General features: G+C 36.1%; 1 protein-coding gene across 1 annotated transcript; it reads left to right on the forward strand.

Moving 5' to 3' along the window:
- Window positions 1–32012: 32012 nt before the first annotated feature.
- TACR3 (tachykinin receptor 3) lies at window positions 32013–93024 on the forward strand. The gene is made up of 5 exons (XM_030864334.2): window positions 32013–32618; window positions 56364–56552; window positions 58307–58457; window positions 91088–91284; window positions 92712–93024. The coding sequence occupies exons 1-5, from the start codon at window positions 32074–32076 to the stop codon at window positions 93022–93024; spliced, it is 1395 nt and encodes a 464-aa protein (XP_030720194.1). The 5' UTR covers window positions 32013–32073.
- The last annotated feature ends 51155 nt before the right edge of the window (window positions 93025–144179 follow it).

The raw sequence follows: 144179 nt of genomic DNA on the forward strand, positions 1-144179 counted from the left end.
ACGGGAGAGGCCACAACAGTGAGAGGTCCGCGTACCGCAAAAAAAAAAAAAAAAAAGACAACAATTTGTTCAAAATAATGATACCACTAATGTATTCAATTTGTATGCATATATGCATACATATACATAGTGTGTGTGTGTGTGTGTGTGTGTGTGTGTGTGTATAAATGAAATGGATGACATTAAGGATACAAGGTATAAGAGGGAGGAATTGGGACTATTTTGTTATTATAAGGTACTCAAACTACCTGTGAAGTGTTTAGTGTTATTCAAAATTGGGCATGGATTAGCTGTAAATATATATTGCAAATTCAAGGCCAACCACAAAAAAAAAGGTAAAAAAGGAAGTACAACTGATATGCTAAGCAAGGAGAGAAAATGGAATCATATAAAATGTTCAACTAAAACTAAGAAAAGCAGAAAAGACATGAAAGACAAAAATAGAACCAAAGAACAAGGGCAACAAATAGAAAACAGAAATAAATACAGATTATTAACATAGCTGTCAATGATCTAAGTACACCAATTAAAGACAGAGATTGTCAGAATTGAATTAAAAAACAAGAACCAACTATAAGAAACTCACTTTAAATATATAGACACATACAGATCTCAAGTAAATGGATGGAGGAAAATACACCTAATGCTAATCAAAACAAAGTAGGTAGAGCAATATTAATTTCAAATAGAGCAGACTTCAATGCAGGGAAAGGTATCAGGGATAAAAATGGGCGTTACATAATAAAAAATGATAAATGGGGCTTCCCTGGTGGCGCAGTGGTTGAGAGTCTGCCTGCCGATGCAGGGGACACGGGTTCGTGCCCCAGTCCGGGAAGATCCCACATGCCGCGGAGCGGCTGGGCCCGTGAGCCATGGCCGCTGAGTCTGCGCATCTGGAGCCTATGCTCCACAACGGGAGAGGCCACAACAGTGAGAGGCCCGCATACCGCAAAAAAAAAAAAAAAAAAAAAAGATAAATGGATCAATCCTCCAAAGGACATAACAATCTTAGCATGTATGCACGTAACAAAAGAGTATCAAACTATGTGAGGCCAAAACTAATAAAAATACAAAGAGAAATAGATATAGCTACTATCATAGCTGGAGACTTCAACACCTCTCTCTCTCTCTCTGAAATGCACAGCTCCAGCAGGCACAAAATCAGTAAAGATGTAGTTGAACTCAATAACATCATCAATCAACTAGATAAAATTGACATCTATAAACTACTTCATCCAACAATAGCAGAATACATAGAGACAATATCAAGAGAAGTAGAAGACAAACCACAGACTGTGAAAAAATATTTGCAAAAGTCACATCTGATAAAGAACTGTTATCCAAAATATACAAAAAAAAAATTAAAACTCAAAAATAAGAAACAACCCAGTTAAAAAATGGGCCAAGACATTAACAGACACCTTACCAAAGAAGATATATGAATGGCAAATAAGCATATTAAAAGATGCTCCACATCATATGTCATCAGGGAAATGCAAATTAAAACAGCAATGAGATACCACACAACTATAAGGATGGTCAAAATCTGGAACACTGACAGCACCAAATGCTGGTGAGGATATAGAGCAACAGAAAGTCTCACACGTTGCTGGTGGAAATGCAAAACAATACAGCCACCTTGGAAGACAGTTTGACTATTTCAAACAAAACTAAACATAGTCTTACAGTATGCTCCAGCAATTGTACTCCTTAGTACTTCCCCCAAAAGAGTTGAAAACTTATGTCTACACTGCACTCAGATGTTTATAGCAGTTTCATTCATAATTGCCAAAAGACCTGGAAGCCACTAAGATGCCTTTCAGTGGGCGAATGGATAAATAAACTGTGGTCCATCCAGCCAATGGAATATTATTCAGTGCTTGAAAGAAATGAGCTAATAAGTCATGAAAAGACATGGACTAAGCTTAAATGCATATTACTAAGTGAAAGAAGCCAATGTGAAAAGGCTACACACTGTCTGATTCCAACTATATGATATTTTGGAAAAGGCAAAACAGTAAAAAAAAAAAAAAATCTGTGGTTGTCTGCGGGTAGGGTGTGGGAAAGGGATGAATAGGTAGAGCACAGAGGATTTTTAGGGCAGTGAAATTACTCAGTATGATACCATAATAATGGATACATGTCATTATACATATATCCAAACCCACAGAATGTATAACACCAAGAGTGAACCCTAATGTAAACTACTGACTTCGGGTAATTAGGATGTGTCACTGTAGGTTCATCAATTCTAACAAATGTACCACTCTGGTGGAGGGTAATGATAATGGGGGAGGCTATACAAGTGTAGGGGTAAGGGATATAGGTAAATCTCTATACCTTCCCCTCAATTTTGTTGCTTACCTAAAACTGCTTGTAAAAAATAAATTCTTAATTCAAAAAAATATATATTTTCAGGAAGGATATAGGCTTTCCAAACTTTCAGCGGTCCATAGCACAAGAAAAGTTTAAAAATCTGATATAGACTATGTAAATGTAACAAAAGATTATTTTCTTGATAAGACATAAAAGATTTTCCTTTCATGAGCAACAGCGTGAAGAGTAGTGAAAATATAAAGTGTTATCAAGGAGGTAGAAACCTAAAGAGGAGAGGTAAATCTGATTTGCAGGGAGTGAGTCAGTGCAGAGATTTTTGTATGGCAGTGACAAGGATAAGAGATTATTTTAATAGGTGGCATGTTAGATGAAACTGGAAGGTAAAGTAATCAAAGAGAGTTTTATGAAAAACAAGTTGGCTGCACATCACAGGAAAGAGAAAATATCTATTTTGGTTTAATTTTCAGTTTAGACATCAATTATATTTCTTCATAAAGTTTGGTTTATGTGATGATGTCATTTATTTTTGAAGAAGAGTCATCATAAAAATTTTGGACTGCTTTCACAGAAAATTGAAATTAAAGTACTGTAATGCTCGGAAGGGCAGTTAACTTGTTCAAAGATCTGAGATGAAGAAAACAGTTCCTATCCATACATTCTCTAGGCCTTTCCAATCCTTCCTTTTATTAGTCCAAATTCTTGCCATGGAAATGACTATATAACTAATCAAGTTATTGATAGAGCACATGGAACCAAGTGGGTAATTATTTCACTAAGGACGCTTGAATACTTCCTAAGGCTTAGTAGGCACTAAAATCTAGTTCTTATGGTGTCATTAATTTAATTTAATTAAGTTCATTAGAATTTGCTATATTTCTAGAGTAAAAGTAATCTCAAAGGAAGTTATTTTTTCAGAAATATAAGTTTAATGATAAAGAGCATTTAATAAACAACAGGAGTGAGAATGGAGTTCATATTTTTAAAAGCTTTGATATCTTTGGCTACAGAATATGAATGAATCAGTCAACTTCTGTGGGCAAATGGCCTTCCAAAGTAATTGAGTCCTAAATGCCAAACTAAAATAGTTTGCCATAGACTCAATGAAAATGTTCTGTTCTAAGAATGTTCCAACTGATAGCAAATTTAATAAAGTTTAGAAATGTCAAGTTGAGTTTTAATTCCAAGTTCATAGCTCCTAGAATGTAATGTGTTACAAATTCAATATACTGAGACCATCCTTCTCCAGCTTTTTAGATTGTAGCAATAAGAACTTCAGAGAGCAAACATAATCAAGACTCTATTTTGCTTATGTCATTCAGAAGTTCAAATAGCTGATCTGAAATACAAACCTATAGGGAGCTATTTTAAAATAAAAATAATAATAATTGTTAGGTTCAGAGTCTCCAAATCAGGCTGCTTTTTTTTTTCTTTTTGATAACTAACATTTATTTGGCATTTACTATGTTCTGTATACTTTTTTAAAAATTGTAGTTGATTTACAACATTGTGTTAGTTTCAGGTGTATAGCAAAGTGATTCTGTTTTATATATATACACACACATATATATGTTCTTTTCAGATTCTTTTCCCTTATAGGTTATTATAAATTATTGAATATAGTTCCCTGTGCTATACAGTAAGTCGTTGTTTATCTCTTTTATATATAGTAGTGTGTATCTGTTAATCCCAAACTCCTAATTTATCCTTCCCCCCTCCTTTCCCCTTTGGTAACCGTAAGTTTGTCTTCTACATCCCTGAGTCTATTTCTGCTTTGCAGATAAGTTCATTTGCATCATTTTCTTAGATTCCACATACAAGTGATATCATACGATATTTGTCTTTCTCTGTCTGACTTCACTTAGTATGGTAATCTCTAGGTCCATCCATGTTGCTGCAAATAGCATTATTCAAATTAGGCTGCTTTTTATGATATCAAATAATTTGGCTTAATTTTTAGTGTCTAGTTAGACTAACCATGGAATAAAAAAAGTTTTAAATGGTAAAACTGCAATATATCAGTTAAACATCTACCTGTTTTATAAAAGATATTATTTTTCAGTAAATATTTAACTATCTTGCTTGAGGACAAAATAGGTATCTATGTGGCTAATACAAGTGAAATAATAACTTGATGTTTAAGTATCTTAGCTACCTAAAACAATTATTATATCAACAAATATGAGTCACAGCTTATATAAACAAAACAACTGATTTGGTTAATAATTTTTAAATTTTAAACAATTATTTTGTCATTTATGTAAATATAATTTAGCCTTACTAATAATATCTTACATTCAAGCTTGTGTAGTCATACCCTATAAAAGATAAGGATAAAATCTGAAATTACCTTTTAGGAAGGCATTCTATTACACATAAGTTAATACCTTATTGAAAGGCACTGTTTCACTCACTTATGAATGCTCCTGTTATGTACTCTGTAATCCCAGAGTCTTCGGCAACATAACAAAATGTCTTGACGTTCCCTTCCCCCTCCCTGCCATTCCCAAAGAAGATACAAAGGTTCTTTATGAAATTCAGTCATTTTTCTTGAATAAATGGTCCTTGCATTTTGTAAGCCTTTAATTAATTTCCAGAGCTCTAAAAAAGTTGATTTTAACAAATTTGCCAGTTATCATTGCTTTTTTTTGAAGAGAGGATTTTCAGAAGTCCTTACTTTGATATTCTGGAAGCGTTTCTATACTTGATTCTATTTCAACATTTTTAATCTTGAGTTCTGATTTTTGATTACTAGTATATAGATATGTCATTGTTTTATATATTTATTTTGTATACAGTTTCCTTGCAAAACTTGTTTAATTCTAGTAGCTTTTAAAAAATATATTTCACTAAATTTCCTGTATAGGCCATCATGTCTTTTCGCTTTCCAATTTCAATGCCTTTTATTTCTTTTCCTTGTGTTGGAACCTCCAGCATAACATCAAATAGAAGCAATAAAAGTGGATCTGTGCGCTTTGATTCTGATTTTAAAAGAAGAGTGTTCAGGTTTTTACCATTAAGTATGAGGTGATCTGTATATTTTTTGTAGATTCCCTTTGTCAAATTGCGGAAGTGGCTAAGATGTTTATATGAGGAGTGGATATAGGGTGTTGTCAAATGCTTTTTACGTATCTATTAAGATGATCATCTGGTTTCTCTTCTTCAGTTGGTTAATATGGTTAACCACATTTATTGATTTATGAATGTCGAACCAATCTTCAACTTCTGTGATAACTACCATTTGGCAATTAATGTTTTAGCCTTTTGATGTACTGTTGGATTCCATTTGCTCAAATTTTGCTACAAAATACCTCACTTACTTTCTTGAGGGTTATTGGTCTATAGTTTATTTTCTTGTAATGTTATTGTATGGCTTTGGTAACAGCGTAACACAGGCCTCATAAAATAAATTGGAGTGTATTTGTTTCCCTTCAATATTCTAGAATAATTTGCATAAAATTGGTAATATTTATTCCTTAACTGTTAAGTAGAATTCACCAGTAAAGTCATTTGGACCTGGAGTTTTCTTTGTGGGAATCCAATTCATTTAATATAGTGCTATTCTGATAATCTGTTTCATATTGAGTGAGATTTAGTAGCTTGTGTTTTTCAAGGATTTGCCCACCTCAGTTGGGTAGTAGAATTTTTTGGCATAAGGTTGCCTATAATATTCACTTATTTTCCTTTTTAATATCTGCACATATTGTAGTGTTGATACCTCCTTAATTCCTAACATGGATAACTTTTGTCATGTCACTTTTTCCCAAGTCATTTAGGCTGGAGGTTTACCAATTTTACTGATATTCTCAAAGAACCAGCTTTTGGTTATTTGGGCTTTCTCTACTAGATTTGTCTTTTTATTTCACTGGTTTTTCAGTCTAACATTTCTCATGCTTAGTTTGGGGTTTTTGTTCTTGTTCTTCTAAAAATTTTTTGTGGTGGAAGCTGAGTTCATGTATTTGGGAACTTATATTCTAGTAACGACATTCTGTGATACCAATTTCTAAGTGTTCTTTTAGCTGCATCCCAAATAAGTTTATATGCTGTATCTTCATTTCTATTTAGTTGAAAATATTTTCTAATTTCTTGTTTGATTCTTTTATGGAATCATGAATTATTTAATGGTCTAATTTAATTATAAATATGTTAGGATTTTTCAGATATCTTTCAGTTATTGACTTCTATTTTAATCCCATTTGAGCAGAGAACAACTCTATATAACTTGAATTCTTTTAAATTTATTGAAACTTGTGTTATGGCTTCAAATATAGTCTGTCATCTTAAAAAAGATTCTGTACACACTTTAAAAGAATATGTATTCTATTGTTATTGGTGGAGTGAACACTAAAAACACTTTACTGGGGTAAAATATAAATAACTAAATTTTAGTGTAATATAAACTCAGTACTGGTTGCTAATGTAGAAGAAGGTAATGAATTTGTGTTCAGGTTTATCTGACTAATATTTGATCCTTTCCAAATTCTATGTTATCATCTAAGTCACTTTTAATCCTAAGCCTCATTTTTTTTTTCCTTAAAAAAAGAGGGGAGGCTTCCCTGGTGGCGCAGTGGTTGAGAGTCCGCCTGCCGATGCAGGGTACACGGGTTAGTGCCCCAGTCCGGGAAGATCCCACATGCCGCGGAGCGGCTAGGCCTGTGAGCCATGGCCGCTGAGCCTGCGCGTCCGGAGCCTGTGCTCCGCAACGGGAGAGGCCACAACAGTGAGAGGCCCGCGTACCGCAAAAAAAAAAAAAAAAAGAGGGGGATTAATAATGTTTACATTACAATTTGGTCTTGATTATTTATCATGGGTGTACACTTCTAAAACCGAGCTACTCACCTATTTGTTCTATTGAATAATAAGCTATAGAGGAGCAGGGAGCATGTCTCTACTGCTAAAGAGTTTATCCACTGTGCCTAGGATACTGCCTGTCAAATCGTAGACAGTCTGAGTATTTGTTCCAGTTTCCCTTGTTTCTCAGTATTAGAATGCTCTCATAACTATCCATTAAAATCTATTTATGTGTGTGCTTTTTATTTCAACCTTCATATAATTCAGTTTACTCTTAATAGATAAAAAATATTTCCCAGCTTCAATGATGAGTCATACCTGAGAGAAGAACAAATTATGGAAATTGTGTACTGATATGTGATTCGTGATGGCCCATGTTGCCTCTACCTTTTAAAAAAGTTTTATTTATCTGTGATTCTTTGAAAAATGTCATAAAGCTCTCTGTGAGTGGTCATTTGACCTACTAAGAATAAGGGTACATTTAAAATAATGAAAGTAAATATCATTTGTAATAATAAATCATAAGTCAATGAACATCTTATTTTTATAGCTCATTTCCTCTCAGATTTACTTGTCTGGAAACGTAGAGTGGTTGATCAAAACCACATTATGAGACCCTTTAAACCTCTTTATCATTGCCTGTCTCTACCATGAGGCTGGCAAAGCTCAATCTCATTTTTTAGTCTCCTTTCAAACTAAGGGTTGTCTATGTGACATAGCCTTGCACAAGGAAGGATTCCAGTGAGAAGGCTGTTACTTTCCTGATAAACGCATATAGATGCTACTTGACTTTTTGCTTGATTTATTTGGGGAGGTTGCACTTTATTTTTTGCCTTGAATGAGAACACAAAGTCTATAGATCTAATGGTCATGAATAGAGATCATCATATAAGAATGGTAGAGCATAAAGATGGAGATGATCTAGGTCTTCTTATGGAATTATCTGGTAGAGAGTTCAACATTAGCAAGTACTCAGTCTAAATTTCTTCCATGTGAGAAAAATATAACAAGAATTATTGTTTGTGTCTTTCTGTTAGTTCAGGCCATATTTCTAACTGATAAAGTTGACTTTCCTGACAAGCAAATAGTATAAATTCACACTTATTATTTATTTTAGGGTTAACATAATATTTAGAACTTTTGGACTCCTAGCTATTATCTTTAATACGGGAAATGAAGAGAGAAATAATTAAAAGTCAGATAGAATCTGTCCTTCAGAGAAGTTTGGACAATCAAAATTAGAGTGATACATATCATATAAATTAATTTACATTGCATGTATTAATATATATACTACCAAGTGCTTAACAGTTCCATACACCCAAAGTCTAGTCCTGGTCCTTCAAACCCTCATAGTTAAATCACCTTATACTTACTTAATCTTTCAGGTAGGTAAAAGTGTTTTCATATATCATCTCAATCATTTAAAAGTCCTGTGAAGGTGAATATTTTTATCCCATTTTTTTAACAGATAAATATATATAATAGTCTTTCTGATTCAAGCTAGTTAACTAAAACAGAAAGTTTTCCTTTTGTCTTTCTGAATCCATAAAAATAAAATTATAGAAATACAAGTAATAAACTTACTAAATGTGTTAAGATCAAATAACAATCCCCCCAAAATAAAACCATGAAATTTTATTTAAAGATATAAAAGAAGTCACAAATAAATGTAGAGATTTCTCATGTTTCTCTATGGACAAATTTGATATTGTAAATATATTATTTCCTCAAAACACAGTCTATGAATTCAAAAGAATTCCAAACAAACCTCAAAGGACTCCTCATGGAACTTGAAAATGAATTCTAAAGTTAGTTTGAAAAAGAGAGAATTGTTCAAGAACAGCTAATTTAGAAAGTTAAAAATAATAGGGCAGTAAAGTAATTACCAGGTTATTAAAAACATATACATATGGTTTTGGTATAGGAATACTTATGGGATCAATGGACCAGAATGGTGAATACAGATACTGATTTCTGTTAATGTGAGAATTTAACATAAGAGAAATAGGGCATTTATTTTTTTGTAGATGAAACTTGACACTATTTTACAAATGGCTGTGGAAAAAATGGCTGTCCGTTTGGAAAAAAATATATTAGATTTCTATCTCAAAGCATTTATCACATTCTAGACAAACTACAAATGCACGTTAAATACACACACACACACACACACACACACACACACACACACACACAATCTATAAAAACATTCAAGGAAAATACCTTAAGGCAGAAAACTTCTTCCCAGGACAAAATTCAATATCATCAGAGGAAAGATTGTCAAATTTGACTACCAAAACACTAAAACCTTCTTTACAACAAAGATAGCAAAAAGTTAATGGACAAATGAACACGTGGGAAAATATTTGCCACATAAATTAATATTCATATCTACAAAAAGCTCCTACAAATATAAACTAAAAGATAAATGCCTCAATAGATAAATGCATACAGATCAATAGATAAATACATAAGGGTTATGAGCCAGGTAATTAATAGTAGAAGTACAACTGGTTAATAAAAATAAGAATTTCAACTTTAGCATTTATCAGGAAGACACAAATTAAAAACAAAGATATAATATCATTCACCTATCAGACTTTTTAAATTTCTATTTCTTGTCTGATTACTGTGGCTGGACTTCCAATACTATGTTAACTAGAAGTGGTGAGAGTGGGTATCCTTGTCTTGTTCCTGATTTTAGAGCAAAGTCTTTCAGCTTTTCACCATTGAGTATGATGTTCTTTGTGAGTTTGTCATAAATGGACTTGATTTTATTGAGATACGTTCCCTTTATGCCAAATTTGTTGAGAGTTATCATTAATGAGTGTTGAATTTTGCTAAATGCTTTTTCTGCATCTATTGAGATGATCATGCGATTTTTATTCATTGCGTTAATGTAGTAAATAAACAAACAAACAAATATCCTTACTCAGGGAGTATTAATTCCTGTACGCCTGATTGTCTTCACATATATCAATTAAAAGTTGTTCAAAATATTAGAAGTGTTGGAAATTAAATCATTTTTAAATATTAAAATTTCAGAAAAATATAGTAAAATAATAGTGGTGATCATAAATACCTTTGTCTTTCAGTACATAGTATAACCTTGATAACTTTTGTTAAATAAATGAGTGAATTTATTATAAACAACATATCTAATAGGAATTCTGAAGATGAAGAGACCTCTGTTAGCTGAGGTGACCTGTGAAGATTTCAAGAGCCCAGAAAACACAGTGTAGCAATTTTTAATGTATCTAAGGTCTTTGTCTTTTACTAACATATTCCTAGTTGGAAGCAGTTGGGAACATTGCTTTAACAATGATAATACTACTCTCTCCAGTAGCCAGCACTTGGCTACAATGCAATACATATTATCTTGCAAAAACCAGAAAAACTGAAAATATGTCCCTTATTTTTCTTATATTGAAGAATATTGACTACATATGCTTCTCCTTGATTTCAATCTTCCAAGTAGTTTATTCCAAAAGCACCTATACCTAGTGGCATTATCTTCATCAAAATAGACGTCATTTTCCTATTGCAGGAAGCATTGGTATAACTCTGTATAAATAAGGTTGAATATTCTGTATAACCATTTTCTCTGCTGTGTTCTATTTTACTTACAAAAATCAATATTATAGTTGGCCTCTGCATTGATAATCCACTCATAGGAAACAGAGGCCTATTATTTAATGTTTAATGTAAATCAATACAACTTATTTTTCTTAGTTTTTAAACTAATATTTTCAGATGTAAATGAGGCCCCTGAGAACATAGAATTTACTATGCCCCTTTGCTCATTTAATAACTTCTCACTTAATAACTGCTCATACAAGTAAAATACTGAAATAATGGCACAGAGGTAGTACTCATATTAACCTAGTTGAAACCATTTGGAATTTGGTGGAAAAAAAATCAAATGAATAATCTGAATTCAGCCACCATTTGCCATATCACAGACTTCAAAGACACCACAAGCATATCATGGATTATAGACACATCATAAACTGAAGGTGAATATTTTAATACCCTCTCTTCATTTCAAGGATACTTAAGGAAGGAAAACTCAAAAAATCTTCAGTGGATGAAACCACAAATGTGACAGACCATTTTTCTTCACCAGTTTTAAAGAATTCATGGTTTCCTTTAAGTGTTCCATTCCATAATATTTTTTAAAACTTTTATTGGAGGATAGTTGATTTACAATGTTGTGTTAGTTTCAGGTGTACAGCAAAGTGAATCAGTTATATATACACACATAGCCATTTTTTTTAGATTCTTTTCCCATATAGGCCATTACAGAGTATTGAGTAGAGTTCCCTGTGCTGTATATAACATTTTATATGGATTATAAAAATATTATTTTTCTTAGTTTTCTTCTTGACACATCCCTGTGATCTCACTGTTTGTTCATTAGGATTTGTAGAATCCAAATTAACTGATAATATTATTTGTATGTGTTAAATAGATGATTTGAAGAAAATTTCCCAACTACTTTTTCTCCCTCCAACTTCCTTCTAGCACTCCCTACAGCTCAGCTACATCTACTGCAACTATTACCTTCCTAAAATTATGAAAAACATACATTTAATAGCATCACTCCACCTCTTAAGTTCCTCCTCAATGGTTTCCCAATGCTTTTAGTATAAAGGGCCAAGTTCTTAGTATGAGATACAAAGCCCTTTGTGGATCTAACCCTAGTTTACATAATCTCAGATCAAACTATCCAGCTCATACTTCGTGCTCCAATAATATTCTCTTGTGTCTGTGGTTTTGCACTCATTGTGTTTATTATGCTGGGAATAACATTTTTTTTTCCATTATTTATCCAGCTAAATTCTAGTCACTTTCAAACTTCAGCTCCAGTTTTACCTTTCTAAGAAGACCTTCCCTAAGAGTTAGTAATTTCCCATCTTCTTTGCTCCTTAACTACCCAGTGCACACTCCCATTACAGTATTTCTCCTGGTGACTTGCAATTTTCATTGGGTCTATGTGTCCCAATAAAGTCTGAGTGCAGTATTTTACTATCCATATTATAGGTACAACACATAGAGTTGTATATATACAAGAGTTTTATATATACAAAAATTATACATATATATATATATATATATATACAATCAGTTAATGTATATTGAATTAATTACTCAACCACCACTTCTTATTGGTAAAAAAAAAATTCCCTTTTGTTTGATTCTTCCTTGAGGTTAATAGCAGTAAAGTTCTTTCTTGAGAACTATACTAAAACTGTACACTCTCAGTAGCTAATATTTCTAACCCATCATATTTGAATTTAATTTTTCACTTAGTTAACCTTAATATTTTAAGCACAGCATAACACAATAGTAATAAAAGTTCTGTGTATTATTATACAATGATTTTCCTAGAGGTGATACAGTATGGTAGAAAGAAAATGGAAATTTAAATTTAAAAAAAAATCATGATGTCATAGTATTACAAATTGGATTCACTGTTATCTACTGAAACACTAATAATTATTCTGTGAATTAAAGAATTCTTTGGCCAATAAACTTTCTGAGAACTACCAGAACTTAACATAGACTTTATACTAATAAAACTCTTTGCTTATTTGGTCATTGCACGAGTTCAGCTGCATTTAAAAGAGACTCAACTACAGCGGCTTTAGCCAATATGTTTCACAAACAAGAAATCCCATGTATAGTGGCTTTAGTAGGTCTACAAAGCATCACTGTCTTAGATTTGTTCTAACTTCTGCTCCACCACTCTCATAATTACCTCATATTACCAAGATGGCAGTCAGCGCTCACCCTCTCATCTGAATTTCAGGCAGGAAGAAGAAGGAAATGCCAAAGGGCTTTCAGAAGTCACCAGAAAGATTCCCACTGAAATTGCATTGACCAGAACTGACAACTTATCCTAGCTGAAGGGAGGCTGAAATATGATTTCTGGCTCTTGTTGTTGCAATCAAAACTGGGCTTCTGTGAGTAAAGAATATAGGCATATTGGATATTGGATAAGCAGCTATCAGTGACTTCCATTATCATAAAACCATTTTTTGTTCACAAATGTCAAGGGACATTAATATACCATGAGGCAATTCTTAGAATAATGGTGCTTTAAAAACAAATTAGAAACTAAATCTATGTACCTATCTTCTCCCACACAACCCTTCTCCCCAAAATTATCATATGTAAAATATTATAAAGCATAATTTATGAATTTCATCATATTAAATCAAAGTAAAATTCTTGGAATGAAACACAAATTGAAACTTTTCTTGTAGAAAACAGACTTTGCAATAGGAACAATTATAAAATCAACTGAAAACGGTTTATAAAACTTATGAAATATCTTTTAGAAACAATTTCTTCCTTTGTTGTGCATTATAATGTTATGCTAAGTATATGGTAATGTCGATTCATGTTTTATTTGTAATTCTATCACTGCTTTGTAGCATTTACATAACTTAAAGTTTAAAATATCCTGCCTTTTGTTTAAAAGTTTTAGAAAAAAATTTTCCTAGAATCTTTGTCAAGAGTTGTGACTTCATGAAATTTGTTTTAGGCCCTCTGTAGAAGTCATAGACTATTCCCCAACTCAACCTTACAGGTAACCCTGTGATAATCCTCCCAATTGTGACTGCCTGCTGGATGTTCATCATTCTTGTTTCAAGAGGGTAGGCATTGCTATGCTATGCACTGCATCTCTACCACACCACATGAGACATCTAATGAATACTAGCTGAATGGATGCAATGCTTCAATAAACTAATACATTGTGAGACTCACACCAGATTAAACAAACCTGATTTCCTCATCATTATCTTTAGAATATTCTGGCTATTCTGGGAACAATAAAAACTTGCTGCCTGTTTCGACAATCAGAAAGACAGATCAGAAAGACTTGGAGAACTACCGCTGTCAGAACACTGTGGTTATTTAAATTGTATTCAACATCTGTAAGAAAAGAGTAATTATGCCAATAACGTCATATGAATTGGAGATAAGGAAAAAAATCCTAAATTAGCAGCATCAAATAAAGCATTAACTGGAATTCATTAAAATTTTAAGTTCTTCAAATTTTGATTTACTATAATCAGTATACTAACTTATTATTTTGCTTATTCACTATTATCAATAGACCCATATTGTGTTACGCCAGAGAGCCAAATACAATCTACAATTCAATATCCTTTCACTTCCCTGAGCTTCTTTTTTATCCCCACCAGCTATCTCTAACAATTAATAGCAATGCTTTGTGTTCATGCTATTATTCCATATTCAATACTAAAGAATAATTATTTTCTCTCTTTTTATAGTAGTACATATAAAATAATGCTTGAATTGTTTTATTATAATGAATTATTTTCAAAGATAAAGATGTATATAATGAGGACAAGTGGAGTGAATAAACAGAGAAGAGAAAAAGAATAATGCAAGTGGAGAGAAAATGAGAGTTCAGAGAGCAGTAAGGAAGTACAGTAAATCTGCGTCATTGGAGGAGGAAAGACTGGGGAAGACTGACACGAAACGCTTTTCTAGTCTAACTTTCCAAATGGAGCTGGAATAAAGCTTCCCACTTTAAAAGTAAGACAGTTCTCACACGCAACAAGGGGTGCAATCATTTCTGTCTCATCTCTTACTTTAAACTTAAAGTGCAAATAATAGCCCTATTATGAGTTCTAGAGAAAATGGGAGCAGAGAAGCCAATTTAAAATTGGTTATTTAGGCAAATGTTCTTGTTGAAACTTCACAACTGTTGATCACCAGTCTCTTCACTTATTACATCTCTGGTAGGTACTTAAATTAACAATATCTTTCAGTTTATAAATTGTAAAAAATCTCTTACATATGTAGAGCCTTTAAAATGAAGTAAATGTAAGACAATTTATCACTCTATCAAAAATATACAATTGTGCACCCTGGTTTTTATTATGAAAAAGTAGTATATCAATATCATTATTTTGAAATTTTGCCTTTGAACATTTTTACATGTAATTTCAAATTTTTATTTCTTTAGGTATCTATTAAGTCCTTGAATTAATGTTATTTATAATCAAAGCATTCTACTAATAGCAGTTCTCCTTTTAATTGTATATGCAGTAATCATTTCTCAAATTTTCCTCAAAACCATGTTATGCATTAACAAATAAGTCTACTAGGACTACAAATAGTCAAAAAAATACAGAGAAAACTTGCAAGTATTTCCATGTAGTACAGAAAAAACAGTCTCTCAAAGTCTCTGACATGACATTACTTAATGCTCAGTGACAATTTTAAATTAGTTTGTGGGACAAATGACAAAAAGCAGCCTCTGTGATCAGTGGTCAATATATTGTGGCATGCAGCAATATTTACAGTTGAAAAAAGAACCAGAATATATAATCTTTTTTTTTTTTTTTTCCGGTACACGGGCCTCTCACTGTTGTGGCCTCTCCCGTTGCGGAGCACAGGCTCCGGGAGGCCATGGCTCACGGGCCTAGCCGCTCCGCGGCATGTGAGATCTTCCCGGACCAGGGCAAGAACCCATGTCCCCTGCATTGGCAGGCGGACTCTCAACCACTGTGCCACCAGGGAAGCCCCAGAATATATAATCTTGTGATATCTTTTTATTTGGCATCTCAGCTTAATCGATAAGACATTTAATCAGGGCTAACTAGTTTATTGCGGTGGATGAGTATGTATTTTATATAGTTATCTCTTGCCTCCAAGTAACTCCATTCTATGTTCTGTGTCTAAATTTGCTCAACTCTATAGTTGGAATATATGAATAAATATTATCTTCATGCTGAGCTTGACAAAAATCCTTTTGCTAGGTCAATCAAAGGTACTAACACCTGTGAAGTGAAACATCACAGACCAAAAGATATAAACTAAGGGATCAAAAAATTGGACTTACACTAAACAAAATGGTTTTATGTTTATGTCTGGGTAAACACCTTTATTCAGTAAAGTCCTTTATACTAAAGGACTTTATATGCTTTATACTAAAAATTTTTAAATCTGAGTTTTCAATAATGAAAACACTTCATAAATGAAAGTATTTTCTTACTCTCAAATTTAGTCTTCCAATAGGATAAGACTCTAGTAACCATGAATGTCTTTAAATATATGAATAATCCTTGACAACAACAAAAATCCAAGCTTCCCAAGCAATTTACTTCCAGTTTCAGCAACATGTAGGTTGAGGAAGTGATTTCTTCCAGTCAGATACCTGGGTTTATTCTGGAGCCATTGCTTACTAGCTGTGTGACCTAGAACAAATTATTGCTCCTTAGCTTTCTCATGTCCGAGATAGAAATATGCCCTCTGAAATATTATCTAATATCTACCTCACAAGTGTGACGGAACTATTAAAAGATAGAACACAGGCAGAGGGTTTAGAAAGGGGCCAGCACATATAAAATTCTGAATAAATTCCAGATGCTATTATTTTTGTCATTCCTATTATTATTACCAATTGTTTTCCAAGTAATACATTTTGGTGGCTGATGTTCAACTAATTAACCAGTAGTTTGTGAGTTCTCTTAGAAGTTAATGGACCATCTCTGCCTACTCTAGAAAATTAGAATTAGTAAGTAATATTGGACGAATGGACCCACAAAGGCCAGTTAAATTCTGGCACTCATACTCCTTCCCTCAAGAGAGGGAAGGATTCAGGAGAGTTGAAAGCACAGGAAAATGAATGACAAAAGAAAACAAAACACAGTCTAGTCCACTTGGATTTGAGTATCAAACTCTGATTTTAGGAATAATGTAGAGATGAGCTAGCATAATGGCTTAAGTAGGGGATTTAAGGAACTTCTCTCCCTTCTAGGTACTTGGTCTGAATCTTTAAAATTTACCAGAATCTTCTTAGTAACTTTGAAGAAGAGAGTAAAAGGTAAGTAAGACGGCTGGGTGTTATCCTGGGTGGGAACAGTCTGGGCTCTTCACCGCAAAAGGAAGGAGCACTCCACACCTTTGTGCATGACCTTCTAATTCAGCAGCTCCAACAACTTGCAATCATGGCTCAATCAGACTTCAAATCTGACAATCTGTAGCAACAGCCTGAGGCTGGAATCAACCAAAAATTTATTTACTCATATGTCTGGCAGTGGATTCTGGCTGTCTTGTGGGACCTCAGCTGAGACTTCCCCATGACCTCTTCATAAGGCCTCATAATATGGCTGCTTCAGAGTAATGCAACTTCTTAAATAGCATTTCAGGGCTCCAAAAGCGAATGTCCCAGTGACAAGTTCATCACCTCTTCTGACATAGCCTTTGTAGTTGTGCAGTATTACTTCCACTGCATTCTATTCATTATAATTGACTCAAAAGCCCACTTAGAATTCAAGGGAAGAGGATGAGAAGGGTGTCAAGATCAAATTGTCAAAGAACACACAGGATGGGAAATATTAGTGTAGCCATCTTTGTAAAATGTCATCTGTCACAAAGATATAGCGTTACAATATATGAATAATATAGATCATATTAAAGAGCAAATAAATTAATTGCCAAATTTTGGAAATACACTATGAGTCTGAATGAATTTTAGGAAGTGTAGGTATCAGTGAAAACTACTCTAGGAGCAAATAACCTTGTGGAAGAGACTGGCCCTGAATTGGACCTTGAAATATATGTGGTATCCTTTAACAACTCCTATAAACTTCAGAAAAAAAGTACATATTAATGCCCAGCTGGTCTCCATTTTCCATTTAGAACAAGTTATAGTTTGTGATTTCTTATTAGAGCTAGTATTTAAAAGAGGAAGGAAACTTTAGTATTACTGACAATGACAAATATGAGAGTAAGAACTTCTAAAATAGGCTAAAACATAGCTATTAATATAATAACAATTTTCCTAATATAGCTAATAAAAATTTTGTTTAATTATGGAAAAGAACAAAATCCTCAGGTTGTAACAAAATCCCAGGTTAAAGAAATAAAGATAGCAACTATAAAGACTCCTCACTGAAAGAATATCAATGAATGGATTGTTCCATTTCATGTTAAATACCTTTTGAACAATACTTTTTGAGTATGTTTAAATAACTTGGAAGGTAAGAGAAAAAAAATCCTGCCAGCCAGTCTGATTCAAAACAAAGGACTCACTTTACATAAGTTATTTTCTGAACATCAGTTGCTAGAAATAGCATTCTTTCTCTGAAAAACTAGAAAAGATGAATTTACTTTCAAAAAATCAATTTATAATACAGAAAATTGTTGCCTGAAATATTCTGAATATACTAAATCTAGTGGCTAAGGATATTATTAATTAGTAGATAGTAGTAAAGTTTCAAATATAAAAATGAAACTGAAATTATATCAAATTTAAAAAATCAAAATGCCTTACATTACAAAATGATATTTCTTTATTGAACAGATATGTCTCCTTGTGAAACACATCTAAGAATTATAAAGCGCACTGAGCCACAGATAAGATGGCTTAGCCAATAGGCCATTTTTTTTGTTGTTTTTTAATTTTTATTGGAGTATAGTTACTTTACAGTGTTGTGTTAGTTTCTACTGTACAGCAAAGTGAATCACCTATATGTATACATATATCCCCTCTTTTTAGGATTTCCTTCCCATTTAGGTCACCACAGAGCATTGAGTAGGGTTCCCTGTGCTATACAGCAGGTTCTCATCAGTTATCTATTTTATGCATAATATCAATAGTGTATAGATGTCAATCCCCATCTCCCAAACCACCTTGGTATCCATACATTTTTTCTCTGCATCTGTGTCTCTATTTCTGCTTTGTAAATAAGATCATCTATCTACACCATTTTTCTAGATTCCACATATATGCATTATTATATGATATTTGTTTTTCTCTTTCTGACTTACTTCACTCTGCATGACAGTCTCTAGGTCCATCCACATCTCTACAAATGACCCAATTTCTTTCTTTTTATGGCTGAGTAATAGTTCATTTTATATATGTACCACATCTTCTTTATCCATTCCTCTGTTGATGAACATTTAGGTTGCTTCCATGTCCTGGCTATTGTAAATAGTGCTGCAATGAACATTGTGGTACATGTCTCTTTTTGAATTATGGTTTTCTCAGGGTATATGCCCAGTAGTGGGATTGCTGGGTCATAAGGTAGTTCTATTTGTAGATTTTTAAGGAACCTCCATACTGTTCTCCATAGTGGCTGTATCAATTTACATTCCCACCAACAGTGCAAGAGGGTTCCCTTTTCTCCAGCATTTAGTGTTTGTAGATTTTTTGATAATGGCCATTCTGACCGGTGTGAGGTGATACCTCATTGTAGTTTTTATTTGCATTTCTCTAATGATTAGTGATGTTGAGCATCCTTACATGTGTTTGTTGGCAATCTGAATATCTTCTTTGGAGAAATGTCTATTTAGGTCTTCTGCCCATTTCTGGATTGGGCTGTTTGTTTTTTTGATATTGAGCTGTATGAGCTGCTTGTATACTTTGGAGATTAGTCCTTTGTCAGTTGCTTCATTTGCATATATTTTCTCCCATTTTGAGGGTTGTCTTTTCATCTTGTTTACAGTTTCCTTTGCTGTGCCAGAGCTTTGAAGTTTCATTAGGTCCCATTTGTTTATTTTTGTTTTTATTTCCATTTCTCTAGGAGGTGGGTCAAAAAGGATCTTGCTGTGATTTACGTCATAGAGTGTTCTGCCTATGTCTTCCTCTAAGAGTTTTATAGTGTCTGGCCTTACATTTCGGTCTTAAATCCATTTTGAGTTTATTTTTGTGTACAGTTTTAGGGAGTGTTCTAATTTCATTCTTTTCCATGTAGCTGTCCAGTTTTCCCAGCACCACTTATTGAAGAGGCTGTCTTTTCTCCATTGTATATTCTTGCCTCCTTTATCAAAGATAAGGTGACCATATATGTGTAGGTTTACCTCTGGACTTTCTATCCTGTTCCATTGATCTATATTTCTGTTTTTGAGCCAGTACCAACTGTCTTTTTTGGCTGCGTTGGGTCTTTGTTGCTGCATACAGGCTTTCTCTAGTTGTGGTGAGTGGGGGCTACTCTTCGTTGAAGTGCATGGGCTTCTTATTGCAGTGGCTTCTCTTGTTGTGGAGCATGGGCTCTAGGTGTGCAGGCTTCAGTAGTTGTGGTGCATGGGCTTAGTTGCTCTGCGGCATGTGGGATCTTCCCAGACCAGGGATCGAACCTGTGTCCCCTGCATTGGCAGGTGGATTCTTAACCACTGCACCACCAGGGAAGTTCTACCATACTGTCTTGATTACTGTAGCTTTGTCGTATAGTCTGAGGTCAGGGAGCCTGACTCCTTCAGCTCTTTTTCTTTCTCAAGATTGCTTTGGCTAATCATGGTCTTTTGTGTTTCCATACAAATTACAAAATTTTTTGTTCTAGTTCTGTGAAAAGTGCCATTGGTAATTTGATAGGGATTGCATTGAATCTGTAGATTTCTTTGGGTAGTATAGTCATTTTCATAATATTGATTCTTCAAATCCAAGAACATGGTATATCTCTCCATCTATTTGTGTCATCTTTGATTTCTTTCATCAGTGTCTTATAGTTTTTCATATACAGGTCTTTTGCCTCCTTAGGTAGGTTTATTCCTAGGTATTTTATTCTTTTTGTTGCAGTGGTGAATGGGATTGTTTTCTAATTTCTCTTTCTGATATTCTGTTGTTAGTGTATAGGAATGCAAGAGATTTCTGTGTATAAATTTTGTATCCTGCAACTTTACTAAATTTATTGATTAGTTCTAGTAGTTTTCTGGTGGCATCTTTAGGATTTTCAATGTGTGGTATCATGTCATCTGCCAACAATGACACTTTTACTTCTTTTCCAATTTGATTCCTTTTATTTCTTTTTTTCTCTGATTGCTGTGGCTAGGACTTCCAAAACTATGTTGAATAATAGTGGCAAGAGTGGGCACCCTCAATAGACCGTTTTTGGAGCAGTGGATCTTCAGCAGGCTGGGCTTTATCCACCAAGATTTGGTATCATTTTCCCTTGACCATTACAATTTTTGTTTATATGGTGAGTCCTGCATTGCTCTTAACCTTCTTGCTACTGTGTGCAATTACATCTTGCAGTCTTCCATCTGGCATAGTATTGTCAAAATGCTATCCAAATAAAAAAAACTGCATTTGCTCCCTTTGGACTACCCACATTTGAAAACTCTAGTTATATTTCTCACCAAGCAACCCTGTCCATCCCTTTTCCTGCCTTGCAAGTATAACAAAGTACTAAAACACACAGTGCCTTTTTTGTTTCTATTTCAAGTTTACACAATTCAACATAAACTTTCTAGAAGACACTTCTAGATTTTTAATAATCCTGTATAAAATATGATCTATTTTAATTTCACTTAATCATTTTAAAGCATGACAATGTTTATTGAATACACTATGAAATACTTTAATATTGCTAGATATGCATTCCTTTAAAAATAATACATAGCAAGAATCATTAGTTTGACAGTACACAAAAGCATGGCAGAAATATATGAAATAGATGTTCTAAAAATTTATTAGTAGACTTCAAGTTTCAGCTCTGACATGCAAAGATCTTGGAAGTCTTCACTCCCATCCTTATAATGAGAAATAGTTGGACAAGCAGAAATTTGATAACTTTGTTTAGACCTATCAGAGAATTGAGGTCATAGGGCAAATGCCACCCTGAAATGTGGAAAGAGATGTGTATACAGAGAGATACAACAACCAAGATTTGCTTATCTGGAGCAGAAGCATACAGAGCTATAACGCTGAAGATACGTATGGTAAGAATTGTTGGAGACTGAGGATGGACTAGCATAAGAGTAGGACTATAGTTTTAGAGGAACTCGCACTTTCATGGGCTTCCCCTCCAAGAATCCTACCAGGTATTCATTGCGCGGCTACAGGAAAGATCCTGTTGTGGTTCTGTCAGAGTGAGGAGAAGAGTGACCACTGTGAAACACTCCCCAAACCTTCTCCAGACAGAAGCTGTCTCTCCAGGTGAAAGAACTTTGAAGCACAATTCTGAAATCCTATTTCAGCTCAATAAAGGGAATCCTGCCTGCCCCAGCCCTTCCTACCTTCCTGTCTCAACTACAGGGAAAAACTATAATTGACAGGGGACAGGGCTTTAAGGATATAAATTAGGAATTCTTTAGACAAGAAGGGAATAGGTGACAAAGTTTAAAAAAAAAGAAACTATAAACTGGAAGAGGATCAAGAACACTGTGAAGACCACAGCTGGAGGCAAAGTCCCACTAAAAGACTGAGAAATAATCAAAGGATTATAGAAAGTTTTCCCTCCCCGACACCTTACCATCCCTGTAAAAGGGCTCCACTATAATAATAGTAATTACAACTGAAAGAACTGCAAAGCTGACTCTCTCTAAGGAACAATACATAGAGAAGCCTCTAGGACAGGAGAGAAGACAAAAATGAGGACATTAGAGGAATTTGAAGACTGTGGTACCTATAGCTACAACAAACATTAAACACAGTCCGACTACAAGACAGATGAGCATAAATCCTCACACTAAAGGCCTATTTATTTTATTTCCTATTACTCAATACAACATGTACAGCTCTCAACAAAAAATCATAAGGCATGCAAAAAGGTGAAGACATACAATCAGAAAAGACAACACAATCATCTGAACTAGACTCAAATATTACACATATGTTGAAGTTATCAGAAAAGAAATCAAAATATTACGATTAATGCTAAGGGCTTGTGAAAGAGTCCTCATGACGACCCTCAAGCTCCATGGTTCCCTAGAAGGACTCTCAGGACTCAGGAAAAGCTGTTATACCCACAATAAGTTTATTACAGTGAAAGAATACAGATAAAAATCAGCAAATGAAAAGATACATGGAGCAAAGCCCTGAAGAAAAGAGGCACATGCTTCCAGGTGTCCTCCCCCAGGGATTCATGCAGGGCTGCACTTAATTCTCCCAGAAATATGTGAGAACACATGAGGAGTGATGCCAACAAGGGAATCTCATTCAAGCCTTGATGTCTTGAGTTCTTTTTGGAGATCAGTCACACAGGCATGCAGCAACCACGTGACTTAGCTACTCAGATTCCAGATCCCCCCCGCCAAAAATAAAGCATTACATGTATGTTAGAATAACTACAATACGAAAAGCTAAAAATAGTTGGCAAGGATGCAGAGCAATAAGAACTTTCATTCCTTGCTGGTGGGAATGTGAAATGGTACAGCCATTTTGAGAGACAGTTTGGGAATTTTTTACAATGCTAAACATACTCTTACCATGATCCAGCAATGGCAATCCTAGGTACTTCCTCAACTGATTTGAAAACTCATATCCACATGAAAGCCAGAACATAAATGTTTATAGCAGCTTTACTCATAATCACCAAATACTGGAAGAAATCAAGATGTTCATCCACAGGAAAATGGATAAACAAACTGTGAGACATCCACACAATGGAATATTATTCAATGATAAAAAGGAATAAGTGAATATATCATGCCTCACAAAAACATGGATGAATTTAAATGTATGTTGCTAAGTGAAGGAATTCAGCCTGAAAGTGCCATGGGATTTCATTTTTATGATATTCTGGAAAAGGTAAACTACCAATTTGATAAACAGATCAGTGGTTGCAGTGGTTTTCAGGGTTTTGTGGAAGAAGGATATTTAGAGTGGTTAAGCTATTATACGTAATACTGGATAACGTTACTCTTTGCATTTGTCTAAATCCATGATTATGTACAACCACAGAATAAATCTTAATGTATGCAAATTAAATTTTAAAATCATTTACAAGTTTGGGAGAATCCCACAATGGAATGCAGACTGTGACAAAAGAATCTAACTGTATTAAAAAATGTATTAAATAACCTCATTCATGAGGGTGGAAGAGAAAGCTCTGAGCTAAGCAACTTTGGAAATGACTGGAAATTGTTTAAAGGTAAAAGAAAGTACACATAGCACCTGTACTCTAATTGTTTTCTCACAGACAAGTTAACAATTCTGAAATCACTATACAAATATAATGGAATTGAACAATTAAGTAAATTAATGTCTGATGGTGAATTCCAGGTTTATCACAGTTGGAATGGAACATTATAGACAAGCAAAGAGAAGGCTAGAAAGATCCATGCAGTACTAGATTAGAGTTAGAGACATTAATACTAATACATATTTAGACTAATAGGGAGAAAGATGGATACACATAGAAATATTTGTCGAAGTGGGTATATACAAAGGCTAGTATTTACACATATACTTGCTTCCTCTATCCTCTAAGAGGGTCTAGAAGCAAGAATAGCCCAGTAGCAATAAACACATTCAGAGCCCAGATTTTAGTTTCTAATACCATTCTCCAATCAAAAGAAACAGGGCTCCTCAGATAAATGTCTGATTCTTAAGGTGGGGCAGGAAATATACCTGATGACGCTAGACCATCTTATAGTGCCAGAAAGTAAGAAAACGCTGAAAAATAATAATAATAACACAACAATGGTAATTCAAAGGGACAGAGAAGCCAACTAAAAGAGCTCAATGGCCAAAGCTGGAATAATTTGAGCAAAAAATAAAGATGAAGTGGTACTAAATTATAACCCAAAGTATAAAATAAATATCCATGACTCAATACTGATATAAATAAATAATTTAATAAATAAATACATGGGTGATAAGAAAAATACCCCATGGAGAAGAATTCCAAATAATTTATGTAGCTACTCTGCCCTCAAGGAGGTGAAGCATAACTCCAATTCATAATTATGGGCTGCACATAGTGAGAACTGCCAAAGAATACAATATGGAAAGGAAGAAAAATATGAGAGGGACCTTCAAGATGGCGGAGGAGTAAGATGTGGAGATCACCTTCCTCCCCACAAATACATGAAAAAATACATCTAACATGTGGAACAATTCCTACAGAACACCTACTGAACACTGGCAGAAGACCTCAGACTTCCCAAAAGGGAAGAAACTCTCCACGTACCTGGGTAGGGTAAAAGAAAAAAGGAAAAACAGAGATAAAAGAATAGGGACAGGACCCGCACCTCTGGGAGGGAGCTGTGAAGGAGGAAAAGTTTCCACACACTAGGAAAACCCTTCACTGGCGGAGACAGGGGGGGTGGCGTGGGTGGGGGAAACTTTGGAGCCATGGAGGAGAGCGCAGCAACAGGGGTGCAGAGGGCAAAGCGGAGAGATTCCTGCACAGAGGATCAGCGCTGACCAACACTCACCAGCCTGAGAGGCTTGTCTGCTCATGCGCCAGGGTCAGAGGGTGGCTGGGAACTGAGATTTAGGCTTCAGAGATCAGACCCCAGGGAGAGGACTGGGGTTGGCTGAGTGAACACAGCCTGAAGGGGGCCAGTGCGCCACAGCTAGCCGGGAGGGAGTCCGGGAAAAAGTTTGGAACTGCCTACGAGTCAAGAGACCATTGTTTCGGGGATGCGAGGAGAGGGGACTCAAGAACACTGACTAAATGAGCTCCAGAAATGGGCGCGAGCCGTGGCTATCAGCGTGGACAGCAGAGACAGGCATGGGACGCTAAGGCTGCTGCTGCAGCCACAAAGAAGCCTGTGTGCAAGCACAGGTCACTATCCACACCTCACCTCCCAGGAGCCTGCGCAGCCCGCCACTGCCAGGGACCCAGGATCCAGGGATAACTTCCCCGGGAGAACACACGGAGTGCCTCAGGCTGTTGCAACGTCACGTCGTTCTCTGCAGCCGCAGGCTCGCCCTGAATTCCATATCCCTCCGTCCCCCCCGCCCCCCCGCCGCCTGAGTGAGCCAGAGCCCCCGAACCAGCTGCTCCTTTAACCCCATGCTGTCTGAGCGAAGAACAGACGCCCCCAAGTGACCTACACGCAGAGGCGGGGCCAAATCTAAAGCTGAAACCCAGGAGCTGTGCGAACAAAGAGAAAGGGAAATTTCTCTCAGGAGCAGCGGATTAAATCTCCACAATCAACTCGATGTAACCTGCATCTGTGGAATACCTGAGCAGACAACTAATCATCCCAAAATTGAGGCGGTGGACTTTGGGAGCATCTGTACACTTGGGGTTTATTTTCTGCATCTAATTTGTTCCTGGCTTTATGTTTATATTAGTTTAGTATTTAGAGCTTATTCTCACTGGTAGATTTGTTTATTGATTTGCCTGCTCCCTTCCTTTCTTTATATATATATTTTTTCTTCCTTTTTCTCTTTTTGTGAGTGTATATGTATGCTTCTTTGAGTGACGTTTTCTGTATAGTTAGCTTTTACCATTTGTCTTAGGGTTCTGTCTCTCCATTTTTTTTAGTATACTTTTCAGTGCTTGTTATCATTGGTGGATTTGTTTATTGGTTTGGATGCTCTCTCCTTTTTCTATTACTCTTTTTAAAATTAATAATATTTTCAATTTTTTATTTTAATAATTTTATTTTATTTTAATTTTTTTCGTTCTTCCTTCCCCCCCCCCCCTCCTCTTCTGAGCCATGTGGCTAACAGGGTCTTGCTGCTCCGGGCAGGGGTCAGGCCTGAGACTCTGAGGTGGGAAAGCCGAGTTGAGGACATTGGTCCACCAGAGACCTCCGGGCCCCTCATAATGTCAATTGCTGAGAGCTCTCCCAGAGATCTCTGTCTCAATGCTAAGACCCAGCTCCACTCAACGACCAGCAAGCTCCAGTGCTGGAAACCCCATGGCAAACAACTAGCAAGACAGGAACAGAAACCCACCCATTAACAGAGAAGCAGCCTAAAATCATAAGTTCACAGACACCCCAGAACACACTACCGGACTTGGTCCTGTCCACCAGAAAAACAAGATCCAGCCTCATCCACCAGAACACAGGCACCAGTCCCCTCCACCAGGAAGCCTACACAACCAATGAACCAACCATACCCACTGGGGGCAGACACCAAAAACAATGGGAAATACGAACCTGCAGCCTATGAAAAGGAGACCCCAAACACAGTAAGTTAAGCAAAATGAGAAGACAGAGAAACACACAGCAGATGAAGGAGCAAGATAAAATCCCACCAGACCAAACAAATGAAGAGGAAATAGGCAGCCTACCTGAAAAAGAATTCAGAGTAATAATAGTAAAGATGATCCAAAATCCTGAAAATAGAATGGAGAAAATACAGGAAACATTTAACAAGGACCTAGAAGAACTAGAGAGCAAACAAACAACGATGAACACCACAATAAATGAAAGTAAAAATTCTCTAGAAGGAATCAATAGCAGAATAACAGAGGCAGAAGAAAGGATAAGTGACCTGGAAGATGAAATAGTGGCAATAACTACCGCAGAGCAGAATAAAGAAAAAGGATTGAGAAGAATTGAAAACTGTCTCAGAGACCACTGGGACAACATTAAATGCACCAACATTCGAATTATAGGGGTCTCAGAAGAAGAAGAGAAAAAGAAAGGGTCTGAGAAAATATATGAAGAGATTACAGTTGGAAACTTCTCTAATATGGAAAAGGAAATAGTCAATCAAGTTCAGGAAGCGCAGAGTCCCATACAGGATAAATTGAAGGAGAAACATGCCAAGACACACATTATTCAAACGATTAAAAATTAAATACAAAGAAAAACTATTAAAAGCAGCAAGGGAAAAACAACAAATAACATACAAGGGAATCCCCATAAGGTTAACAGCTGATCTTTCAGCAGAAACTCTGCAAGCCAGAAGGGAGTGGCAGGATATTTAAAGTGATGAAAGGGAAAAGCCTACAACCGATATTACTGTACCCAGCAAGGATCTTTCACAGAGATAATAATAAATGACTGAAAGATGGATGAAATGCACAGAAATGTGAAGTTCTTGGCTGGTGGTCTTACTTTTATCAGATAAACTGTAAATAACATCATTTGCTGAGCATAGAGAGGAAGATGGAGAAGGAAGAGAATTGCAGAACAGCTGAGAACCGATCACAGGCCCACATGGAAAGAGGGTCTGGTAGACAGCGAGAATTGCTAAGTAGCTGTCTACACAATTAAGTGGAGATGATCGATTGTTGATTGTCAGCAATACTCAGCAGCCTGATTGTTGGAGTCCATAACTCACTAGGAAATGACCCAGTGTAACTGCAAAGCAGGTACGATGAAATAATAAAGGTAAAAAATAAAGCAAGCAGCAAAGAGTGGACTATCAGGATCTAACATTGGTAAAAAGAAAAAAATATCTCAACATAGTGGGAAACAATGAACATACTGAAGCTAAAAGTGTGGGAGAACTGTCACATGGAAGATTATTGTCAGAGACAGAAATCTGGAAATTTGACTTTTTCTTTCTGAAAATAACTCTTTCACTAGCCAGCAACACTACCTGAAATTCTACCCTGATATGTTTATTTTTAGGAGGCCTGTTAAAATAAAAATACAAGCATGAAATATGCCAGATCGTTTCCTTGAGTTGTAAAAGAGGAAAAAATAATTAATATACGACCAGCATCCAATCTATTAATGTAAATTGTAGTAAATTACTGGGGCACATCACCAGTATGCATTCTAAGCAAAAATATGGAGAGTAAATAACATTTGGAAGAAATGTAATCTATTACGCATAATAAAATAGGCAAACATTTCTTGGTCATTAGGAATAAACTGCAAGCACTCATATAAATGATCATAATTTGTATTACAATTATTCAGTCAAACCAAGATTTACACACTATTATCTAAAACCTATTAATGTCTCCTAGGATACCATGCTTGGCTTATTTTCCAGATCCTCACACATTTGCATAGGTGCATACTCACACACACTCCCAGGTTTTAAATGTGGGAGTACAGGATTCTCTCTAAGTTACCTTCTAGTGGGTTAACATTTTCTCAGCCTCCCTGCTCCTTTCCTCAGTGGTCCAAGGCTAAGGCTTTTGGAGTTCTTACGGTAAGTGAAAGAGGATGAGAAAGAATTAGGAAAAAAGAAGAGTAGGCTCAGATAAGAGCAAGATTCAGGTCCTGGAGCTACTATGGCCAGATTATTCGCCAAATTCTCTTAGTTGGGAAACTTCCTCCTTAACCATTATCTCCTAAACCTTCCCGTTTTTCAAGGCATAAGTTTCTGCTGAGTCTATCTTTCTTTCTGGCACTTCATTTTATGTTTTAAGCGAAGTTAACAGAATCCAGTAGACACACATCCTCCTACTTAGTTACGTACTCCCATTTTTCTCTGCATCTTCCTATTCTACTACCCTTAACACTTGCTTTAATGTCAAAAACACTACTGGACTACAGGCTCCATGAGGACAGGGTTTGTATCTGGTTGTCTCATTGCTACATCCCTAGTATTTGGTACAGATTTGGAAGGAAGTACACTCAATACACATTGAAGGAATGACTGAAGCAACGCATGAACAGTAACTACTCTACTGGGACACAGGGAAAGTCTCTCTACGTAAGGCAGATCTAAAAGGAAAGCCATGAGCTGGATCCCTCTCTTCCTCTGAAAGAAATCAACTCTTTAAACGCCTTTCATTGTAACTTCTTCTAATTCTATCACCAATCAATTTTTGTCATATCTTCTACTCATGTTTAAGTCCAATGAGGACAAAATCACAACTTATAATGCTCTGTATGGATAAGTAAAACAGCAGTGTAAACTGAATAGATTTCCACACCACTAAGTTTACAACTGTAAATATTTGATCAAAATATGCATAATAACCAAACCACATCATGACCCATTTCCTAATCTTGATAAATGGTGTGTTTCATACAAAGGAATTTTTTTTAACAATTATCCATTGATTTCATTAGGGAAGAAAGAGGCTTTCACTTGTAACTCAAGTAATTCCCCAAGATGGTGAATTAACAGAAAGAAGTAATTTGCCTTTCAAAAGAAAATGATTTAATTTAGAATTAATAAGCAGGAAGTGTGGAGTCTGTTAACTTATGATTTATCACATGTTTTTGCAGGTCTTTCTGGGAAGAAATAGCAAATAATAACCTTTGATAATTATCATTTTCAGCATGCATTTATTTTGAAGTAGGGTTGTGTCCACAGAATTATTATCAGGTTGCCTCAAACTTACTTATGTACACCACCTTTTTGTCATAAGAACTATAAGAAGGAAACTATTATTCATTCCCAATCACCCTAAGTCCACTTATGCAATAATCCGGGTTTTTAAAGAATAGGTACTTAACTGGGAAACTAAAGAATACAGTGTTCAGAAATCACAAGCTACTTTCTCTTGAAGCAAATAAAACTTGCTCTCCAATACATCTTACCTGAAAATGTTTAGATGAAATGCACATTGTAACAAGAGAGAAGGGCACTAACATTTATTGAGGTCTCCCTCCTGTCTGGTATTGTTGAAAGGCTGTTGAAACTACTCATTCCCATCATTACCCTGAAAATTAGATTTTTAAAAAAATCTTCATTTTCAAGTGAGGAAATCAAAGCTCAAAGAGTTCAAGTGTGGGGGGGAAGAGTTCAAGTGTTTTGGGGGGATTGCTAAAATATGTGTAACCCTAAATCTCTTCTCACCTGCCCCTCAAGAGACTAATAAAAGACAGTCTGGCCCCAGAACATCTTTTTTTTTTTTTTTTGTGGTACGCGGGCCTCTCATTGTTGTGGCCTCTCCGGATGCGGAGCACAGGCTCCGGACACGCAGGCTCAGCGGCCATGGCTCACAGGCCCAGCCGCTCCGTGGCATGTGGGATCTTCCCGGACCGGGGCACGAATTCGTGTCCCCTCCCTCGGCAGGCAGACTCTCAACCACTGTGCCACCAGGGAAGCCCCCCAGAACATCTTGATAAATTGTCTGTGAGATCCACCTAAGCACAGGCTCCAGCTTGCACTCCACAGAACACTCCAGCTCACCTGCTCTCACCCAAAGCTCAGAAGTCAGGCCTGCCTGTCTGCCCAGGAAATTAAGGTTATCCTTGCATCCTCATCAGTGTGTCCTCATGGTCAGGCCCTGAAAACTAAGGCTCCAAATGTCCAAAGCCGTATAGCCATGTGTATGTATTTAGATTGCTTACAGGATACTTTCATCCCAGAGCAATGAAGAAATTCAAGTCTTGTCCTTGTGTTTCAAGAAAATCTACATCTTGGAATCTCTGATTTACCCTCATTGTTTTATGGCATTCCAACCTGAGCAGAATCCTCCAGGAAAAACCATAGTCTCTCTCTGCCTGGGGGAGAGGAGGGGTCGGATTTCTGGTTATAGAGATTAGAAGAAGAGGGGAAATGGGTGGATTTGGGAAGGGGGAACGAGAAGAAACGGGATCTGAGAAGGGAGAATAGAAACACACGAGCAGAAAGTTGAGTGAAATTCCAAAAACCAGTGGCACCTAACAAAGCGCGCGGCTCTCGGTGCCCACAGTCCGCAGTAGGCTGCACCCACACATGCTCTAGCCCTAGCTGAAAAATCTCCGGGGACCGTGCCTTTGCTTTACGGGTGAATGGTTAAACTGGTTTAGAAAAGAATAGTCCACAGTAAATGTCTGAAAGCAGGGACCTCAGCAAACTATCTTGAAGTTAAAAGACGAAAAACAATCTTGTAATGATTTTACGTATGAGAAAGTGCAGCCCTTCCTTCAGCGTATCAACCCGCCGAGTAGCGAATGAATGAAACCCAAAGGGCGGGGGTGGAGGAAAGGAGGGCAATCTTATTCCAAGAAGGGGCTCGTCAGTTCCGCACAACGTCACGGAAGCAGGGCACTATAACAAACTATAAAGCTCGCAGCAGCCCCCGATCCTCAGCGCTCCAGCCGGTGCCCGGGAACTCGCGCAGGGGCGACCCCGGAGTTCTCCGCGGGCGACAGCCCTTAGCATCTCTTTTTCCGACTGTCTCATCCTGCCTGCCTGCTAGGTTCGCAGACTCCTCGGGGAAAGTGCCTCCCTTCTTCCCATCACCTGCAGGTTCAACGCATCCCTTAACCAGAAAGGGCTGTGGGTACCTTTCTACCCCGCTTTCGGGCGGGGCTGAGGTCCACTGAGCAGCAAAGCTACCGGGAAGCAGAGAAGAACTTCGAGGGAGACTGCCCGGGCGGGCAGTGGTTGAGCGAGGGGAACCGGGTTGCCGACCCATCGCTATGGCCTCGCTCCCCGTAGCCGCGAACTGGACGGACGGGGGAACAGCGGGTGCGGACGCCGGGAACCCGAGTGCCGCGCTCGAGGCTGGGGCAGCCGCGGGAGAGGCTGACCCCGAGTGGCTGCAACTGCTAGCCCAAGCCGGCAATCTTTCCGCTTCCTCCTCCACGCTGGGACTGGCCGCGGCCTCCGCGGCGCCTTCGCAGTTCCGGGCCAACCTCACCAACCAGTTCGTGCAACCGTCTTGGCGCATTGCGCTCTGGTCCCTAGCGTACGGCGTGGTGGTGGCCGTGGCGGTCTTCGGGAATCTCATCGTCATCTGGATCATCCTGGCCCACAAGCGCATGCGGACCGTCACCAACTACTTCCTCGTGAACTTGGCTTTCTCCGACGCCTCCATGGCCGCCTTCAACACCTTGGTCAACTTCATCTATGCGCTTCACAGCGAGTGGTACTTCGGAGCCAACTACTGTCGCTTCCAGAACTTCTTTCCTATCACAGCAGTGTTCGCCAGCATCTACTCTATGACGGCCATTGCAGTGGACAGGTGAGGAGAAGACCGGGAGGGAGGAAGAGGGGGAGGGAGAGAGGAGCTGGGCGGTGGGATAAGGTTACAAAGGAAATGGTGACAAAATGGGTTTGATAAAAGGAAAGGGACCAGTTAAAAATTCTTGAAGAGAGGAGGTCACTAACCCATTTGTAGTCTTCTAATGGCTAAACTGGTTTCTGCTTCTATGGCCTCCCCACTCCCACCCTAATCCCCCTGATCCCCATTAAGGGCATCTAGAAGGACTGAAGAAGGTGAATGAGAGAGATGGGGAAAATCTGTCATTCCAAGTAGGACAAACTCAGCTAGAAACGCTTAGTACTCGCACATTTTCTCAGATGGCTTCAAGCAATTGCCACAAAAATTATGTTATCTGTAAAATGTACTTTTTGGCTTTCCTTCTGTCAGTCGTTATTCTGTCAGAGAAATGAATGATAAGTTACCCTTCTCCTCCCTCTGGTTTGCTGGTCCATCCCCTTACCCATCCTTGCCCCAAGGCCAACACTGGTTTGGTCTCCCAGTTATGGAGGATCCATCAGAGGCAATAAGCTCCCTCCAAATGATTGCCGTCAGCTAGCAGTTTCCACAGTGTTTCAGGTAGATTTCACTTTCAGTAATCTGTGAAGGCCATGAGATGGGTAAACCCTGTGTCTGGAAGATGGCATCCAAATCATTCAGATGATGGGCAACAAAAAGCCCAAAGAATAAGTGGTTAAGAAATGAGGCACACCGGGCTTCCCTGGTGGCGCAGTGGTTGAGAGTCCGCCTGCTGATGTAGGGGACACGAGTTCGTGCCCCGGTCCGGGAAGATCCCGCATGCCGCGGAGTGGCTGGGCCCGTAAGCCACGGCCGCTGAGCCTGAGCGTCCGGAACCTGTGCTCCGCAACAGGAGAGGCCACAACAGTGAGAGGCCCGCATACCACAAAAAAAAAAAAAAAAAAAAGAAGAAGAAGAAATGAGGCACACCGCTTTATAACTGTTGAAGATAATCTTTTAGAATGTCCCCCCATCTACAGTGGGGATTCTGAGATTCTCAAGCAATTTTAAGAAGCTGGAGAGACCTCCAACAGTTGTCCTCGGGTTCCAGTTTATGAAATTTCTGTGTGTTTTTTTTCTTTCTCATATTGAACATTATGGACTATGCATACTGTGTTAACACAATGGTAAACCTCTACCTGTCACTGATAGTTACATTTTAATTCAATGTTATGCTAAAAAAGAAACACACCAGTTGATTTTAGTCTTCATTTTATGATTGGCAGCTTGCAAGGGGGATGCATGGAGGCCGGGGGAGGGGGTTGAAGTCACTTTAACTTCAAGTAACAATGTCCTCATCTGTGAAAATTAAAAAAAAAACACTTTTTTTCTATATTAACGAACTTGTTCAAAGTAAAATGAGGCTTAATATTAATTCTTACTACATTAAGCCACCATTATGAGAAAAAATAAGAAAAAATGACTTTTTTTTTTCCGTAAGTCCATCCTCTGTGTTTACTATTTTGAAATAGTGATCATAGAGGTCTTGATGACATAAAGCTTTAGAAACAATTTTCAAATGCCACGCCCAGGGGGTTAAATTGAAGGAGCAATGGTTAGTTGCCACTAACTAGGATAAGTAAGCATAAAACCACATTTTAAAAGCCTCTGAGGGCTTCCCTGGTGGCGCAGTGGTTGAGAGTCCGCCTGCCGATGCAAGGGATACGAGTTTGTGTCCCGGTCCGGGAAGATCCCACATACCGCAGAGCGGCTAGACCCGTGAGCCATGGCCGCTGAGCCTGCGTGTCCGGAGCCAGTGCTCCGCAACAGGAGAGGCCACAACAGTGAGAGTCCCGCGTATCGGAAAAAAAAAAAAAAAGCCTCTGAAACTGCCAATCTTCCTTTCCCCTTTATCTCTGATTTTCCACAAGTATCTCACCCCTTCATATTTGTAGGGACAGAGGTGAGTACAAAAAGAAATAAAATTAACCCCAAGTTGGAGAACAAGTGAAATTGCCTCTAATCTTGCTCTACTTTATATATAACACATCTTACATATATATTACCTATGTTTTGATTGAGAATGCAGGTGTTAGAAAATTAATAGAACAGTTTATAATGAAATATTATCTTTTTAAAAATGTATGGCATATCCCACTTGACATACAGGGATATTAGAAAATAGAAAATATTTTCTTCCATTTTCTAAGCACATTTTTGAAGTTAAGTTAGAAACTCTAGGAAGGTTTATTAACATATGGTAAGGGACAATTTCAGGGCATAGGGTCCAGTATTGATTAAAATATTTAAAGAATTTTTTAAGTGACAGTCACTGTTTTTTACCTGGAAACCTTAAGGAAGTAATTTAATATGTTTTATTTAATAATTCAAAAGCATTAACAAACACAGCAAAAAATACTTTATATTCTTCAAACCCAGGGACACCTGACATAAATAATTTGTAAAATAAATATTTAATCTAACTGAAGTAAGTTATATTTTTAGCCAAATAGATAAAAAGTTATCTTATATGCTATACTTTAAAAAATTTGCTTCTCATAAAGCTGTTATGCAAAGTATTCATAGAACCTCTATTTCTTTTGAAGCTTATTATGGACAGATAAAAATATATAGTCATAAAAAATCATAAGGCCTGAATGTGGTAACAAATTATCTAAATGTATTGTGGTAAATTTTACCATTGCTTTAAATATTATGGTTATAAATACTTCGGTAAATTTTTTTAAAAAACATCTTTATCAGTCTTTAATGCTAGTGCCTGAGCCAATCTCCTCATTCCTCTCTACTTTAGGGAGAGCCACTGCCCATGCAGTTACATTCTTTATTACAATAAGACTTGACTCATTATTTAGCCCAGATGATAAACGGCATGAGCTTAGCCCAAGATAAACTGGTTTACATTTGCATTCTTTGCAAAACAGTAACTAAAACTATGCTTTGGAAAAGATTACTTTTAGAAAATTTTTTTATGAATCTTTAGCTCCTTTTACAATTTGTAGTTATTATTCAAGGATTTTAAAATATCCCATTTGCAGTCACTAAAATTACTGCTGTAGTGTGCTGTGAAAGTTCGATTAAAACTATCAAACAAATTCAAATTCAAGTGAAAATTCTTATAAAATTAATCCTGAGTACATAATGAAAGCAATAAATGTGTATTAATTGAATGAATGAAACATAAAATTATCACAAAGTAAGGTGAAATCAGAAGTGTCTTTTAGATAACTAGCAGAACTCCAGTTGATATCAATGTTACATTAACAACACTGGGAGAAAAAGGAGTTTATATCATATTTAACAGACACAGTATAAAAATGCTGAATATATAACATATTCTTACACACTAATAAAAATATATATCTCTAATATAAAAAGAACAAAAGTAACAAACAATTCACAAAAGAAGAAATAAAAGTGTCTAACAAACATTAAATTATGGATTGCTTATATTCTGTATCTCCATTTTTCACCTGTTATTTGCTTCTCAAGACATTCAAATCTGAACTCTTTTCCCAACACTCTACCCAAAGAGCCTTATTGAGAAATCCAGTGAGCATTTTAATCCTCGACTTCCTTGACCTTTTAGTAGTATTCCTCACAGGTGGCTATTGCCTCTTGGCTTCCAACTGTCCTGATCACCTCCTACCCACTCAGCCTCTCTTCCATGGCATTATTAATTCTCAATAATTAGAATTATTTCTAATTCTCTGCCTCTATGTAGTAATTAAATGCATAGGTTCCACAATACCAAATCCTGGACCTGATTTTGTCCTTACTTTATTCTCTATTTCTAAGTGATCTCATTCAAACCCACAGCTTCATTTTTCACTTTTGAATGAACAGTTTCCATTTTTTCTATTATCTAATTGGTTTTCTTTTGAATTATAGAAGACACATAACAATCCATACAATAAAGTAGACAAATATAAATGAATGAAAAATTAAAACTAGAAAAAATAGAAAGGGAGAAAATAGAAACAAGATGGGAGTGAAGTTATAACATGGACATTCAGGTCAAAAAGTCCCAATCATTTATGAAAGTTAAGCTTCAAATATGTCTCTGAGCCTCTTAGTGAACAAACAAAAAAGGAAATAAAATCAGTAAATTTGTTTACACTGTCCATATAAACAATATATACACATTCCTTAAGGGCTTAGGAATTTCTGACATTTGAGTTTCAAGAAATTCTTTGTATGGGTAATTAAGAGGACAGTGTCCTCAACCACAGTGTCATAAATGCAAAAGAAGATTTCCCATAGGTGTTTGCTTAGCATTCCTCTGAGTAGGCCAAAGACATATGCCAAAGCAGAACTCAGTGAATGATATTCTCAGGGTAAAACCTCTATCTGAGCACAGTTTCCAGATGGTCTGGTTTGTTGCATTGAAAAAACTACAAAAAAGGATAAAATGTATTTCCTCCAAAAGTATTTTTTTCCACCTGAACTTTGGATATAGCTTGAGAATCAGATAATTCAAAGTTGTAACATATGGCAAAAGCTCTACAAATCATTCTCATTCCAGTCCCCAGTCTCTGATCCTGATCCATCCTCTATACCAGTCTCTTATTGAAACTTATTTTCCCCTCATGCATTATAAGGATCATACATGCACAGTGAAAACAATTAAAAATAGAAATATTAGAAAGTTAAATTTACCTGTAATTGTCCTACACCCCAAATATAGCCTATCTATGATCTTCATGTTCACATTTCAACTCTCCCCTCATTTTTTGTGATATGTATATCTCACATAGTACATTATGTACATGCATAAATAAAGATATATTTTTAAATTACTAAAATAGTGCCACATTATCATGTCATTTTAAATTTACCATACAGGGTTACTAAAATTTATTGAACAAATTATAAATCTTGGACATTATATGTTATGAAGATATAGATGTTTATCTTACTCTATAACATTTTTACTTTAATTGTTTAAATTACAGTAAGTACATATAAGATAGAAATAATACATACATATGTTTTAAAACTCAAAAAGTAAATGGATCACCAGCTTAAAATCCTCTAAACCATCTTTGAGCTCTGCTCGTGTACCTGACATTTCCACTTGGGGTCTGAAAAGCTCCTCAAACTCCTCCAAACCCATTATCTTACCTCCAAACCTCTTCCTCTTCCAGTGTTCCCCATTTCAATAAACAGTACAAGCATCCATTCAGTTGTTCAAATAGCTCCCAATCTATTACCTTCTTTCTGACTCTACCCCCACTTCCCTAGTCCAAGCTACTATCATATCTTTCTTGGACTACTAAAAACACCTCTTAATTGGTCTCCCCACATCCAATCTTAATCCACCTTAGTATATATAAGAAGATGTTTCTGCACTCCTACTTAATGCTACAATGTTTTCCCATTGCTGTTATGAGAAGAAGAATATTCTTAATCCAGATAATAATACCTTGGATAGCCTGGTTCCTTGACCTGTCCAACTTCAACTCATACTATACCTCAACTTCCTAATCTTTGTTCTAGCCACTCTGATCCTCTTTCAAGTCCCTGAATGTGTGATGCTATCTTTTTGCCACAAAGCCCTTAAACACAGTTTTCCTTCTGTCTCAAATTCCCTTCTGCCCATTCCTCATTAGTTGAACATACTCCTCATTTAGATAACAGCTTGAATCTCATTTCACAGGGAAACGTCCCATAAGCCTCCCAATTTAAATTAAATGTCACTTTGTAGATTCTCTTAGCACATGTTAGACATAGCATTTTTATATATTAAATTAAGAATACTTGATTAATAATTTCCTCTAATAAACTTATAAGCATCATAAAGACAAGTTCCCTCTGTCCTTAGTCTTTATTGTATCCTTATGCCTATCATACTGTTTTGCACATGGTAAGCACACAATCCAGATTCCTGAATAAAAGAATCATAAAAGTAATCAAATAAAAATTAAAGTGATGAGATATAACTTTTTTCCATTAAAATCGGCAGAGATTGCTAAGTTGTAGTAAACATGGCATTTTAACACATGATTTTAGATTGAACCATATGTAATTGCCAGTTTTTAATAGTTTAAAATGTCAATTAATATTTCATATGGTTTAATCTAACAGTTGGGTATATATTGTCAAAAATCTTTCAGGGTGCAATTTTCCAACATGTTCAAAGATATTTTTCAAATCAAAATTCAAAGAACTGAAAACAACTAAAAAGCTCAACAAAAAGAAATGAATGATGAGGCATCTAAAAATGAAATTCTATGTAGAAATTCTAAAATTACATTTGAATATAACATCAGTTCTTTCAAGTCTCTAGGCACATGTATATAAATGTCCTAACATTAACATGCATATCCAAAATTTTTTAATCTTTTTATAACCTTTGCTTATAAACCATTTCTTGCTAGTCTCCAATTATTTCTTGCTAGTCTCCAATTAGGAAAGTCTGATGAGAGTTCATCAGTAGTCCTCCTTAGCACTTCCATTCTCCTCACCATACCCTGGCCAGAGAGAGAGACAGAAAGAAAGAAACAGCAATGTCAGCACTTTGGTACAGAACATAATAGTGTCTCTGGAAGAAGCCATGCCTTTCTCCAGTTGTTTTGGGCATATTGCATCCAAATCTGCAGAAGTCATAAATTACAAACTGCCCTCTGCCTGAAGTTTTTGTGATGTCTATTTGTGTTCCAAATAGAATTTGGAGGAATTATTTTGTCCCTAATCTTTGCTCCATTAACAAATTCTTAAAGACCAGTGTTCCTTCATCTTCTACTTGCAACTCTCTCTCCCTGGGGCTCAGCTCTAAACCACATGTCCAGGATGAGGAATTGTTTCCCTACTTCCCTATGCCTCATTGCTTTGAGAATACACCATTCTTACTGAGACTTGCTCACTGGTATGTTGGATAAATGGTGCAAAATATACAACTGGGGTTTGAAGCCCCACCACTTCATTAGACACAGTCAGAGTCTGAATCCCACTTTAGACTCAGCAGGATCTCTAACACACGATGAATTTTTAGACTATGGATTTAACAGTCTGATATAATTCTATATGTGCAATAAGGTAGATATAGATTTGATTTTCTCTGAATGCTGAGATTTTGGGTAATTTTGTTTTCCTTTATACTTTTCCTTTTCTAATTATCTACAACAAAATGTACTTCTTTTACATGAAACAAAATACATTGCTAATTAATTAAAGTTCTGAAGATGGATGGTGGTGATGGTTGCACAATAATGTGAATGTACCACTGAACTGTACACTTAAAAATAGTTACAATGGTAAATTTTATGTTTGGTATATTTTATCACTATAAAAATTTTAAAATATTAATTAAATAAATAAATACTGTTTAAGGACCTAATAATGACTCTGAGATACACGCTAAAGAGTTTAGACTCAAGGAGAGAACAACTCGATTAAACTTTGTATAGATTTTTAGTGATAGATGTTTTATGGAAACATTTTTAACACACTTTCTAGGCTAATTTAGAAATCATGAAGACATCTCTGGCAAAAGAGTACCTTAACATTACAATGGATTATTTTGTAAACTGTGAAATCTTTTCCCCAGGAATTATGTAAAGATATCACACCTATGTGGAGTAATTTAGAAGACTGCCTAAAGGTACAGGGATAAATTAGCTCAGTATTTCTATTATTTAGTCTGGTATATGACAAAAGTTTTTAAATATTTGCTTAAGAAGTCCCCCATTTTGAGTTTGTATTATTATCTATGACTTTTTTTACCTTCAAATCTGCCCACATATCAAGGTTATTTAAATTTTTCTTTTACGCATACCTGTAAGTAAGGAAAATGTGTGTCTGATTTTATCACTAAGCAACAAAGGGCTCAGTTGTGCTCTGGAGCTGATTTATACTTGTTAGAGGGAATCAACTGCGCACATTTCTTCTCAACTCTGCATTTAGTGATGTTACTTTGGTAGCTTGAAATCATGGTAGGAGTATTTACACCACAGAAATTTGCAAATGCTAGAAGTCATGAGTTTTGTTTTGTTTCTGTGGTTTTTTTTCCTTAGAGTGCTTGTGGTTAAACATTTACCAGCACACAAATCACTATATTTGTAGTCATTCACTCAATAGCTATTTCTTAAGTACCTTCTAAGTATTAACATTGTATAGATATGGGGCACACTGGAATAAACAAGACAAACATGTCCCATATCCTAATGAAACTGTAATTAATATCTTCACTTGAATCCCTCAGTTGTAGTCCACCAGAGTCCTAAATCCAATAATCTATTGAACTTCAACATCTGAAAGTTTAATAAGCATCTCAGAATTTACATGCTCCAAACAAAGTTCCTGATTTTCCTCTGAAACTTACTCCTCCTACAATCTTCTGAGGTCAAAAATCTGAACCCTAGGTCAGAACTCTTGGAAGTATTCTCACTCATCTCTTCTTTCATACTCTATGTCCAATCAATCAGAAAATCTAATCACTTTTACTTTCAAAATATATGTAGAATCTAATCACTCCTTAAGATGTCTATCGTTGCCTCCCTAGTCCAAGTCAATATCATTTCTCACCTAACTGGTTTCCCTACCCCTGCTTTTGTTCCCCTTTGGTTTGTTCTCAATGCAACAATCAGAGAGATCCTGTAATGTGTCAGATAACATATCCCCTCTACAAATCCTCCAATGGCACCTCAGTTCTCTCAGGGTAGAAATCAAAGTTCCTACAACGGTCTATAAGAATTTATAGTAACTGGTTCTTTGTTACTCTCCAACCTTATATCCTACTACTTACACTCCACTGCTCTGCTCCACCATCACTGCTTTCCTCTGTTACATCAATATACTAAGCGTGTTTCCACCTCAGGATCTTACACTCTGTGTGAAACACTCTTACTCCAGACATATTGTTCATTACCTGTACTACTTCTGGACCCTGACTACTCTATTTGAAGTTGCTTTAAATTCTTCTTTACCACATGTATCACCTTCTAATATACTATATAATTAGCTCATCTGCAATGTTTATTGTTTTTTGTATGTCTGCCCTACTGGATTCTAAGTTCCATGAGGACAAGGCTAGACCTGTGTCTCAACTGAGTAAATGAAGAATAGCTAGAGTCTATGGTAACTGGGAACACATAGCAGGGGAAAGCACATTTATAGTGTTAGAGCAGTAAAACACAGAAATGTAGAAGCATTTTTTAAGTTCCTTATTTTATAGAAGTATAGAAAATATCTCCTAATAAATTGGCTATGAGTAGTTACTATTTAAATAAAAACATTTAAAATATTCTATACAACCTAATATGTGATTATCATACTGAACTGTATCATCTATAAAGAAAATGATTAGGAGATTTTCAAATGAGCATAGGAAACAATTCTGAAGAAATTAAAAACTCACAAATTGAGTGTTTATGTTGAATAAGTACTATTAATCACAATTCAGAATTCTTAGATGAATAAACTTACTGAATTTAAAAGACGTCACAGTGCCATATGTATTGATTTTTATACCTTCAAATTAAATAAATATATGAAGGCCGTTTTCCCCATTAAGTTAACTACGTGGTATAAAATAAATTCAAAACTCTTAAACTTACATCATGTTTTCATTAACTTAAAATGTTTTACTCCTAAAATAAAAATATTTTCAGTATCTCTTCAACAAAGATTTACATAAGCTAAATTTCATGTTGAAGGCTGTGGTATTTCACAAACAAACTAGTGTAATAATATTTTTTAAATAATAGAGTACAATGCTTTCCTATGTAAGAAATTACTGACAATCCCTATTGACCAGTCACAAAACCATTGATGAGACTATCTTTAATGAACAAGAATGAAACTGAATAAGGTCTCCTTAGAAACATATAAAAGGACACCATTTTAAAGTTTTAGCAGCTCAAAAATAGAACACATATGCCAAAGAACACACACACACATAACCAATTCTATGCATGCACAATTCAATACACGCAATCCTTGCTTTGCACAAATTTCAGTTACCAAGATGATTTATTTATATAACACCAGTCCCCTCAACAGCATGGCTCAAGTTTTTCTTACCATGTCACATTAACTGTGAGTACTTGCATAATGTAAAAAATTATCTGCTAGCTCTTAAGCTCTCATGAATCACTCCACAAATAACAGATGTACTTCATAATCAGTGACCAATCATATTCCTATTTTTCAAAATCTGTTACTGATTGGTCACTGATTATCTTAGTCAGTTCATGCACAGAGAGCAAAGCACATAGTTGCAGTGCCTCATTGTCTTTCAATGATAAACTCAAATGACACCTTAGAAAAATGGCTAATCAAGAGAAGGACTTGCCAACAAAGAGGAAGAAATAAAAAGTGATAACACTGAAAGTGAAATTCAAATCCAGTATAGGTGAAGATGAAGAAGAATAGCTGAATAAGAGAATGTTGACAGTCACTTTACAAGAGACTCTAAATATGCAGCCAGAGGAAATTAGTGAAGGTGAATTTATCAACATGAATGAGGAAGATGATAGTGACAAATGATGAAGATGTCCCAGAGGAAGAGAACTGGCAAAAATCTTCATATGAAGAAAAAAAAAAATCTCAGATACTTCACCACTTTCAAAGTTCAAGGATAAAATGTTGGAAGCTGATTCAAACTCACAAAGGAGTATAACACTCTTCCAAGGTATAGAAAACATGTTGGCTCTGTATATGTTATATGAAAGAATAAAGTAAACACTATTCAAACTACTCATGATACCTTTATATTTTTTTCTAAGACTTTATTTTTAGAGCAATTTTTGGTTAACAGCAAAATTGAGGGAAGGTACAGAGATTTCCTATATATCCTCTGCCCCCCACACTTGCATAGCCTCCCTGTTATCAACATCTCCCACCAGAGCGGTACATTTTTTACCACTGATGAACCTAACTGGCTCATCATAATCACCCAAAGTCCGTAGTTTACATTAGGCTTCACTCTTGGTGTTGTACATCCGATGCATTTAGGCAAATGTGTAATGACATGTAACCATTATTATTGTCTCCTCCAGAGTATTTTCACTCCCCTGAAAATTCTCTGTGCTTTGCCTATTCAACCCTATTCCCTTGAACCCCTAGCAAATACTGATCTTTTTATTGTGTCCATAGTTTTGTCTTTTCCATAATCACATAGTTAGCATCAAACAGTATGTAGCCTTTTCAGATTGACTTCTTTCACTTAGTAATATGGATTTAAGACTTGTTAATGTTTTTTCATCGCTTGATACTAGATTTCTTTTTAGCAGTGAATATTTCATCATCTGATGTATTGGGTTGGCCAAAAGGTTCGTTTGGTTAATGAATACGTTGTTCAATAAAGTTACTCATGAAAATGAAAAATGTGTCTTTTATTTTAACTTTAAACCAAACGAACTTTTTGGCCAAACCAATACCATAGTTTATTTATTCATTCATCTAATGAAGGACATCCTGGTTGCTTTCAAGTTTTTGGTAATTATGAATGAAGCTGCAGTAAACATCCATGTGCAGGGTTTTGTTTGATTTTTGTTGTTGTTTTGGTTTTTTGTGGGTTTTTGTTTTGTTTATTTTGTTTTGTTTTGTTTTGTGGACATGAATCTTCAACTCTATTTGGTAAATACCAAGGAGCACAACTGCTGCTGGATCATACAGTAATAGTATGTTTAGTTTTTTAAGAAGCAGCCAAACTGTCTTCCAAAGTGGCTGAACCATTTTGCATTCCCACTAGCAATGTATGAGAGTTTCTGTTGCTTCACATCCTTTCCAGCATCTGGTGTTATGGATTTTCACCATTCTATAGGTGTGTAGTGGTATCTCATTGTTGTTTTAATTTGCATTTACCTGGTGATATATGATGTGGAGCATCTTTTTGTATGCTTATTTACTATCTGCATATCTTCTTTGGTGAGGTGTCTGTTAAGGTTTTTGGAACCTTTTGGGAACCTTATGCATATGTTAAATCTTTTGTAGTTGTCCCACAGTCCTTGGATATTCTCTTCCGTTTTTTCAGTCTTTGTTTTCTTTGCTTTTCAGTTTTTATGAATTCTACTTATATATACTCTAGCTCAGAGGTTCTTTCTTCAGCCATGCTCAGTCTACTAATAAACCCATCAAAGGCATTCTTCATTTCTGTTGCAGTGTTTTTCAACTCTAGCACTTCTTTTGGTTCTTTCTTTCTTAGGATTTCCATCTCTCTGCTTACATCGCCCAGCTATTCTTACATGCTGTCTGCTTTATCAGTTAGAGCCCTTATGATATTAATCCAGTTGTTTTAAATTCCCAGTATGATAATTCCAACATCCCTTCTATGCCTGGTTCTCATGCTTGCTTCATCTCTTCAGGTTTTGTTTTTGGGTTTTTTTTTTTTGTCTTTTGATAGCTGGACATGATGCTCTGGATAAAAGGAACTGCTCTAAATAGACTGTTAGTAATGTGGTGGTGAGGTACGGAGGAAGGGGAAGCATTCTAGAGTCCTATAATTAGGTCTCAGTCATTTAGTGAGCCTATGCCTCTGTTCTGTGAACTTCACAAGTGTTTCTCATTTTTTTCCCTCCCTTTATTTTTTTTAAAAATTTTTATTGGAGTAAAGTTGATTTACAATGTTGTGTTAGTTTCTGCTGTACAGCAAAGTGAATCAGTTATACATATACATATATCCACTCTTTTTTAGATTCTTTTTCTATATAGGTCATTACAGAGTATTGAGTAGAGTTCCCTGTGCTATACAGTAAGTCCTTATTAGTTATCTGTTTTACATATAGTATAGTGTACGTATATCAATCCCAATCTCCCAATTTATCCCTCCCCTGCTCTTTCCCCCCTGATAACCATAAGTTTGCTTTTTACTTTTTCTTAACAAGGACTGCCCTCAGAGGAAACTAGTTGGCCAGAGTTTAATCTGCTGGGGTATTATTGGAGTCTAACTGTCCTGAGGGGAGGATATACTCCAGTCCAGCTGCATCAGCCTTCCACTTGGGAGAAGGGAAATAGCCAACTCTAACCTACTCTAAACATCTGTCCCATCTAAAGGGAGAGAAACATCTGTGTTAAGAAGAATAGTCTCTGATGTGTTTAAAAAGTCCTTTTCCCCTTCATCCTGCTAGAAGCATGAGGGGGTGTTTCTCTGATATATCTAGTGGGATCATGGTCCAGTTCCTGGAAGTAACTCACAGGATTGTGAGGGGCCTCTGCTATATTTCCAAAATGTGTATTTAATAATCTAAGGGGAAAATGTAACATTCTATAAAGCAGGACAAAATTATTCTACCACAATTTTACTTTGTAGAAAGATCTAAATGTTCATATGCTTCCTCATTACTCTTTTATTCTGTTATTAATTTACTTGTAGAAACCTGGACAATCGTTCTGCCTTTGCTGTAACCTATTCCATACAACTCATCCTGAGTTTCATTACTTTTGCGTAGTAATTTCCATTCATCTTCTATTTGGATATGTTTAATTTGTTAATTTTTCCATTTGCTAATTTTTAGCAGAGAACATTCTAAAGGGTTCATTCAGTAAAAACAAAAAAAAAAATGAAAAACTACAAGCAACATATACGTTTCAAAAAAAATGGAAAGAATTGTTGACATAATGAATGATCCTTTATAATTACATCACATTTGTTATGTTCAAATCTTTTTTTATCTTTACTAGTTGTTTTTGTTGTTGTTTTGTCTTCTTCTATCAGTTATTGAGAAAAGTGTGATAGCCCAACTATGATTGGGAATGTATCTCTCATTTTAGTTTTGTCCATTTTGCTTTGTATATCTTGAAGCAATATTTATACAAATCTAGGACTGTTATGCCTTCCTATGAATTTATCCCTTTTGTCATTATGAAATGTCCCTCTTTACATTTAGTAACACCTCATGCCTTAATGCCTAATTTTTGTGATGTTTTTTGAATTTTATTTTTATACAGCAGGTTCTTATTAGTTATCTGTTTTATACATATTAGTATATATATATGTCAATCCCAATCTCCCAATTCATCCCATCACCCACCCCCAGCTTTGCACTCTTGGTGTCCATATATTTGTTCTCTACATCTGTGTCTCTATTTCTGCCTTGCAAACCAGTCCATCTGTACCATTTTTCTAGATTCCACATATATGCGTTAATATACAATAGTTGTTTTTCTCTTTCTGACTTACTTCACTCTATATGACAGTCTCTAGACAATCTTTTCTTTGGTTAGTGTTTACATGGTAACCCCTTTCACACAAACATTTTAACACCAAGAATGTCTAATATGATTAGAAGTCACAAATTTGATCCCATGATGTGTGGAAATGTAAATTTTAATGACATAACTTTATTTAATTTTTAAATTAACATGTACTAAAATTGACTTTAATTGATGTACAGATTTAGGATTTTTAATGCATGAATCTATTCATGCAACAGTCACCACCATCAGGACACAAAACAATTTCATTACTACAAACAAACTCCCTCATGCTATACCTTTGTATTCATACCCGCTCTCTGCCCTAAAACCTGGGAAGCACTGATTTATCTTGCTCCACTGTAGTCTGGTCTTTTGGGGAAAATATCATATTAATATAATTATACAACACGTGAACTTTGAGACTGGCTATTTTCACTCACCATAACATCTCTGAGATCTAAGTTGCTGAGTGTATCAAAAGTTTGCTCGTTTTTTATTGCTGAGGGTATTCTTTGTATGGAGGCACCAAAGTTTATTTGTTCATCCACCCTTTGCAGGGTATTTAGGTTGTTTCTAGTTTTGAACAATTATGATCTATTCATAGATCATAAACATCCATTAAAGATTTTTGTGTGAGAACAAGTTTTCATTTCTCTAGAGTAAATAAGTAGGAGTGGGATTACTGGGTCATTTGGTAAATGTATATTTAACTTTATAAGAAATTGTGGAAGTGCTTTCCACAGTGGCTATACCATGTTGTATTCATACCAACAGTGTATGAATGTTCTACTTGTTCCAGATCTTCATCAGCAATTGGTATTGTCAGTATTTTTGTTTTAATTTTAGCCATTTTAATGTGCATCTTGATGTGCTTTTAATTCACATCTCATTAATGGATATTTATATTAGACAAGTTTCATGTGCTTATTTGTCATTAATGCATCTTCTTTGATGAAGTGCCTATTCAAGCCATTTGCCCATTTTTAAATTGGATTGTTTGTTTTCTTACTATTAAGATTTTATTTTTAACAGCTTTATTGAGTTATAATTTACATACCATAAAATATACTCATTTTAGGTATATGATTTAATGATTTTCAGTAAGTTTTTAGTTATGTAACCATCAACACAATTTAATTTTAGAATATTTCCATTACCTCAAAAAGAAACCTCACTTCCAATTTTGTAGTCACTCCCCATTCTACGTGCAGCCCTAGACAACCACTAAGCTATTTTCTCCTGCTACAGATTTGACTTTTCTGGAATTTGATATAAATGGAATCATTTTATATCACATATAGTCTTTTGCATAGACTTGAAATTGTTTTCTCTGTTTTTAATTGGGTTATATGTCTTCTTATTAAATAGTGAGAGTTATTGTGTATTTTGAACACAATTCCTTTACTGGACATATTATTTGCAAATATTTCCTCCTTGTCTGTGGTTTGTCACTTTACTTTCTTCCTTGCATATTTAAAAAGCAAAAGGTTTTAATTTTCATGAAGTACAGCATATCATTTTTCTCTTTTATTGTTTGTGCTTTTGTAGGCAGTTCTAAAAAATCATTAGCTATCCCAAGGTTGTGAAAATTCATTTTTATGTTTTTTTTCTGATAGTTTTATGGTTTTAGATCTCACATTTATATGTGATACATTTGGAGATTATTTTTATGTGTGGTGTGACATAACCGTATAATTTATCTTTTTGCATGTGGATATCTAATTGTCCTAGCACTGTTTGTTGAAAAAATACAATTTACCCCCATTAAATTGCCTTGGCACAGTTGTCAAAAATCAATTGAACATAAATGTAAGTGTTTATTTCCAGACTCTTGATATTTTTGCTTCACTGATCTACATGTCTATTTTTATGCCAGTACTACACTGTCTCGATTACTGTAGCCCTGTAATAAATTTTGAAATATGGAAAGTATAAGTCTTTCAAATTTGTTTTTATTATTCAAATTTTTTGACTATTCTAGAAGGTCTGTACTTCCAAATTATTTTTAAGATCAGTTTTTTAAATTCTGGAATTAGAATAGGAAGTTTTATAAGGATTCTGTTGAATTTTTCAGTCAATTTGGAAAGCATTGTCAGCTTAACAATATTGAGTCTTCCAATCCATGATCATGGACTGTCTGTCCATTTATTGAGGTCTTCTTTAATTTGTTTCAACAATGCGCTGTAGTTTTCAATGTATGTCTCAATTCTTTTATTAAATTTCTTCCTATGTTTATTAAGTTATTCTTTTTTTTTACATCTTTCCATTTATTGAGGTCTTTTTTAATTTGTTTCAACAATGCGCTGTAGTTTTCAATGTATGTCTCAATTCTTTTATTAAATTTCTTCCTATGTTTATTAAATTATTCTTTTTTTATATACATCTTTATTGGAGTATAATTGCTTTACAATGGTGTGTTAGTTTCTGCTTTATAACAAAGCGAATCAGTTATACATATACATATGTTCCCATATCTATTCCCTCTTGCGTCTCCCTCCCTCCCACCCTCCCTATCCCACCCCTCCCTATCCCACCCCTCCAGGCGGTCACAAAGCACTGAGCTGATCTCCCTGTGCTATGCGGCTGCTTCCCACTAGCTATCTACCTTACGTTTGGTAGTGTATATATGTCCATGCCTCTCTCTTGCTTTGTCACAGCTCACCCTTCCCCCTCCCCATATCCTCAAGTCCGTTCTCTAGTAGGTCTGTGTCTTTATTCCTGTCTTACCCCTAGGTTCTTCATGACATTTTTTTCTTCTTAAATTCCATATATATGTGTTAGCATACGGTATTTGTCTTTCTCTTTCTGACTTACTTCACTCTGTATGACAGACTCTAGGTCTATCCACCTCATTACAAATAACTCAATTTCGTTTCTTTTTATGGCTGAGTAATATTCCATTGTATATATGTGCCACATCTTCTTTATCCATTCATCCAATGATGGACACTTAGGTTGTTTTTGGTGCTACTGAATAGACTTTTTTGAAGTTCATTTTTAGATTGTTCATAACTAGTATATAGAAATACAATTCATTGAACTTGTATTCTGTGACCTTGCTGAACTTATTAATTCTAATGGGTTTGGGGTTTTGTGGATTCCTTAGGAAGATCATTTCATCTGCTAATAAAAACAGTATTACTTCTGTCAGTAATAAAGACAGTATTCCTGTTGAATTTGGATGCCTTTTATTTCTTTTCTTTCTTTTTTTTGTAGTTGTTATTGTTGCTGTTGTTTGCTGTTTTTTTCATATCTGATTTTCCTCTTTAATTATATTTTCATGATACCTTATTAAGGTAATTTGAGCACAAATTATTCAATGATAGAAAATGACAGAAAAACAATTTTAAAAATCACCTCCATTCATTCATTAATTTAGTCATACAATAAATATGTGTCGGGTGCCAAATATGTGCAGTCATTATCCTAGATGCTATGAATATATTTATTATCTAAGTATACATCCAATAATGTATTATTATCCCAGTTTAGAGGTTATCTATACCTTCTTTCTTCCATTTGCACAGTTAAATAAGCATTTACATCATCACAATTTAATTACCTGCAGATTGGGTACTCCTTCTGCTTGATGGACAACATCATCTTTCTGAGTTTAAGGATAACAGAGTGGAACTGCCACAGGCCACTTCAAAAAGGAGTTTAATATGGTATAGGCCATATTAAACAAAATTGAAGGAAATTAATTCCTAGTGCACCCAAAGAACTTACAGAGTCTCCAAGTATAACATGCAACATTTCTATTTAATCATTGAACCACTGAGCACTAGTTGCCCTGACTGATGTTACATAGAAGACCTTAGTGCTCTCCATATAAGAAATTCTTCTAAAAGGAGAGATTTGAAAGAGAAATAACCTATAATGCACTACCCTGATGGAACAGTTTCTGTTGAAAAGTTAAAACAATATTAAAAGAAGTTTTTTTTTTTAATCCTTAGATCAGAATTTTGGCATGAACTTATTTTTCTTTCTACTCTGATCACAACTAGCTAAGAACTACATTAAATAAGTTATCTTTGTTTATTTTTGTCTCGAGCTAACCACAGCAACATTTTTTAAATTCTCAAGTGTTAATTTCATTTTATTCAATATAGTTTTAGAGTGATTTAGGTTGAGTGTCTACTGTGCCTGATATTGCCTAAGTCTCCTTGAATACATTGTGTTATGTAATGTCATTTTAACCTCATAATCATACTCTACGCCATGTTTATTCCCATTTAGCAAAGTTAAGAAAACTATTCCTTTTAAAAATTGCGTACACGCTTAAGTTTTTATTTGTAAACAATTATTCACCCATCCATCTGTCCAAATACTCAACAACTATTTGCAGTCACTATTCAACAATGATGTTGACTACTATAGATACTTTGTTAGGTACTACAGAACACAGAGAAGAATAAATCATACCTCCAATGAGCTAAAATCATTATGAGCATAATGCTGTTGCAGCACTGAGGAGGTAAAAACTAACTCTGCACAGAGAGAGGGAAAGAATCTACAGTGATCAGTCTATAATATGAGTGGAAATTAAAGGATGGTTAGAAGTTTTCCAGTCATACAACTTTAGAATAACATATGAAGCAAAAGAAAAATCACTTCAGCAAGGAAACTAGCATGTGAAAAACATGAAATTATTATCTGAGCTGGATAATGTCCATTTTTCAATTCATATCTACTCACTATCTATTCCACTCTTTTTTCTGCCCCTCCCCACCAGGCTGACTACTTCTGTAGACTGACTGTATCAATAGGGTCCCTCACTCTTGGGTGTCTTCTTGGCTTTTTCTAATGCGAGACCTCTGGAGGGGATGGGAAGAAGGAGAGTGCCTTTGGGATATATCTACCACTCTTGCCTTTCAGGATTGCTGCAAATTGGCTAAGTCTCCAGCTGTATACATATCTCTTACCAAGTGCTCCTTCCTAGGGCTTCATCTCCTCACTTCAGATTATAGGATCCTGAATTTACAGACTAAAACAATGTCTACTATGGCCAGAAGCAAACTGGAAAACAGTAAAATCTATATTATTTCAGGCAAATATTACTTAATATAATCAAATAAACATCTGAAGACTGTACTCTCTCTTTATACCAAAAATTTTAAATGTATATAAGCATGTAAAGATCCAGAAACAGAGCTTAATAAAAACGCTACCAAAAGGAAAAATTATACCATATACCAAGAACAATTACAAAATGGAAAGGCTTACTTACTGAGAGCAGTAAAGTTATGTCAAAAAATTCTGTTTTGCAAAAGACATCATCTTTTTGATGAAAAAGACCCCTTCAATTATGTCAGGAAAAGAAGTACATGGTAAAGGACATTGGTCCTGTATTAGAGTGAAAAGGAAAACTAATAAAAGATGGCATTATAATGTGAGCTTCTGATGGATATTTCTGAGAATTTCTTCCTCTATGAAAGACAACAAAAAGTGACTTTAAAACTTGCTTAGGTGTTACGCTAATTGGAAGAGTAAAGAATCCAATCTTAGCTATTCTTTGTGAAACAGTCAGAGTAAGGAGACTCTAACGTATTTGAGAATCTATTTGGTGGGGAAAAATGGTAATGAGAAGCTCAGACAAACACCTAGTAAAATCGAGTGTGATCATATCAAAGATATATATTTCTTTAAAGGAAGAATAAAGTACTGACACTCATTTGAGAGAGATTGTATCCTGGGTTTGATAATTTCTTCTCAAGGTCCAGAGGGTATTTATTTGACCCTAAGGATCCATTTTCTTCATGCTTACTGTTGAGAAAATTATTATTCCAGGAGAGAGTCACAGAATAGGAAACGTTGATGCCACAGTGAATTCCTAATCACCAATTTCAAATTGGTCTTCAGCAGTGCCTGGAAGTTCTACCTACCTCTTTGGTCAACGGGCTCTCCCTTTCTACAATATTTCAACATTTCTTTATTTTCCTCAATCATTAATGTAATTCAATCTCCAGTGGTAATACTCTATTCTAAGCAGCAATCATCTCTCATCCAAACCAAAACAATAATGAGGTAACTTATCTTCTTCCTTCCATTCTTTCCCTCCTTCAATCCATTCTCCAGACTAAAATCTGATTACTCTCCCCTCCTGATTGAATCACCTCAATTACTTTCCAGAGCACAAAATTCTATAACCTGAACTACAACTTCGTTTCAAATCACTTTCCCCCTTCACTTTCAGCATTTCAATTACATTAGCCCTTAGTTCCTCAAGTGCACAATGCACCCACCCTTACCCATCAAATTGGTTTCCTAGGGCTACTGTAACAAACTAGCACAAACTGAGTAACAACAGAAATTTATGTCTCACATTTCTAGAAGCTAGAAGACTGAAATCAAGGTGTTGGCAAGGGCCATGCTCCCTCTGAAACCTATGAGGAAATTCTGCCTTGCCCCTTCCTAACTTCTCGTGGATTGCTGGCAGTCTTTGACATTCCGTGGCTTGTAGATACATCACTCAATCCTCCATCTTCATGTGGCAATCTCTGTGTGGTTCTCTGTTTCCAAAGTTCTCCTTTACACCTTATATTGAATTAGGGCCCATCATAATGACCTCATTTTAACTTGATTACCTATATAAAACTCTATTTCCACATAAGGTCACCTTCTGTGATATTGGGTGTTAGGACTTCAATGTACCTTTTTTAGGGGGACACAATTCAACCCATAAAAACCCACCATTAACACAGGAGTTTTTCACATGTTGTTTGTTCCCCTAGAAATCTTTGCAACGCTCACCCTTTTGCTACCTTGCCTAGTCACCCTTTCAAGTTTCAACCCAGAATGCTTTTCTTAGGGAAGACTGGTTCACAATCTAAATGTTTTCCCCAGTAAATGCACTCACACAGCCATAAACATTGCCTTTGTAACACTTATTATATTTGTAATTTTATGTTTATTGGTGAGATTATTTGATTAGTATCTATCTACTTCATTAGACTGTGAGTTCTGTGAAGGTCATTTTTTCTCATTGTTGTATTACTACAGTATCTGGGATACTACAGTAGATATCCAAGAAATGTTGGCTGAATGAATGAATAATAGATCAGACCAGAAATGACAAAAATGTCAGCTTGAAGTTTCAAAATGTCTACTTTCACTAAAGTGTTAGTTAGTGAGAACATAAATTGACTGTTTCCATACAATCCAACTAAAACAATATTCTACCTGTCAGGAAATAATTTCTCTAACATTAAACTAATTGACAAAAAAATCAATAAGAAATTTGTAGTTTATTTTGAATTGTCCATGCTGTAGTAGCTGTACAAGACTCTAAACCTGCTCACATCACTCAACTTCTCATTACAGTCTCAAAAAATCAGCTGTCTAAATATTCAAATAGCATTCATAAATTTCCAGGCAAGCGAAAAAGCAAAGATTATAAGATTGAGAAATAGTCAGTTCAGTACAACAAAATTTATTGATAAGTGCTGTGTCTGACTCTGGAAACACCATAAAGCAACAGTTCAATGTAATGAGAGAAATGCTATGGTGATTTATAGTCCATCGCAATGGGAACAGAAATGACCAATCATAATTATTGCCTTTATATATTTGACTTTCGTCTTTAATATTGCACATAAATGCTTTTGAATTTAGAGACAAGATGCGACTTCTGATTCTCTTCAAGTCATCTACCTTATATATTTTTCTTTCTCTCCCACAATTCCTTAAACGAGTGGTTATATTCAAAGCCATAATCTGTACCTACGTAGACTTTGAGGATTGGCAGAACTGGTTTAGAATTCCAATTCCTACCATTTGGGACATTTTTAAATACTTTACTTAATCTTTAAGCCTCAGCTTTCTTTTCTGTAAAATAGGATAATATTAGTTGATTTATTGAATTTTTCTGGATACTAAATGTATATATATGTATATATATTGTGTGCAATAAGTTGTCTGGTCATGCTTAGCAATCAATATATGTTGCTATTATTATCTTTACCAACATAAGCATGAGAGGTGAATTTTAAACAGTTTTCAGTTTCAAACATGTGTATTTTATTTTCTTTGTATGATTCACTTTATTTCCCTAAACCAAGGTACCATTTTATGATTACTTTTTTCATATCTAACATTCACTTTTGCCTAATAGCTGTCATACATAATAAATTAAGAGTACTTTCTTTAAGTAAATTACAACTAAAGTTAACGTTATGAATAGTAGGTAGATAAGTTCCAATATATCTACTGAAGATCTAATTCTGCCTAATAGTTACAAAAGCAAAGAGCAGTAAACAAGTTAATGAATTACCCTTATTTTGAAATAGTTACATTCATAAGATTAAATGTTTTGGTTTAAGTAATACTCATTCTTTGATAAAAATATTACCTTTGAAAACTTTTCATACATAAAAATATATTTGAGAAACACAAAATGGCCGATAGTAAAAATAATACAATTAAATAAATAAGAATGTGTTTTATTGCTAGAAATGCCAAAATATAATTCATTTGGTGTATGTTATTTTCTACTCTGAGTATTAGCCATAATTTGGCAATTAGCCATTTTATCCAATTTAAAACTGGAATTTAATTCTCCCAGACATATTCTTACTATTTTACCAAGTGCATAAAGCTTGACTTCTGTTACCATATTCAAACAGTTTCTAATTTCTCAAAAAGTTGCACTCTAGGGCTTCCCTGGTGGCGCAGTGGTTGAGAGTCCGCCTGCCGATGCAGGGGACACGGGTTCGTGCGGCGATCCGGAAGGATCCCACCGCAGCTGGGCCCGTGAGCCATGGCCGTTGAGCCTGCGCGTCCGGAGCCTGTGCTCCGCAATGGGAGAGGCCCCAACAGTGAGAGGCCCGCGTACCGCAAAAAAAAAAAACAAAAAACAAAGTTGCACTCTAAAAATCATATGTAAATATTTTAGAGCCTTAAATATATTTTCCTATAACAATTATGTTATATATAGTTACATAGATAAATACTATGGAGATTTATATGATACAGTATGAATTCAATTTTAGAGGTAATAGGAAAGCATAGCCTCAGTCAAACTTGATTTATTCATCCTTATCTAAACCCTGAACTTGTCTCTGGATGCTTTTAAATGGCTATGTTGACAATAGCCTTCTGAGGGATTCCTCATTTTGTCAATCATGTAGACATTATCCATATTAGTTGTTTTGAATTTTCTTTTTAAAAAGTTAAACATACATAAGAAAAATGGAGGTCTTGGGGTACAGAATTCATATTTTTAAGCACTTAATACGCATCTTTCCAATTCCATCCAGCAGACATATGAGTTCTGATAATGTGTTAGGCACAGCAGCAAATAATCAATACCTTTCACTTACATTATTTCTATTGATCATTACTTCACCACTAAGAGAGGGGGGTTCTTATTTCTATTTTAAAAGTAATGGAGTTCAAAAAGTTAAATAAGTGACAGGATAGGGTTTGAACCTTGATCTGCCTGATTCCTAACACTATGCCATAATTATTCTATGCTGCCTTTATACAAGCAAAATCTTTTTCAGTTTGTTTATCAGAAGAGAGATAACCCTGGCCCTGGAAACTCCTCTGAAACTCATTTTAAACTCCATTAACAAGATAGCCAACAAAATGGTTTTGCTTGTTTTTATATAGGTATATGGCCATTATTGATCCCTTGAAGCCCAGACTGTCTGCCACTGCAACCAAGATTGTCATTGGAGGCATTTGGATTCTAGCATTTCTACTTGCCTTCCCTCAGTGTCTTTACTCCAAAACCAAAGTCATGCCGGGCCGTACTCTTTGCTATGTGCAATGGCCAGAAGGTCCCAAACAACATTTCACGTAAGTTAACACTCTGTTACAATTTTCAACTAAATGTGTTGAACACGTAATGAACTACAGGTTGGGAGCAACTATTACATAGATAAGCCATAGACATTTCCCTCAAGGGCTCACACATTACTTGGGAAAGAGACACGTAAAAATACTATACTACAATATGATATAGTCAATTCGTTTGTATAAGTTACAAAGGTTTCTAACTGGAAAAATGTGAAGACCTCTATGTGGGGTAGCTCTGGAGAGTTTCTGGAGGAACTGATAAGATCACTGGAAATGAAAGTGCAAAGGAAAGCCAGGTTGTTATCCACTGAGAAATGAGCCAGAAGGGAGGAACTGAAACCCAAAGGTGCAGATTGCTCTTTTAAGAAGCCTGGCTGAAGGGAAAGGAAGTCTTAGTAGGTTCTAGGTTGTGTTCCTTTGTTTTAGCATTAAAGAAACTTAAGCACTAGGTTAGAAAGGAAATAGGAATGCTATATGATAGAATCTGATATTTCATAATTTGAACCCACCTTAAGAAAAGCAAATGAAAAAAACATAATTGTTCAATTGTTTGCATTTTGGTTTTTATGCTGACCATTTAAATTTTATTTCAAAAAATTCTTATTTAGTGAACTATTTTTTCCTTTAAAAATAACAAATGATGCAAATACAGTGATCATCTTTTAAAGCAGCCATTTTATCCAACTCTGCTCTACTCAGAGTGCAGATTTTTAAAGAAAAACATTAAGAAGTACTTATTAAAGGAAAAGCAGGCAGCAGTTATTAAACTGAGGACTGCATCTATCCATTATATACTATTAATAATTCTTAGGTTGTATGATAACAAAATTAATTTAATCAAAATAATAAAATTAAATTATTTGTTGACTTAATTCCCCATTGACTTAGTTAATACTTAATAAGCTATCAGGGTACAGAAATCAAGAAGATTTAAGATTCCCTTTACCAAAAAAAAAAAACCCAAAAAAAACCTGGGATTGAGAAGACTAGCATGCCAAGCTCTTTAATTACTTTAAAGCCTTCATAAGATAGTAGAAGCCACCCAAAAGTTTATACAAATTCTAATTTGGCTATTATGTTATTGGTTGCCCTTCTAGTCCTTCCTAATTGCATCCTGATAATTTTTATTGAAAGCTATGAAATCCCAAAATTTAGTTATAATTTATAGTATAATAATTTTGATGTGACTAACACACCTGTATATTATTTACCAAATTTAATGATGCAATCAAATGTACCATGACTTTGGAAAAATGCCAGTGTGACTCAGAGCATCTAGTCACATTTTCTTCATTTGGTTGAAGAATGATTTATTTCAAATATGACTGATGTTGTAGGATATATGTAATAGTTTTACATAGGAGAAAATATGTCAATTCATCAGTTTAATATGTCCCATCTCTTTTCCTCCGATTATACATTTAATTAGGTTAGCTCAATGACTACCAAGCAGAGAAAAGGCATTCATCCTGAACTTCTATGCAAGGGAGAACGTGTGTAGTTTAAATGAGCACTACAGTTCAGCTATAGTTTTCATACACGAAGTAAAGATTGACAAAGATCATCTGGTAGCATCTGGATGATTGTAAGTGACAATAGCATAGTATTGTGATGGGTTTGTGAAATGAGGACTTAGAGAAAATGTGGGAATAATCTTTGGCATGTTCAATTATGACTTAAAATGGAATGAATTCAAAGTCTTACTATTTCATTCCAATACACTCTTCAGTATATATTTTTCTTATTTCTTACAGTTACCATATTATTGTTATTATACTGGTGTACTGTTTCCCATTGCTCACCATGGGTATCACATACACCATTGTTGGAATCACTCTCTGGGGAGGAGAGATCCCAGGGGACACCTGTGACAAGTATCATGAGCAGCTAAAGGCTAAAAGGAAGGTACTGTTTCATATAATTTATCCAGCATTTGTGTGAAGAGAAGGGAAAAAACCTAGTTATGGCATTTTAATATAATATGATTTGATGCTTGACTCCTACTTTTTTCCTGTTTTTTTTAATCAACTTTTAATTTTACTTTCCTTTTATCTTCTATAAGCCACTGGCCATGTACAATATCAGTCTGGGATATTGTTACTTCCTTACAGAAAGACTTTTTATTACCTTTTGCAGAGTATTCTTAATTACACCACGTGAAACTTCTGAAATTTCACTGTAGGAGTCCCAGTGGATTGTATTTCTGCAGCTCTAGCTATCTTTGTCCTTTATTGAACAGAATGCCTCTGATGTACTATATAGTCTTTCAGAAGTTTCATTCATCCCACATGCCGCGGAGCAACTAAGCCTGTGTGCTACAACTACTGAGCCTGTGCTCTAGAGCCCGTGAGCCACAGCTACTGAGCCCGTGTGCCACAACTACTGAAGCCCATGCACCTTGAGCCTGTGCTCCACAACAAGAGAAGCCACTGCAATGAGAAGCCCGCACACCACAATAAAGAGTAGCCCCCACACGCCGCAACTATAGAAAGCCTGCACGTGGCAATGAAGACTCAACACAGCCAAAAATAAATAAATAAATAAATAAATGTGTTTTAAAAAATGTATATTATCATCCAGGTATAAAACCAACATTTTAGTAGTAGATTTTCTAGGGAAATTAAAGTCAAAAACCATGAAATTATCTTTTTAAGTTTCTGTCATGTATAACACAATATTTCCCCAACAAAGAAAAATAAATATTGTAAGCACTTTTATATAGAAGTTCCTAATTTTTTACCAAGTATTTTTCATTAAGATATTTTGAGAAACGTTTGTATTTTGGCTGATAAATCAAAGAACACCATTAGAACACACATGCTTTTTATACTTCTGAAATTATATAAATAGTTTAATTCATCAGGATATAATGAAAATTTATCCAACTGGGTATTTCAAAACCCCATTGTCTTAAAGGAAAATAACTAAAATCAAAACAAAGTCAAAAAACACCTAAAATTTATAACAGATATGAATAATATTATCATGAAATACTCCTAATTGAAGCAGTGAAGTGTAAAGAAAACTAATAGCTGTTCGTTCCCTCTCTCTAACTTTTACCCCACCGGGGATACAACTTGCAATCAGGTGTACCGCCTACCTCTAAGCTTTGCATTGATCGCAAATGTCACTTGCTTTGATTAAATCTTCTTCCTAAGTGGCAGTGGATAGGAATTATTTTGAAAAGCCTAGAAAAGTTTCTGTGTATTCCTTTCTAGTTTGCTACAGTACTTGAGAAGTGGAAATGTTTATTCCTTTCGAAAAATAAGAAAAGATAGCACTTTAGGAGGAAATATCTGCAGCCCTTTAGTGCGTCACAATCACTTGAAAAGATTCCTCTATGGATTACCCATTAATATTTCTCATGCTGCAATTACAGGTGCAGGGAAGATTGCAACCAAGTTTACACAATGTGGATTTCTCAAAGGAAAATTAAGTTTAGCATATGAAATCAATAACAAGTGCTACACCATCAACATAGAGAAATTTGTTGCATTTCTATACACTAATAGCAAACTATCAGAAAGAGAAATTAAGAAAACAATAACACTTACAATTGCATCAAAAAGAATAAAATATCTAGGAATAAGCTTAACCAAGGAGGTGAAACACCCATACACTGAAGACAATGAGACAGTGATGAAAGAAATTGAAGAAGACACAAATAAATGGAAAGATGTTTTGTGTTCATGGATTGGAAGAATTAATATTGTTAAAATGCTCATAGTATCTAAAGAAATCTATAGATTCAATGCAATTCCTATCAAAATTCTAATAGCATTTTTCACAGAAATAGAACAAATAATTATAAAATTTGTATGGAACCACATACAAACACTGAATAGCCAAACCAATCTTGAGAAAGAAAAACCAAGCTGAAGTCAGAATGCTTCCTGATTTCAAACTATATTACAGAGCTATAGTAATTAAAACAGTATGGTATTGGCATAAAAACAAACACATTTATCAATGGAACAGAATAGAACCCAGAAAAGAACCCACACATATATGCTCAAGAAATTTACAACAAAGGAGCCAAGAATATACAATGGGGAAAGGACAGTCTCTTCAATAAATGGTGTTGGGAAAACTGGACAGCAACATATAAAAGAATGAACCTGGACCACTATCTTACAATTCTCAATACTTCAGAACATGCTCTTGTGAGAATAGTATCAATTATTGTCGATTTTATAAAATCACTCTTTATATGGATAGATTAGATTAAATCAAACTCTTCTAGTTCTAAGTTCTCCAATGTGTTTGAGACTCAGTCTCCTTTCTACTCTGTTTTATCTGGCTGTTCATGCATTATCACCATACTGGTTAAATTAATGAAGCTTTATATGTACTTTAATATCTGATAGGGCAACTCTTCACCTCTATTTACTCTTTTTTTCCCAGAATTTTCTCAGTGATTCTTGTTTATTTTTACATATAAAAATTCATAAAATCATTTTGTTTAGTTAAAAATGATTTTTTGTTTATGGAATTAGATTATATTTAAACTTTGAGAGAATTGGAAAATACATATTCAGAGAAATATAGAATGGGTTGATGAATGGATAAACAAATGGCATTCTTTTATGTTACTCTTAGACAATTTAATGTAATGACTGGGAACAGAGACTCTTATTCAGTGTGCCAAGTTCAAATGCTGACTCTGGCACATACCTTGGGGAATATAGCCTAGCTGAGCCTCAGAGAGGTTACAATCCCTATAAACTGAAATGAAAATAATAATAATGCATATACTATGTGGTTGTATAGGGATTAAATGAGGCAATACTTGTTAAGTACTTCAAAAAGTGCCTGGCACATAGAACTGTTCTCAGTAAATGGTACCCATTACTTTAGGCACTTTACTGTGAATATATATGCCAGTACTGTGAAGATAAGAAAACTTCATGTGGTAGAATAGTAAAGAGGTATAAAACTGGCCATTTATCTTTTTAAACATAATATTGACCTACATTTTACAGTGAGTCACAGTTTCTAAATAACTCTCACATGAATATTATTTAATTCTCACAGTATCTATGTGATTTTTTCTTGTTTTACATAAAAATGAAATTGAATCTCAAACTCACAAAATTAATATGTAGCAGAACTTGGACTTGAATCCTGGACAAAAGTTTTTAGAGTTGAGTTCTTTTAGAGAACTTGCTCAAAGGACCAGGTTTCAGAAGGATACTTTACATCTGAGTATTTATATTATATATATATATGTGTGTGTATATATACATATACATGTATATGTATATACATGTATATACATGTATACATATATATGTATGTGTATATATATATATATATATATGTATATGTATAGTCTCATACATAGACTGTACTAATCTTCACAATATCCCCAGGAGGTAAGCCTAGTGGAAACTATTTTCTTCCATTTTTAACAAATCAGGAAACTCAAGCTCTTTTACCTTGCTTAAGTAGTTCTTAATGTAGACTTAAATAGTCTTAACTAGACTGTTTGAATAATTGAAATTTCACTTATCTCAACAATATATCATTTAATATCCATTTACAATTCTTCAGTTTATAATTAAACCTCACTTAAAAATAAGTTCAAGTACTGTTAGAGGATACAAAAAAATAGAGGAGGAAAGAATAAGGTACTTTAAAATTAGGTTAGGTTAAATTAAAATGATGGCTGGTAATGTCCCTAAGAAATGTGGGGCATTTTATCACAGGTAAATTCCCAAATCTGTTGTAGACTACTGAACAAGAGAAGTGCTGTACTCACTATTGTCTCCTCGGTGCATAGCATAATGATTTCTGGATGGTGAATTAATAAATAATTGAAAGAATAAAGTTTTGTGAATCAGCTGCATTCTTATTTTATACATAAGAAAATGCAGTCATGTGATGTGACTTGCTAAAGGTCAAAAACCTTTAAATGGAGAACTAGTTCTGGAAATTAGGCTTCCTGAGTTCCAACCTGATACTCTGCCCCTAGACCCAGTACAGAGAGGAAAGATTTTAGTCTGAATCTTCAGGACAAAGTTCATGTCTTCAGGATTATATTATATCCTCAGGACCAAAAATGAGGTCTACTTATCTATTGCTGAATAAATGAAATTGTTCTTGAAAGTTTTCCATATTTTGTTAAATAAAAATATTTCTTAGCCCTGCCACTAGTAAAATAATATAGGACTCTCCCCATTATAGATTATTGATATAGTATTCCAGTAAACAAAAATTTCATGTTAGTAAAAAGAATTTACACCATGCATATACTTTTGTTTTTACAAGGGTTTTCTATATCAGTTTGCTAGATGTCAACACATGTATTTTGTGATCAATAAATGGATGTTAATTATTGGTGATAATGATTATATTAATTAAAAAAATTTTTTATTGGAGTATAGCTGCTTTACAATGTTGTGTTAGTTTCTGCTGTACAGCAAAGTGAATCAGTTATATATATACATATATCCACTCTTTTTCAGATTCCCTTCCCATTTAGGTCACCACAGAGCACTGAGTAGAGTTTCCTGTGCTATACAGTAGGTTATCATTACAGCAGGTTGTCCATTTTATATATAGTAGTGTATGTCAATCCCAATCTCACAATTCATCCCACTCCCCTCACCCCCCTTGGTAACCATAAGTTTGATTTCTACATTTGTGACTCTATTTCTGCTCTGCAAATAAGTTTATCTGTACCATGTTTTTAGATTCCACATATAAGCCATATTATGCGATATTTGTCTTTCTCTTTCTGACTTACTTCACTCTGTATGACAATCTCTAGCTCAATCCATGTCACTGCAAATGGCATTATTTCATTCCTTTTTATGGCTGAGTAATATTCCATTGTATATATGTACCACATCTTCTTTATCCATTCCTCTGTTGATGGACATTCAGGTTGTTCCATATCATGCCTATTGTAAATAGTGCTGCAATAAATATTGGGGTGCATGTTTCTTTTTGAATTATGGTTTTCTCTGGGTATATGCCCAGGAGTGGGATTGCTGGGTCATATGGTAGTTCTATTTTTAGTTTTTTGAGGAACCTCCATACTATTCTCCATAGTGGCGGTACCAATTTACATTCCCACCAACAGTGCAAGAGGGTTCCCTTTTCTCTACACCCTCTCCATCATTCATTATTTGTAGATTTTTTGATGAAGGCCATTCTGACAGGTGTGAGGTGATACCTCATCGTAGTTGTGATTTGTATTTCTCTAGTAATGAGTGATCTTGAGCATCTTTTCATACATTTTTTGACCATCTGTATGTCTTCTTTGGAGAAATGACTATTTAGATTTTCTGCCCATTGTTTGATTGGGTTGTTTGTTTTTGTGATATTGAGCTTCATGAGCTGTTTGTATATTTTGGAGATTAATCCCTTGTCGGTTACTTCATTTGCAAATATTTTCTCCCATTCTGAGGGTTGTCTTTTCATCTTGTTTATGGTTTCCTTTGTTGTGTAAAAATTTGAAATTTAATTAGGCCCCATATTTTATTTTTGTTTTTAGTTTCACTACTTAGGAGGTGGATCAAAAAAGATCTTGCTGTGATTTATGTCAAAGAGTGTTCTGGCTATGTTTTCCTCTAAGCGTTTTATAGTATCCAGCCTTACATTTAGGTTTTTAATCCATTTTTAGTTTATTTTTGCATATGGTGTTAGGGAGTGTTCTAATTTCATTCTTTTGCACCTAGCTGTCCTGTTTTCCCAGCACCACTTATTGAAGAGACTGTCTTTTCTCAATTGTATATTCTTGCCTCCTTTGTCGTGGATTAGGTATTCATAGGTGCATGGGTTTATCTCTGGACTTTCTATCCTCTTCCATTGATCTATATTCCTGTTTTTGTGCAAGTATCATACTGTTTTAATTACTGTAGCTTTGTAGTGTAGTCTGAAGTCAGGGAGCCTGATTCCTCCAGCTCCATTCTTCTTTTTCAAGATTGCTTTGGCTATTCAGGGTCTTTTGTGTTTCCAAACAAATTGTAATTTTTTTTGTTCTAATTCTGTGAAAAATGCCATTGGTAATTTGATACGGATTGTGTGGAATCTGTAGATTGCTTTGGGTAATATAGTCATTTCCACATTATTGATTCTTCCAATCCAAGAACATGGCATATCTCTCTATCTGTTTGTATCATCTTTGATTTCTTTCATCAGTATCTAATAGTTTTCTGAGTACAGTTCTTTTGCCTCCTTAGGTAGGTTTATTTCTAGGTATTTTATTCTTATTGATGTGATGGTAAATGGGATTGTTTCCTTAATTTCTCTTTCTGATCTTTTGTTGTTAGTATATAGTAATGCAAGAGATTTCTGTGTATAAATTTTGTATCCTGCAACTTTACCAAATTCCTTGATGAGCTATAGTATTTTTCTGGTAGCATCTTTAAGATTTTCTATGTATAGTATCATGTCATCTGCAAACAGTGACAGTTTTAGTTCTTATTTTCTAGTTTGGATTCCTTTTATTTCTTTCTCTTCTCTGATAGCCATGGCTAGGACTTACAAAACTGTGCCAAATAAAAGTGGTGAGTGGACATCCTTGTCTTGTTCCTGATCTTAGAGGAAATCTTTCAGCTTTTCACCATTGGGTATGATGTTAACTGTAGGGTTGTCACATATGGCCTTTATTATGTTGATGCAGGTTCCCTCTATGCCCACTTTCTGGAGAGTTTTAATCATAAATTGGTGTTAAAAGTTGTCAAAAGCTTTTTCTGCATTTATTAAGATGATTATATGGTTTTTATTCTTCAGTTTGTTAATGTGGTGTACCACATTGATTTGCGTATATTGAAGAATCCTTGCATCCCTGGGATAAATCCCACTTGATCATGGTGTATGATCCTTTAAATGTGTTGTTGGATTCTGTTTGCTAGTATTTTGCTGAGGATTTTTGCATCTATGTTCATCCGTGATATCAGCCTGTTATTTTCTCTTTTTGTGATATCTTTGTCTGTTTTTGGTATCAGGGTGATGGTGGCCTTGTAGAATGAGCTTGGGAGTGTTCCTGCCTCTGCAATATTTGGAAGAGTTTCAGAAGGGTAGGTGTTAAGTCTCCTCTAAATGTTTGATAGAATTTGCCTGTGCAGCCATCTGGTTCTGGGCTTTTGTTGGACGTTTTTAAATCACACTTTCAATTTGAGTACTTGTGACTGGTCTGTTCATATTTTCTATTTCTTTCTGGTTCAGTCTTGGAAGGTCGTGCCTTTCTAGGAATTTGTCCATTTCTCCATTTATCGGTGTATAGTTGCTTATAATAGTCTCTTATGATCTTTGTATTTCTGTGGTATCCATTGTAATTTCTCCTTTTTCATTTCTAATTTTGATTTGAGACCACTCCCTTTTTTTCTTGATGAGTCTGGCTAAAGATTTATCAATTTTGTTTATCTTCTCAAAAAACCAGCTTTCAGTTTCACTGATCTTTGCTACTGTTTTCTTTGTCTCTATTTCATTTATTTCTGCTCTGATCTTTATGATTTCTTTCCTTCTACTAACTTTGGGTTCTCTCCATTCTTCTTTTTCTAGTAGCTTTAGGTATAAGGTTAGGTTGTTTGTTTGAGATTTTTCTTGTTTCTTAAGGTAAGATTGTATTGCTATAAACTTCCCTCTTAGAACTGTTTTTGCTGTGTCACATAGATCTAGGATCGATGTTTTCATTGTCATTTGTCTCTAGGTATTTTTTGATTTCCTCTTTGATTTCCTCAGTGACCCATTGGTTATTTAATAACATATTGGTTAGCCTTCATGTATTTGTGTTTTTTATAGATTATTTCCTGTAATTGAGTTCTAACCTCAGAGTGCTGTGGTCAGACAAGGTGCTTGATATGATTTCAATTTTCTTAAATTTATCAAGGCTTGATCTGTGACCCAAGATGTGATCTATCCTGGAGAATGTTCCATGTGCACTTGAGAAGAAAGTGTATTCTGCTGCTTTCAAATGGAATGCCCTGTAAATATCATTTAAGTCTATTTGGTCTAATGTGTCATTTAAGGCTATGTTTCCTTATTAATTTTCTGTCTGGATGATCCATTGTTGTAAGCGGGGTGTTAAAGTCCCCCACTATTATTGTGTTACTGTTGATTTCCCCTTTTACGGCTGTTACCATTTGCCTTATATATTGAGGTGCTCCTATGCTGCATACATAAATATTTACAATTTCGTATCTTCTTATTGGATTGATCCCTCGATCATTATGTAGTGACCTTCCTTGTCTCTTGTATCAGTCTTTATTTTCAAGTCTATTTTGTCTGATATGAATATTGCTACTCTAGCTTTCTTTTGATTTCCATTTGCATGGAATATCTTTTTCCATCTCTTCACTTTCAGTCTGTATGTATCCCTAGGTCTGAAGTGGGTTTCTTGTAGACAGCCTATATAGGGCCTTGTTTTTGTATCCATTCAGTCAGTCTAAGTCTTTTGGTTTGAGCATTTAATCCATTTATATTTAAGGTAATTATTGATATGTAATTCTATTGATAATTTCTTAATTGTTTTGGGTTTGTTTTTGTAGGTGTTTTTTCTTCCTTTCCTCTTTTGTTCTCTTCACTTGTGATCTGATGACCATCTTTAGTGTTGTGTTTGGGCTGCTTTTTCTTTTTTGTGTGTGTATCTATTGTAGTTTTTTGGTTTGTGTTTTCCATGAGGTTTTGATAAAGCAGTCTATATATATACAAGGTTGTTTTAAGTTGCTGGTCTCTTCGTTTCAAATGCAATTCCCATTTCCAACTTCTCTTTTCACTGTTGCTGATTTTAATATTATATTTTTTATGGATGATTTCCTGCCTTTACTGTATGTTTACCTTTACCAGTTAGCCTTCCCATTTGTGATTTTCTTGTTTCTAGTTGTGGTCTCTTTGAAGTTTTTTTTTCCCTGCCTTCTTTTTTTCCCTGCCTTCAAACTTCCTTTGGCATTTGTTGTAGGGCTGGTTTGGTGGTGCTGAATTCTCTTAGCTTTTGCTTGTCTGTAGAGCTTTTGATTTCTCCATTGAATCTGAATGACAGCCTTGCTGTGTAGAGTGTTCTTGGTTGTACGTTTTTCCCTTTCATTACATTAAACATATCATGACACTCCCTCCCGGCTTGCAGAGTCTGTGCTGAAAAGTCATCTGATAACCTTATGGGGATTCCCTTGTATGTGATTTGTTGCTTTCCCTTGTTGTTTTTAATATTTTTTCTTTGCATTTAATTTTTGTTAGTTTGATGAATATGTATCTCGGCATGTTCCTTCTTGGGTTTATCCTGTATGGGACTCTGTGCCTCCTGGACTTGGGTGACTATTTCCTTTTCCACATTAGGGAAGTTTTTGACTATAATCTCTTCAAATATTTTCCCAGGCCCTTTCTCTTTCTCTTCTTCTTCTGGGACTGCTGTAATTCAAATGTTCTTGTGTTTGATTTTGTTGCATAGGTCTCTGAGACTGTCCTTTTTTCTTTATTCTGTTCCATGGCAGTGATTTCCACCATTTTGTCTTCCAGCTCACTTATCCATTCTTCTGCCTCAGTTATTCTGCTATTGATTCCTTCTAGAGTATTTTTCATTTCAGTTATTGCATTGTTCATCTCTGTTTGTTTGTTCTTTAGTTCTTCTAGGTCTTCATTAAACATTTGTTGCATCTTCTCAATCCATGCCTCCATTCTTTTTCCGAGATCTTGGATCATCTTTACTATCATTATTCTGAATTCTTTTTCAGGTTGATTGACTATCTCCTCTTCGTTTAGTTGTTCTGTAGGTTTTTATCTTGCTCCTTCATCTGCAACTGATTTCTCTGTCAACTCATTTTGTCTAACTTTTTGTGTTTATGGTATCCTTTCCACAGCCTGCAGGATCACAGTTCCTCTTGCTTCTGGTTTCTGCCCCCTGGTGGGTAAGCTGGATATTGAGCTGGGCCACCCCTTTGCTCTGTGGTTGTCACTGCCCTGTCAGGGGTATGGTGTGCTCCCTAGTTGTTGAAGTAGAGGCCCTGAGATATGCATCTTAGCTGTGTTTCTGATCTGTGATGCAAGGTAGGCAGGATTGAAGTACTCCCATTGGGAGAGAATCCTCTGAGTATTCCTCCTCTGGGGTTGTTCACCTGTGAGTGTGCTCTGTTGTGTCCCCTTTCATGCTTTGTGCAGGCTCATAAAGTACACTGTTGTTGGCACTGCTGTCAGTCCCACCTTAACCTTGGGTATGCTGGCAGATGGTCCTGGTGACTCACAGGTGTTGTTTTCACCAGGCCACCAGTGCAGATCTACTGAGGTCAGGTTCCAGGACTGCAGTAGTCATGCACCTGGACCTGCTGTGGGAGCTATTGAGGCAGCTCAGACTCTGGCCTGGCACAACACCTGCATGTACATGCCCACAAAGCCCACAGCTACTAAAGCCAGACCTGTCTCAGTTGCAGGAACACTTGTCTATTCAGACGTTCCACAGGCACTGAATTTAGGAAGTCACCAGTGGAGGTGTAACTCTGTGGTTTGCATAGCCATGAAGAGAGATTTCAGCTCTTCTTCCTTAGTTGTACAGCCCCTCCATGTATATACTTCTCATTGTAAAATTCCAAATTCCCTTAACATCAAACTGTGCTGAAAAAAAATGCCTCCTTTCTTTCATAGAGGAAAATAACACTTCAGTGTTTTGCAAAACTAACTTTATCAACATCAAATATAAACTGCCTGGTCAAGAAAATAATTAATAGAGAGGTTAAGTTAAGAGAATGATGGATAGCAGGGAGTATACTCTTAGGCTTAAGTGGTGCATATCTCCAAAACCGATTTACTAGCCCAGCAAATATTTCCACAAGCCTCCCATTCTACCCCAGGCCCTCAGCTGGTAACATCAGCTAAAAATATTTTTCCTAAAAACAAAAATCTTTTCTAAAATGCAAAGAATACATGAATAATCTCTTTCTTGACAGCTAGGACACAGGGGTTGATACAGTCAAGGGCTTCCTGGCACCAAGGAGGATTTCTGCTCTGCTATAAAGATGCAAGTTTCCTGGCAAGTGAGACAGCTCTTTAATGAGGGTACTGTTCCTCTCCACTTTATTCTAACAGGCTTAACCTTAAACAGAAAGAAAACCAAGGAAACTGTTTTTCTGTTTGTTCGACTTGAACATTTTACTCCTTTATCTCATCCCCAGTTGGCTGTTTGCTTTTGAGAGCCCTTCTATTTCCCCTTTCCCCTTTACTCCTCTTTCTTCATTCCTGCCTTAAAGGAGACAGTTCCTTTTGAAATTATTTTGCTGTTCCATCTTTACATAGTCTTTGCAACAAGGGACAGTGCAGTCCTTAAAAGTGCCTAGAATGACACCTGTCTGCCCCCCACATAGTGCTCTATAAGTGATTCTGACTCTTGATTTTGTATGATAGCTAGTTCCCGATAACCTACTGTTTTCATTTACCCTTATTCATATGACCCAGATTTTAAGTAACTTCATATATATCACTTTTTTTCATTTTCCTGAATGACAAATGTAAATTTTGCTGAGGATTTTGTACATTAGCCCAAAGGGAGAATTTGCCTCTCAGAACATAAATCTCTTTTGGCATTTCTTTACAAGTCAGCTCCCAGGCAATTGTATGTGTCTCTCTCTCCCTTTTCATCTTTCCTTCTTGCAGCCTCTACTAGATCCATTTCTCTGCCTCAGAAAGCCTATTCACCCATTATTTTTCAAGACAAATCCAGCACAGTTCCTATAATCCAAAGATCCTATGATTCAAATAATTCCAAACTTGCAATCCCCACCTACATCCGTTACCCTTCTCAGCAAACACAATATTCTCCATAGACCCAATTTCACTCTCCTTCAAGTCAGGAGAGGATTATAAATAGAAAACTAATGTTGTTGTTGTTGTTATTGTTGTTTCTGTCACACCAGGTTGCACATGAACCCTTTATGCATGTGATTCTAATTACTTGCTCCAAGTCTTTTCAGATGTCTTTCTGCTACTGTTTTCATTTTTATTTCACTTCTGAAAAGATTTCAGAGAGACTTTCACCTCTACTACTTTGCTTAAGTAGTAGATTCCCCAAAGGACTATGATTCTCTGTACTTCTATGTGCTTCACGCAGTGTATTTCCAAACTTATGGATTTTTAAAATTATTTGTATTTCTCCCAAATCTGTTTTTAACCTGTTTTTATTTGGAAATATTTAGATCAGTGAAATAATATACTGTAAATAGTTCTTACCTTTGGACTCTCAGATATTAGCATCAGATTATTTCTGCCTTATAATTTCATCATTCTCCAACATGATCTGAAATGAAAATTATAAAAAGTCTCTGAAATAGAAATTCCTAAAGCCTTTTTCCACGGCCACCTAAGCCCAGATGAAAAGAATGATTTTCACTGACACCTTAAAGGAACACATACATGCCTCACATATTAAATCTGTAAAGGAAAAAAGCATCCTAAAAGAACTGAAAACAATGGACAGAATAGTAGTTGCAAAACCAAGGGAATAGGAATTCCAGTAATAAATAGAATAAACAACAGGTCCTTCAAATGCTACCCATGCTGACTAAAAAGCAGAAGATCAAGTATTAGATAATAGTTCCCTTCATACACAGTGCCTCAAGGAAATTGAAAACTAATGACTGGTGACAATAAGTTTGTATGCCACATTTAATCCAGTTTGAACAAGAGAGAGTGTTCAATTTTAGACAAGTCTTCATGGAGAACTAGAAGACACTTTTTCTTTCACTTGACTGAGAATACAAGCCAGGTCTCCATCATTACAATACCTGGAACATTACAATCTAACTTCTAGACATAAGATTTCATGAGGCATCTCCTGGAACATTTCATTATCAGACCACATATTTTCACTAGGAAGTATTCAGTACAGTGAGCACGAACTCTAGTGTTTTGAGGAAATAAATAAATCAGCTTACATTTACTTAAGGATCATCTGTAATACAATGAATGGGAGATCCTAGGCCTTACAATTCCATTTCTATTGCTCTCTTATCTCTTTCCTATAAGATATCTGAGAATTTAGGCAGCTTTGAGCACATGATTCAAAGGTAAAGGTGTATACCCATACCTTCTTCAAGTCTCATAGCCTGAGATGGGAGGCATAGTTGAGGGACATTTTGCTGTAATGATCTAATTTCTTAATGTATATAAGGCATATCAATGGCTACTCTGTTATATTCTGTGATAACAAACCAAAAAATTTTGTTATAAGCAAAAGGGACTATTTTCCAGACATGAATTTATTAATGGTATTTTAAAATTTTAGAGGAAAGTCACAGAATCTCTGTCTTTGGGTGATTTAACTGTACAGATCAGATTCTCATTTCTCTGAAATGGATCAGTTTTTTCATACAACTAAAGTACCATATTATATTAGTTGAGCGGGAAAACGCTTATAGCTTTATTTATATTAACTTTAAGTAGTAGGAGAGAGAATTAATCTATTCATTTTGAATCCTTTATCCAAGAAAATTGTAGGTATATTCCAATTTGAGAGCAGGTAGATCTAGCAAATGACCTCACAACATTCCCAACGATCATTTTTCCCTACGATTCATTTTGATTAAAACTTTAGTATGCACTTCATTTTATTTTTGTAAGTGTGATTCCCTAAAGCTGATGAATATCCTTCCCCAGTCACGTTGATACTGGTCTCTTCCAGGTCTGATTGTTCCTTACAACTGAGCTCCACGTTTTCACAACAACACAGCTCTTCTGCAGTATTATATTTGGATTCACTTCAATGCGGGGATGGGGGTTCAAGTGGCCACAGACTGCTGACTAGGCTCACTGTCTGCACACCTCATCCAGCTACTGCTATGTTCCTCTGATCACTGTCTTATGTTTTTCATCAATACATTACCTGTGTTCTAGATCCTGGGCACCTCCTTCTCAAAAGTAGTCATCCCTCAATTAAACCATCTTTCTTCTGAACCATGACCTCTTTCACTTCACTATAATTCTCTTCCAAAATATAAGCACATTCACATCTCTTCCATCTTGTGTTGTTTACATTTGCTTTCTCCTCTTGTTTACCAATCTTTTGCTCCTCTTGTTAATGCTTTGTGACTTCCAACGTACCATTCTGCTGAAACTACCCTTGACAAAGATACCTGTGCCTTCTTTGTTGTAAATTCATTGGATATATTCAGTCCTTGATCAGACTGACACAGTAGATACCTTTTCATCACTCACCACTTGAGAAGCCTCTCCTTCCATGGAATTTGCCTCCTTTCTCTCTGCAGGATATTCCTCTTTAGTATCCTTTTCTGGCTTTTCTTCCTATACCACTTCAATGCTACTCTTTACCCTGCAGGCCCATTCTTCATATCTTTATAGCTTTCATATACAGTCTTATTTGGATAATTTCATCCACTCCCACGACATCAACATCTTTGAAAATTACTCCCAAATCGACATTAACATTATGCCCATATCTAGACTCCTCTTCTGAGGTTCAGGCTCTGAGCTCCAGATTAAAATTCTATTAACCATCTCTCGTCCCAACCCTATGTATAACAGACAGTTCAAAATAAGCATGTCAAAATGAAATAACGGTCTTTGTCGAGACTTTGAAAGTCTTCTTTCCATTTCATAGAATATTACTAATATCCACAGAGTGACCAGACAAAAGAAACTGGAAATAATCTGTAACATCTCTCTTTCCTCAACTGAAACTCAATGAGAAAGTCCTTCAAATTAACTCTAAAAGCACTCAAATATAAATATATATTTTTCTTTCCTAAGCTCCTGCTCTACTTTTGTTTAGACTACATAATTTCTTACCTAGATTAATATACTCATCAACTAATGATCCTCCTGCCTCCATTAAATCTAATTCAAGTAAAATCGATTCTACACTGCTTTCAAAGTAATCTCTCTAAAATCTAAATTTATTAATACTCTCCTTAAAATCCTTTAATGGTTTCTCTGGCCCTCCCTAATCTCACTTCAATCCATCTCTCTTACTTTCTTCATCAGCATATCTTATATTATGTACTACATCCCCAGTCAGTTAAACTATTTGTAGTACTAGAGTGAGGTATGAGCTTTGCATATTTTATTTATGTGACTAGGACACTCTTCCCCCAACTCTCCCACTCCTTTTCTGCTCCTCTCACCTGGATATTTCCTATTTGTCTTCAAAGCTGTATCACAGGCACTTCTTCCTCTAGAAAGCCTCTTTGAAACTTCCACCCCCAATCTGCATTCAGTGTTTGTCCATGTGCTCCCATTACATCACACAGCAAACTCTAGCATGCAGCTTACAACTTTACATAAGAAACATCCATTTGCTTAACTATCTCTTCCAACAAACTTTGCAAAGCTGAAGGGCTCAAGTGAATCATTACTTTAAAAATAATTATTATTACACATGAAAGCTTATACTTATTATGAAAGGCAGAATATTTCAAAATGAATGAAAGTTTTCTATTTCTTTGTTTGCTTATTTGTCTTAAACCATGACTCAAATGACTCACAGTCTTCTAATATTTATGACTCAAATAAAATATTAATATTAAAAGATCATGACTCATTTTGGCTCTCCAAATCTGGTTTTCATTTTTGATAAGGCATTGTACATCAATTCTCATGTCTTGTGAGTTGCTAGCAAAAATAGACTCTAGCCAGAAACAGAAGCAATTAATGTGAACTCAGCACTTCAATGATTTTGCTAGTTTAATGGTCCTAAAAAAGTATTTTTCTCTTCTAGTAGTAATAGAAACAAAAGAAATGTCTTATTCTAGGAGTATAATCTTGGAAAGTGATAAGAGATACTGACAAAATGAATCAAGCATTATCAAGTACTTATCAAATATTTACATAGTCAGAATTGAAATGAAACATCTAATACGTTATTAAATTACTTCAGATATTGTTCTAAGATTTCCATCTGAATATTTTACAGTTTTACAATTTTCATATACCTCCTGAAATTCTCCATCTTTTAAGCCATGTGTTTCTGTAAATACTTTAACATATTTTTCATAGTTATATAAAAACCTTACCTATTAATTGCAAAACCTACTGACTCATTTTTTCTTGATTATGGGTCACATTTTTGTATTTCTTTGCATGTACGACAATTTGGAGTTGTATACTGGGTACTGTGAGATATGATGTTAAGACTCAGGGTGCCATTCATCTGAAAAATGCTGTGCTTTCTCTGAGCAGGCAGTTAAGTTGCTGGTAGATCATTCAAATTTGCAGAGGTTTGGTACTTCGTTAGGATGAATCTATTTTAGTTTTGCCCTTGGTTTTAAGGTTAATTTCTTAATCCTAGGCATAGTATTTAATCTTAAGGCCTAGACCTTGTGGGAAAACCCAAGTTGTCTACTGAGACTCTAGTTTGAAGAGACTCAAACTTTAAACTCTGTCTCTCTTATATGAGGAGTAGCTGCTAAAATCTCTCCCCTCTTACAGCCTTTCAGCTGTTTTTCACTTCCTAAGATGCTAGTAGCCTTGTCTTGTGCATTGCAGGGGAAGTCATGGAATTCAGAGAAGTTTATATATGTATGAATCTCACCCAGGTTATGTAGTATCCAGTTTCAGCATAATTTTGACCACTCTCCAGTGCCATAAAACAGTTTTGTAGTTGTTATTGTAATTTATACTTTTTCCAGAGCTTATAGTTGTTCTTAGGGAAAAAGACAGACAGATAGATAGATAGATAGATAGATAGATAGATAGATAGATAGATAGATAGATATAGATATACATATACACACTCAAGTTACTCTGTATATATTATAAACAATATACACTCTATATACTCTATACAGTATATACAAACTATACAATATGTTGATGTTTCTGATATTACAAAGATCTTTATAATATATCCTGTACTTTTTCTTTGGTTGTGTCTTTCATGTGTTGTAGTGACCCACAAATTTATACTAACGTTTCACTTAAAATTCAGTAGTCTCCCAATAACCTCTCTAGGAGTTTCCTCTAGCACAAGTCACTAATTTCTGACATTACTGGTCTAACTGAACCCATAAAACTTAATTTTCTGGAACACCACCAATTTTCCTGACATATCATGAGGAGGACTTAAATTTGATGTTTTAAAATATATTTCTGGAATTGTTAGAGTTAAAGGATATTTCTCTTTCCCAGAAATTATTCATGCATCTAAAGGAGTAAATATATAGACAGGTTATTTTTATTTTTCTCAGATGAACTTTGCAAACAAATTGAGATCTTAAATACCAATAAAAAAAGATACTGAGATTATATGCCTTGGATTAATTTTATGCTCTAAATATTATAGTTAACAGTTAAATGGGCATTAGAGTCTAGGTAGTTTTTAACTTTGTAAAAATATTTATGGTCTTTTTATTGTTCAATTAATATTTTATTATATACATTTCAAGTTCTTAATTCTCCAGTTATAAAACTAAAATATAAATTAAGAACAAAACATTTATTCTTTTTCTTCCTCTGGTAATGATCTTATTCATTTTTTCCTATAGGAAAGATTTTCAAGCAACATCTGTTATGTTGTTATCTTATAGAAATATGCTGTGTTGAAGACGTGACAAAGCCATTGTGACTATAAAATGATTGGGCTTGTTATGTTTTAAGCTGTAATGGAAAACATGGAGTGATGCCATATCTCTCTATCTCTATCTCTATTTCTGTTCACAATCACACAAACACACAAACTCAGATTAGCAGGAATTATGATTTTAAAAAAGTTGTTTTTAAAACTCCTATTGTTTGCATACCTTCTCCCACAAAATTTGATAGAACACCTTGGCTCTCCAGTACCCAATTTTCATTTTACCCACTGTCCCCAAGCCCACCACCGGAGCCCTCCATTGCCTTTATAAAAGCACATTCATAACCAACTTAGGCCTCAGTACCAATAATTTAAAATATGCTTATAAGTTAGTCAGATCTTGGGAATGAAGTAAAAATGAATATCTCAGTGTGCCCTAAGTATTTTATGAGCCTGGCATTCTCATTTCCATTTAATCCTCACAATCCCTTGTATGATGAGTGTTCTTATCTCTACTAATAAGGCTACTGATGTTCAGAAAGATTTAATTTACCCCATGTTACATAGCTATTTACAGTCAGGGCCTAGATTTAAATCAAAGTCTTTGAGTCCAGTGCTCTTGACACTGCTGTACACTACTGTGTAATGAACTTCAAAGTTCGCTTCTAACTATTCCATAAAGTTATGTGCTTAAATGTACACCACTGATCAGCTACTTGATAAGCCATTTAAATTCTTTGCCTCAATACTAAATAGAAACAAGTTTAAAACTTATACTTTAAAATATCAGAGAAAGAATTTCTCTCAACAACTCCGTAAATAAGTTGTGTGCCTCTTCCAATTTGGGAATTATTCTTCCCAGGCCAAACAATGAATTATGGTATATTAATAGAAATATTAAAACTAATATCAAAAGAAAAATGTTACTTTCTAGAAAATATCAATAGGTAATTACCAACTCAAAGGGAAACTCTAGAAAATAATAGACCTAAACACATTGACAAATAAGAACTTGATATTATAATGTCTTACATTTAGTATTACTAAAGACTGAATTGTGTCTCTGCTAAATTCATATGTTGAAGCTCTAACCTCTAATATGACTGTATTTGAAGATAGGGTCTATACAGTGATAATTACAGTTAAATGTGGTCATCAGGATGGGGCCCTGATCCAATAGGATTAGTGTTCTTGTAAGAGGACACACCAGAGAGGTCACTCACTCTCCCTCTCTCCTTAAATACATATGGTGGCCACCTACACACCAGGAAGCAGAACTTCACCAGAAATCAATCATGCCAGTACCCTGAACTCAAACTTCCAGTCTCCAGAACTGTGAGAAAATGCATGTGTGTTATTGAAGCCACTCAGTCGATGGCATTTTGTTATAGCAGCCTGAGCTAATTAAGACAATTATTATTTTATTATTAGCTATTAAAATATAACAATAGCTTTGATAGCAAAGTCCAATTAGGTGGTTATTGCATTAGTCCAGGAGAAAGATAATGATGCTTTCTCAGAGATTATAGTAATAGAGATGACAATACAAAAAGATTTAGACATATTTTGGTGACTTGGCCAACAGGATTTGCCTAGGTATTGAACGGGGCAGTGAAAATGAGGGGATGCAAAGAAATAAGCATGACTTCTAAATGTCTAGATGGGTGGTGGTGCCACTTACAGAGATAGGGAAGTTCACAGAAAGAACAGCCTTGGAAGGGGGGGTGGAGAAGGGGAGTGGAGAATGGAGGGAAATTTTTTAATACATAAATTTTGAGATGTCTTTGAGATATTCAGACAGGTTACCTATCTGGGGAAGATGGTGGCCTGAGTTCTACCTTCTCATCTGCCACATGCTAAGTCTTCTGAGAGAAGCAGTAACTGTGATAGGAAAGCAGGCAGAGCTCAGCAGGGTGTGTGAAGCCAGAAGGTGGTACAATCAAGGAGAGAAAAGCACAGGGTTTTATGCATCAACCTCATTATTCCGGAGACTGTGAAAGTGCTAATACGCCCACTACGGCCACACGGGGCAGACTAGACTGTCTTTCTCCATCTTCCAAGGACACAGCTGACTAATAGGAGAGAAGACTGTGCTCTCTCTGTCATGTCAGATTGCAGTCCTGAAAAGAATACTCAGTTTATCTTTACAGGCAAAGACAGACAGGGCCTAGACTTGGCAAAAGGAAGTAAGAACAAACCTTAGGGAACCCAGCTGCTAGAAACAAGACAGAGAAGCAGAGCACTTAGAATAATCTGTACTTCATGGACTAAAACACAAAAGGTAAGATCTCTTAATTATGGCATGAAAATCATGAGACTAAATGTATCGTTTTTAAATTTAAAACTCCAATTGTTGAAAAAGAAGATGTCACCATTGAAAAGTGAAGAAATATATCAAAACACAAACAGATATGCAAAACACCTAAGGATCACAAGGGAAAAAAATAACAGAAGGTTAGAGAAGAGGTCTAGCTTAGCAATATGGAGTCATTCACTTGAATAGAATTTAATGTACAGAGAGATATTCTATTTACCTTTACGTCCAGAATCAGCCTCTTCTACTTCTTGACAACACTTCCTGTTAGAAAATAAATTCTTACCTACTAGACCTTTCACTTTAATTAAAACACAGTTAGCTGGGCACCTCCAATACATACCAATAGCATTAATTAAAATGAGCATATAATGCATACAATGCAAGCACAGTACCTTGCACATAACAGGGCCTCAACAAATTTTAGTTTCCCTTCTGTCTTAGGAGGCAACTGTTTGTCCCTTACTTTTACTCTTTGAGATTTTATTTATTATTTATTAACTTACTTATCTATCTATTTATTATCCTCTTTCTTAAACAGTCTTATAAAACTAAATGTACCTACATATTGTTATCTTTTCTGAGTTATTCCTTTCAATAAAAAGCAAATTCTTTCTTTTTACCATTACTGAAATTAAGGGGAGAAAGCACAAGCTTCTAGAATATGTGTTTTGACTTATATTTACCTTAGGGTATAAATAAATCTACACTGACATAATATCACACATCATAAAAATAAGTTTGTATATGAAAGTAGTTTCTTTAGCCACCATTGAAATAGAATGCAATGAATATGCAATGAACAATCCAGACATGTATCTATCTTTCTCTATTAGTAACATATTAAAATTCAATTCAATGGCATAATGAAGCCTATGCTATTGTAATGATTAATTTTATGTGTCAACTTGACTGGGCCATCAGATACCCAGATAGCTGGTTAAATATTATGTCTGGGCGTGTCTGTGAGGATATTTCCAGAAGAGATTAGCATTTGAATTGGTGGAATAAGTAAAGCAGATGGTCCTCCCCAATGTAGGTGGATGTCATCACATCTGTTCAGAGCCTAAATACAACAAAAAAAGCAGAAGGTTGAATTTGCTCTCTGCCTGACTGCTTAAGTTGTGACATAAATTTTCTCCACCAGCCTTCCTGGGTCTCCATCTTGCAGATGGCAAATTGTGGAAGTTCTTGGCCTCGCTAATTGTTTGAGCCAGTACCATATATATGCATATATATACAAAACGCTCAATAAATATTTGCAGAATCAATGAATTAACAATGTATGAAGCAATGCCATAATGCCATTAGCTAAACTGATGAGGAATAGATTAGATGATCAGGAAAAAATGTATTCTCCCCTAGAGCAAATATATTTTTATATAAAAATGAACGTGCTCAGAAATTGGACTACTTCTAGGAAGGCCAAAAATATGGAGTATGCAATAGGGAGCTGTGCAGTATAATTGATATCATAGCAGTATTAGTCAGGGTTCTTCAGTGAAACAGAACCAATAGTACAGAATATATTCATTCCTATCTTTCTATATTCATTTTTATATTCATTCATTTCCATGACATTAAATATCATCTATAGATCTCTGACTCTGAAATATATATTCCAAAACAATACTTCCTCTATGAGCTCTAAGTTTATGCAATAATCAGCTGCATACTTGATGTCCTTGTTTTGGCTATTTCTGAGGTATTTTTAGATTATAATATACAAAACTGATCTTTAAGTCTCCATGTCTGTCATAAAAGCAGACTCTTCTACAGTCATCCAAATATTAGTAGTTGGCACTTCCATTCACCCAGATATTAAATTCTGAAAAGAGTCATTTTTAAACTTCCCTTTCCCTCTCACTATCATCTAATTCATCACTAAATCCTAATGAGTCCCTCCCGAAAAATATCTCCCATTTCTGTACTTCTCTCCACTTCCATTGAAATAATTCTCCAAGATACTATCATTACAACAGTCATTAGGTCCACTACCACCACCTCTCCAACTCATTTCCCCAGATCTACACTTGTTCTCTTCAACTTTATTCTCCATTCAGCATCCAAGATTTTTTATTGAGATATAATTTTAAATATAACATTATATTAGTTTTAGGTATACAACATAATGATTTAATATTTGTATATATTGCTATATGATCATCACAGTAAGTCTGGTTAACATCCATCAGCACACATAGTTATATTTTTTTCTTATTATGGGACTTTTAAGATCTACTCTCCTAGCAACTTTTAAATATACAGTACAGTATTATTAACAATAGTCACCATGCTGTACAAGATGATGTTTTTAAATTCTAAATCAACTCATGCAATCTGCCTAGTTTTTCAGTGGTTCCCTGATATAGTTAAGAAAATAGATCAAAGCAATTGCAAACCCCCCAAATAACCTATGAGATCCTGCAGAATCTTGCTACCACTTACTCTGCCAATCTAATTCTATGAAACTTCACTCTTCATTTACTATGTTCCAGTGACACTTGCTCTCAGCTGCTCTAGCACATCAAAGTTTCTCCCAATTCTCAGTCTTCACTCACACTATTATCAGGACATAGAATGATGTGCCCTTCATTCTTCTCTCTGTACATCCTCTAGGTTCCAGCTTAAATATTACTTCCTCAAATATAACTTCCATTGCATTCCATAAACCTAGATATAATTCTTTTTCTCCATAGAATTCATCATAATTTTTAATTTCATATGTATTTGTGTATTTATTATATAATGACTACATCTTTAATAGGATGTAAATTCTGTGAAAATAGACAACTTTTTTTTCTTTTTTAATTTAGCACTGTATCTTGAGAGCCTAGGGCCTTGGTTTCTTTAGAAAAGTGGCATTATTGTAGAACAATTGTAATTTAAGGATATAATAGATCAAGTAAGCAAACATAATTGAACTTCTTTCTTAAAGCTGTACCTTCACATGGTTCATATAGCTATTCTTTCCAAATATCCTGCTAAATACAAAAGCCAAGGGCAATAATAATGATTTTAATTTTGGTTTGAAATATATAAAGGTGTTTTTGTTTTATTCACTGAAATAATATTTTTGAAATCCTATTATGTGCATGATAGGGCAAAAAACTGGTAAGACAAAGATAAATGATATTTTTTGCAATTAAAGTGTTCATAAAATGGTTGGTAAAATTAAAATATCCTCAGTCAATAGGTATTTATTGACTGTCAAGAACTATGCTAAGTTTTGGAGACACAAAGATGAATAATGCATGTCCCCATATCCAGACAGAAGAAAACAGAAACGTGCTCGACTGTAATATGTATCTGTGTTGTAAGTATAGTATGCTAAGTCTAATTAGGAAGTATTTAACCCTACCTGCATGAAGAAATGAGGGAAGCTACTCCAAGAGGTGAACTTGACGTACTCTCCCAAAGGATGGAGAGAAAACTTTACAGGGAAAGAAATTGGATTAGGGCATTCCAGTGGTAAACCTGTGCAAATCATGTAGATTTATTTCAAGGTAACTACAAATAAGGACAACATTTATTTATAAACCATGTTTTCTTAGTTTGTCATATACTATAGAGAAAAAAATTAATTTTCAGTGACTGATCTTATTTTCTATAGAAATATAGAAAAGAGTAATCTTAAATATTCTAGATTTATGCTGTTTCAAAAAACAATTAAAGTATGCACACCTTTAAGATAAAAGCCAATTGCAAAAGACACTGGCTGGCTCAACCTTTCAGACCACAATTTATTAACAACACTGTGTTTCTAAAAGGACAAGATATATACACACATATCAAGGCATAAAATCTGCTGTTCTGGCAAATGATGTCAGCCTAGCCCTTCACCTGGCCAGGCGCATTCTCAAGATACCAGATCCCTCCTTGCAACTTCTAGAACAGAGAAGGATGAGATGACCTGGCAGTTGATTGCAGCTCTTTCCTCTTTTACACCCTCTCCCCCAGAAGGGTAACTGAGACAGAAATCTTCTTGACTCTCTCCCCCACTTCTGTCTGTCAAAAGATCCTAAACCCTAACAGTACCTATTTATTTGAGACTAAAACAGTCCTTTCAGCAGACTTGCTTTATGGTTTCCAGGTATAATGAATATATGATATTGTCAAAGATTTATGCTTTTTTTCCATTTGTCTTTAACTGTGTTTGACATAAATAAATAACGTGGAAGTAAGTGGTACCATATGAGCACATAAAATATTTGAAGTATTGAGTCCCTATTTCATAGTTTTAGTACAGATAAATCTGTCCTTATTCATGTAGTGTTAGATCAGCCAGGTTCCAACCTCAAATTCTCGGGCCCACTCCACCATTCCAACTTATTTTCTCACTCTTTTCCCTTCCAGATTTAGAAAAATATCTCATATCACATAAATCTCATTTGAGCTGTCCCTTAGTGGAATAAGATTCTTTGACTACCCTTCACTTAAGCATCCCCTGAGAATGCTACGTGAGGAAAGAAGCAAAGGCTATTTTTCAGGGTCTTGAGAAGCAGAATGTATACAAAATGATCCCTAGCTAATGAAGAAGGAAGAGGCCCAGTAATCCTAGCTCTGAACTTGCCTTTGGGATCTTAAGAAATCATCTCCCTCCTTGGTTTTAAATCCCTCATCCATAAAATGGAGAAACTATATGGTCAAAGGTTTTTCATGGAGTTTAAATAAATTCATATATTTGAAAGTTTTAAAATGAATATAAAAAGCACTAAGGCTTTTGCTAAAATCAAAGAGGGACACAACTCCACTGACTCATACATCACTTCTGCCCTCAAATGTATCCACTGGCCATACGTCTCTCAAACGACAATGTAACTATCAGCTTGACTTTCCTTTCGTGATTCTCAAAATGACTGTTAGAACTACCTGGCTGAGTGCGTCACTCCAGCAAGCTGAGCATTGTTTCTGTAGCACAGAAACTGTGTCATCACAAACTAGCTCAGAAAGGTAGTAAAGGGAAAGATAAGGAAATAGAAGTTTTGAAGGACAAGATAAGAAAGTCCTTAAGTAGAGCACAGAATGAGAAATTGTAAAACACTGCTATACCTTCCAGAATTTAAGAGAGAGAAATTTGAAATGTAAAGTCAGGAGTGGGCTCTCTATTGTTGTCCAGTTACAGTGTAACAACCCAGGCCATCTCAATAAGTAAGATCAGAAGATATTGATCAAACAATTTCAAATTCCAGTCCCATTACCAAACTATCACCTTGTAGTTCATTATGAATGATACATTTATATATTTTGTCCATATGTTCTGCGTATTATAATTTTATTACATTTTTGTGTTATTAGCTAGATGTATACCTTTAAAGTAAACCACATTTTTAAACCATATTTTGACATTCTTCCCTATTCTACTATAAAAGAAGCCTCAAAAACATGACTTGGCCCCAATATTCATAATGTGTGACAATTTGTTTTTTGTTGATTCTTGTTGAAGTTGGTCTTATTTATTTGAATAGCTGAAATACTGGTAGATAAATTTGCTTCTATTGTTTTATAAACCATAGAAATTTTTTCTGGGTATTTTCTATTTTAACTATCTTCCTCTAAATACTAACAAGCCAGATCTGCTCCTTCAGAAGTGAATACCTAAGTTTGATAACAAAGAAGCCTTTTGCCTTAATCAAAGGAACCACTCTTCAGTGTAAGCTCAAGTGACAAATTCAATTGGATTTTTGACTTGTCTTACAACCACAAAGAATCTATCACCTTGCCCAGCAAGTAAGCTTTCTCTGTGCTTGTCATTTCTGTTACAAAGGAATTATCATGGAAAACAGTGCTTGTGAGGAAGGCCATATATAACCTAAGAGAGGCTCAAGTGATGGAAATAGAGATCCTGGTCTATCCTTTACTTCCCCGAAAGCAATTTCCAGGCAATCAAAACCTCTCTGGAAGTCTCCATTTTCACTGGGAACTTGTATAGTATTTTGCCTCCTACTTTGCTGGAATTAAGCCATATGTAATATACTCTCCTTAGCATTTCAAACGCTGTATTAATCTATTCAGGCTGCATAACAAAATACCATAGACTTGTAAACAACAGAAATATTTTCTCACAATTCTGGAAGATAGAAGTCTGAGTTCAAGGTGTCATCAAGTGTTGGGTTCTTCTAAGATCACTCTGCTATGTTGCAGATGGCTGTAACCCTCTATCTTCACATGGTCTTCCTTCTGTGTATCTGTATTCTAATCACCTCTTCTTTTTTTTTTTTTTTTTTGCGGTATGTGGGCCTCTCACTGTTGTGGCCTCTCCCGTTGCGGAGCACAGGCTCTGGACGCGCAGGCTCAATGGCCATGGCTCACGGGCCTAGCCGCTCCATGGCATGTGGGATCTTCCCGGACCGGGGCACGAACCCGTGTCCCCTGCATCGGCAGGTGGACTCTCAACCACTGCGCCACCAGGGAAGCCCCACCTCTTCTTTTAAGAACACCAGTCATATTGGTTTAGGTCCCACACTAATGACCTTATTTTAACTTAATTACTTCTTTAAAGACCCTGTCTCCACATACAGTCACATGCTGAGGTGCTGAGGTACTGAGGGTTAGGACTTCAATCTATTAATCTGGGGGAGTGACATCAGCAAGATGGCCAAATAAGATGTCCTTCATCATAGCCCCACTCAACAACAACAATTTGGCATCTATCCACGGGCAAGAGTGCCTTTGTAGAAACTGGGAGATCCAGGTAGGAGACTGTGAAACTGCAGTGCAGTCCAAGAATGAGGAGAGTCACTTTGAAGAATGGCCTGCACCCTGGCGGCTGACTCACCTACCACGGTCTCAGCTACAGATCCAGAAACAGCTTCATACCTCTGAGGACTTGGCTACAGCCCCGTCTGGCTTTGGTTCCGTCACCAGCACCATAGCTGGGAGAGTCTTGCCCACAGGAAGACAGATAATAGACGTACAGACCTCTGTTTGGCTGTGAACCCCTGAGTGGCCCATGAACCAGCTCTGCCCCTGCTTAGCTGTGAACCAGGAGTCCCTTGAAAAAAGTGATTTAGACAGTCATCCACGGATCAGAGAGCCTTTGTGGAAGTCCAGGAGTCCAGCAGAGAAGTTCCAGCACAAAAAAGTCTGAGATCGGATGCAGTGGAAAGAGTAAGAGGAACAAACTGACTTTACACACATCACCTCTTCCCCAAGGTGACACAGCTCAGTGCCAAGAGGGCCTTCTCAGCTGTGATTTCTCCCTGGGGGGGCAATAAGAGCATGTGACGGCGGAGTGCCAGGCTTCCTCGGATGTGTGCGGCCCTGCCAAAGATACCCATCTCTGTCTCCCTCCATCCAGAGGACTGTGGAGATCTGCACAACTAGGGGACAGAGAGCAGCTGGGAGAACGGCAGGCAGGGCTCCAAACTGAGCGTATCAAAGGGACTTGGATCCTACTAACCCATCATGGACTCCATCAGGAAGCCAGCTCACAAGCCACTGGGGATGCCTCACAGATGTTAAGAGAGTAGATCTTAAATGTTCTCAACACACACACGCACAAAGGGTAATTATGTGATGTAATGAAGGTGTTAACTAACCCACCTGGGATAATCATCTCACAATAGATACATGTATCAAATCATTATTTTGTACACTTTAAACTTGCACAATGTTACATGCCAATTATATCTCAATAAATCTAGAAAAAACTTCTAATAAATAAAAAGGCATGTAAACTTTAAAGAATGTAGTGGTGAGGACATAATTGAGTCCATAACAAGCCTCCATAAGTTTTTATCTTTAACCATGATCCCATAACATCAAACTTTATTTCCTCTTGCCTTAATGGACTTCTTATTCTAATGTCCTCCCATCTTCCTTTTTGTGGCTGCTGGCTGCATTCCTTTTTATGTCTTCAGATCATCATAAACCTGAAATCTTACAATACTTTAAAATTCTAAGTTTCCAGCGGAAAAGTGAAATTACATTAAAAATGAAGCATGACCAATGAAGTGTAAAGAAGTAGAATCCAAACACAATACTGCACACGCACACACACACACACACACACTCACACACACACACACACACTCACACAGAAATATTTTCCACATTCCATGTATATACACATAGGGTTTTCTCATTTGTTTCACCTTGACATAATTCCTTACAGGCATTGCTCTAAGCTAATGTTAATTGAATAGTCATGCTAGTTGGAGTTGGCAACAGTATCAAATTTCTTGGATGACACTAACAAAATACACCTATAATCACATCTAATTCTGAAATTACTGGCAAAATTCAACTCGTCTTCTGGACTATCCTGAACTTTTTTCACAAGTGTTACTACTTAGTTCTCTTTTTCTCCCTTGGGACTGAAATTTTTAAGCATGTTCTTTTAAACTGAAGCAGCAAAAGCCCAACCTAAATAGTCCAAGAAGTAGTACTTTAGATTTTGATGCTTGTCATTAATTTTTTTCCATATCTTACTCTTGAGGATATTATTTTAATTTGCTAGTATGAAGTTAGAATAAGCAGGCCTGTAATTTTGACCTAAGGAGATATAATCGTTATTTAAGAACATCTGTGCAGATAAAAGGTACAGAGAAGTGGTAGGGTATATAGTCCATGGGATGGTTCTTCAAAACATGCTCTGAGGTTTTAATCAAAACAAGAAGTTCCTTCTCACATACAGTTGACCATTTCCAATTCAGACATTTAAAAAGAATAACTTCCCCCTTGAAGAATATAATTCCTAGATATTTTTAAGGTTGGCAATATTTCCTAGACTGGCAAATTAATTTCCTAGACTGATTCTTTTTTCTCTTACAACTTAAAACCTCAAAATCATCCATCCTGCATTAATTTAATATGATAGATAAGAACAGCTGCAGGTATTCCAGTCTAACCTGTACAGGATAGAAAGTCAAAGATTTTTTTTCCCTGATACCTGAAGAAAAGGTGCCCAAAGCTTATTCTCACTAACTTATGACGTGCATTTCCATCCTGCCTATGTACGAGTAAAGTGGATTCTAAACTATTAAGAAGAGGCAATGTTGCTATAAGAGCTACCTCCCTTGTCCCACCTCCCTTCTTTCTCAACTGGTAAGTCCCTGTGCCAAGGACAATGGATGGCCACAGCTATCCATGTTGCCATGGAGAGTAAATCCAATCGCCTCAGAAGCTGGATATGTCTTTCAGCTTCAAGAAATACCCAACATCGATCAATCTTTGTATCAAGTTACAATAAAATTTGTTAAGCCATGATGAAAGATTTGAGTCATCTCTATTCCAGTCTCTTATCTTGCCTAAAACATATCAGGAGTTTCAGAAAGTCCACCAACTTTCCTGCTTAGCATATGTAGCCTGTCTGAGCTAGTACCATTGTCCAGCCATGAGACACAGGGGAACTGAGCAGTTGCACATCTATCATTGCTCAAGGTTTGTGCTTCAAAGTGCTCTTTCCCTTGCCTTTTTATGAGGAAGATGATTACAATTTCTTGATTTCAGCATTTCACAAAGCAAGGCAATTTTGTCCACCCAGGAGCCTACTTTTGCATTTACATCAAACCTGGGGGCCTAAAAGTTTGATATATGAAATCATTCCAGAAGATTTTATGAGCAGAGACCCAAGGTAATGGTTAAAATGTATTTGAGAGCAATAAATCAATAAAATATAGCTGTTGTTTCACGATAAAAGATCCTTTCTTTTAGGTTCTTTTAGATTTTTCCTAAAAATCTTCAAATAGGTTTCTAAATGTTTTGCAACAGGGTCCTTAAGGCCATATATATGTGAATTATAAGTTATCTGATACTCTGTTTCTACACATGCACTTTAATTTTCCCATATTCCAGACTTCTTCCACATTGATGGTAGGAAGTCACATTACAAGACTCTGATAGCCTTTGCAGCTCTTCAGCTATTGTTGAAAAACAGTTTCATGCAAAGGGAAACTGGTTAGTCTGTATAAAAGCAATTAAATAAGCTTTTATGTACATTTGCTGATTCTGTATTTAACACAGTAGCTTGTACCATGTTCACATTGTCATAAATATTTTTCTTACCCTTAACATTTATTCAGAACGAAATGCAATGCTTTCACGCATTCAAAATAATATATCGGTAATACTGTTTGTGCACTCATATGCTTTACCTGAATTTGTTTGCCTAGAAAAGGGAAATAGCTTTATATACACATGTTCATTTTAAAATGGGAGGACAAATGATACCAGTGATTCATGACACAGTAAAACTGTGAACATCACTTAGCCAACTAAAAGTCTTTTAGCTTTTGTATTCAGTTTCATTTACTTATTTTTCAAAACTCTGAACACCAATTATGTGTGAAATCCAGTCTACATGCCTGAAATACATAAGTAAAGAAAACAAGCAGAACATTCTTGCTTTTTTTGTGTTCTAGCATAAGGAGACACAAAGTAAAGAATAAACACAACCAACTGAAAGTAAAGAGCAAGCTAAGGGGTTTGGGGTGCTGGAAAGACAGATTGCGATTTTAAATAGGCTGGTCAGAAAATGATTCACAGAAAAAGTGACAACTGTGCAAAGGTTTGAATGAGATGAGGTTGCTAGCCAGTGAGAATAACTGGGGGAAGAAGGAGAGGGAGAAGCCAGGGAGAATAATCTTGGACAGGAGCTTGTGTACGATGTTCAAGGAACAATAGGATGTTCACATATTGAAGAATGAAAAAAAATCAACCAAATCCATGTCATTCAGTCTAAACTTCCCTGAGTCTACAGGTAACATGCATTGAGTCATTCCTGCTTATAATAAACTAGTAAGTTTCATTCCTGCTTATAATAAACTAGTAAGTTCTCATAAATATTTTCAATTTATTTACACGTTTGCATCCCCATTCTTATGCAGTTTTAATTTACATTTTTGCATTTTTCATTATATTATAATCTTCTTCAGGATAAGGAATTGGTTCTCTACTCATTATTTTTCTCTATTATGTTTTTTAGACCCAATAGACATTCAATAAATCTTATTAATTGTAAGCAGAAAAAACAGACTTAAGCGGCTGAGTTTTAAAAATTTTAACTTAGATTCCATGAATCACAGTCATCAAATCTTTTGGTCTTTGCCTCAGCTTCCTAAAGTGCAATTGAAAACCAATTAATAAGTTGTTAGATGTGTGAAACATTGTATAAATGTAAAATTATAATCAAAGAGACTCCTTACTTGTATTCTACAAATATATGAATAAAAAATAGGAGAGATAAAACGCAGAATTCTGAACACAGTTATTCAGAAAAAAATGCAATTGACAGAACATTGAGAAAATCAAAACACTGCATGGTGGGGCCAGTGATGACATTCTGTGAGCTACTGACCTGGATTTTCAGCTCTGATGGCCAATTACCATCAGCTAATACTAAATACCTGTATGCTAACCGCGATTAGGCCCTTGGGAAAGCTTTGCCTTCCACACTGATCCATTTCATGCCTTGTCTATTTCTAGAATCATGTCTCTCATGATTTTTAATCTTGTCAACTTTCATCTGAATCCCAGCTTGCAATCACATAATGAGTCCGGTACTTAAATAATGTACTTTCATAGTTTCAAGATGTTACATAGGCTGTTTACATCAGGACTTTCTCTGATTGGTGTTCTGCGACTGTGGCTAAGCCTCAAAATTATTTTATTTATTATTCTAAACTTTTTACAAATTCCCAAAAGAAGTATGAACAAATTTACTCGACAGATTGGTAATTGAAATATTAAATGAGGTTATCCGAGGATATTGTTATTATTATTTCCTTTCACATAGAAAGCGAAGCTACTCACGGTGTTCAATAACTTTCAGTCTACCTTTCTTACAGACACAATGGAACAGATTTTATCTTATTTACAGACACACAAAACATCCTCCCATTCAACTTCCTGTTACGAATTGTACATTGTCGTTCATTATTCATTCATTTTATATCTAATTATCTATCTCCAGCAATACACTAGAGACTGTGCTAGATGCTGGGGACGTTAATATAATTAAGACATTCTCTATGTCTTTTAGGAATGTAAAGACTAGTGGAGGAGAAATAGAGATTGACATTCTACTTTGACTAGAGCTTTCCAGCATATTGTGGTTCAAAAGTTAGAACAGAGGAAATGACCCATGCTTACCAAACTCAAAGAAATTGGTATACAAACCAGTTGTATAAGTCAATTGCCTACTTACAAATTTAAAAGTAGTGATATTTTCTCAAACTAATGTGAATATCCTTTTTCACTATCCAGAGAAACCTTTACCAATATCAGATTAGAAAAGAAACCAAGGTAACATTCAGACGGTTTCCCAGTGAGAATGGTATTAGAGTAAAGAAATCTAAATAGTCATAACCTATACTCAGGCTATAATAAACACTGAAGAACGCACTCAGCCACTACAGCCTGATGTACCCTCACTGTGACTCAACAGTCAGTTCTCTAGATATAATGTCTTCACTATTTTACAGCTCAGGCTAGCACAGCCAAATCCTAGCTCTTGCTTCTTTCTCCCCCAGGCTTTTTGATGTTTTATAAACACGTATTTTCTTCAAGCCAATTAAAATATATTTGGTTCTGTTTGAGTGATTGCCACCCATTCACTAGGTGACACAAGCACGCTTTCTTGAAACTCACCTTAGGTAACTATCCTTATATTATCTTGCCATTTTTTAATATATTGACTATTTCTTAGGCATGCTATGTATTTAACTGTATTGGCAGAAAAATATGATTTGCAGTAGGCTATTAGAACTAATAAATACAATGACTTTTATATTTGCCAAAAATGACCTCTTTCTGTCTTCCCAGGTTGTAAAAATGATGATTATTGTCGTGGTGACATTTGCCATCTGCTGGCTGCCCTATCATATTTACTTCATCCTCACTGCAATCTATCAACAACTAAATAGGTGGAAATATATTCAGCAGGTCTACCTGGCTAGCTTTTGGCTGGCAATGAGCTCAACCATGTACAATCCCATCATCTACTGCTGTCTGAATAAGAGGTAAACACAAGATTACCAAATGCAAGCTCCTTTTCACTTCTGACTTCAGTGAAAACATATAATGCTGTTCCAGCTCCCTGATGCACATTTAAAATTCAAAAGGAAGGGAAAATTGAAAAATTCACTGAGAGGAGCACAGAGCTAGATATTTTTCTACACTCCTCCCTATTTAATGAAATAGCTCACCTTAACAATTACCTCTTCAAAACAACGCTTTTAGGGATTCTAACTGGGTGGGTTTTATATAGGCCAAATTCTCTCTCCAAACCCTTTAGAATTATACTTGCCAAAGAAAAAGAAATGCCCTGTTATTAATTAAAGGAGGAGAGTTGAAAATGTGCTCAAGTCCCCGAAGGAATGAAGGCACATCGTAGAAATGCACAGACGGAGAGGTGACGGCATATGTGAGTGGACTCTATTAAAAAGGATGTCTTGTAAATAGACTTCAAAATAGAAGGTGTTGTGAGAGCAACAGAAGCAACACTAAGGAAAAGAATGACAATCCTCCTTCCAGCATAATGAGGTCAGCGAGTTAGACAGGGTGCAGCCTCTGCTGGAGGGGGCGCTATTTTTTAAAGTGAAGTTGGAAAGAAAAGTAGAAATATTCACAGTTCAATTTAAGACTGGGAAAAAAAAGGTAAACTGTGGTTTCCAGATAAAAAACACCTTAGTTGTAAGGTCAGCACATGGAGGAGAAGGGTTAAGTTTCATAGGGTCAATAATTTCCTTAATAAACCTATATGGTTTAGCACAAGCAGAAACTGAATTTCATGGAAGTAACTACATGACCTAAATCCTAAGCTCGCTTTCCAGTTGGACCTCTACCACACCGTTCCTCAAGTTTCTTAAAAACTACTAAATTCTTACTTTTTTTCAGTAAGTGCATAAGCCATATATCAATTCAAACCTCCCCATAAGCAGTACATCTGTTTTTAATCAACTTCATGTAATGGTTTACAAAGCCAAGGATTTTGCACTTTCATATATGATTAGATAAAAACCATCCAGATAAGCAATTAATTTTAATATTAAATGAGACTTTATAAATGTGTAATTATTTCTGTAAGAAGCTATTTTGAAATATGTCATTTTTAAGTGCCTTACCCAGCAAACTTAATTCACTTATGTAAATGTATAAAATTATTGAAGAAACACACACTCTTTCTTTGGCATATCGATTAGTGATACTGTGCTTTTACTATATGATGACTTGCTTCTCATTGGTGGAAAATTAAGATTCAATTCAAACAAGGAGAACGTAGAAGACTAGTACCAATACTGTGGCATAAATTCTAAGAGTTTGACTAAAAAATTAAATTTAAAAACTGAGTTGGCTTAACTGCATTAAGTAGGGCTTTCTGCACCAGTTGAAGGAAATTTCCACTTGAAAACATGACTTTTTCTTCCCATGGCCTGCTTCTCCTCAGATTTCGAGCTGGCTTCAAGAGAGCATTCCGCTGGTGTCCTTTCATCAAAGTTTCTAGCTATGATGAGCTGGAGCTCAAGACCACCAGGTTTCACCCGACTCGGCAAAGCAGCCTGTACACTGTTACCAGGATGGAGTCCATGACAGTGGTGTTTGACCCCAATGATGTGGATAAGACCAAATCCAGTTGGAAGAAGAGAGTGCCTCCAAGAGACCCAAGCTTCAACGGCTGCTCCCACCGGAATTCCAAATCTGCCTCCACCACTTCAAGTTTCATAAGCTCACCCTATACTTCTGTGGATGAATATTCCTAAATCCATTTCCTCAGCTGAAAGAGTAGGGTGAGGCCATCATGGTGCCACCATAGGCCCACACCCTCCTGATTGTCGGTCAGCCCTGTCCTACATACTCTCTGAAAATAGAAGGGCAATTTTTAGGCAACTATGTTTCAACTGAGAAAGATAGCATATAAGGGTAACAAAGACACTATTCAGATATTTGCCCCCTCAAAAGTAAAATGGCCTTTGAATTTATTCTTTGAAAACTGAATTATTATATGTAACAGAAAAATATACTGAAAAATACTTGTAGAATGTTCCATTTTTCTCACTGAAAAATTGCAATATACATTTGTGACCCTAAGGTGACATATGATTTTCCCAAAAGATTAAAGAACCTTTAAAATATAATTATGTGAATGAATTAAAACAAAACCTATATAAAATGATATGTTTTAATCTATAGCTATAAAACAGAAAAAAGTTATATGACTAATTTTACCACTAGAATGATGGAAAATTAACCTCCAGGAGTAAAAGTTAATGAAAATCTTTGCAAAAGAGAACTAATTCTGTGGAATAAAATTTTTTTTGAGATTTAAAGATTTTCTCCAAGAAATGTAACTGAAAAAGAAATCTAATCAAATTATTAGGCATCTGTACATATTATTTTCTTTACATTTTTATCTGGGAAAGTGGCTTCAAAAGAAAAAAAAATAATTATTTACTTTTTGACCATTACATATATTAAAGCACCAAAAGCTAAGAAACAAAGTTAGGGCCTTAAAATGACAAAGCAAATCCTTCTGATCCTCCCTATTTTATTTTTCACAAATATTTTTAAAAATTTTTAAAGGATAGGTAGATTACAAAACACTAAAGATGCTTTCTAATGGAGAAGGGAAGAATCTCTGACTACCAATTTTTTTTTTTTTTTTTTTTTTGTGGTACGCGGGCCTCTCACTGTTGCAGCCTCTCCCATTGCGGAGCACAGGCTCCGGACACGCAGCTGCAGCGGCCATGGATCACGGGCCCAGCCGCTCCGCGGCATGTGGGGTCTTCACGGACCGGGGCACGAACCTGTGTCCCCTGCATCGGCAGGCGGACTCTTAACCACTGCGCCACCAGGGAAGCCCCTGACTACCAATTTTTAGGCAAGAATTAAAGATAGTAATTCATAGTTATGATAGCGGACAAGAACATCTACTAGCTCCAAAGGGAAACGTGTTTCTCCTCCATAACCCCAGGAAAAAGTTTAAGGTGGATGTCAACTTAATACTCGTACAGTGCCCTTATTCTCTCCCCTTCCCCCACTGAAAAAAGAGTAAGGACTAGGGGAAAGTATCAGAAAATATATTCAGATGCAAAGCCTTAGGACAAAAAGTTTATGTACTGCCTGTATGTATATTAGTGCCTATAGGTAAATCAAGTAAGATGTAGAAAGCTGAATCAACTGTTAGAGTAGAAAGCTGGACCAAACTTGGATAAATGTGAAATAATACCAGGTGAACGAGAATCGTATACACCTTTCCACAGAGAGAGCCTTCCTTTTGTCTGCTTAGATAATTCAGAAATTCCTCCGGAAAGAAATGAGCTAATGGTCCTAAAGAAGCATCTGTTTTACTACAAGCAAAAATATACTGACCCATTTCTGAAATCCATAACAAAACAAGGTACACCATTAAGCGTAGAATTTATCTTCCAGACCTCAGTGCTTATAAACCATCTTTTCTTGAATTAGGGATACTGTCACTCCTGCTCAAGAAAGCAGAAACCTCCTGAGAATGTGGTTGTATAGTACAGACTTCTCCTTTAAAATAGTCAGATTTTTAAAGCTATCCAGCTAGAATAATTACCTATAACACTTTACTGGATTTTTATGCCTCCATCAATACAGAACCTCCTATTTTTTTTTAAGAACAAGATAAAAGCAATTATTTCAAGAGAATATCATGGTCTATTGCTCCTACAACATCAAATTTTCCAATCCTACCCCCTGTTTTGGACCTGAAGTCAGAAATATTTAAATTGTTACAAGGTGTTAAAAAAGTCTACACACCCCTCATCCTATGTGTTTAAGCTGAATTTCTTCTGATTACACCAACAAACAAGTAGATGCACATACATACATACACACACATGCAAGTGTGCAGACACATACAGTCTGTTCAATGTATGTAAGAACTTCAAAGAATTAAATTCAAAATTGAATGCTGAAATAGTAGCGGCCTTTACAGAGTTGCCACAAACAGTTCAATAAAGCCTGTGAAGCTTGTATGCATGCTTTAGATAAGCAAATGTATTATCATTTACTACCTAATCGTTGAATATGTTTTTAAGTGTTCATTCCAAAATATGTAAATGCTTATCATATAATGTGAAAGTGTCAAGAAAAAGCCTAATATTTTAAAGCAAACATTTCTTCTTCTTAAATTTATAAATGATTGTGGGACTAGCATTAATGAACGTTCTAGATACATGGGACCATATTCAGCTGTAGAATAGGAATGTGAAGTCTGGCCCCCAAAATCAATGTAATCATCCCTCACCAAAATACATTAATACTGGGTTGTATGGTAGTTCTATTTTTAGTTTTTTAAGGAACCTCCATACTGTTCTCCATAGTGGCTGTATCAATTTACATTCCTACCAACAGTGCAAGAGGGTTCCCTTTTCTCTACACCCTCTCCAGCACTTATTGTTTGTAGATTTTTTGACATGGCCATTCTGATTGGTGTAAGGTTATAACCTCATTGTAGTTTTGATTTGCATTTCTCTAATGATTAGTGATGTTGAGCATTCTCACATGTGTTTGTTGGCAATCTATATATCTTCGTTGGAGAAATGTCTATTTAGGTCTTCTGCCCATTTTTGGATTGGGTTGTTTGTTTTTTTTGATATTGAGCTGCATGAGCTGCTTGTAAAATTTGGAGATTAATCCTTTGTCAGTTGCTTCATTTGTAAATATTTTCTCCCATTCTGAGGGTTGTCTTTTAGGACAGGAATAAAGACGCAGACGTCGAGAATGGACTTGAGGACACAGGCAGGGGGAAGGGTAAGCTGGGATGAAGTGAGAGAGTAGCATTGACATATATACACTACCAAATGTAAAACAGATAGCTAGTGGGAAACAGCTGCACAGCACAGGGAGATCAGCTCGGTGGTTTGTGACCACCTAGAGGGGTGGGATAGGGAGGGTGGGAGGGAGACACAAGAGGGAGGAGATATGGGGATATACGTATGCATATAGCCGATTCACTTTGTTATACAGCAGAAACTAACACACCATTGTAAAGCAATTATACTCCAATAACGATGTTAAAAAAATACTTTAATACACCTGAAAAACATAACTCCTGCCTTCACACATTACGGAAACTCAGTATAATTTAGCAGGACATCTAAGGAAAAATATTGCTCCAATCAGCTGTTTTGTTTGTATTCTTTTTGTTGTTGTTGCTTTGCTTGCCAAGTATCATCCTTCTGGCATGATGCAAATACCTGAGTTCCACAGAGTATCTTTAATACTTTTTAGGGAAAACTGACATCATTTAGTTAATACTCATGACTCTTAAACCAAGACCTTATGAAGCAGAATATTTTAGGTTCAAAAATTTGAAAAGTAATAATAATAAAATGAATGAATACAATATGAAAAAATGAAAGAGATAAGATTTTAGTCCTTTTGTCTGAATTTTGACACTGAGAATTGTAGAATAATACACATGGAAACCAGCTTTAGTAGGAGTCATGTTAAATAAAGCTATGCCAGTATTTTCATATTTGTCAGGGTTTGGAAGAATTTGCCTCCAAAATTCACTCTACCCTCTGATGTTCAAGTTCATTGTGAATCTTTTTCACTGTTTGTAGGCAAACAGTGGCTGGAAATACCAGGCAGATGGTCAAAACATCCTAGGTGTTTTTGTACTTAGATCAACAGCAGAAAAATACAAACTATTTTGAGAGAATTCTAAAAGACTCAAAAAACCTTGCATCATTTTAAATACTGTTTTTAAATACAAAAATAATAAACATTGTACTTTCATTATTTTGCATCTGGACAAAGTGTTTTTGAAATTCCCTGCATGGGAAAAAATTAAAGCAAACATGATTACTATAGAATCCAATCAAACATCTTTTATTTTTTTTAGCAAGCTCAGTATGCTGCTGCATTTTTTTTATCTCCCAACTTCATGACAATGACATTTCTGACCCAGCAGCCAAATTCATGTTCTTTTCCAGATCCTGCCAGTCTCTTATAAACAGAGATCCTATGCATTTCAAAGTGAACTCCACCCCTACAATGCACACAGAAGAATGCCAAGAAGCTTAGTATCATACCTCAGAAGAACAAAATAAATGTGAAAAATCAATGCTGCCTAGCTCAGAATTTGAATTTGATTTTTGTTAGTGCAGAATTTCATCAGAAAACTTCTGATTAGTGTCTGGTAATTTACTCCATCAACTACAAAGGCAGGAAAATTATAACAATTTCTCACATTTACCAGTAAAAATTTGAGTTCCCACTTATTTTTGTCCGTGTGCCAAAAGTTAAGAAAATTCAAGCATGACACTGGCCAGGTTGTAATATTTTCCTTCGGGCCAAGCAGGAACGGAGAATAATGTCCAATAGTTCTGAACAAGTTCAGTAACTGTGTGTTGTAAAACAGCTTGGCAAAAATTCTGTGTACATAAGAATAAATGTATATAATGTTTGTAGCTAGTGAATAAAGTATTTTCAACTTGTGATAATTATACGGAGTAGATTTAATACATTCATTACCCTTTGTATATGTGGTAATATGTAACAGATTTGATTTCTTTTTTATTTTCCTTTAAAAGCATTAAAAATAATATTAAAAATAAAAGCAGCCAATATTTTCCTACTGGAACATATGTTCCAAAACATATGTTATGGAACATCCTACCTTGCCTAAACACACTCACCTAACCATCCCTCAAAACTATATTGTGCTTCCTCCTTTATTTTTCTTCATAAAAATGTCTAGCTTTCCTAAATTACCTTGATTCGGAAAAAGCATCTATGGGGAGCAAAGGTAGCAAACTGCAGAAGAATATTCTGAGTAGTTAGCAGCAGCAGGTTAATTGGAACACAGACTGAAAAGTGCATGTAGCTGAGTATAGAGCAGAGCATCTTAGAGCCATGGCATCAGAGCTATAACAACTGACAGACTCCAGTTTAAACCCAAGCCCCACCATCTGCTAGCTGGGGGACCTGGGGCAAGTGATTCTCTGCACTGAGCTTCATTTAACTCATCAATAAAAAAAGAGAAAATAATAATTTCTTCAAAGTGCTAATGTGAAGATTGAATAAACTACTGCATGAATAAGGCAGAGGCAAACATTACATAAATGTTCAAAAACATCATTAGTATCATTGTGTGCATGGGGGGATTAAAGAAACCCTCGCTGCCCATATGATTCTGCCCCCATCCAAAGCTCTTTGAGGGGCATAAGGAGCCTATAGTCTCCTATCCCTGAGCCCTGGGCTGTTTTCAGAGTCCCCACAAGATCTCAGGGATTACATAAGTGTTCTGGAAATTTGCCATCTGGCCATGGGCCCTGAGCAGGGAAAGCTATACGGGTGAAGGGTTAGAAATGGCCAATTAAGAGAAGGAGTAGCTTCAGACATGTGAAACTAAACTCACTTCTTAGGAAAGGTGCAGCCATTTTAGGTTGAAGAATAAAAATGTTGAACTGCAGAAGATAATAGATGACGGAGGAAAAGCAGAAATTTTTCTTTCTGGTTTCCTTGGCAGCATCACTGACTGCTCTCTCAGGGCCTCCTCCCCCATGCTCTGAGGAAGAGTGCTCAGGGACAATTCCAGGTCAAGTGGCAGCAATGACCCACACTGACTCTCCATTTCCACCAGCTGCAAGGACATCTTATTTGATTCAGTCCCTCAACCCCATTTAGATACAAGCATTCCCTAACCTAACCTACCAACTCATTGAAGAAGCAGGAAGGAGAGAAAAGAGCAAGGGATCTTCACCAGCTCACCACCCATCTAAAGCATTGGGAAATCCTCTAAGCTCTTAAAAGATATCCAATGTTCTATTGACTCACCCTATATCAACTGCTACAAACATGGTCCAAGTTGCCATCATTTCCTGCCTGGATTATTGCAATAGCCTCCACCCCATGTTCTCCTTAAAGTTTATTCTCAAGAAAGCAACCAGAGAGATTCTTTTAAAACTGCATCACATCATCTCTCACCTCTGCTTAAAACCCTCTCATGGCTTCCCATTTCACTCAGAATAAAAGCCAAAATCCTTACAACGGCCTAGTGATGTGGCCCTTCTTAGTTTTTCTGCTTTTCTCTTCCATGCTCACTGAGATCCATGGATCCATCTACATCGACTTCTTTCTTAGCAAATGCCAAGCATGCTACAACCTCAGGACTCTGGAACTGGCTATCTCTTTTGTCTAAAATGTTGTCCACCGAGATAACTGCATGACAAACTCCATCATTTTCTTCAAATCTTTGCCCAGTGAGGCTAATACTGATTACTTTATTTAAAACAGCAAATCCTTACCCCCACCCCAAACTATTCCTCCCAATTTTCCATCTTGCCCTTTATTTTTTCACAGCATTAATCATTTTTTAGAATACCATATAACTTATTCATTATATTTAGTATCTACTCCCCTGAATAGATGTACAAGTTCTACTAGGGAATGGGCTCATTAAATAATCATTAAATGAATGAGTGAATAAAAAAGTTTTGATGCAAGGTATAGTGGAGATTGAAGTTCTTCATAAAGCCATCATTTCTCAAGGCCAGAGTATGTCAGATGACATTTTCCTACTGTCTCATACCATCACGCCCCCTGTGTACACTCTTCACTGTGATGCCAGGGCTGGTATTTTGTAAAATACACTCTCCAGACTCCCTTATTGCCTGATTTTCTGTTAGGTTCTGTAATGGGAGTCATTAGAAGGAACTCAGAGTGTAGAAGGAGAGAAATTCTGGTCAGTGGTATTCCAGCAGCAGCAAACCTCTACCTTCTTCAACACCCCCAGCACTAGCTTTCCATGCACCCTCCAAGATAACAGTAGCAACTGTACTGTGCCCCTTTAATGATCAGATACCAACCACACCACATTCCCTCACCAGAAGGTCTATGACATTTTCACAGAGTCCCAAGCACCAGGCCACTGAGGTCACTCTTCTGAGTTCTCAGAGTCCAGCAATATCTCCTCTTACTTTTTTGTACCCCAAGATTCCACAACAAGTATGTATTTCTGCATTGTATCAAGACCTGATTTTTGCTCTTTCAGACTTCTAACATCTGTGGAACTAAAACCTCTGCTTGAAATACCTAATGTGATTTACCTTTTCCTTACTGGGCTTCTTGGATTCTGGCTTAGTTTAATTATGTCTTTGATCTCGAATACCATCTGAACCCCCAATCAATGGAAAATTGGGCATTAATAATCAATGGCATGCAATGTCATTGTGATTAAATTATCACCTTTGGTTACTTGGGATGAAAGGCCTACTGAAGGCAAGACTTTGGGAAGTTGAATGGTAGCTGTACTTATTTATTGTGGGATTATTAACTACAATGACTGAGGAGGGGAGGTAGTAGTATTTCTAATAATATATATACTAGAAAACATACACAGAGGAAATGATGAGCTTAGGCCTTTAAACTTTTATCACAAGTAATTATTGGAAGACCATCAGTTTTATAAGAGGGCCCTAAAATAACCTCTTATTTTAGGCAACCACAGAGCAGATATGACTAAAAATTACTCCTAAAATTTAACTGTGTGGGTTGCAGAATGACAACATCGGTTATGTTCATAGTTCATTGAAAGAGGAAGACAGTTTCCCTTGAGGAAGAACCTTGCAACACAACCACAAGTATACATTATAAGTATCCCTTCAAGGCTTTCCCCAGAGGACCTGTGGCCTTTCACTAGAAAGAATGTGCACTGTCAAAAGAGATAAATATATATGTATAGAAAAATATGTATAGAATATGTATAGTGGGCAGACACAGATGACCCATCTGACCACTAAATGTCTATGAGCACTATTTGTGCTCAACACAGAATGTACTCCCCACACACCCCATTGCAGACCTCACGAAGTGGCACCCATTTACTGCATCCAGCTCAAAGATCAGGATATCCAGGTGGTGTGTAGCCCTCTTCATCTGACCTGCATGGGGTTATTCCTGGTACTGTGATCTACAATCTAAAATGACAAGCCATTTGTCCCACCCCACATCCAACACACAGTGGTGGAGAAGGGACAGAATAAATATAACTACAAACTTAAATTCAAAAAAGGGAAGAATAGAAGCACACAGCAGGCACTGGTTCTTGCAATGATGGATTTCTAGAGGAAAAGTATTGTGTGTTCCTGGCAGTGGAGTGTATCTGATTTTAATGGCTGTCATCTGAAAACACATGCATCACAAACATATGTATAGAATCAAATGGAAAAATGAGATATTGTTAGCTTCCTTTACTATTGACTATGGATGTTAAAACACAAAATAAGTAAAAATACTCCTTAAGAGTATGAGCATATGAAATAATTAATAATTATACTTATTTTTCACCAACTATGCAGAAGTTTTCCTTTAATATTCTGTTCTGCAATTCGATCACTTACACTTACATACTGAAAGGTACTGTACTTTCTTAGGTTATTAACAAATGTTTTAACATCTTGTCTAACTGTTGAAGAACAAAACCTTTAATATAGAAGATTTAAATATTTCAGAAAGTTTTGTTTTTAGGTTTTGTAAGTATGAATACAAGAAGGATTTTATAGGAAGTATCCTTCTTTGTCCTTGGATTATGGGAAACCTCCTTTCAGACTTGGAGCTCCAGATTCATAGTGAGCCAAAATCAAGCAACAGCTTTGAAAGTTCTTTTGACCCTGAGTATGACAACTAAAGTACACATGCTAGCTGTTCTCTTCAGGCTGAAAAACCTATCACCCCATCTCAAGTTCAAAGAGATAGCTGCTTCCTCTCTATGGCTTAAGTTCTCTTAGATTTCACCTCGTGGTTTCTCTCAGGAATCAAAGGAACTCCAGCAAACATGAATCAACCATTTCACTTTTATGCCTGTCAGAGTCCATGAAGATCATGGTCAAGTATAAAATGTAGTCCACCTACCTCATATGATAACAGAAGAGCAGACTATTAAGGATAGCCCTGTATGGATAGAGGTGAAAGCAGCTAAAAATTATCTAAACATTATATAATTGCTTTGCTAATACCCCTCCCTCAGTGATCATATGAAATTTCATTGTTCAGATTAGAGTTGAGACAACCATAATCTTTCATTTTATCATTTTGATCACCCTCAGAAAATGTGAGTGTATACAGACTATTAGGGCATAGAACATTCACAATAGCCCATAATATTATACCAAGGACATAAGGATTTCCTTGCCATGTAGACTGAGAAATTACTCAGTTTATTTTGTCTGTTTTCAACAGAAAACATTTGTGTGAAGGCAAGAGAAAATCGTGTTCAATTTAGTAAAAAATGTTTTAAAGTTCACATTTATTTCAGCAGATAATATTCATCATCATCTTCAATCAGCTTCACCCTCTATTACCAAATACTTAGACTGTATTTTTAAATCATGCATAGCTTATTAATTTTTTACACAGCCTTATGAAGTAGAATATTATCCCCATATTTATTTATTAATTTAGTAAAGAAATTAAAACACAGATATTTAAGCAATCTTCCCCAAATTACGCAGCTTGCTGTTGGTGAAAGTAAGCTTTGAGCCCAGGGAATCTGACTCCAGAAGCTACCTACACCTTTGACTAGTAGTTTGTGAGATCCAGCCACATAAACCTGGTACAGTAAAGGCTATGTATGTCTGTCTCTGATGCTGATACAATCTTAGGAAACAAAAAATCCTGACACATTCTGATATTGTAATCTTTAAAGTGTGGGTAGTATACATTTGCATTTGGTGGTTTCGAAGTAGATGAACTACTACCATCAAACACCAAAACGTGTAGTATTTTCAGAGAAGATCATGACCAGTTAGATGGAGAGACATCTTCTGAGGTCTAGTTATTCCAAGGAATAAATGTCAGTCCTGGTTCTTATTCTAAGCCTGTGGTGTCCCAGAGTTGACTCTAAATCAGATTAGTTAAGTAATATTAGTAAATCTCACAGGCAACTGGAGAAGATATCATAATATTGGCTAACTAGCATATTAGCTTCCTACATGGAGAAACAATTATTCAGGAAATTGATTGAGCATGGAATCTGGACAAGGGTTATAATATAGTCATTTTCTTTTACTAGTTTTCTCTATATGTTTTTCCTTGGACAATTCTCATCTATGACTAAGGCACTGTTGATGAATATAGCATCTATTCCTTTGAATCTATCTTGTTGAATCCTCAAAATGCTGAGCCCCAGTTACATTTGTGAACAAATAATTTCACTACAATATAGCAAGTGATTAAAGAATATATGTATAAGGTGCCTTGGGAACAGACTGGGGAGAGGACCTCTGTCTGCCAGGGAAAATTGGGAGGAAAAAGAAATGTATAGAGAATAACTTTCACAGGAGAAGTGGGGCTTGAACTGAATCCCAAAGGATAAATCTCTTTTCCAAAGAGAAGAAAAAGTCATGCATAGAGAACAGAGTGTAAGGGCCAAGGAGACTAAAACATCCACATTTTTCCCCACTAACTGCTAAATTATTTTCAAAGTTAAAAGTAAAAAAAGCTAATGGTACATCATTAGGCAACACTAAAATTATCTTGAGGCTTGACAATGTCAAATAATAAATTACTTCTGCCAGGCAGAGCCAGTTACCTTTTATAACATCAATTTAGATTCACACAAAGCACCCTCCTCACATCCTCCTTAGGTTCTTCCAACCATGCATCAAAGTCATAAGAACGGACACTAATCTGATTACAAATGATCAAGGCATTTCCTGTCTGTAACGTTTCGGATCAAACTCAGTGTACAGTGTATTTCCTAAATCAATACAAGTAATGAAAAAAGTTTTAATTATTTTACACTATTTGTACAAGTTGTTGGAGTTATTGGATACATAACATTTTATTTTAACCCAACAACATTAACACAATCATTTTTGTTTCAGGAAGACTTTAATATAAAATATTCAGCTTTCTTTTTATTGCCATTTAATATCTAAAACAGATGTGCTTACTCCATGTCTGAGACTAACTACTTAAGGTCAGGGATGAAATGAAGGAAAAGATGAGAGTCAGGTATGAATAAAGAGATAAAGGGCTTAAGGTGGAGGCAATAAAGGTACAGAGATCAAGAATGGAATGACATCAAGCTCAGAATGAGTTAAATTTGGAGTAAGGACCATGTATGGAGTAAAGGTAATGGACCCAGGGTCAAAGTGCCTTTCCTCAGAACCTTTTCTACTGCTCAAGAGTAGATTACTAATACTCATGTCCATGGAATAACAAAAAAAATAATTCTGAGACACTATTCCATCACCAATAAAATTTCCCTATATTTGCCAGTTATTAATATTTAGCAGATAGATGCAATATAAAAATAGCTACAAAGATAGAGAGATGGGAGATAGATAGATAAAATAACTGTGATAAAGGACTATATTAACTAGGGTAGTCTTCCTTGGAATTATTATTTTTTAATTCAATATTACAGTTCAAACTTTAAATAGATTTTTTTAAAGGGTGAAGTTCAACACGGAAGTTCAGCAGTACATATTAATATTTTCAATAAAATTATTCCAGTAAACTATCCTAAAATTAGGAGTTTGGGATTAACATATATACACTACTATATATAAAGTAGATAAACAACAAGGACCTACTGTATAGCACAGGGAACTATACTCAATGTCTTGTAATAACATATAATGGAATAGAATCTGAAAAAGAATAGATGTATACATACAACTGAATCACTTTGCTGTATACTTGAAACTAACACAACGTTGTAAATTATACTTCAATTTTTTAAAAAGCTATTCTAGGCATAAGGTGAAATGAAAAAAATATTTAGAATGGGTTTTGTCCTTATCCTTACTGTTGAATGAATCTCTTCCATTTCCACTTAAGACTGAGAAGACAATAATCAAAATACTTATTTTTCATTCACATTATACCAGCACTTGTGCCAAGCACTTGAAATATCATTAAGAACAAAACAGAAACTAGGACATCATAGAACTTAGAGTCAAGTGGAGGAGACAGTACTCAAATAATTACATGGATATGCAATTTAATTATTACCATGGAAGAGTTGTGAAGGAAAAATTCACAGTGAGAATGCATAGCAGAGAAACCTCATTTGAGAGGAGCGGGAGGATTCCCGCAAAGGAGACATTTAAACAGAAACCTAAGGTGATCCTGTTGAGATTATCCAGAAGAAATGGGAGATTCTTTTTTCAAGCAGAGAAAAAAGTGTATACAAACACTCTGAAGCAGGAACTTGTCTTGCTTGTGAAACTAAAAGAAGGTTATCAAGGCTCCAGAGTAAACATTGAGGGAGTATGACATGAAAGGAAAGCAAGACCATGTGCTGGCTGCTATACCTCTGCCTGTTGTGACTTCTCAGGTGATAAATACTTACCTTATAAGATAAGACCCAACCCACAAATTCGTACATCGATCTCTGAAAGAGAGATGAGACTAACTTCCTATGGAAGGAAACTCCATGCTTATTTACTGTATCTGTGTGCCTTAGATTCCACAGGGAATTTGTTGCTGTTGTCAACGTTAAACAATAACTAGAGGCTAGAGAATAGTAGACACTACCAGTTTCACTAAACTCTAAATGAGGACCAACGAAGAATATCCAATGTCCTCTCCATTTCCCACAACTCCACAGAGACCCTCGTCATATTCCAAGAAGGAACGGATCTCTGTGACAAACGCTCCTGAGTTGTCTTGTACGATAAGTAATCACTGGATTTAAAACGTGATAACCTCACTACAAACAAGACAACTCAGGAGCTTTTGTCACAGAGATCTCTTCCTTCTTGGAATGCTTCTCTTGGATCAAGAAACTTCAGCCTCCTGGTTTTCTTTCTATCTCACCAGCTACTCTTCCTAGTCTACTTGACGCTCCTTCTCTCAGTGTGGAAATGTATCCAAAACTAAGTCCTGGGCCCCCTTCTCTTCCCCATCAATATACTCTCCCATCCAGACCCATCACTTTAAATACCCGTATCTCCTAAATCATTACTTCCAACTTTGACCTCTCATAGTTCTAGATGTGTATATACAATTTGACATCTACACTTTGATGGAATCTTCACACAAGCATCTTAAAAATAATATGACCACGGGCTTCCCTGGTGGCGCATTGGTTGAGAGTCCGCCTGCTGATGCAGGGGACACAGGTTCATGCCCTGGTCCAGGAAGATCCCACATACTGCGGAGCAGCTGGGCCCATGAGCCATGGCCACTGAACCTGCGCGTCCAGAGCCTGTGCTCCACAACGGGAGAGGCCACAACAGTGAGAGGCCCGCGTACCGCAAAAAAAATAAATATGACCAAAGGGAACTTGACTTCCCTGCTGTATTATAAGATATAACATTTCAAGTGCTGCCTTGACATCTTTGAGTTTCACAGGGCCAAAAGGTCTAGCTGTGAGTTCCCTGCTCTTGCCAGAAATGCTCCTACCCAGTGGAAAATGTTACCCACCTGACTAGTTCCCTATCAGCTGAACTAGCTGCCACAACCTGGTCCCCTCAAGCTAACAAATTCACCTGGCTGCCAACCCATGAAATTATTTAAGCAAGCAATCATATCCTCCTGCAGGAACCAGGGGGCAATTGACCCTCCTGTTACTACAGACCTGCCTTCCACAGCCCCTTCTGGTTCACTGTGCCCCTGACTGAAACACCTGTTAGGCCTGGCATGGCATGTGCTATCCTCTTCCCCTGGGCTGTGAGAATATACGACTAATAAATTGTCGATCTCATCTGTCTAGTGTCAGTGTTGTATATTTGACCACCTTCTATGATTTAGGGCATAGGATCTCTCCTTCAGCCACGGGATGAATAGGCTGTCATCATAATACCCCCGAAACTAACCCCTTCTGATCTACATTTCAATATATAGTGCTACCATCCAGCAAGTTGCTTAAGTCAGTAAGCTATCTTTTACTCTTTTCTTTCCCTCTTACCCACATTTAATCAGTTTGAAAGTCCTGTCAACTCTGCCTCAAAAATGTAACCCAAAACTGTCTGTTTCTTTCCATCTGCATTACCTCCTATATTTAGCTAATATTATCTCTCACCTATATCACCACAGTGACCCCCTATCTGGACTCCTAGCCTTTACTCTTACTATGAAAAATTCATTATTCACACAATAGCCAGTTTAAAAAAGTTCTAGTAGTTTTCCATCACACTTAAAACAAAATATAAATTCTTTCCTGGCTTAACAAAGTCTTAAATTATTTGATTCTGCTCGCCTCCTCGATTCATCTTGTCTTACGCTATGCATCACCCACTCTCTTTCAACCACAGAACTAAATTCTTCATCTCTGCCTAGAATTCTTGCTTTGGGGCTTTTAAATTAGTTATTCTGGGCTCCCCTGGTGACACAGTGGTTAAGAATCCGCCTGCCAATGCACGGGACACGGGTTCCAGCCCTGGTCCAGGAAGATCCCACATGCCGCGGAGCAACTAAGTCCGTGCGCCACAACTACTGAGCCTGTGCCCTAGAACCTGTGAGCCACAACTACTGAGCCCAGATGCCGCAACTACTGAAGCCAGTGAGCCTACAGCCCCTGCTCCACAACAATAGAAGTCACCACAATGAGAAGCCTGCACACCACAATGAAGAGTAGCCCCCGCTCACCGCAACTAGAGAAAGCCCACGTGCAGCAACGAAGACCGAACGCAGCCTAAATAAATAAATACATAAAATTAGTTGTTCTTTCTGCCTGGAAAGAGTTTCCTTCTGACCTTGTCATGGCTGGCTAATTACTGTCAATCAGATCTCAGTTAAAACATTTCTTCTTATATTCCCTGATCTCTCAGTCTCCACCATATCACCTTATTTTAATTTTCTTCATACATGTACTATCTGATATCTTTCTTGTTTATTTATTTGCTCATTTACTTGATATCTGTCTCCTGAACCAGATTGGAAGCTGCTGAGAGCAAGTACCTTGACTGGCTTATTTACCACCATAATCTCAGTATCCAGGGCCTTGCCTGATACATAATGGGAAATTAATAGATAATGGTTAAAAGAACAAATAAATGAAGCAAAGGAAAGCAGTTGTTAAAGCATAAAGTTTGGCTTAATACAGGTCATTGTTCCAATCCCACTAGCTGTGTGATCCTTCTGAATCTTAGTTTTCTTCTGTAGAATGTGAATAATAACTGTTTCACAGGGGTTTCCTGGGAATTAAATTAGATATCAGGAGTTTTATGTTTCTAAACAACTCCTACTAATGTAGGACCTACATAATAATAAAAACCGTTATGAAACAGACATGGTCTGCTTCAGTCAGCTTCTAACAAATCTTGAGACAACACACAGAAGAAGGAAGTAAAATCAGAATTACAAAATTCTAATTCACTCAGATTACTCAATTACTAGACAGTTGTTTTTAGACAGTTTTTTTTAAGAGGATTGAATAGAAACTGTATAACTTCCTTAGGTCCTAGTTAAAATCTATTCTTCAAATTATAGCAAAATAAGTAAGTTGTAAATAAGAAGCATGTAAGAGAGGCAGTGCTCCCTTTACACTTTATGTGACTGAATTGTAATCTTGTTTATTTTAAATCATGTCTCTCAAACTATGTTTAAGCCTCAGTACAATTGTGTAGAAATATACAAAAGTCATAGTGCTGTAGTGCCACACTGAAAATTTATATAGATGCTTGGGAACACAAGAGTGAAGCAAATTAACACACAGTTTTAAAAAGCTGAAAGACAATTTAACTTGCCTCACTCTTTTGAGCTGCAAATGCTATGTATTTCACATTATTGAGAAATGATCATAATATGTATTGAACAAAATTTGTTAATAAGGAAATTAATTTTAGCATGAAACATGGTTGTCTCTATGGTTTTATATATAACACTTAAACCGAACATGTGTCAGATGTTGAGCATTTTCCCCAAAATTATTCTCCTTCACACCATCTCCAACATATAACATATGATGTACTATATGATGACAGAAGGTGTTCTATTTTATGTTATAAGACTATCTCAAGTCCAATAGCTCACCACCAAAACTAAAACCCAACAGTGGATTCAAGACTTTAAGTAACATTTGAAAGCAACCACTGACCTTCTTTTGCTGCATGAGATTTGAAATTGGTTAATGCTGTATATGTAGTACTCCATTGTTCTACGGTTGAACATTGGGGTATTTCCAGTGTTGAGACATTACAAAGAGTAATTACAAAGAGTAAGAATGTAAGAAATATTCTTATATTTGTCTCTAGGTACCTTGATCATAAAGTTGTAGGACATATGTAAGTTCAGCTTTAGTAGGTACTGCCAAACAATTTTCAAAAGTGGTTGCAGTCATTTATATTCTCACTGGCAGTCTACAAAAGTCCCATTCGCTCCACATCCTCAACCACTTTGGGATTGTCTGTTTTTCACATTAGCTGTCCTTTTTTTTTTTTTGGTTTGTTTTTTTTTTTGTTTTTGTTTTTGTTTTTTGTGGTACGCGGGCCTCTCACTGTTGTGGCCTCTCCCGTTGTGGAGCACAGGCTCCGGACGCGCAGGCTCAGCGGCCATGGCTCACGGGCCCAGCCGCTCCGTAGCATGTGGGATCTTCCCGGACCAGGGCACGAACCCATGTCCCCTGCATCGGCAGGTGGACTCTCAACCACTGCACCACCAGGGAAGCTCTCCTTTATTGTTTTAATTTGTATTTTAGTAATGACCAATGAAGTTGAGTACCTTTTAAAAAATGTATTGGTCATACAGGTCTGTTCTTTTATGAAATGCTGGCTTGAGTCTTTTGTTCAAAACCCCTAAAGGAAAACATAGGCAGAACACTCTTTAACATAAATCATGGCAATATTCTTTTGGATCTGTCTCGTAAGACAAAAGGAAACAAAAGCAAAAATAAACAAGTGAAACCTAATTAAACTTAAAAGCTCTTGCACCACAAAGGAAACCCGACAAAATGAAAAGACAACCTAGGGAAAGGGAGAAAATCTTTGCAAATGATATGACTGATAAGGGGTTAATATGTGAACAGCTCATACATCTCAATATCAAAAACAAATCATTAAAAAGTGGTCAGAAGACCCGAATAGACATTTTTTCGAAGAAGACATACAGATGGCCGACAGGCACATGAAAAGATGCTCAACATCACTAATTATCAGAGAAGTGCAAATCAAACCCACAATGAGATATCTCCTCCCACCTGTCAGAATGGCTATCATCAAAAAGAACACAAATAACAAATGCTGGTGAGGATGTAGAGAAAAGGGAACCCTTGTATACTGTTGGTGGTGACGTAAATTGGTGCAGCTGCAATGGAAAACAGTATGGAGGCTCCTCAAAAACTAAAAATAGAACTACAATGTGATCCAGTAATTCTACTCCTGGGAATATATCCAAAGAAAACAAAACACTAATTCAAAAAGATACATGAATCCCAATGTTCATAGCAGCATTATTTACAATAGCCAAGACATGGGAGCAACCTGAGGGCTCATCAGCAGGTTGAGCACTGATGGATAAAGAAGATGTGGTATATATCTATACAGTGAAATATTACTCAGTCTTTAAAAAAGAATGAAATTCTGCCATTAACAATGTGGATGGAGCTAGAGGGTATTATGCTTAGTGAAAATAAGTCACACAGAGAAAGACAAATACACCTTTGAACCAACCTTAGGACCATCTATGTATGAGCTTCTGATGAAAGAGACTTAAAATGATCCTTATGTTTTAAGACACTACTAATCAGGTTCTTTGTTATTTGAAGTCAAATGTATCATAACTGATACACAACCATTCCTGTTTTTCTTTCCTGAGAGATCTGGGCATTAAATTTTGAAAACTCTCATAGAAATCTATGTCTAAAATAGGAAAAATGATAATATCAATCTCACATTTCAGTGCAAGGGAATTGTTTTATTGGAGAAAATAATATTCAAAGATTATCAACATATCAATTAATTTATCCTCCAGAAAAACATCTGAAATAAAAGTCAGAGTAAGTAGTTTCAGAGAAAATAGGTGTTTCAAAATTCACAAAATTATAGGCATGTAAAATTCAGAGCATTAAATTCCAGAACTCCTCACTCCAATGAGCTGATACTAATTAATCAAAGTCATCTAACTGAGGATGCCTCCAAACTGAATTAAGACTTTATGATCTTTGCAGATTAATTTATTTCATTTCACTAGGATCAGTATTATACTCAATATATACTAAAGCAATTTCTACTAAAAGAGAAAGAATTATATGACAGCCTCTTAAGCAGATTTGGTCAATTATAGTTTTACTACATGGAGATTAACATTTTAAAATTAAAATTTTAGTAACTGCAGACACAATTATTTCTTTGTATTTAATGAATTTAATTCAATAATTATTTCCTTCACAGAAAGCTAAAAGTTATTACTTTAATTTAGGAAATTAAAACTTTTAGTAAAATTACTAATAAGCCTACATATTGATCTGAGCTGATACATATTACTTTGTGCTTTCCTGGATAATTTCATTCTGCAAAAGTTGTAATTTTAAGATGAGAAGATAATTGCTAAGGAAAATAACTTTTTGTCATTTTTTAACTTAGTGTAAATCTAAAGAGATTGAGGGAAAGATGTATTCAATAGTTTACCAGCAGTCTTTGGCAGAGAGAAAAACTAGGCAGCCAAGGGGGCCATAGTAAACCTGAAGTTGGAATAAAGATTCAAACACTATCTCATTTCTAGTCAGTTCTTTTTCTAGACTAATCATAGATATTCAAAGATACAATAGGGATATTTATGAAGTATAATGAGTCAAATTATAGAAAGGTGTTAAACTTAAATACCCTTATCATTCACCAAAGCTTGAAAGTAGAAATGACATAGACCCTATCCCCAACCTTTTCTTTTGTTGTTGTTTGTTTGTTTGTTTTCTTGCAACTTGAAGTTGATGTTATTCAGCAAAGGAGGAAGGGCTGAAGACTGTCTTGGAAGTGGTATTTTTTTCTTGAACTCAACGTACGTATAATGACTAGCTATTTTGTACTCAATACTACATAGAATCTTAATCTCACCAAGTAGAAATCAAAGTTAGACCACAATATGAATCAGCACATGGTCAGGTTGCAGAGGAGCTAAGGCTTCATTGTGAAGCTTAACTTGGGCTCTGCCATCAAACATGGTAAATAAGGAATTAGCCAGAGAGAAGAGGGGAAGGCAGCACCACAGCAAGAACAAGGTGGTTTGAAACCCCAAATGAACATGGAGAATTTTAAGAAAATTGCAGTAAAAGCTTGCTTTCTTTGAGTAAAGTGTTTAAGCATGGGGATGGCCTTGATTTTGTACCTTAGACCATAATCTGATGTCTTACATGGATGACCTTGGTTGGATCTAGCAGAAATCATTATCATCCTTTTCCCCTTAAAGATCAAATAAATGTGAGCACAGTGTGAACTGACACTTTAGCTCTCATTTGTCAGGGCCTCCTTTTAGCCCTCCTTAGACCCCTGCAGCTAGACTTCCAAGCAGAAGTTACCTTGAGCCAAAATTTTACTTTTCCTACAAGGAGAGATAATAACAAAAATGACTATTTTGAAGGGTGAAACTGTTAAGCATTATGTAAATGTTCATTAATTCGAGTTAAAGGAGCTCCATGCAATGGAACTCTAGTATAGATGAAGCATACATATATAATTACGAATTTTGAGTACTTTGAATTAATAAGTCCCAAGATAAACCCTCATTATGGCTAAATGCGTATTGCAGGATCTTCAGGCCTCAAGATGTTAAGTTAAAAAATAATATAGTCTTCCACCACAAAAAGTCCAATGTACATAACTTGATAATAATTCTTGTGCTACTTATTATTATAAAAGAAAATTTAGCAGAGTTCTTTTGGATGCCCCAAACCAGTGGCTATGTCCGTGCTTGAAGTCTGAACTAACCTGGAAATGAGGGGCATATATTTTCCACTGCTATACTGCTTGCAGCTCAAGGAACCCACCTCTGGAAAGCTGCTATCCCTTCTAATCCTATCCTGCAGACAGCATTGTCCTCATTATCATAATTCTCTTATTCTTGTGAGGTCCTCGTTATCAGCATATGATTGGTATAGAGAAAAAAATCCAAGTAAAGGAGAATATGCATGAGGCATAGTCACTCTGGAAAAGTTGGGAGTTTCTTATAAAGTTAAAACACACTGTGTGACTCAAAAATTCCTCTCCTGGCTCTTTATGCAAGAGAAATAAACTTATGTTCACACACACACCCACACAGGTCAAAATCTCATCCTAAATGGAGGCAGAAATCAGTTTCATGAAGTCCTAATTGGGGTCCATTGCCCAGAGTTGTCAAGCTCACAGGACACTGGAAAGACCAGAATAGAAATATCATAAGCTTATTGGCAGTTAAAGAGAAAATAAATGTGGCTTTTCTAGTTTGTTTGAGTCTTAAGAGACTCAGAAAGTAGCTAATGTTCTCAAAGAGGGTTTTTTTTTTTCTGTTTTCTTTTAACATCTTTATTGGAGTGTAATTGCTTTACATTAATGTGTTAGTTTCTTATGTATAACAAAGTGAATCAGCTATCCGTATACATATATCCCCATATCCCCTCCCTCTTTCTTCTCCCTCCCACCCTCCCTATCCCACCCCTCTAGGTGGTCACGAAGCACCTAGCTAGTCTCCCTGTGCTATGCAGTTGCTTCCCACTAGCTATCTATTTTACATTTGGTAGTGTATATATGTAAATGCCATTCTATTACTTTGTCCCAGCTTACCCTTACCCCTTCCCATGTCCTCAAGTCCATTCTCTACATCTGAGTCTTTACTCCGGTCACACCCCTAGGTTCTTCAGAAACATTATTATTATTTTTTAGATTCCATGTATATGAGCTAGCATACAGTATTTGTTTTTCTCTTTCTGACTTACTTCACTCTGTATGACAGACTCTAGGTCCATCCACCTCACTACAAATAACTCAATTTAGTTTCATTTTAGAGCTGAGTAATATTCCATGGTATATACGTGGTGGAATGAACATTGTTGTACATGACTCTTTGAATTATGGTTTTCTCAGGGTATACGCCAAGTAGTGGGATTGCTGGGTCGTATGGCAGTTCTATTTCTAGTTTTTTAAGGAATCTCCATACTGTTCTCCATAGTGGCTGTATAATTTACATTCCCACCAACAGTGTATGAGAGTTCCCTTTTCTCCACACCCTCTCCAGCATTTATTGTTTGTAGATTTTTTGATGATGGCCATTCTGACTGGTGTGAGATGATATCGCACTGTAGTTTTGATTTGCATTTCTCTAATGATTAATGATGTTGAGCATTCTTTCATGTGTTTGTTGGCAGTCTGTATATCTTCTTTGGAGAAATGTCTGTTTAGGTCTTCTGCCCATTTTTGGATTGGGTTGTTTGTTTTTTTGATATTGAGCTGCATGAGCTGCTTGTAAATTTTGGAGATAAATCCTTTGTCAGTTGCTTCACTTGCAAATATTTTCTCCCATTCTGAGGGTTGTCTTTTCATCTTGTTTATGGTTTCCTTTGCTATGCAAAAGCTTTGAAGTTTCATTAGGTCCGATGTGTTTATTTTTATTTTTATTTCTATTCTTCTAGGAGGTGGGTCAAAAAGGATCTTGCTGTGATTTATGTCATAGAGTGCTCTGCCTATGTTTTCCTCTAAGAGTTTTATAGTGTCTGGCCTTACATTTAGGTCTTTAATCCACTTTGAGTTTATTCTTGTGTATGGTGTTAGGGAGTGTTCTAATTTCATTCTTTTACATGTAGCTGTCCAGTTTTCCCAGCACCACTTATTGAAGAGGCTGTCTCTCTCCACTGTATATTCTCGCCTCCTTTATCAAGATAAGGTGACCATATGTGAGTGGGTTTATCTCCGGGCTTTCTATCCTGTTCCATTGATCTATATTTCTCTTTTTGTGCCAGTACCACACTGTCTTGATTACTGTAACTTTGTAGTATAGTCTGAAGCCCAGAAGCCTGATTCCTCCAGCTCCATTTTTCTTTCTCAAGATTGCTTTGGCTAGTATTTTGTGTCTCAGGGTCTTTTGTGTTTCCATACAAATTGTGAAATTTTTTTCCTAGTTCTGTGAAAAATGCCAGTGGTAGTTTGATAGGGATTGCATTGAATCTGTGGATTGCTTTGGGTAGTATAGTCATTTTCACAACGTTGATTCTTCCAATCCAAGAACATGGTATATCTCTCCAACTATTTGTATCACCTTTAATTTCTTTCATCAGTATCTTATAGTTTTCTGCATACAGGTCTTTACTCTCCTTAGGTAGGTCTATTCCTAGGTATTTTGTTCTTTTGTTGCAATGGTAAATGGGAGTGTTTTCTTAATTTCACTTTCAGATCTTTCATCATTAATGTACAGAGATTTCTGTGCATTGATTTTATATCCTGCTACTTTACCAAATTCATTGATTAGCTCTAGTAGTTTTCTGGTAGTATCTTTAGGATTCTCTACGTATAGTATCATGTCATCTGCAAACAGTGACAGCTTTACTTCTTTTCTGATTTGGATTCCTTTTATTTCTTTTTCTTCTCTGGTTGCTGTGGTTAAAACTTCCAAAACTATGTTGAATAATAGTGGTGAGAGTGGGCAATCTTGTCTTGTTCCTACTCTTAGTGGAAATGGTTTCAGTTTTTCACCATTGAGGACGATGTTGGCTGTGGGTTTGTCATATATGGCCTTTATTATGTTGAGGTAAGTTCCCTCTATGCCTACTTTCTGGAGGGTTTTTATCATAAATGGGTGTTGAATATTTCAAAAGCTTTCTCTGCTTCTATTGAGATGATGATATGGTTTTTCTCCTTCAATTTGTTAATATGGTGTATCACATTGATTGATTTGCCTATATTGAAGAATCCTTGCATTACTGGGATAAACCCCACTTGATCATGGTGTATGATCCTTTTAATGTGCTGTTGGATTCTGTTTGCCAGTATTTTGTTGAGGATTTTTGCATCTATGTTCATCAGTGATATTGGCCTGTAGTTTTCTTTTTTGGTGACATCTTTGCCTGGTTTTGGTATCAGGGTGATAGTGGCCTTGTAGAATCAGTTCGGGAGTGTTCCTCTCTCTGCTATGTTTTGGAAGAGTTTGAGAAGGAGAGGTGTTAGCTCTTCTCTAAATGTTTGATAGAATTCACCTCTGAAGCCATCTGGTCATGGGATTTTGTTTGTTGTAACATTTTTGTTTTTTGTTTTCTTGTTTTTTTTGCGGTATGCGGGCCTCTCACTATTGCAGCCTCTCCCGTTGCGGAGCACAGGCTCCGGACGTGCAGGCTCAGCGGCCATGGCTCACGGGCCCAGCCGCTCTGCAGCAAGTGGGATCCTCCTGGACCGGGGCACGAATCTGTGTCTCCTGCATCGGCAGGCGGACTCTCAACCACTGCACAACCAGGGAAGCCCCTGTTGTAACATTTTTAATCACAGTTTCAATTTCAGTGCTTGTGATTGGTCTGTTTATATTTTCTATTTCTTCCTGGTTCAGTCTTGGAAGGTTGTGCTTTTCTAAGGATTTGTCCATTTCTTCCAGATTGTCCATTTTATTGGCATATAGTTGCTTGTAGTAGTCTCTTAGGATGCTTTTATTTCTGCAGTGTCAGTTGTTAGTTCCCCTTTTTCATTTCTACTTCTATTGATCTGAGTCTTCTCCCTTTTTTTCTTGATGAGTCTGGCTAATGGTTTATCAATTTTGTTTATCTTCTCACAGAACCAGCTTTTAGTTTTATTGATCTTTTTATCATTTCCTTCATTTCTTTTTCATTTATTTCTGATCTGATCTTTATGATCTCTTTCCTTCTGCTAACTTTTGGGTTGTTTTGTTCTTCTTTGTCTAATTGCTTTAGGTGTAATGTTAGGTTGTTTATTTGATACGTTTCTTGTTTCTTAAGGTAGGATTGTATTGCTATAAACTTCCCTCTTAGAAATGCTTTTGCTGCATCCCATAGGTTTTGGGTCATCGTTTTTTCATTGTCATTTTTTTCTAGGTATTTTTTGATTTCCTCTTTGAATTCTTAAGTGATCTCTTGGTTATTTAGTAGTGTATTGTTTAGCCTCCATGTGTTTGTATTTTTTACAGATTTTGCCTGTAATTGATATCTCGTCTCATAGGGTTGTGGTCGGAAAAAATACTTGATACGATTTCAATTTTCTTAAATTTACCGAGACTTGATTTGTGACCCAAGATATGATCTATCCTGGAGAATGCTCCATGAGCACTTGAGAAGAAAGTGTATTCTGTTGTTTTTGGATGGAATAGCCTATAAATGTCAATTAAGTCCATCTTGTTTAATGTATCATTTAAAGATTGTGTTTCCTTATTAACTTTTATTTTGGATGATCTCTCCATCGGTGAAAGTGGGGTGTTAAAGTCCCCTACCATTATTGTGTTATTGCCGATTTCCCCGTTTATGGCTGTTAGCATTTGCCTTATGTATTGAGGTGCTCCCATGTTGGATGAATAAAAATTTACAATTGTTATATCTTCTTCTTGGATTGATCCCTTGATCATTATGTAGTGTCTTTCTTTTTCTCCTGTAATAGTCTTTATTTTAAAGTCTATTTCATCTGATATGAGGATTGCTACTCCAGCTTTCTTTTGATTTCCATTTGCATGGAATATCTTTTTCCATCCCCTCACTTTCAGTCTGTATGTGCCCCTACGTCTTAAGTGGGTCTCTTGTAGACAGCATATATACGGGTCTTGTTTCTGTATTCATTCAGCCAGTCTATGTCTTTTTTGAAGCATTTAATCCATTTACATTTAAGGTAATTATCGATATTTATGTTCCTATTAACATTTTCTTAATTGTTTGGGTTGGTTACTGTAGGTCTTTTCCTTCTCTACTGTTTCCTGCCTAGAGAAGTTCCTTTAGCATTTGTTGTAAGGCTGGTTTGGCGGTGTGAAATCTCTTAGCTTTTGCTTGTCTATAAAGGTTTTAATTTCTCCATCAAATTGGAATGAGATCCTTGCTGGTTAGAGTAATCTTGGTTGTAAGTTTTTCCCTTTCATCACTTTAAATATGTCCTGCCACTCCCTTCTGGCTTGCAGAGTTTCTGCCGAAAGATTAGCTGCTAACCTTATGGGGATTCCCTCTTATGTTATTTGCTGCTTTTCCCTTGTTGCTTTTAATATTTTTTCTTTGTATTTAATTTTTAATAGTTGATTAATATGTGTCTTGTTGTGTTTCTCCTTGGATTTATGCTGTATGGGATTCTGCACTTCCAGGTCTTGATTGACTATTTCCTTTCCCATATTAGGGAAGTTTTCAACTATAATCTCTTCAAATATTTTCTCAGTCCCTTTTTTTTTCTCTTCTTCTTCTGGGACCCCTATAATTTGAATTTTGGTGCATTTAATGTTGCCCCACAGGTCCCTGAGACAGTCCTCAATTCTTTTCATTCTTATTTTTTTATTCTGTTCTACAGTAGTTATTTCCACTGTTTTACCTTCCAGGTCACTTATCCGTTCTTCTGCCTCTGTTATTCTGCTATTGATTCCTTCTAGAGAATTTTTAACTTCATTTATTGTGTTGTTCATCATTGTTTCTTTGCTCTTTATTTCTTCTAGGTCCTTGTTAAATGTTTCTTGTATTTTCTCCATTCTATTTCCAAGATTTTGGATCATCTTTACTATCATTACTCTGAATTCCTTTTCAGGTAGACTGCCTATTTCCTCTTCATTTGTTTGGTCTGGTGGGTTTTTACTTTGCTCCTTCATCTGCTGCATATTTCTCTGTCTTCTCATTTTGCTTAACTTGCTGTGTTTGGGGTGTCCTTTTCACAGCCTGCAGGTTTGTAGTTCTCGTTGTTTTTTGGTGTCTGCCCCCAGTGGGTAAGGTTGGTTCAGTGGGGTGTATGCACTTCCTGGAGGACAGGACTGGTGCCTGTGTTCTGGTGGATGAGGCTGGATCTTGTCTTTCTGGTGGGCAGGACTGCATCCGCTCGTGTGTTTTAGGGTGTCTTTGAACTTAGTATGACTTTAGGCAGCCTTTCTCCTAATGGGTGGGGTTGTGTTCCTGTCTTGTTATTTGCCATGGGGTGTCCAGCACTGGAGCTTGCTGGTCGTTGAGTGGAGCTGGGTCTTAGCATTGAGACAAAGATCTCTGGGAGAGCTCTCGCCGACTGATATTACATGGGGCTGGGAGGTGGTCCAATGTCCTGAACTTGGCTATCCCACCTCAGAGGCTCAGGCCTGACACCTGGCTGGAGCACCAAGACCCTGTGAGCCACACGGTTGCTTAGTGTCATTCTTCCCCAACAGTGTTTTGCTCCTCTCAGCCTGGTGCTGATGGTGGTCTCAGTCTGCTGTTGTCTCCCTATAGGCAGGCCAAAGCCTGAAACACAGTGGGCCCTGAAGAAATATCAACTCTCCAATAGGTTTTAAATCAGATTTGCTTTAGAAATTGACCCTAGTGATGTGTTTCCCTGAAAAACAAACTCTTAGTTAGGGCAGAATAGACCATTAACTTGCTCCAAATGGTGTCCTAGTGTGATCACACCCAGAGTTTGATTTTTTAGCTTCTCTGAGTACATTAACCTCTCTGATTTGTATAAGAATTCTATGAAACTCAACCCTTGTGAAATAAAGATTAAAAGGATTTAAAGGTAATTAAAATAATATTTGAATGCCTTTTAGAGATTATGTAACCTAATCCTTGATTCTTAAGACATTTATCCAGTTTTGTGACATTTTATTCAAGCAGAGCAGCAGACTAAGTTTTAAATTTGTTTTTTTTTTAATAAATTTAATTATTTATTTATTCATTTTTGGCTGCTTTGGGTCTTTGTTGCTGAGCACAGGCTTTCTCTAGTTGTGGCAAGCAGGGGCTACTCTTCGTTGAGGTCCACGGGCTTCTCATTGCAGTGGCTTCTCTTGCTGCAGAGCACAGGCTCTAGGCATGTGAGCTTCAGTAGTTGTGGCACGTGGGCTCAGCAATTGTGGCCCGTGGGCTCTAGAGCACAGGCTCAGTAGTTGTGGCGCACGGGCTTAGTTGCTCTGCGGCATGTGGGATCTTCCTGGACCAGGGCTGGAATGCGTGTCCCCTGTATTGGCAGGCGGATTCTTAACCACCGTGCCACCAGGGAATTCCAAGTTTGTTTTGTTTTAATGTGAGTTTGTCTTCTAGTCTCTCTTTTATCTTTTCCAATTTTTCCCTTTGTGAGTTATTTACACTTAAATGAAAATTAAGCATGTTTGTATATTTAGAAGATAAGGAGGAACAAATTTACAATCAAATTTGCAGTTGAAGAAAACAGAACATTTCCTGTTTTCTCAAAATTTCAGCTGATGCCTCAAAGCTGGAGAAAATGGGTGATACATTATGAGAAGCACATTGGGCTTAATAAGAGCTACCAAAATTGTGTTATTTTTATCATTTTTCCCTCAAATTGCCACGCCCTTTTCAAAAGTATTCAACCTAGATAAACGTTAATCTCTATTTTTATCCTAGTTTTTTGTCACTCTAGTAGCCCTTCATATTATTTTGCAATTCGCCTCTTGTCCTTTAGCTGCCCCAGGATGCTTGGATCTGAATTTACAGTGGCAACAAAACAACTTGCCATCAAAGCCCCAGCTGGAACCCTGAGGCTAGTTAGCTACTTTCAATACAGAGGAATACTTCCTCTGTATTCCTTGCCTTTCTAGTGCCTTTGATCTATAATCCACATTGCAAACCCCTCCATCTAATTTATATCTTTTCCCTCCCAGAGCTATCCTTATCTTGCTGATTCTACTTCCACCTCTTTTTACTGGAACTACATGGAATCCCATCTTATTTTAAAGAAACTCCTCTATAATACACAACATCTTGACAATTCCCTCTGCCTCTTGCCCTAACTATAACCTGGCTCTCCTCTAATGATATAAAGGTCCTCCACAGAAGCTGTTAATTCTCCTTGTATTTCACAGTGAGAAGATACATTCATCTTTCTCCTGTTTACCCACTGCAATTACATTCTTACTACATTTAATATTCATCCAAAAATCCCTCCTTATTTGAGCCCCTAAAAATTCAGCTATACCCTATGCTTCTCACTTTCATCCCAGCCATTAACTAGCCTCCACTTTCTTTTATCACCTTTAGTATCCTGATTATAGTCTTTTATTCCACCAATTCCTGTCATTATTCTGAAAGACAATGTCCATGTGGACAACCATCTAACAAACTTCACTCCCATTCCCCTCTGACAAAACATTATTAAGGTCTATATTTTGGGCCTTGTCATCTTCCCAAATTCATCTGAAGTTTGAAAATATAATCGACACACCTATGTTTACACCTCTACCACTATCTCTTCCCACTAAGCATCCATGAGAACTTATACCTTCTTTACTCAAACTGACCCTAGCAACCAGCACTTCAAGGACATCCTCACAGCACTGTTGTTACTTTCCTGTGACAGTCACACCTCTGCCAGCCTGCTTTGTAAATCTCTATCCTGGAGGACTGATAGGTTTGAGTACAAATCAAACCTTCTCTAATTGATAACTGCATGTGCTTAGGCCTTAAATTTCCTGATTTTCAGTGTTCTCATCTATAAAATAAGGAAAATGTTGAAAATATTACATGAAACATTACATATAAAGTGCTAAGCTCATACCTGAATCAATATATTGTAGCCATTATTAACCATATTGTCTTTAAAATGCATTGTCTCTGAAACTATACAGTGCTGGAGAAAATCATAATGGCTAGTTACCAATACAGAGCTGTGATTTTCAACCACAATTACTCAACATTATTGGCCAACTAGTTTTTGTTTTACTCATGAATCTTCCTTCATCATTTTTCTTTGTAACTACATAAAATTTTACCAGTCTTCTCAATTTTTCTTCCAGCAACCACCTACACTTCCTTGCAGTTATCATTCATAGGCAAAACCCAAAGATGTTGCACTGGAGTTGTATTAGCTTATTTCCCATTTATCCCTAAACTTATCTATGTTTGCACTGATCCATCCATCTATATTCATCCAACCATGTATGCATTCAAGAAATACTTATCAAGCAACTGCTATGCACCAGATGCTGGGGATTCAGTGGAGAACAAGACTGAGAGTTCTTTTACTCCTGAATCTGACACTCCACCATGGCAGACAGTCATTGAACAAGTTATTAAAGTTCTCCTAGTGTTACAAAGGAGAAAGCAACTTTCTGCAGGTACATAAAGTACTCTTAATTCTGAATATTTTTCAGCTTGTGAAGAAGAGGATGAAAGGTTTATGAAGCAGAAAGAATGGCATATGCTAAATCCTTAGGGAAGGAAAGAACAATCAAGGAACTAAAACAGTGTCTCTGGACCACAAGGAATGAAGAAGGAGAGAACAACAAATGGAGCTGAGACTGCTAGTGATTCACCAAAGCCATTCTCCACCTTTTCCCCATAGTTTCTGGATATATGAATGCCCGACGGCATTAGATTTCCCATCTTCCCTCGGAATGAAGTGTGGTATGTAGCTACATTCTTTCTAATGGTGTCCCACTTCCACGCCTTACCCATAAAACACCCTATGCAAGCTTTTCTACACTCTTTGTTCTCAGGAGTCATCATTGCCAGGCAATGTTCAGAACAACCTTGGAAGTCAAGCATTAGAGATTGATGAGTTCATCAGCATGGGTCCCAGTGTAGAGCAGAATTCACCTGGTATGCCAACCCTGGACTGTTGTAAGACTGAGAAATAAATTTCCACTGCCTTACTTTTGGAGGTCTACCTGTTATAGTGGTTTAGTTTACTCTAACGGGAAAAGTGAGAAAGGGATATTTTATGCAGAATCTTGTAGAGCATAATAAGAACTGGAAACAATTGATGGATGTAAAGAAGAGGGAACAGTCAGTGATACATCATAAGTTTCCAGTTGGAGCTACTGAATGGAAATGGTCATGCAATTTGCAAAATAGGGAACACTGAGGAGCAAATTTAAACATCAAGAACATTAGTTCCATTTTGCACGGATTAAGTTTAAGATGGCTGTGAATAATTCAAGTGAAGATGTTTAGTGGGTACATAGTTATACAGGTATGGAACTCAGAAAGGAGATTTCAGCTGGAAAGAAAAATATGAGTGTGGTAGATATAAAAGAAAATTGAAGCCACAGGGATACATGAGATGAGCTCTTACAGTTAAATGCTCTTTCACTGAGTGGTAAAAAGAAATTTACCTTTTCATTCTCAAACTATTTCTACTAATGGGTATATCTGGAGCAATGTAAGTTGTAGTTAAAGTACCTGTATTGCCCCAATAACCCCTCAAAAATAGAAGCTGTGACAAACCAAGCCATTAGTACAACTATACAAATATCTACTACAAGTTTATTAATTAAATCATAGTATCCTTCTACTTTAACATATAAATAGAAACAGAAATTATACTTTACTTCTAACATAAGTGAGCCACAGGAATCCCATGATTGTATCAAAATATTCTCCTCATATATTCTGTTGCTGCTTACAGCAAACGTCTTTCATTGTATCTTTGCAGCTAAGCTTTTAGCACTTCTCGTATTTCCCACTGTACTCCTAAGCTTGATCTGAAATCTATTATGCCACTCTTTTCCATTTGAACAACTGCTCTTCAGATGTAGATCACACATTGCTGCATGTATGGGGAAGGAGAGAGAACCAACCAGTTAGTACGAGCTTACCACGTGCTCTACACATGTTATCTCTTTATTCCTCAGAGCAAATCTCATGGGTTAAAAGAAGTGTAATCCAAAAGCACCAGACAAGTTTGACTGGGTATCCTTCCACTCTTGTCCCCTCACCAGCAGATGAAACAGCAAACCTCCAAAGATTTATGTCTCTGGGTTAAACCTGTCCCAGTATCTGGAAGGTTTGCTCTTATCCCATAGGTCTCATCAAGGTCAAATTTCACCAACTAGTCAATGCTTCTCTAGCACATACTAAGCACCAAAATAGGACTCAGATGGGAGAGACTCTAACTTATGCATACTTTATATAAGCAACAAAATTTTGAAAACAGAAAGTTGGAACCTTGTCTCAATTACATTAGGAAGGAGAAGAGGTGAGGAAGAATGGAGTTCAAGCTGCTGGTTAAGGTATAAACCAGATTCCTGTACCTCCTGATATTAGGAATGGACATCTGAGAATGGACAACTGAGAACTAGACTCTTCTCTATGCAACTTCCTACTTGGCATAACCATATGTTTGTCAAACGGGGTCATATAACATGTACATACCTGATTCTGATCTCCAACCCCCAAACTGACTTTTCCCTCAGTCTTCCCCATCTTAGTAAATGTTACCATTACATACCTAGTTGCCCAAGTCAAAAACTTATAAGTCTACACTGTACACAAAAATTAACCCCAAATCAATCTTAGGTTTAAATGTTGAATGTGCAACTATAAAACTTCTAGAAGAAAACATGGAAGAAAATCTACATAACCCTGGGTTTGGTGATGAGTTTTGCATATACCAAAAACATGATCCATGAAAGAAAAAATTGACTTTAGATTTTATCAAGTTTAAAAGTCTACCCTGCAAAAAAAAAAAAAAAAAAAAAAAAAAAAGTCTACCCTGCAAAAGACACTGTAAGGAGAATGAGAAAATAAGCCACAGGCTGGAAGAAAATATTTTCAAAACACATATCTGATAAAGGAGTTACATCCAAAATTGCAAAGAACTCTTTTATCCAAAATATACAAAAAAACTCTTAAAACTCAACAATACAGAAACAACTGAATTTAAAAATAGGCAAAAGCTCTGAGCAGACACTTCATCAAAGAAGATACACATACAACAAACATATTAAAAGATGCTCACTATTATTTGTCATTAGGAACTGCAAAGGAGAACAAGAGTGAGATACAGCTACGCACACATCTATTAACATGGCTATACAGCAGAAACTAACACACCATTGTAAAGCAATTATACCCCAAAAAAGATGTTAAAGAAAAATAATAATCTAATGGAAGATGAAGACCCTCCATGAAGTGATAGGGAAAGAGAAAAAAGGACTTCACATGATGGTGACTGTGAGGATTTAAACTGACATGTATCTATTAAATTACTACTAAGCATGAGGTCATATAAATTTCCTTAGCAGTGAAAAGACCAAAACCAATTTCGATTTGAAAAAATAATTCAGATGACAGAAATATAGAATTGTATAATACAATTTGATACTTAATAAATATTGTAATTGCTCTATAATCAAAATAAATAAATAAATAAATTAATAATAAAATGGCTATGATCCCCAAAACTGACAATATAATTACTGGTGAAGATACAGAGCAACAGGTCTCTCATTCATTGCTGGAGGAAATGCTTCTATGTTTTGGAAGAAAATTTGAATTCACTTCTCCTATACAGACTATTTTTAAGACTCTTTCTTAAGTGTAACCATAGCAACTCATATATTGGAAATCAGAATTTAAATTATTATGTACTTTACAAATGAACTTATTTACAAAACAAAAACAGAGTCACAGATGTAGAAAACAAGGCTACAGTACCAGAGGGGACAGCAGGGGTGGGGAGGGATGAATTGGGAGATTGGGACTGACATATACACACTACTATATATAAAAAATAAAATAAAGTAAAATAGATGATTAATAAGGACCTATATATAGCACAGGGAACTCTTCTCAATACTCTGTAATCACCTATATGGGAAAAGAATCTAAAAAAGAATGGATATATGTATATGTATAACTGATTCACTCTGCTGTACAGCAGACAATAACACAACATTGTAAATCAACTGTACTCCAATAAAAAATTTTAATAAATAAATTATTATGTACTTTAACATATCTGAGTTGGAACAATACTACCAAGTAAAATTGAACTCCAGGAGCAGATATTCCAAAATATTTATTTTTCTAAGTATTTCTATAAGAAATCATGACCTACACTGAAACAGTCTTTTTGATTTTTCATAGTTATGCTCTTACACTTCAGGAAAAACAAGATTCAAATTTTATTGAGAACTCCTTAATTGTCCTTCTGCCTTTTCTTTTATACAAGTGAATTTAATATAGGTGATTTTTTTGCTCCGAAAACTGAGTTTGTTGAGAATTTCAGGTATACATTCCAGTCCTGTACAATGCCCCATATCCCAGTACTTTTCCAGTTTTAGGAAAGAACATGGAGACTGTTAGATTCTACACTCCTTGGAGTGGCTCTGAGTTTTGAGTGATGAGAAAATCTGAATGGCTAGGAGAGCAGGGCACTGTCCCCCCAAGCAGGGCACTCTTCCCCCCACTTGTAAGAAAGAAGGCAAAGTTGTCAGTAATTTCCAACTTTCTTTTTTATATCATCTCCCCTTGCAGAGGTGCTTCCCTTGTGAATTCACAGTATTCTTTTGCTATTCCTAGTCCCCATGAAAGAAGTCAGCAATATGCTAAAATCCAGCTAAAGATATTGTGATTTAATATGTTTATTTTAAAAAGTGTTCCACTCCCTCTCCCTGGAGAGAGCAAGCCTTCAATCCAAAAGGAGCAACTACACAACAGTGAAATGCTAAGAATTATAGAATCTGGGTGGTAGAGGTATTTTGGAGATGTCTTTCTGGCACCCTTCAACTGCCTTCCAAAAAATGCAAAGTCTGCTGCAAGCACATATGCCCAAAGATATAACAGAGAATTAAGCCTGTAATTACAGAAAGACATAGTTCAATTAATTCTCTTTTTATCATTAATTGTTCCTAAGTGGATCATAAATTAGGACTGCCACTTATCTGTCGGGAGCCATAGAGGAAGTGCCTTTGAGTCACAGCACAGACGAGACCCATAGTGCCAAGCAAAGCTGGTGCTGTCGGGTATAAATATGGAGAAGCAAAGCTCTCCTCTGCAAAGCTGGTGCTGTCAGACATAATATGGAAAAACAAAGCTTTTTGCTTTGAGCCAAGAGCCTGGTGCCTGGGCTTTCCTGCCCACACTGAGGTTAAGGCCTCCTGGTGGCTGGTGCCGTGCAATTGGCCTCTCTTGCCCAGTGCTGTAAGCTGGGCCCTCTCTGGAGGAGAAACCTGGGTTCCCGAAGACATGTGACTAGAGCCGGGGCCCCGCCAGTTGGCGAGGGAATCCCAGGGCAGGTGCTGGGCGTGGAGGCCACGGGGGCATGGGCTACCAAGGTGACAGAGAACTGATCTTCTCTGGGGGCGCTGCACCTCGCTCACTCGCACACCTCACATCTCCCTGCTTGGCCCCGAAGGATGGCTGGTTAGCCAGAGACGGGTAAGATTCCTCAGGGAAGGAACAACCTAAGACAGGCACAGTCGCAGAGGGGCCATCAGGAGAGAACTTGGGGGCCAACAGAGGTGGGGCACAGACCCTCACCCCCCCAACTTTGCAGGGGCCTGAACCCTCACCCCTTTTGAGGGAGGTCTCTTGTCCCCATGGCTGCTTCGCTTCCCACGCCCAGCTTAGATGGGAACCCAGGTGGCAGATAAGAGACCTGGCCAATGGCAACTGCTCTTCCGCCGCAGCAGGGCTTTGTTTCCCATTTTCTTTGTGGACCACAGCTTTTCTCTGTGTTTTCCCCTACCTTTGCCTAAGGTGATTTTTATAGGATTGCTATTGGTGTTGGGAAAAATGTATAGTTTTAATGCAGGGGTTTAGGAAAGACCCCAATTTAGGGTAAAAACCAAGAGAAGGATTATAGCTACTTTGGCTCCTTTAATGATTATATTTGTTGGGGAAATACAATGGTGGGAACATTTCTGCAGCAGCTTTGTACTTTAAAAGAAAAATTGCAAGAGTTATGGCCTCCCAGTGGAGTTATAAACATGCTGGGAAATACCTGGGTATGGCGGCAAGGTTTTATGCAACAGTGGGTTTAATCAATGAGTTTACGGTACAATGTCCGCTCCCATGGTGTTTTAGAAGTATAAAAAATAATGTGTATTGTTTTGATTGTTTTGATTACTATTGTAGGGTTAGGAAATTTTGTAAATGAAATGTTGTTTGATTATTTTTAAATATTAACAGAATAATATGTTTAAGTTTATGGCTTGATCAAGCAGAATGTGCAGGTACAAGAATACCTTAATCTTCTGAGAACACCTTAATCTTCTGAGAAGAATGAGGAAACCGCAGACAGAGTTCCTGACGTAGATGTGACCAAGGTGTACCTAACCACAGAAGATGAAAGAGACTCTGGGCGATGGGAAAATTATCTAATTTGTTTTGATTAATTTACTGATGTAAATTACCTTTGTTTTGTGGCCTATATGGGGGAGTTTTTGGCGTGGGAATGAGGATGTTAAATTTGAAAATGAGATTACTTTATAGTATAAATACTTTGAAATCAGGAGAATAAATTTGTCAGAGCCTTGCATCCTTTGAGGTGTCTTGTGCTCTGTCCACGCCGACTCCGTCTCCCCTTTGGGTGAAACCTGTTCAGCTGGGGCTGGTCCTCGGCACTTATCTACATATTTGCTGGCTTGATAATTAATTACGTGACCCAGTATGCACTCCTATAGATCAAGATGTTTTCTTCTGCTGTTCACCAAATTCTGTCTTTCTCCTTAAGTTTTGCTAAGTACAACAGAAAATGCTTTCCTACTCTGCTTTTTATATCCTCTGCTCTGCAGTTTAGTACATATTCAAACTTAGTTTTAATAAGAATTGCAAACTTCCACGACTGTTCCTAAATTTCATTCTCTTCTCCCATGTGTGTGAAAGAAGGACTTTGTTCCTTAGTACTGCCCTCATTTGAAGTTATTTACTTTCTGTAGCGGATGCTTTGAATAGTCTAATCGTACATCTCACAAACCGAGAGAAAACGTTTCTTGAATCATAAAAAAGCATAATTATGAAATAAAATAGATATGATAGCTTTAATATATTGCAATTTTCAAAGTCCCAGGCCTACTACTATCCTCTCCAACAAATATTCCCTGGTAGAGGGGAGAGGCTTGAACTTCCAGAGCTTGGCAGAGGAGCATGAAAATGCATAACTTCCACAAACCAAAAGGGATACCCTGGAATTCAGCCAGGCTTGTTCAGCCTTTAACGGACGTCCTTCCAGGATAATAGTTGGCTGTGGATAATAACCTGCAGAAAGAAGCATGGCCTATGCCACCTCAACAGCTGTTGAGCAAGAGCCATGAGAAGCTGGTAGACATCAATGCATCAGGAAGTAGAGTATCCAAGGTCCAAGCTGGGTAGATAGAGTTCTTCAAGAACCCACAAAAAGGCCCCACAAAAGCAAGCTAACTTTTATGCATCTGGCAGACAGAGGGCCTAAAGCCAAATAACAACAGTACCATTTCCTCTTAGGCCCCTCCCTGTCCCAACGCTGGAGGTGAAAGGATGTGGTGAGGTGAGGAGGGAGTGGAAGAACAGGTGGAAAGAGGGAAAGGACAGATCACACCCTCTTTCTCTGCAGGACTGCAAGGTCTGGCCTGAGCTGAGGTGGGGACACAGTGGGGGTTGGAAATGGAAGAGAGACTGAGGTTTCAATTTAGATAGGACTTGTCTTTTTATATAAAAAAATATGAACTATTAGTTAATACCTGAGAACAACTAGCAAAAACAATGTGCCCTACCGTAAAGTCTAATCTCAACACACAAGCACTGTTAATGAGACCCACTTACAGTATACCATTTTTTAAAAACTAGACAATAAAATCACTACCTTTAAATTTCAATATCCCTTCTGCTTATGTTCCTTTCTTCATTTCACTTTCCCTTTTGTTTTTATAGATCCTCTGTGGATTCTTTCCTGCTTATATTTCATCTTTTTTTTCTTTGAATATGTCCTGCTCCATCTAGACATCTGTTTGGCTATTTCCACAAATGTGGGATTGGCCCAGGAAGAGTGAGCTGCCTGGAAAGGTTTACAACTACATTTCTTTTTTGTAGTTCTATAGTCAGGAATGTCCTACTACCAAACTTCTTTCATCCTCGTCCTAGGGGAATGACTCAACTTGCTTCTCAGAATTTAGGAGATTGACCTAACAGAAGCTCCTTAAATCACACTCTTTTCGTATTGAATTTAGTGATGCTGTTTATCCTTCTTCAGTGGAAGGCTACATTAAAGATGATAGCAATTGTGTGTTGGTGACATGGTCCCTCCCTGTACATCCCCAACCATGTTGTGGTTTCTATGGTGTAGAGCTAAGTCTCTTTAGAGACATTATCATGTTTCCAGAGCCCCTTTACACTTCAGATCTTGTTGCTCTAAACTAAGAAAAGAAGTATTAAAGAAATCTTTCAGAACTGAAGCACTGTTATTTAAAAGATGTGATGTCACATGTTGGAATACAAAGAATGAAGTGTGGTCCTGCTTTTAAGAAGCCTGTTGTTAATTGAAGATAGTTACTTCAGCAGAGAAATTACCTTATGTGCCATAAAGAGATCTGAATATTGTGCCAAAAGAACCTGAAGGACATGAACCTCGTTTTAATATTACTGAAATGGTTAGAAAATGCTAACCTGAATGGGGATATCTGAACTGAATTTTAACAGGTAAGAAGCAATTTGACCTAAAAGGAAGAAGGACTTTTCCTTCTTCTCTGACATTTTCCATATCCAATCCATCAACAAGTCTTGATTTTTACCTCCTAAATATATTTGGAATATTCCACTTCTCACCATCTCCAGTCTGACCACTCTCTCAGGTTACCATGATCTCTCACCTAAACCAAAGCAACAGCACACCACTGTTTCTCATTGCATTCATTTACTCCTCCGCTTCCAGTCTGTTCACAATACAGCCAAATCTGACCATGTCACACATACTTCTGCCATGGTTAATACCCTTTGATGGCTTCCATTGATGTTAGAATTAAGACCAATAAACTCAGTCTAGACACCTGGACCTGTATAGCCTGTCCCATACCTACCAGTCCAAGTTCAGTGCCAACCACTTGCCCTCTTTCTCTCTGTGTTCCTTCCACATAGCTCTTGTCTCAGTTTCTCAAACAGATCATGTTCATTCCCACTACACAAGGTCTTTGCTCGTGCTATTCCCTTTATCAGGAATGTCCAATTACAAAGGCAAACTCTCTGGGATCCTGTCTAAGGCCAACTTCTCCACTTGGGCACTGGATCCCCCCTCCTCTCACCTACTCAAAGAACTCGCTTCTGAAGTTATACCCTCTCTCTCTCATCACCACTTTTTTCACACTCTCTACTGGCTTATTACAATCATCTTACAAACATGCTATAATATTTCCCATTAAAAAACATCCTCCCTAGATTCTATATGTTGTTCTAACTACCACTCTATTTGTGACCCCCTTTGTAACAATATTCCTTGAAAGGGTTGTTCAAACTTGCAAACTCCACCTATCCACCTCCCATATCCTCTCAAGTCTGTCCCAATTAGACTTGCCCCTGCAAAGATGTCCACATTGCCAAATCTAATGATCAATCCCTTCTTATCCAACTCTCCCGACAGTATTTGACACAGCTGATCGCTTCATTTTACTTGAAACACTGTCTTCACTTGACTTCCAGGATGCCCAAAACCCCTGATTTACTTCTTACTCAGCTCATTACCCTGTTAGGCTCCTTTGCTGCATCTTCTGTTTACATTCTAAATTTTGGTGCCCCTGAGGACTCGGTCTTTGGACTATTTTCTAGCCATGTTTATTCCCTCACATGCCATTTGCACAGAAGTAACTGCCAACTTTTTACCATCACCACACATCTCCCACCCCACACTTTTTATCCAATCCTACACCTCCACCTGAATTTATAATAAGCATCTCATAGTTAACAAGTTCATGTCAGAATTCTTGATCCCACTCACCTGAAGCAGGTGACCATGGATTTAAAACAAGATCAGTCAGAATAATGTTCATGTTTTTCTCCAGATTTCAGCTAAAGCAATTCAGGCTTGAAGTAGACACAGATTTTTATTTAACTGAACTATGATTTTTCCAAACAATAACAAACAAAAGAGAGGCAAGGCAGTTGAAAGTGCATATGTCTGTGTGATCCTGACCTAAAAGGCTTTTGATCAGCTTCCCCAGACTGCCTCTCTGACCTAATTTCCTACCACTTTCTCCCTGCCCATTCCCCTCGAGCCATTCTGGCCTCCTTGTACATTTTAATCTCTGAGTCTTTGGACTTTCTGTGCCTTCTTCCCTGAACACTCTCACCCTAAATATTCATCTACACCTCTCCTCTCCAGAAAAATTAGTTTCTGTCTCTAGGAACTAGTTAGGATTAGGTAAGGACAATGAAGGGTGGCTATAACAGTGATTTTAGTGTAGAAAGCTTAAAGTAACATGTGAGCACAATCTAATGGGTAAAGTAGTTATCTGGAAATACAGTGTTAGGAGTCAGTCATCATGTAAAGTGATATTGATATCTGATAAGATTTCTGTGACAACATCAGGAGGAAATACAGCAACCTGGAACTTGAATGATAGGCTAAATACAGAATTCTCAAAAATAAAAATCCAACTCTCTGTCAAGTGTGCTGTGTACCGGTGAAGTTGAACGCAAATAAAAAATATTTTAAAACAACAGAACCACGATAATGAGTCCACAGATTAAAGTGCCAATTCTAACTTCTTTGGGTACTTTTAACAAATATGGATCTCCAAAAAGGAGTATGAAGAAGAATGAAAGGAGTACGTAGAAAGAAATTTTCTTTTAAGTAGTTCTGAAACCTCCAACATCCTCTGACAATATACTAAAGAAAAAGCATTGTACAAAGGTTTTGCTTCTGTTGATTTCCACTTTCATTTTTAACTCTTTAATTGGAATCATGAGAACTACTTTTATAAGAATTTTTAGTATTATTAATATTTATTTTAATAATAATTTAGTTTAATAAAATATATCAGAAGTTTCAGTAAACTGCTTAACATTGAATAATAGGTTAATTTCTAGTAGATTTGATAGAAAAAATGTTTACTGACTATTCTTTTAGCTAAGACATGAAAAATCAAACTACAAAATTTAATATGTAATAAATATGGCTCCTATTAACAGTAGCAACAAAAAATACAAATATGAAAATAAATATAATTGAAGATGTATAAGAACTTAATAAAATTGTGAAACTTTATTGAAAGACATTAAAGGAGTCCTAAATAAATACAGACATAATAAATTCATTGCTGGGAGACAGAAAACTGGAAAAATATCAATTTTCTCTAAAATGATTAATAAAATCAATACAATTCCCATTAAAATGCCTATTATTCTTTTTATATCATGACAAACAAATTTTAAAATTTATATGAAAGAGCAAGGGGCCAAAAATAGCAAGGATTTTCTTTCTAAACATTAAGACTTATAATAAAGCTTTAGTAATTAAGACAGCCTTGTACTGACACAGGAAAAGACAGTTGAGAATCTAGGGACATACTCAAACCTTTATGGAAATCCAGTGTTCCACAGGCTTGGTACTGCAAATCTGATGATAGGGTACAGTCCATTAAATATCCAATGCTGGAACAACTGATATTCTAATGGAAAAATATACATGGACATAGTCTCTACCTCTACGGTATATACAGAAATCAATTCCAGGTGAATTAAAGACAAATATGAAAGCTAAACTTTTTTAAAAGTTTGAAAGAAAAATGCACATCTATTACTTTATTTTGAAGGGATCAAGAAAGATATCTTATATAAGGCATAAGAATACATAGATTTCTTCAACTTCACTAAACTTAACTTCCATGCTTCTAAAGGATACACAATGAAAGTGGGAAAAAAAAGAAGCCACAAACTGGGAGGAGACTATACAAATAAGCAAAATGGTAGTTTCTAAAATACATAAATAATTTTCACATTAATAAGAATAAAAAGACAAAGAATGTAGTAATTACTAGGGCAACAACACTATTAAAATGAGAAGACTCAAATAGATACTTTAAATAAGGATATTTACATGGCCAAAATGCATGTGAAATGATGCTCTACATATTCAGTCACCAGGAAAATGCTAATTAAAGTTAACAAGGATACGTTACTACATACCCACCAGAATGTCTAAAATTAATATGATTGAAATATTTGGTGTTGTCAAGAGTGGCAACAGAAACTCATGAATTAGTGGGAGTGTAAATTGGTACAACCATTTTGAAATCTATGGCAATCTTTTTTGTTTAAATTTTATCGTGGTAAGAACACTTAACATAAGAGCTATTTATACTATTTATAAATTATAACAAATTTTCAAGTGTATGATACAGTACACTGGCACAACGTTGTACAGCAGGTCTCTAGAACTTATTTATCTTGCATAACTGAAACTTTATGCCTATTGATTACTCTCCATTTCCCTCTGACCCCAACCCCTGACAACCACCATTCGACTCTCTGATTCTATGAATTTGACTATGTTAAATATCTCATACAAGTGGAATCATGCAGTATTTGACTTTCTTTGTCTGGCTCGTTTCACTTAGCATAATGTCCTCCAGGTTCATCCACATAATTACATATTGCAGAATTTCTTTCTTTTTAACGGCTGAATAATATTCCACTGTATGTATATAATACATTTTCTTTATCCATTCATTTATCTATGAACATTTAGGTTGTTTCCATATCTTGGCTATTGTGAATAGTGCTGTAATGAACAGCACTAACCCTAATATCTCTTTGAGATTCTGACTTCAATTCTTTTGGATAATACAAGAAATGGGATTGCTGGATTATACAGTAGTTCTATTTTTAATTTTTTGAGGAATCTCTGTATTGTTTTCAATAACAGCCACACCATTTTGCATTCCCACCAATAGTTCACAAGGCTTCCAATTTCTCCACATCCTCACCAACCTGTTGTCTCGTTTTTTTGTTTGTTTGTTTCTTTTTGATAACAGCCATCCTAACAGGTGTGAGGTGCTATCTCATGGTTTTGATTTGCATTTCTCTTAATATTAATGACATTGAGTATCTTTTCATATACCTGTTGCCCATTTGTGTGTCTTCTTTGGAGAAATGTCTATTCGAGTCTCTAGCCCATTTTTAACAAGGTAATGATTTTTTTTACTGTTGAGTTGTAGGAGTTCTTCATATTTTGGAAATTAACCCCTTATCAGATACAAAGTTTACTAATACTTAGCACCATTCTGTAGGTTGCCTTTTTACTCTGTTGATTGTTTCCTTTGCTATGCAGAAGATTTTTAGTATGAAATTACCTCAACATATTAAGGGCCATATATGGAAACCCACAGTTAATACCAGACTCAATGAAAAACTGAAACCTTTTTCTCAAAGACAGGAACAAGGCAAGGATGCTCACTCTTACCACCTCTACTCAGTATAGTGCTAAAAGTCATAGCCAAAGAGATTAGGCAAGAAAAAGAAAATAAAAAGCATCCAAATCAGAAAGGAAGAAGTAAAATCATTCCTGTTTGTGGAGGACAGGATCTCAGATACAGAAAACACTGAACACTCCATAAAAATTGGTGGAACAAATAAAGAAACAGTAAATTTACAGAACACAAAATCAACATACAAAAAACAGTTTTGTTTTTATGCACCACAATGAACTATCTGAAAAGGAAATTAGGAAAATAATCTAATTTACAATAGCACAAAAAGGAATAAAATACTTATGAATAAATTTAACTAAGATGGTGAAAGACTTGCACACTGAAATCTACAAAACATTGACAAAAGAAATTGAAGATACAAATAAATGGAAAGACATCCTGTGATCATGCATTGGAAAACTAAATATTGTTCAATTGTCCATTGATCTACAGACTCATTGCACTCCATCAGAATTCCAATGGTATTTTTTTTTATAAAAACAGAAAAAAAAAATCTAAAATTTGTATGGAACCAAAAATGACCCCCAAAAAGAAGAACAAAATTGAAGGATTACACTTTCTGATTTCAAATATATTACAAAGCTACAGTAATTAAAACAGTATGGTACTGGCATAAAGACTGATATATAGACCAATGGGACAGAATAGAGAGCCCAGAAATCAATCCATGCAGCCCCAAGTCCTCTAGACCAGAAAGAAAATCTTGGACAGGATATTTTCTAGTTTTCTATTAGTTGCTTTTTGTGACAAAACTTTTAAATTAAAGTTAAAAAAAAGTGAATAAAAAGTGTTCTCCAGTTATTATGAGTAAAGATAGACAAATCTGGCTACACAATCTATTAAGTAGGACCATATAAAGAAAATCAACTTTCATAAAGCTATTGACAAATTTTTAGAAGTTTCAATAACAAAAACTGTATAATTATATGTTAATTACTATAGCAGACCGATATAGTGGTGTATTGGTCTGCTCTGGCTGCCATAACAAAATACCATAGACTGGGTGGCTTAAGCACCAGAAATTTATTGTCTCACAGTTTTGGAAAGTAGAAATCTAAGATCAAGGTTCTGGCTGATTCAGTTTCTGGATTCTCTTCCTGGCTTGCAGATGGCTGACTTCTCATGCTGCCTTCACATGGTCCTTCCTCAGTGTGTGCTCATAGAAAAAGAGAGAGAGTAAGCGCTCTGAAATCTCATCTTATAAGGACACTAATCTTATTGGATCAGGGTCCCATCCTTATGGCCTCATTTAACCTTAATTACTTTCATACCGCAAATACAGCCACACTGGGAGTTAGGGTTTCAACATATGAACTTGAGGACACAAACATTCAATCCGTAACAATCAGCATATATAACCTTTTCTTTTTAAAAAAAATACATTAATGTAGTTTTAAAACATTAATCCATTATTGTTTTCCATTCTTGTACTATATATTAATTTTATTTATTATTATTTTTCATTGGTATGATTATATATACACAATTTATGAAAAGAAAATTTTCATGATCTCCCTTTTTTCCCAACCATTATTTTTGCTTTATTACATGACTATTACTGGAAGTAATTTTGTCTTATAAATAAGCTGTTTGAAGTGTCAAATATGCTAGGTATGCAACTTATTGTTTCTGTTATCATAATCCCCATAATCAACTTTGTAACACATAGTGCATACCTTAAAATTCTAGGAAGGATTTGTGACTTAAGGAAAATTAGATAGCGTCTCTAGAATGCAGGTCTCTACTCCATAAAATGACGTGTGTGCCTTACAGGCAGGAGGAAAGAGACAGAAAGTAGGTAAAGTTGTGTTAAAAGATTAGTTTCATAAGCTCATAATACAATTTCTCCAGTCAAGTAATTGGGGAAATGCTGGTTACTTTATAACACAATTCTCAGAGCACCCCTCACCTCCACAGCACTCTCAATCCTCCTTAACCTGCTCTCCTTTTTTTCTATAGCATATATGGCCTTCCTTACACTATATAATTTACTTTTCATTATATTTATTATTTATTATTTATTTGTCTCACTCGCTAGAAGTTAGGGAGTCACATCTGTTTTACTTTTTGATGTATCTCAAGCACTTAGAATAATTCTTGGCACACAGAAGGTGCTCAATAAATATTAGCTGAATGAATTAATAAACAAATGAAGTTATAATGTGCTACTGTGCATATGAATTCCAAAAAAGCAATGTAATATATGAACATGTCTTAAATGTATTTGTATCTAGCAAATGTTTGTCATAGAACTCCCCACAAGACTAGTGTGCTATTTTGAATAAAGGGTAAAGAAGGCTTCTCTGAGGAGGTGATAGTTGAGCTAAGATTCAAGAAAAATAAACTTCCATGCAAAAAGCCGGAGAAAGAGTACCCTAAATGTTGAGAATATCAAGTGCCGATGTTCTGAGGCGGAAAAGAGTTTGGGTTACTCAAGGAACAGAAAAAAGGACAGAATGGCTAGAGTAGAATAAGCTAGAGGGTAAAAGGTTAAGATGTGATCTCAAAGAGGTATCCCGGGGCCAAATCACACTGAGTCGCCTTGGCAGTAAAGATCCTGGACTTTATCCTAAATGACATGGGAAACCGCAGAAGGGTTTTAATTAAGCAAGGAAGTGTCAGGATCTGATGATACGTTAATAAAAACTAATCTGGCAACTATGTGGGCATGAATCAAGAGAGGAAGCAAAGACAGTAGTTAAGAAGCTACTCCAATTGTCCTGGCAAGATATGATCGTGGCTTAGTCCAAGGTGGTGGTAGTAAAGATGGGAAGTAAAAAGATTTAGAATATATTCTGAACATGCTGATGGATTCTGTGAGGAGGGACTAGAAAAAAAATGGAGAAATAATATATGACTTTTAGGTTTGGGACTTGTGTAATTGGGTGGATGGTGGTATCACTTACTGGGATGGGGGAGACAGCCTGAAGAAGACTTGAGGAGTGGGGAACAATTAAGGGTTTTGGTTTGAAAATTTTAAGTTTGTGGTGCCTATTAAGCATTCAAATGGACATGCCCTATAAGCATTTGGATGTATAAATCTGGAGCTCAGAGTATAGACAGGGATAGATATATTTAATTTCATAATTATTAGCATTTAAAACATTGTGTCTAAATGAAATCACCTAGCTAGAAGGTATGGATATGGTGATTTCAGGTAGAAGAGAAGGACCAGCAGTGCAAGGAGACCAAAAAAGAGGAACTAGCCTAGAGAGTCTAGTTTTTAAGGAATGAAAGGTGAATCATATTGAATGTTGCTGTGTGATACAGCAAGATGAGTACAGAGAAGGTTCACTAGAGTTTGATGAGCAAACAGTAGGTGAAGAATAGAGAGAACAAGTTAAGACAACAGTGTTTTGAAAACTAGAGTAAAATATTTAGGGGAAAATGAAATGAAGGAATAGACTTTTTAATGGATGACATAAGAGCATATCAAATAAAGGTGAAAATAATCCACTAGAAAGGAAGCCTATTATGATACAAAAGGTCTTGAAAAATTGAGAGAGGCTGGGGTTTGTACCACAAGCAGAAGTATTGGCCATGATAGACTTTAAAGGAAGGTAAAGGGGCTTCCCTGGTGGCGCAGTGGTTGAGAGTCCGCCTGCCGATAAAGGGGACATGGGTTCATGCCCCGGTCCGGGAGGATCCCACATGCCGCGGAGCTGCTGGGCCCGTGAGCCATGGCTGCTGAGCCTGCGCGTCCGGAGCCTGTGCTCCGCAACGGGAGATGCCACAACAGTGAGAGGCCCCCGTACCGCAAAAAAAAAAAAAAAAAAAAAAAAAAAAAAAAAATGTATTTAAAGGAAGATAAAGAATATGACTCATATTCTCTTATGGAGATGGGGTTACAGCTATCGAGCTAAGAAGATGAAAGCACTCCTGTGTGGTTGTTTCTATTTTCCCAGTAAAGTAGGAGCAGCTCTTCAGCTAAAAGCTGGAGGGTCAGCTGAAAGGAAATGTTACACAGGTTATAAGGCTGGAAAATAGATAGGGGCCAGAATGTGAATAAAATCATAAGGCAGATGATAGGGAGTCAAAATATTTATAAGCAGAGGAATGCAATTATTAACTCTATGTTTTAGAAAGATGACTGTGGCAGTGTGAATGATGGAGTTGAGACCAGTTAAAACACAATAATCCTTGGCTGAAAAGTGCCCCACACTAAGGTCCTGGTAGCAAAGATTTTATTAGGGGGGCACGGGAGAGCAGGTTGGGAGAGCTAGGAAATAGAATAGTTAGAAAATAGTGCATGGCAGGGTGGCAGGGGTGGGGGGGTGGTATTTATCTGTCTCCATTAGAAAGCAAACTCCATAAGAGCAGGGATTTTATTTTGTTTACTATTTTGTCCCAGTGCCTAGGATATTCTCAAGAAATATTTGTGGAATGAATGAATACATAAATAGTAAGCTTCTAATAAATGTTTCTTGATTAAATTTCCCAAAGCTCAAGATAATTTTTCTATGTTTGTTTTCTAAAACAAAAAACATGTTTTTGTTTTTTTCTGGTCCATTGTAATGTTTTCTGATGATACTACTCATTTTTAATACTTTTCAGTTTCAATTCCAGATTTTTTTTTTACTTTTACTTCTAAAGAGTTATTCACAACAACAATAATTTGAGACAAATCATAATAATATAACAAAACGATAATATTCCACTAGGTTAAATTATGTATTTATTTGTAAATTTATTTGTCTCCTCCCACTAGAAATAAACACTATGAGGACAGATACTCTTTTTGTTGTTGTTGTTACTGATTTCTTTTCACTGATGTAACTTAGTTCCCAGAACAGTGTCTGGCACATGGTAGAGTGAACTATGAATTTGATACAGAGAATGAGGAAAAGAGTGAATTTGAATAGAATTACAAAGATTTATAGCCTTGAAAGTGGATGGATAGTGATAATATTAATCAAGAATGATACAAAGGAAACAATTTTGGGGCAGGGTGGGGAATATGAGTGAGGTCTGAGATACCTGTTTGAAACAAATGGGTATCCCATTAGGACATGCTTTATAACATTAAAAGAGCACCTACAGAAATGACTTATAAACTAGTTTATCTAACTCTCCTTAGTCCACCAGCATGGCACAACCCAGTTAATACACTTTAAGTGCAGCACATTGGGTACAGTATATTTTTAAAAGAAAAAAGAAAAGTGGGGTAAATCGTCCCTCTCTTCTTCCATCCCTGACCCCAAGATAAGAGACGATTACAACTCTGCATCTTCCTTGGGATGGAAATAACTAGACATGTTTATAATGTTAACACCCCCTTTTGGACCCTGAGTCACTTTTCCTGGACCCACATCTGTTTCTCATAGAGTAAGCGATCAAAGGCAAGCTAGATCTCAAAGCACAACAGTGCTGTGTACTGCAGGAGTCCCAGCCTTGAGAGAGCCTGGCATCTTATATTTCTGCCACATTCCTGGCCTGTGACCATCAGGAACAGGCCCTTTCCTGAGTAAGCCATCGATCTCCCTCTGCTGCAGCAGAATTAACAGCTCAGCTCTTATTGGTTTATTTCACCTAAGACCTATTGATACTAACGAGGATAGCAAAGAATTATAACTTCTCCAATACTTTGCCTTATTAAGGGGCAGAATTCAGTAGAACAGTTATTACTTAGATATTAAAAGATTCTTCTAACCATCTCATACTGATAAATGCAAAATTTTCTCTGATTCATTGTACATCAATGTTAAATCTAATCTTGATTAGTGAGAATCTTAGTACCCTTTTCCAGGGGGAGATTATTGTAATACTGCTCTGTAGGAAATTTGTTCTTCAGGTTTATAATTCATATCCTTTTTTCCTAAGCTTTCCCAAATAATTAAAAAAACAGTAACAAAGCAAACAATTCTATAGCCCTTACTGTGTTCCGGGCACTCTTCTAATTGTCTTAGATATATTAAATCATATAATCTTTATAACAATATTGTGAAATAAGTACTATTATTTTCCTCACTTTATAATGTAAAACTGAAGTTTAGAAAGATGAAGTAACATTCCCAAGATGGAGCACACCAATAGTGGAGCTCAAATTCTAACCTAGGCATTGTGGTTCCAAATACTGAGATATGCAAATGTATTATTATGTAACAATATTGTGAACTTTATTTTTTAAATTAATTTTTATTGTAGTATAGCTGCTTTACAATGTTGTGTTAGTTTCTACTGCACAGCAAGATGGATCAGCTATATATATATACGGTCTTCTTTGGATTTCTTTCCCATTTAGGTCACCACAGAGCATCAAGTAGAGTTCCCTGTGCTATACAGTATGTTCTCATTAGTTATCTATTTCATACATGGTATCAATAGTGTATATATGTCAATTCCAATCTCTCAATTCCTCCCACTCCCCCCTTTCCCCCTTGGTATCCATACATTTGTTCGTTCTACATCTGTGTATCTATTTCTGCTTTGCAAATAAGATCATCTATACCATTTTTCCAGAGTCCACATATATGCGTTAATATACGATATTTGTTTTTCTTTCTGACTTACTTCACTCTATATGACACTCTCTAGGTCCATCCACATCTCTACAAAGGACACAATTTTGTTCCTTTTTATGGCTGAGTAATATTCCATTGTATATATACCACATCTTCTTTATCCACTCCTCTGTTGATGGACATTTAGGTTGCTTCCGTGACCTGGCTATTGTAAATAGTGCTGCAATGAATATTGGGGTGTGTGTGTCTTTTCGAATTTGGGTTTTCTCTGGGTATATGCCCAGTAGTGGGATTGCTGGGTCATATGGTAGTTCTATTTTTAGTTTTTTAAGGAACCTCCATACTATTCTCCATAGTGGCTGTATCAATTTACATTCCCACCAACAGTATAAGGGGGTTCCCTCTTCTTCATACCCTCTCCAGCATTTATTGTTTTTAGATTTTTGAAAGTGAAAATTTTTTCAATAAAATATTTCCCAAGAAAAATCTACGTATAGGTACTAAAGAATAAAATAATTTTCAAAATGCCAACATAGAGATTTGAAAATATTTTAGCACTGTTTAAATATTATAAATCAATATTATAGTGGTAAACTGAAAATATTTGAGATGCCTGTGAGGATAGTACTTCCTGAGGAAATTAAAATTGGTAGCCCATTCCCTGGTGGCGCAGTGGTTGAGAGTCTACCTACCGACGCAGGGGACACGGGTTCGTGCCCCGGTCTGGGAAGATCCCACATGCCGCAGAGCGGCTGGGCCCGTGAGCCATGGCCACTAAGCCTGCGCGTCCGGAGCCTGTGCTCCGCAACGGGAGAGGCCACAACAGTGAGAGGTCCACGTACCGCAAAAAAAAAAAAAAAAATTGGTAGCCCAAAATATTCAAGTTTCTATCTTAAAATTTCCCTGAAAAAATAAACACAACTTGTGTTGGAGTGTGGGCACACAGTACAAGAAAGCAAAATTAGTAAGAAAACTACCAAAATTTTCTTTATACTCTATTAGGTAACTGTGTTAAACATTCAGAAAATAATTAAAAATACAGTAATGTGAAAGTGTAGATCACATCGTTGGACCGTATCAGCCGGCTTTATCCAATAAATTTATTTCAGATAAATTTATTCTATGTATAATTCAGGCTTGAAAACCTCAGTGATCTGATATACATATACAACCGGGAAACCAAAGTAGAAATTTTATGTTTCAAATATGAACTATAGATTTTATACAAAATAAAAGATTTTTTAAAGTTTTACCCAAAGCAAATCAAACCAAAAAGAAGGAGATTAATACCAAAGATCAGCAAGGTAAATGTTACAAAGTACTACAAAATTAAATCCCAAATGTGCAATGCTTGATATTACAGTTCCAGGTTCTCTTGTGACATTTGAAAATATTAAACATTTTTAACAATGTGTATGATAACACTTGCCAACTTATAATCTAACTTAAACACTTTTGAATAGTCAGACCACTTGAGAAAGCAATGTTGTACCTTAATGATATCATCAAATGGTAGTTTATAAACTCTAGAATCTTAAATATATTTATAATAATAAAAATATTGGAATTTTACATATTATTTCTGTATTGAGACTGTACTAAAGCTGTTTACTTTGCATTGCTTAATTTAGACTATTTAGCATTACCCTTTTATGTAGAACATAAAGTTTACTTGTTGCTCAGTCCAAAAATACTCCCAAGAAACAAAATACTGTGAATCTGAGTACAGGCATCAGGAGTACCAAACCCTGCACAGTCGGAAATCCATGTATAACTTTTGACTCCCCCAAACTTAACTATAATAGCCTACTGTTGACCAGGAGCCTTACCAATAACGAAGAGTTGATTAACACATATTTTGTTTGTTATATATATTTTATGCTGTATTCTATAATAAAGTAAGCTAAAGAAAAGACATGTTATTAAGAAAATCATAAGGAAAAGAAAATACCTTTACAGTACCGTATTGTATTTATCAATACCATAAGTTTACATCATCTGTTTACAAGATGAATAGTCCTCCTGTCGGTATCTACATCAATATTGTCTCATATGATACAAAGCACTGTAAATGTTATATTTACAGTACATTGTACATTGAGATTCAGACCTCCACAAGAGAATGCAAATCGATGAGTACAGTACCAAAGGACAGAATCTGCGGAAAACCACCCTAAGGAAAAGCAACCCAATGAGAGTATGCTACAACAGGGATGGGAGAGAGATTAACATGTATCAGGCAACCATATATTACAGATGTTGTTCAAGTTGGAGTTATGTAAATGATCTCTTTA

This window comes from Globicephala melas, chromosome 5 (genome assembly GCF_963455315.2).
Source record: "Globicephala melas chromosome 5, mGloMel1.2, whole genome shotgun sequence".
NCBI lineage: Eukaryota > Metazoa > Chordata > Mammalia > Artiodactyla > Delphinidae > Globicephala > Globicephala melas.

Bases quoted from the DNA above. Each gene is read 5' to 3' on its own strand.
- TACR3 (XM_030864334.2), top strand. From the start codon at position 32,074: ATGGCCTCGCTCCCCGTAGCCGCGAACTGGACGGACGGGGGAACAGCG. The intron at 56,553-58,306 runs GTAAGTTAACAC...TATTTCTTACAG, and splicing joins GGTCCCAAACAACATTTCAC to TTACCATATTATTGTTATTA. The intron at 58,458-91,087 runs GTACTGTTTCAT...CTGTCTTCCCAG, and splicing joins AGCTAAAGGCTAAAAGGAAG to GTTGTAAAAATGATGATTAT.